Genomic DNA, 141,866 nt, shown 5'->3' on the forward strand with positions numbered 1-141,866 from the left:
GTGTTCAATAAATTCTAGTTTACATTGTAATATATACATATTGTATGGTATTCCCTTCCAGGCTTGGCTCCTAATGTCTGCTCCAATGTAAAGGCAGACCGTGAGGGATCCAAGAGTGTGGAAAGCTCATCCCACTGGGTGTTGTCCTGCTGGGTGTGAATGGACAGGCTGGTTACTGCCATCTGCCTCAACGTTGTAATATAGAAGTCTATGCTATGATATGAACGATGCCCCCTAGAGCTGTTACAACCTGTAAAACCAGTCCTAGAAAAGCCATATAAAGGTTGAGGGATGGGAGAATAACAGGAAATATGAAAGAAGTATGAGAACAGAGATTAGAAATAAAAGTGGTATTATGGACTGAATTGTGTCTCTCCCAAATTCGTATGTTGAAGTCTTAATACCCAATGTGACTGTATTTTGAGAAAAGGCCTGCAGGGAAGTAATTAAGGTTAAGGGTAGGGCCCTAATCTAATGACTGGTGAAGAGGGAGAAATATCAAAGCTCTTTCTCTGCCTATGCACAGGGAAGCATGCGAGGATACAGTGAGAAGGTAACCATATACAGACGAGATCGGGCGCGTTCAGGGTGGTATGGCTGTAGACGAGAAGGTAACCATATACAAGCCAAGAGGGGGGTCTCACCAGAAATGAACCTTGCAGATACCTTGATCTTGAACGTCTAGCCTCCAAAACTCTAAGAAAATGTCTATTGTTTAAGCCACCCAGTCTTCTGTATGGTAGCCTTAGCTGACTAAGACAGTGGGAAAAATAGGAAAGGTTCATCACAAAAAAGGGCAGAGATTAGAGGAAAAGGAGGGGAAGGAGGGAGAAGGGGTTCAGTTCTTCATACTGCCTCTGGGACTTCAGGAGGGAGTTTCACCGAGTCTGATAGTCTGGCGGTGTGGTTAGTCCCGTAAGTGAGGCACTACTGCCACCTGGTGGCAATATATTTAATCCAGTCATTCATTCACTGAGCAAACCTCTATTAAACACCTGCTCTGTGCAAGGAGGGGCGCTAAGCAAAGGGAATAACATTAGTAAACGTTGACTAACACCTACTTTGTGCCAAGCTTGTCCTATGTGCTTTACACAAAAAATGATTTAAGCTTCACCACAACCCGCCACAATAATACAGCAATATGATTATTGCTATTTTACAGAGGAGGAACCTGAGAGAGCAAGAAATTCGGTAAGTTGCCCAAGAGCCTACAGCTAATACGCAAGAAAGTGAGATCTTGAACCAGGAAGTCTGGCTCCGGAACTCTTTACAGACATGTTTCCTGCCCTTACAGTTTCTTCCTAATAAAAGGTAAATAACCAGTTTAGGGAAGTTGTGTAAAATACTAATAATTTGAAATGGCAGCACAATGCCTTATTTTTTATGGATTCTATGTTTGACTCGTGATCAAGAATCCTCTTTTGCTAAAAGAGACCATATTCGACTGACTCACTGTGCATACACTGGGTCAGGGCACTGGCCCAGACCGGAAGGGTTTTAAAAAATAGAAACCCCACATTCCACAGGAGCTATTTCTGCAAGAGGGAGAGGGATGGGTGGAGATATAAGTAGAAGAGGCAAAGCAGGAGAGAGGAGAGAGAAAGAAACTATAGGGCCATGCTATCCAATACAGGAGCCACTAGTCCTTGCTTAAATTTTCATTTTAACTAATTAAATTAAATTAAAATTTTAATTCCTTGGGTGCTTGGATGGCTCTTTGGTTGGGTGGCCAACTCTTGATTTCGGCTCAGGTCATGATCTCAGGATCATGAGATCAAACCCTGTGTCAGGTTCCATGCTCATTGTGGAGTCTACTTGAGATTCTTTCCCTCTCCCTCTGCCCCTCCCCTCCCAAATAAATATATAAATCTTCTTTAAAAATGTAATTCCTCAATTACACTAGCCACAATTCATCTCAGGTGCGCTCAATAGTCACTGTGGCTGATGCTACCATAAAAGACTACATACAGAACATTTCATTCATAGAATGTTCCATCTGGACTGTTGGAGCTCCTTTATCCTAGAGAATGGAGGCTTCCCCATGGCTGGTTCAGGCATAGTCACCCAGAGTCCACCCTGCAGCTGGCAGTCCGCAGGTCGGTGACAGAGCAGAAGAGCAAAAGGACAATAAGCCCAGAGCAAAACAGATGGCGCCTCTCTTTCCCTTGAGCTGTGCTGGGGCAGGCCGAGAGGGACGGTGTTGAGTCTCAGTAAGACTGGGCTCCTTTTCTTAGGTTAGGTGATGGGAAGCAAAGAGGGGTCTTGTTCCTCCCTTCCGCTGGGTCCTGGAGCCAGTTATACGGTGCTGTTGCACAGAACTTCCCAGGGTCTCTTCTGGGTGCCGTCTTGGCTGGTGGTTAGAGAAGTCGAGGACAGCTTCACCTCCCATTTCGATTTTACTTGGGGCCTTTGCTCTTAGCTGATGCTCCATTACATTGCCCAGGCGCTGCCTGGACGCTGACTTGTCTGGGCCTCTGAACTCCCAGGCCTATCCCTAGGAAGACCTGAGTGTGTTGTTTCATGAAAGCTCTTTTTTTGTATGATAATCATGCTTTTTGGCTCATACGTGAGCCTCTGATTGTCTAACATTATTTTTTCTACTATGACCAACTGGCAGAGATGGGTGATTCAGACAGGCAATAACCACCTAGGACTATTACGTTTCATTCAGCTGGCTGCTAAGGAGACTTTTGCTAAAACACCAGACACATGACCACACAGAATGGGGTGGCACTCTATTGTCCCACCTCACTCTGTATCATTGCCCAGTTCATTCTTTGGTGTCTGTCCCTTTCCTTCAATCCCACTCTTCTACCTGAGTCCCTTGATTACATTTTGTACCGACTAAGTCATTAGCCTCCATAAAGGTGTCCCTGCTCTAGTCTCAGATCCCTCCAAAACACTCTTCAGCTAAATGCATTCAACAGATATTTACTGAGCATCTATTACCCCCAACGAATTACGGTCCGGCGCACATCGGTATAGTGGAATAGCTATAGATACACAGTAGAATGTATCTACTGGTTCCTCTTCCTTTGGTTGCCAATGATAGAAAACTCCAACTGGCTTAAGCTGACATAGGGAATTCATTAGCCGATTAAGTCCAAAAGTGTATCTTGAATTTAGGTGGGGTGGGACCCAGAGGCTCAAACCATGTCACCTGCCAACTGTCACAGTCATTCCTTTCCCCCTCTCTTCAGGGTGGCTTCATCCTCGGGTATACTGACTGTGAAAAGAGAAAGCTGCCAGCAGCCCCAGACTTAAAATGGAATGTGTGTTTCTCTCCACGAGCTCCTGTCACGTCCCAGGATTCACTCTGATGAGACCAACCTGCCTCCCCGGTTGCCTCTGAACTGTGCCATTAAGGAAGGCTCTGATCTGGCTGGTCTCAGATCACACAGACCGCCCCTGAAATCGGGTAGGAGAGGTGCGTCACAGAACTGGTGACAGAGAAGGCAGACTCGAAGCTGAGTAGATGTAAAAAGCAGCAAATGTCTCAATAGAATGAATAAAACATAGGAAGAACACGGAGAAATAGGTGCCTAAATCTGGACACAGGTCACGGAAGCCTTCACGGCGGAGCTTAAACCTGAGCTGACTCTTGAAGAAAAGGGCAGGAATTGGCTGGTCAGGCAGGAGAAGGGGTGAGCATGGGAGGGAGGGGATCCCAGTGGTGAGAACGGCCTGTGTGGTCACAAAAGAGAATGACCTATGTATCCACATTTCTGTACCAGGCAAAGAGCCTGATTCAAGGCCAGGCTCTGCAGCTCTAGTGCCTGGTTTGAATCCCAGTGCTGAAACTTACTAGCTACGCAATCCGGGCTGGTTACTTAACCTCAGGTTACTTTGTTTTTTGTTTTTTGTTTTTTTTAATTTTCTTTATTTGAGAGAGATAAAAAGAGAGAGCGTGCAAGCACAAGCGAGGGGCGGGGGTGGCAAAGGGAGAGGGAGAAGGAGAAGCAGACTCCCCGCTGAGCAGGAAGCCTGATGTGGAGCTCGATCTCAGGACCCTGGGATCATGACCTGAGCTGAAGGCAGGTGCTTAATCAACTGAGTCACCTGGGCGCCCCACCTCGGGTTACTTTGTAATTCAGGTGAGCTGGAACTTAACCAGGGCAATACTTGTGCTTCAGTTTTCCCATCCGTAAAATGGGAATAGTAAGAGTACCTACCTCACAGGGTTGTTGTCAGGATTAACAGAAGTGTATAAAATAATAAACGTCATTTATGACAAGCCCACAGCTAACATCACACTCAATGGTGAAAAGCAGAAAGCTTTTCCTTTAAGATCAGGAGCAAGACAAGATTGCCCACTCTCACCACTTTTATTCAACATAGTATCAGAATTAATATTGTTAAAATCTCCATACTACCCAAGTCAAGCTACAGATTCAATGCAATCCCCATCAAACCTCCAGTGGCATTTTTCACAGAAATGCAGCAAACTATTCTAAAATTTGCATGGAACCACAAAAGACCCTAAATAGCCAAAATAATCTTTAGGAAGAGGAACAAAGCTGGAGGCATCGTGTTCCCTGATTGCAAGCTATATCATAAAACTATAGCAATCAGAGTAGCATGGCACTGGCATGAAAACAGACATGTGGATCAATGGAACAAAATAAAGACCCCAGACAAAAACCCAAGAATATATGGTCAATTAATTTATGACAAAGGAGCCAAGAACATACAATGGGGAAAGGACGGTCTCCTCAATAAATGGTATTGGGAAAACTGAACAGCCACATGCAAAAGAATGAAACTGGACCACCATCTTATACCATATATTATACCAAAAATTAACTCAAAATGGATTAAAGACTTAAATGTAAGACCTGAAGCCATAAACTCCTAGAAGAAAATATAGGCAGTAAGCTCCTTGACCTCAGTCTTGGTGATAACTTTTTTTTTTTTAATTTGACACCCAAAGCAAAGGCAACCAAAGCAAAAATAAAGAAGTGGGACTACATCAAACTATAAAGCTTCTGCACAGCAAAGGAAGCCGTCACCAAAATGAAAAGGCAACCTACAAGATAGGAGAAAATATTTTCAAATCATGTATCTGATAAGAGGTTAATATCTAAAATATATAAAGAATGCATACAACTCAGTAGCAAAAAACAATCTGATTTTAAAAAATGAGCGAAGGATCTGAATACACATTTTCCCAAAGAACACATAGAGTTGTCCAACAGACACATGAAAAGATGTTCGACATCACCCACCATCAGGGAAATGCAAATCAAAATCAAATGCAAATGCAACTCAAAACCACAATGAGATATCACCTCACACCTGCTAGAATGGCTATTATCAAAAAGACAAGAAACAACAAGTGTTGGTGACGAAGTAGAGAAAAGGGAACCCTTGTGCCCTGTTGGTGGGAATGCAAATACGATGCCGCCACTGTGGAACACAGAACGGAGGTTCTTCAAGAAATTAGAGCTACCGTATAGTCATTCTCTTTTCCTCCCTGGCTGCTTGAGTCTTGACCACCATCGTGAATGACACAGCAACCGACCCAGACCAGGCAGTTCATGACCGACCAACAACTTCAGAGGAAACAAATGCTCACTGATGTTCTTCACCCCGGAAGGGCAACAGTACCTAAGACAGAAATTCGAGAAAAGCTAGCCAAAATGGACAAGACCACACCAGATGTCATCTCTGTATTTGGATTCAGAACCCACTTGGGTGGTGGCAAGACAACTGGCAAAGAAAAATGGACCCAACCGTAGACTTGCAAGACACGGCCTGTGTGAGCAGAAAAAGACCTCGAGAAAACAGGGAAAGGAACACAAGAACAGAAGGAAGAAGGTCAGGGGGACTGCGAAACCAGTGCTGGTGCTGGCAGCAAGTGAGCTGGAGACTGGACGACAGAAGGAGTCAAGATTCTGCAGCGACTTCGTCTGTGGTGCTTGTGCAGATTTTCCATGAGAGGATTAATAAACTAAGAACTTAAAAAAAAGAAAACCTACCATATGATCCAGCAATTCCACTTCGGGGTATTTATCCAAAGAAAATGAAAACACTAACTCGAAAAGACAGAGGCACCCCCACGTGCATATTACAGCATAATTTACAATAGCCAGGATATGGAAACAACCGAAATGCCCATCTGTGGAAGACTAGATAAAGAAAATATGGTGTGTGTGTGTGTGTGTGTGTGTGTGTGTGTGTGTGTGTGTATGTGTGTGTGTATAATTCAACCATAAAAAAATAAAAATAAAATCTTGCCATTTGCAACAACAAGGATGGACCTTGAGGGCATTAGAATAAGTGAAATAAATCAGGCATAGAACAATAACTACATTCCACATGATCTCACATATATATGGAATTAAAAAAAAAAGAACCCAAGCTTATAGTTACAGAGAACAGACTGGTGGTTGACAGAGGTGGGGGGAGTCCTGGGGGGGGGGGTGGACAAAATACATGAAGAGGGTCAAAAAGTACAAACTTCTAGTTATAAAACAAATAAGCCATGGGGATATAATGCGCAACATGGTGACTATAGTTAATAACACTGTATTGCGTATTTTAAATTTTCCTAAAAGAGTACATCTTAAAAGTTCTCACCATAAGAAAAAAATCTGTAACTATGTATGGTGACAGATGTTAACTAGACTCGTTGTGTTGAACATTTTGCAATGTCCACAAATAACAAATCTTTATGTGGCACACCTGAAATTAATCTGATGTCGCATGTCAATTATACCTCAAATTTTTGTTTAAAAGTTTAAAAATGTGTTAATATGTCTAAAGCACTTAGAATAAGGCCTGACACATAGAAAATGCTAACTAAATGATTAAATAAAGCAAAATGTGTTTATTGATTAATGCTGTGCTATACCGAATTCAAAATAATGGCCTACAATTTAGTGCAACTACAGATCTGGTTAATAAAAAATCACAACAAAAGAACGACAAAACTTTACCTTTCTCATGATCATTTATACAGACAACATTATATATCAGATATATTCCCATTCCTTCTCATACAGAAATTGCCGTCTATCCAGTCATACTGTTGGCAAGATGTTATCCCACAGTTCCACATTTTATAGGAAATGTAGTTTCTCTTTCCGGCTTTTGTTTCCTAAGGTCTAATATTGAAGATTTATTTTAGCATAACGTTGCTCAATTTAGCCCACCCAGCCTCATGAGAAAACCTGTCCCAAACAACCAGGAAGAGAGAAATTGAACAAGACGTACATACGACCCACTCTACCTTGTGGTCATTTCGTAAATGTCAGGCTCTGAAATTGGGTCAATGGTCTTGTTATTCCTAGTCTCTGTGTGACATTTTCTTAATTAATTAATTACTGTGTACATGTTAGGGACTTTGGCCAGATAGCCTCATTGTATTTCCTTCTTTGGAAATCCTCCAACCTTAAGAAACAATGACTTTTGAAATGGTCAAAGCAAAAGGAAATATATCTTATTTGCAATGTTTTGTGCAGCGGGGTGAAGAAAGGAAGTTAGAAAAAGGCTTGTGGTGAGATCAGGGGACAAGACTGTGCTCAAAAAGGATATGCTCTGGGGTCACACTCCCTGGGTTTGAACCCCAGCTCTGTTTGTTCCAAGCTAGTGACTTGAGCAAATTACTTATTTATCGGAACCTCGGTTTCTTCCTTTGCAAAATGGAGATGATAATAATGCCTACCTCGTGGTAGTAGCCAACCCCCAACAAGGCTCCCAATGCCCCCCACCTCCTGGTGTTCGTGTCTTAGTGTATTCCCTCCTATTGTATCAGGATTGGTCTGTGTGACCAATGAATTATGGCAGAAGTGATGATCTGTCCCTTTCAAGGCTCAGCTAAAGCCGGAAAGATAACTTTCCAGGGGCTCCCATTTCTTCCCCTTCTAGGGGACAGAAAGCCTTAATGAATCCCGGGGTGGAATGGACAGCCCCAGAGCACATAGACATCTCAGGTAAAATGCGATGGATTCATTCTTTGGAAATACATCTAGAGGTTCAAGAAGTGTGAGCTTTTTTTCTGAATCTGCCTTTGGTCTCTACCTATGCTCTTGACCATCAACGTCTTTGGAATTACTGTCCCTTTCAGTTATCATGCAAACTTCCAAAGGGGGAAGGATGCATGCAGGCAGGCAGTCATTTGGGTACAGGCAGAAAATACTAAATCTCAAATTTTATTTATGTAAGAGGTCTGCTTCACAGAGATGACTTGTGAGATGTAACCATTAATGACTATACTTCGTTCTTCTACTGTCCCTTTAACTTTTCTCAGTGGACTGGCATTTCCTTTGCCTCCGGCCAAAGCCCTCTGCAAGCTCTTGACTTTTCTGGGCACGCAGGTAATTTAAAGTTCTATGGTCACAATTCACAGATTACAGCCTCAACACCTAAGGTACAATGTAAGTGCAAGTGAGCAAAGGAAAATGGCAGAACTAATGCTTCTATTCCGAGATAATGTGGCCACATTGATTTAACAAACAAAACTTAACGATGATCCAATCAAATCTGACAGGAAGGTAGCCCCCTGCCATGCAAAGCAAAATTATGAAGATAGTTATTTAAAATTCAGGATTTATATTCACTATCATTGACAATGACCCCGCCTCTCAATGTATTTTGTGCCATGAGATATTCATTAATTACATTAGCACACAGTAGAGAATCTATAAACAAGCAAAAAAAAAAAACCCCACATTTATTGAGGGTGTGCCCCCCAATTTTTATTGATATTGTTTGGCAATAAAAAAAAGAGACTCTTTCTGTTTCCATGCAAGCCTCGCTGCTTCCAGAAAGATGCCCACAGACTTCTCCACTGAACTCCTACAGTATTTGTGGACGGGTCCACCTCAATACACTTTAATTATTCAGTCTTCCACTCTGATCTCTAGTGGTTTCATTTGATGGTTTTCATTCGCCCAAGAAGGTTATGAACCTCCCAAGGACAAGCCAACATCCAGGCTGCTTGCTACCCACGAAAGGGGTCTGAGGATACCACAGAGGTGTATTAATGCCTACCATGAGTAACACTTCCTTTTGGCCTGGAGTTGGGGAATTACAGAGTTATCCTAGCCCAAGAAAGACAAGGGGTGGGCAGGGGGAGGAGAAGGAAAAAAATTTTTTAAAGCTCAAAAGAATCTGAAAGATTTGCTCTGTTCGACTCCTCAAAAAGCAGAAATAAAAGCCAAAGCTATCACAAAATAACACTTAATTTCTAATTTTATATTATCCTAGTTCAATGATTCTTCTTAGACATAAAAAGGAAGGATTTGAGGATTGAGAAATTGTGAAATTCTGGGAACCCAATCTCTTCGACGAAGCAATAACCTCGGGTTTCATGGGGCAACTTTCCTTCCTGCCCTCCCTCCTTCCTTTTTACCATCCTTCCCTCCCTTCTTAGATTCCCCTTCCCACTACTGGGGCCCCACCAGTCCTTTGTCCTGAGCAGGGTGCTATGAGAGAGTTAAAGGAACAGTAGGGTATGCCCAAGAAAAGCCTGCCACTCTAACCCCTTTGGGAACAGAGAGAGAGATGGAAGGAAACAAATGCAAACCAACCGGACAGGCAAGGAGTATATGCAGTTGATTCTCCTTACTTGCAGCAATGACGTTCTAGAAAGTCACTGTGAACACTGAGTGAGTTAGTGAAACCTGAGCCACGGCTCCCAGGGGAAACACAGTAGGGTTCTGTGAAATTTCGGTTGCATATTCCAATCAATATGTGACCCTGTTTTATGTCTGTTTCTGTCCAAAACCCCTTGTTTAAAATACAGTTGGTTCACTACCATCACACTCACGGCCCACTGCACTCTGCGTCACACCTGAACAAAGCTTATCTGACACGGGAATGTTCTCCATGGGGCACATCGCATGCAGCCTTCCTGCGCTTAGGAACACGAGACAGCATTTGAGCATTTGCTTGGAGGTCATTTTAAACAGTGAAATGACCAACAGGAAGCACAAGAATGTGAAAAACGTGACATTAAACAGACCACAAAAAGGATACTCGTCTACAGTGTAAGAGGCAGAAACAAGAAGGCTCAGCTTTGCCTTGTTCGACCCCAGCTGAGAATGTGAGCCTCAGGCAGCTCAGACTCTTCGCTGCTCTGTGTGTGTTTGTAGTGACCACGAAAGGGCTGCAAGTATTGATGTGGGGGTAACAAATACATTTCAGTGAGTGGACAAACTCACAAATATGAAATCTGCAAATAACGAGGGTTGACTGTGTGTGTGTGTATGTAAAGTTCCTGTTCGGAAAAACTAAGGACCAACAGGGGAAAGACAATACATCAGGAAAATATTTCTGGAGGAGGGGGGCAGCAAACGGAGGTGAGAGGAGTGAGCAGGGGGTGCCTTCCAGCACTGTGACCCCGGGGAGCGCGGTGAGATGCATCTGTGGGAAAGGATGTAGAGTCTGGCTGGAGAAGAGGCTGCATTGCAGGCCAGGCGGCAGCGCTTGGAAGGGAGGGGAAGCCAGGGTGTAAGGTAAGGGGAAGTGCATGGCTCGGCTTGAGAGACACTGAGACACGCATCTGTGGGAGAAGGTGAAGAGCAAGTCAACTATTTGAGGCTCTTACACGGGCTTGCTCAACTACAAATACCAAGTACAAGAGGCCTATTATAAGAAATGACAACATACTAGCTAGTTTCTCAAACACAGACTTGTAGATGAGAAGAAAGTTCAGAAGGAAGGCCTTTGAGGTTGGTTGGTCTTTGCTGCAAACCTATTTTATAAGCAAATAGTAATCGCCTGGTCTTGGCAAACAAGAGAAATTGGGCTCCAAGCCAGCCTACCCGAGACAGAAATATGGCTTTTGAAAACAGTAATGACACTTGCCAACCCCACTCATGCTTTAAGCCATCAGAACAAAAGGTGTAAGTACCCGCTCTGATGAAACACCGCTGGCTACTTAGCAGGAAAAACTTAAGTCAAGCCGGAATCTCTGAGTCAGAGAAAAAAGCCCAGTACAGCTGAACCTTACAATCAGGTGCGACTAGAAGAGAAACAGTAGTGACTGAGAGGGGAAAAAAGGTGATCTAGATCAGCATTTGTGAAGATTTTTTTTTCCTTGTAACTTGAAAACAGCTTCCCTTCCTGCTTGATCCCCTACTCCAGCTCGTAGGGTCTGTGTCCGTAATTACAGAGCCAGGGTTGCTGCAAGGAATGGTTTTTGGCTTGGTGCCATGGTCCGGGAGGAATGGGACCTGGCCTGGGTTATGCTGTCCAAACTTCAAAGCAGCACATCCAAACCTGGCTGCAATATGTTCACCGAAAGACGTGTTCTGGAAGGTTCACAGCAGCACCATTCATAATCACTCAGAACCGAGAACTCCCCTAGTGTCCGTCCACACTAGAATGGACACATAGCTCGTGGTCTACCCACACATGGAACACTACACAGCCATGACAATGCACACCCTAGAACGATCCACAACAATAGAAAGGAACCCCACAAACATAACGAGCTAAAGAATCCAGGCATGAGAGCCCCTACTGTACATTTCTGTTTAAATAAAGGAAATACCCCTCGCGAAACAGGCAGAAGTACTATGTTGTTGGAATCAGGCAGTGACTGCCCCCAGCGGGCAGGGTGTACAGAGACTAGAGGGGAGTTTGCGGGCCGTCTGGTGGCCGGTGGCGATGCTCTGTATCTTCTCTGGGTACTGAGTCACTGGTGTGTGTTCCGTTTATAAGGCTCAGTGAGCCACACACTTGTGATGCATGCACTTTTATGAGAGGATACTATGCGTCCATAAAGGGGTCTGTAGAGTGTTTCCCATTAGCAAGAGGATGGTGAAGGGTATTTTCCGTTGCAAGCAAACACATTGCCTGGTGACATGAGAGGACAAGGAAGAGGTCACAAGGCAGCTTTCTCTTTGCCCCAAAGTCAACGAAGAGCAAAGCACTGAGTAAAAGGATCCCTGGGGCCTCACGGGAAATCTCATTTATTCATTTATACCTTTCTTTATCCATCCAATGAACATGCTCAGAGAGGGACAGTATGCCATCTGGAAATTCAGGACACTCCTTCTCGTCGGGGAGAAAGACAAACAAACCGGCGTTTATGCAGCAGGGTAGGTGCTGTGTGGGAGCTGACAGAGCTGAACAGGAGTACCGATTCAAGATCCAGGGCCACAGCTCCAAGAGGAGTCCTGACATGTCTGATGAACGCTTGAACTGAATTTGCTCCAATCCCCAAAGTATCCCTTGAGCCCCTAAGGCAGTGGTTTCGCTTAATACGCACACTGATCACTGGGAGTATCTTACTAAGAGGCAGATTCTGATCCAGCAGGCCCAACACCAGGCCTGAGATCTGCGTTTCTGGTGAGGCTTTTAGGAGACGCTAACGCTGCGAGTCCTGGAACCATACTTGGTGTGGGAAAGAGGGAAGGTCACGTGACCAGCAGACCTGGTAATCCACCCTGTTCCGGCTAGTCCCTCCTGTGGGCACAGGCAGAGAGACAAACAGCAAATCCGTATGGGAGGCTCAGCCAGAATAGGGGTTAGAGAGAGGGGAGACCGGGGGGCGGGGGGTAGTGAGGGCAGGTGGAGAGGGTCCCTTATGCTATTTGACTAACTTGGAAGAACGTGCTCCTTTCATTTCTGGCCTCCTCAGCTGCCCAAACCTTTTCTCGGCATGAACAGACTAGACATAGGCATATTAAGTACACAATTCTTACATGAACAAAAACAGATTTAACAGAAAAATGGAGAAACGGGTTAGGGCTGCTTCAACCATTTTGTGAGCTAAATATGAAAAAAAAAGGAGCTAAAATAATTTCTTCCAGTCTCTCACCCGTTGGAAGGAGAACATGAAGGGCATCACATACACTTCGGTTCTGTTTGTACAAGAGATTCAACTAGACTCCTGCCCAGACTGGAGGGTGGGGTGGCAGAGTCCTGGGAGGGAAAGGAGAACTCTCTCCAGGAAAGATGGGGACTAGATGGGGATCAAGGCTTAAGGAAAAGCAGGAGAGCGCTGAGATCTTGCACAAGATGCTTTCAGCTTGACTGAAACCCAGCATGTGAAGGTAACCCCTGCAGGTCTAAACACGATGGAAATGGGAAATTATGTGTTAAGGCACCTATTGCAACTTCCTGAATTTTCTAAACATAAATATATTTCAAAAACAGATGATCATTGCTAATGTTGCAAACTCTTCTTAGAAGTCTATTTTGGCACATCTGCTTATTTCCCATGTCTTGGTTACTTCTCATTTCCCAGGTCTTCCTAAAAACTCTTGCTAACAAAACAAGAAAAAATGCATATTAAAATTATCAAAATAGACAAAATAAAAACCAATAGAAATAATACTGGCAAACACGTAATAGATGATTATGATGCCAAACACAATGTTAAACACGTCACATACATTACCTCATCTCATCCTTTCAACAACCCTATGAGACACAGGTATCTCAATTTTCCCCCGAAAGGATTGAGGCTTTGGGGGGGGGTTAGTAACTTTTCCAGGTGAGCAGTCAAGCTGGAATACTTCCTGTTCAAATGGCTCTGTAAATATATGTACTACTTCTTTTTATAAAACTTTATATAAATCATTTTTTCATACTTAATAAAGTCTCCTTTAGTATATAAGCACTGATATTATCCTTATTTTATAGAAGCAATGGAAAGCTCCATTTTTTAAACTTTCCCAATCCACCACTGAATATGAAGAACACTTCTACTGTTTGTGAATTGCTAATTTTGTACACTCCATATTTGGATGTCAGTGGAATCTTAGAAAATAACTGCTACTGTATATCTGTCTCCTGATTAATCTATTAATCAATTTGAGGCATTCATTTGCAGTTGCCTGTGACTATCTTCTTTTTTTATTTTTTTTAGATTTTATTTATTTATTTGACAGAGAGAGAGACAGCCAGGGAGAGAGGGAACACAAGCAAGGCGAGTGGGAGAGGGAGAAGCAGGCTCATAGCGGAGGAGCCTGATGTGGGGCTCGATCCCATAACGCCGGGATCACACCCTGAGCCGAAGGCAGACGCTTAACCGCTGTGCCACCCAGGCGTCCCCCCCCCCCCCCCCCCCGACTATCTTCTTGAACACATTAGCATAAACTCTGTGGGCTCCTGCTAATGAACAATGGAAGACGATAATATAGACATTCTTTTGTTAAGATAAACAAATCATCCTTTCTCCATAAGCAAGATCATTTGATTGTGTGTTCTTTGACTAAATAAATTCTATTGCAGCATGTTTGTTACCTTAGATTTGGTAACACCTAGAATATTTTTAGGCCTCAAAAATGTATGCAAATGTCAACCATGTCATGGATTCTTAGGCCCTATAAATTCAGATTTTTGCATGTATAAGATATTGGATTTCATGGTTTGGCATGTTTTTATTTTGTTTTCCTTTGCCTTGCTGGGGCCAACACCTTTTTCTGTTACCGGAGCCAAATTTAATTGTTAGATCATTTTGATACAGAATAAGCTATGCAGCAGTGGCCAATGCTCAAGTCATCAACTATATCCCACAGTTCTTAAATCTTCAATTTTCTTTTCTCTAGAAACCCTTTCACCTCTATATCTAAATATGCTAAATTTCTCTTTCCCTAAAAAAATAAAGAACACTTCCTCAATGCCATAGGCCTCTCTCTTCCTCTTTTGTCTTCCTTTCTCAAATTGGCCAAATGTCTTGACAGAGCAGCCTATGTTCTATTTCCCTCTTCTCTTTTGTTGCTCAACCTACTGCTCTCTGGCATCCACCTTCCACTAAAGTGCAAAACTCAATGAAACCACCATCCTCCCCACATCCACCCCATTGCTGAATCCAAAGGAGGCTTTTTACTCCTTACTTTAATGGTCTTTGCTGTATTTAACATTGTTGGTTGACTCTTCCTAATTTATTTCATGAGTTCTTCTTACTCTACTCCCCCCCCTTTTTAAAAATGTCAGCTTTTTTGAGATATAATTGACAAAATTGTAAGATCTTTATAGTGTACATCGTGGTGACTTGATATATGCATACGTTGTGAAAGGAGTACCTCCATCCTTTAGCCTTTTTTGTTAAAACCTTACGTTCTCCCAGCTTTCAACCTGTTTTCACTGCTCTTCTCTTTATACACGCTGCTTGGGCTGAGCTTATCCACTGTCATAGCTTTACCTACCACATGACTTGACCTTCTCCAATCTACCATAAACTTCCCCAGAGCTATGGACTTAAACACCCAAGTGACTCACAGACATCTCCACTTTGAGTCCCATACGCTTTCAAACTCCAAATGTCCAAAATTAAACTTACATCATCTCCACCTAAAACTGTCCTCTTCATATGGTCTCTGTCTCTGGTTAATGATTGCTCACACATGGAAGGCAAAAATCTGAGAAGCATCTTAGGCTTCTTCTTAATCTGTGAAACCAGTTATCTCTTAAGTATTCCTTCCATTTCTCACTTTCTCTCTATCTTTACTTATTCCTTATGTGAGGCCCCCACATCTTCTTCCTGGACTATTTTAATAGTTTCCTAAGTCACCTGCCTCTGGTTTTGATAACTCCTCTCCATTCTCTGAATAACTACCAGTGTTCTCTGGATGACATGAATCTGACCATGTCCCTCAGGTGTTTAAAATTCTTCAAAGGGCCCCACATTCATGAATTCAGGATTAAAGATCCAGCTGTTTAAAGTCCTCTGAGACCTGTTCTCTTCCAGCTTCTCCAGTTTCAACTCCGAGGACCCATCCCAAAAGAAATCATCCTTCAACACTTCCTCACCTTCTGGAAGGAAGGGCCCCAAAGCTGAGCTGTATGTCCCAGCTCTGAATTCCAGTCTTGTCTCCAGCACATACTCCTATCACAGAATTCTCTCATTACAGTATATTGAAATGACCTTCCTAAGTTTCTAAAATGGAAGGATTGGCTTATTCAGTTTTTGCTCTCCGGGGCCTGGAAATGTACATATAATATGCTCTAAAGAAAAATTTGTTGAACTGACACAATTTAGCCTATGTTGGGATGCCAACATGGCAAGCCAGCAACGAAACGACTCTTAAAACGTAAAGCTTACAGCTAATTTGACATCAAATATTTCTTTCGTTTTAACTTTTAAAATGTTTGGAGAAGTATTTTCATCATGGTTGTTACATTACGATTTAGAAAAAAAAGAAAAAGGAAAAAAAAATTCCTTTGCACCTCCCCGTCGGGGAATCGAACCCCGGTCTCCCGCGTGACAGGCGGGGATACTCACCACTATACTAACGAGGAATTGCACGTAAGTGATTCTTCCGCCAGGGCTCTTACTGCTTATCACCCTCCTCCTCCCCGCCCCCGTCCTTACTATTGGCTGCCACCAATAGGTCTGACATTCTTTCACTGCCATTGCAACTTCCACCGAAGTTGAACGAAACTAAAATGGAAGCATTCAGTCGTTCTCCGCATTGCACTTCTGATCATTTCCGTCGGCTCACCCGTCCCCCAGCTGCCCCCACTCTCCTCCTCTTCCTCCTCCTCCCCTTTCAGGAATGCTCCCAGTCCTCTCAGCACCCCTCCACACACACACACACACACTCCCAGGGAGCAAAGCGCACGCCTTGTCGCGCTGCACCACGGAACTTGTAGTTTCATCCACGGTATACCCCACTCTTCTCTGACTTTAAGAAACTTCCTTTCCCGGCGGGCGCCACGAGACCCTCTTGCTCTTCTTTACCTCCCTCCCTCTCTCTTCTACCTCTCAGTCGAGTAGTCTGGCAGCTGGCTTTTCGGGTGCGGATCGGCGTGCGGAGAGACTCCCTAGAGCCATGCCGGAGGTAGTGGATACGTGCTCCTTGGCCTCTCCGGCTTCGGTCTGCCGAACCAAGCACCTGCACCTGCGCTGCTGCGTCGACTTTACCCGCCGGGTGCTGACCGGCACCGCCGCGCTCACCGTGCAGTCTCAGGAGGACAATCTGCGAAGCCTGGTACGGTGGGACGCGCGCCGAGTGCCCGCCTCTCCCCGGCCGCCCGCTTCTCGTCCCTCACCCCGCTGCTGCCCCTCCCCAGCCTCACGTTCGGCTTTGCCCCGCGCATCTCTCCGTGACCCTCCGCAGCCCGCAACTCGTTATTACGCACCTCCCTTTAAGCCCTCACTCATTTCTCAGCCTCCCCTTCCTCAGCCCCCACTCACCCTATATCCACTCCTCCCAATCCCACTTCTGTCTCTGCATCCCTCCGTGACCCGCTACATATACTTCAGTGTCTCCTCCTGCACCCCACTCCCCAGACGACCCTCCCCAGTCCCTAGGCACATCCTAGCGCCGCATCCAAGTCCTGCTCTCGTCCGGTTTTAGGCTTCATTTTAGCCCAAATCCTCCCTCCCCCGCTGTCCTAGTTCCCAGCGCTAAGCCCCCTGTGGCCTCCCCATTTCCTCGGCCTGCAGCCCAGAACTCCCTCCTCAGGCCCCAAATTTCTTCCAGTCCCCAGCGCACCTTCCTCAGGCCACAGCCTCAGACCATGCCGATGTTGATCCGACCCTTTCCTCCCAGGCACCTTATTTGAACCCGCACTTCTGCAGGATAGGACCCATCGACCCATCGGAATCTTCCCTCAGTCTCCCTACCACTCATTCTCAAACCCCTTAGGATTTCAGCACCAGACCCCTCCCTCCATTCCCCTGCTTTGATACTTCGTCTCTGCTAACTCTAGATGCAGCTCTTTTTCTCCAGGGTCATGGTCCTTCTACCTTTGATTCTTATCACCCTTCTCTTCAAATAATTTTATGAGGGGTAGGCCATTCAGGCTTTCTAAGCATATCTCAATAATACAATGTATACAGTTAGTTCCAAGGAGCGAGGAATTATTGTGCTTCTTAGAAAGTAATATACTTCTACAACATCGCTAAGCCACTTCAGTAAACTTGTTTAGATTTATGGAATGTTATTAAATTATTTTACCTGTACAACATAACCTGTTTTCAGTGTTCTTACTCAAAGTGATAGTATTTGGATTGTACCTTTTACCTGAAGAATTTCATAGGTGAGCATTTTGGAAGTAAGAGGGACAAGGAAAGACCAGCCGCAGTGTATTGTGCATAGAGTATTATGGCATCTACTTAAGCACCACATTAAGCAACCTGATCACTGAATGTTGTAGGCTTGATGGTGGGAAATCAGTGGGGTCGATTAATTGGCCATAATAATAAGTGTAGATAAGAATTGGTTTTTCTCATGACTCCTGCTTGTGTCATGGGCGTGTGTTTTGAGTTCATTAATATGAACGAATAGAGCAGGTAACCTACTCTTTGTCCTTTAACATCTTGCTAGACTAATTCTGATTTGAAAAGTAGGTCGATTCCCCTCTGTATTGATATTTAGTCACCAAAAGTACTCCGGAAGAAGATCAGGTATTACAAGCAAGAAGATAACTACTTCCCTGTAGGTTGTACTTTGGTCTGCTTGAAGTACCATGCTATCTTTTACTGCAGGCAGCTTTGCCCAGGCAGGATTGGCTGAAGTCCTGTCTCAATGCGATCTCCCTCTTTATTAAAGGAAAGTAGATTTTGATAGTTTATCACTACTTAGTATGGCCTTGCACTCTCCCCTGTTTTGTAAAAGTAAAGGTTGAACTCTGATCCTTGAGGAAGCAAGGGACAGGATGCTTACATTTTGAAAAGAATGTACTTTCAATGTCTCAATCTCAAAGCTCCCTGTTGTTTTTGCATTCCCCAAATCTTGAGATAAGACTTTTAAATCATCATGTCTTGTTGGCATGTCTGTTTAGTAAGTTAGAGCCTAGAATGATAATAATGTTAGATTTTATACAAGGAAGGCTACTTGTGGTACAGTGACATCTGTTTATAATTGTTTGCTTCTTCATAGTGACAACTTGAGGCCAAGAAGTTTGGTTTTATTTCTTCAAACTCAGCTTCTTTCCTCCACTAGAATACAGTCTCTTGAAGGTAGGGCTATGTTCCATGGCTCTTTGTATCAGGTTCTTAGTATGGCACCTGCCATGTGGGGGACACTCAAAAGTTTGATACACTAATGGGTGAATTCAGAGTGCAGCTCCTAAGGCTTATGTGGGCCACACTAACAGTGCTAACTGTATCTTGAAGGTGAGAGAACATCATAGCTCACCACCACCAATAGAGAGGATGCAGTTGCAGTGCTTGCTGAGGACGTAAGTGTCCTTGCTCTCTCCACTCTCAGAGTCCTTGATGCTGGGGAATGTTGAAGGAGCTCTACTAGGACTAAGTCCCAGCTTTTCTAAGAATCCTTTTGAAGTTCTGGGTTATTTGCGCTCAAGTTCAGTATTCATTTGTGATAACTTCCTAGCATTTGTTTCTTTTATGGACATTTTCGACTTTTTTAGGTGTTCTGTCAGCTGGTGGCTCAAAGAGGTTTTAATGTCTTGGCCAAGATCATATGCTAGTAAGTGGCAGAAGTCAGAAAGTGAACACAGATCTTGACTGCAAACCCTCGGGTCTTCACTAAGTAAATGGTTGAACTGGGAACCAAATCAAGATGTTGTTTTGGTTTTGGTTTTAACAATAACCCCATTTTTTTTTTTTTATTCAATACAGCACCCTGCAAATAACAAGTAGAAAATGGAGATAGAGACATAATACTGAGGCCTAAAGCTTTTTAATTTAAGCCATGCTTTGTCACAGAAAGAAATTGAGTCTGCTTAAAACAACATATACAGTATAATAAGATTGAAAATAATTTAAGAATTTGGAGCAAGAGAGAATAAGGATAGGGAAAACCAAACACATGGTGTAAGGCCCTAGGAAAAAAGAAGTGGGTTGCGAGGTTTATGTGGAGCTTCCCAGCAGCCTGTGCAAAAAGGGAATTAGTTATATATCCCATTGCAATTGCCAGCTGCTTAGAAGTAGAACAGTTTTTTGGGGTGTTATTCAAAGAGGATACTGTGAAATATAGTAAATTATATCCCTAGTAACTTCCTAATGTTGGTAGGTCTGTTTCTTTTAACTACATATGGTATCTCGGCCTTATATATAGTTGGTGTTCAGTAAAACTTTGTTGAAAAGTACTAGTTCCAACTTTTCAACTACCCAGTTTCCTTTTTTTTTTCTATTACTATTTTTGATCAATTCATAAGCCAGTTCTACTAATGTACAGTAGCAATCATTGAGGTACCCCTAAAAGAAAGTAACCCAAAAGGAATACTTACCTATTCAGAGGGAAACAGGTGGCACCCCTAACCAATTTAGCTGCTTTAAAAAAAACAAAACAAAACCAACCAGAATGGAGATTTCTTTCCACCTAAATATTGTTGACTCTAGAGAGGTAGGAATCAAATTAATGATTGCCCTTGTGACTTTTCCTGAGCTTATCGTGCAATTAACTAACTTGAAAGAGAGGCAACTGGCCTTGGAACTCCGCATGCTATTGCCGGCTGGATTTCAACAGAAAGATGCCAGAGGCTGGGAGATCACATCGCAGGCAGTTCTACAGCAGGGTCTGACCCAGAGTGGTGGGAGAAGGAAAGAGAAGAAAGTATGAGGACAGCGTGAAAGAAAAATGTGTTAATTGGCTATGGGGGCTTGGGAAGGGATCATTTGAATATCTCAAACCTTAGGTACCTTGTAGATTCTGTTAATGGAAGCGAGAAATCAAGGGAGAGAACTCATTAGGGGACATAGGGTGGCTTCATTTTTAGAATTTTTAGAAGCCCACTGAATATGAGGCAGTATTTCCTGTGGAAATGTCAAGCAGGCAACTAAGAGAGATCCAGCGGCAGTGGTGGGGAAGGGATACTGACCGACCATAGAAACAGACCATAGTCATTGACACAGAGGAGTTGGCTGATGATGTGGGATGAGCAAGAACAAGACAGTGTCCAATATGGTAAGAAAATCAAGGGATCCAGGGCGCCTGTAGGGGGCTCCCTGCTCAGCGGACAGTCTGCTTCTCCCGCTGCCCCTCCCCCGGCTCATGCTCTTTCTCAAATAAATGAGTAAATAAATAAAATCTTTTAAAAAATAATCAAGAGACTGAGGCTAGAACATTGGGACAAATCCATTTTTAGGAGCTAGAAAGGAGGGGGAGGAAACAGCATTAGACAAGTAAGAAGACCATTTATGTGTAAAGTTAAGCCAAGAAAAGAACTTCAAACAGATGATGTGGCCCATCAGGGCTATGAGCGGACAGAGGTCCAGATTACTGAGCAGAAAAGACCTCTTGATCAGAAGGTGAGCCCTGCCCTTTCAGTAGCAGAGGAGCTGCAAGCCGGACTGAAGAGAGAGAAGGAGAGATTGATGCGAAGTGGAAATAGCAGCCATAGGTTGCCCATGGGGCTTAAGAAAGTGGGAGATGAATAGTATCAGGGCAGAAGGATCAAGAGAAGTTTTAAACATAAGATGGGAGACTTGTTTAGGTTGTTTGGAAACAGTCCTGTGACATAGGAAGGTTGAAGATTCTAGAACAAGAGATAGTTGAGAGATAGTGAAAGGTATGGTTCTCTAGGGCTTAAAGGATTAGGGGGGTGGAAACCACTCAGACGCTTGCTGCCCCTCCTTTCCTGCCCAAAGCAGTTGTCTATAACGGGCCATGGCAAGCAGATACGCTCTCTCAGTCCTCTCTAGGTCATTCGGTTGGACTTGCCACACCAGGTTGGGCTTTTTCTATACACATAATGGCAATGTATAGCCTGCTTATTTGCCTAATGAGTGCCAAGGTTTGTTTTAAATTTTGGATATATGAAAGTACATAGGAGCTGGACTATATGAATTCCAGGATGAAATATATGGTAAGCTATATCAAGAATTCATGAGGAAAGAAACTTAAGTTATAGATGAATTTTTTCATAACAGAGAAGTTAAGTTTTAGGAGACAGGAGCAAAGGCAATTTAACTTAGATTTGACTTATGCTTAAAACTTCAGATTTGTGTGACTACCCCAGGATTACCTAACTCTCTCTCTCTCTCTCTCTCTCTCTCTCCCTCTATATATATATATATGTGCATATATGCAAACTTTAGCACCAAAAATCTTTCAGGAAGCATAGAATCCCAAGAGACAGGACCTATACTAACTTTTGACTCCTTTCTTTAATTCTTATAATTTCACTCTATTTTACTCTCTATGAGCAACTAGTTCTATTCTGTAATCATTACAGTCAACCTATACCTAATATTAGTTTTCTCTGGTGTATGTTAAACAATTTTCTTATCATTTAAAAATACTAACTTAATTCTAGATCTTGGATACAAAGGACCTCACTATAGAAAAAGTGGTCATCAATGGACAAGAAGTCAAATATACTCTTGGAGAAAGACAAAGTTACAAAGGATCACCAATGGAAATCTCTCTTCCTATTGCTCTGAGCAAGTATGAATGTTATCCTTCTCTTTTCTATAGCAAAATAATAGAAATGTTTTAAATTTAAACAATTTTCCTTTCCTATTTCTAGTCTGTGTGTATGTAGTATTGGTGCTCTTACTGGTCTGCTGTGCAGATTAAAGCTCATAGTGAAAATTATATGTTCTTAAGACTCTAAAGAAATTCATCGTATAAAATACTCAAGAATAGGACTTTTGATAACTGTTACTTCTTTACTGATCATGGGAGTGATCTAGAGTGATGATGGGAGCATGCCGTCTTGAGGCATTTCAGGATCACCTGGGAAGCTTTTACAAGCTGCATAGTTTTCACCTTTTCTCCAGAGGCCAGCCATTTTTATTAATGGGATAATGACAATGACATAGAACGGTTTCTGTGTACCAGTCTAGAGATAATGCCTTCAATACATTCCTTTATCTAATCCTTACGGTAACCCTTTGTGGTATGATTTCCATTTTTACAGATGAGGAACAGGAGCTTCAGAGAAATAAAGTAACTCTTTCAAGAAAGAGGCAACCACAATTGTCATATTGGGAGTATATCTCACTCCTTGATAAATTGGGAAGGGGAAAAAGGGTGGAAAACCATTGGCCTAAAACAAGGGTGATCTACCCCACCTTTCAATGGCCAATGTTTTCATGCCTTCTCTTCCTGTTTAAGAAAAAGAAGGGTGGGGTCCCTGGGTGGCTCAGTCCATTAGGTATCTGCCTTCAGCTCAGGTCATGATTCCTGGGTCCTGGAATTGAGCCCTGCATGGGCTCCCTGCTCAGTGGGGAGCCTCTTTCTCCCTCTCCCTCTCCTTCTACCTCTCCGTCTGCCCTTCCCCCCTGCTCATGCTCACTCCCTCTCGTGCTTTCTATTTCTGTCTCTAATAAAATAAAATCTTAAAAAAAAAAAGAAGAAGAAGAAGAAGAAGGGAAATACCCGCACGTAACTTGTGAGGTGGCTATCATCGGCCCCATTCTACAGATGAAGAACTATGGCACAGAGTGGTCAAGTAACCTGCCCTAGTTCACAGCACCACCAGTAGGTGGCAGTGTCAGGACTCACACACAGGCACGCGGTCGGTCTCCAGAGCTCTTGCTATTTTCTCGTTTTCCGTGCTGCTCAAACTATCCGGGGCGAAGGACCAGTTCTCGTTATTTCCGGTCTGTCACAGACTGATTCTTTTATAAAATGCCATAAAAATGAATTACCAGGAAGAAGAGATTAAAAGCAAGCACACGCTTTTGATCCCTAGAGTCAACAGACATAAAACTGACGCTCAAAGTTTCTAAATGCTCACTCTCCATTTCTTGACTTGTCCAGAAACCGTTCGTAGACCAGCGCTGCTCTGTGTCACGCTCTGGCACCCAGCGCTGGGTGCTAGTCTAAGTTCCAAAATTATTTCTTCCACTTTCCTGCTATCATAAAAGATCGCACGATACCACAGGTCAAAGTGTGTGACACCCAGTGGTGTATTCAACGACTAGTAGTCCCTGTTCCGTCCTCATAAGCACTTAGCGTGGTAGAGTGGAAAGGATCCAGAGGCGGATGTTCAGGTAAGGACCGAGGACGCAGCATTCCTGGAGCTTACTCTCCATCCGTAACGAGACCTTATGAAATATTATTTATATTATTTAGTCTGTGGATTATGAATTCAAACTTTAGTTAGATTAAACTCTACTAATGTATTTGTTTGTTGCATACAGAAATCAAGAAGTCGTTATAGAAATTTCTTTTGAGACATCTCCAAAATCTTCGGCTCTTCAGTGGCTCACTCCCGAACAAACTTCTGGCAAGGAACACCCATATCTCTTTAGCCAGTGCCAGGTAAAAAAAGATCCGGAATAATTTTTATACAAAAAATTCCCAGCACATTGAGGTTACTGAAGCAGAGTGGACAGTGGTCTTATGGTTACTCAGGTCTTACCTAAGATAGCATGTTAATTTATGTTATAAAAATTATATGTATTTTCATTGATATCTCATTAACACATTGATATATTACTTTTAAAAAGAAACTCCCTTCGTTTGAAATCATGTCTGCTTAAAGTGGACTATCTAGGTCATATTTATATTTATATTTGTATCCCCAGCACCACTCATAGAACTTGGCATTCTTGAGTGGGCGCTCAAGAAATGGTTGTGAAATAGAAAGGAAGAAATCAATAAGACAAAAGTAATAGGTACTGGTTATGAAAAATGTTAACAATAAAGAAGTGGAGAGTGAAACATCAGATTTTTCAGTCTTCTCCAGACACCGTTGCCTAGAAGTAACCACCACTGAGTTAGGGTGCAGCCTTTTCAGATTTTCCTTATGCTTTTACAAATGTGTATGTTATGTAAACATATTAAATGTGCCTTTAAAATGATATGATTTAAACTACTTCTGTTTTCTGTTTAAAAACTAAGAATAAAGAATCCTATCATTAGAGACAATCTGTCACAAGGGTAATACGTATCAGACTATCTTCTGAAAGGGAAGAAACCTAATTCTGTTAGTAATTAAATAATTTACAATTAAAGGAACTCATTTCCTAAGCACTTCCTATAGTTTGTATTAGGTACTTTGCACATTTAATCCTCTCGATATTCCTAAGTGATAGATACTACCTTAGACTCAAATTTAAATACAAGTCTAGATGGCCTTGAGAAAGACCGTTCTTTCTCCTTCCAAGTTTGCTGCAAGATTGGAATGTCCAGCTTCTAGCGACACTCCCCCACGCTGTTTTCCTCAGAACACGGGCGGACTCCCATTAGATGTTAATAACTAACCTGAGCAAGATGGTTTCCTGTTAAAACAAGTGCAAGAATTCAAACAGGTTTCTTTACTGTAGGCCTTTTCAGAGTCTCCAGGAGGCTAATGTTCCAAATGACTCTTTAAGACAGAGATGTCGTACGCATGGTTCTCAATCTTATTTCACCAAAGAGCCCTTTTCTCTCAGGGTCCCTAACAGCATCTCACTGAGCACTGCTGTTACTCAGAGCAGAGAGTAGGAAACAATGCTTAACATTGCTGAAATGCGAGGATTGACCATACATTAAAATGGGAAATCAGACTTTTCTATCCACAAGCCTATGTTGCTCCTTCAAAAGATCTGAAAAGATGTGAGACATATTTTTTTAAAAGAATGTGTCTCAGGGCAGTGGTGCAATTTTAATGATTTCTCAATGACTTGATTCATAAGAAAGGGGCATAGCTTCTTCTTTTTCCCTCCCCCCTCCCAGGCCATCCACTGCAGAGCAATCCTTCCTTGCCAGGACACTCCTTCTGTGAAATTAACCTACAGCGCAGAGGTAAGTATGACAAATTATTAACTGAATTAAATGACTCCTATAAGTAAATGTGGTATAAATGATAAGCAGAGTTAATAGTTGGATTTTTATTGTTGGTAATATCTTACTTAATTAAATTCTACATGAAATATGTAACAAAGAAGATGTGGACGTCATTTTGCATCTCTCTTTTAAAAATTTTGTTTTTAAGTATTCTCTATATCCAGCACAGGGCTTGAACTTACAGCCCTGAGATCAAGAGTCGCACGCTCCAGCAACTGAGCCAGCCAAGCGCCCCTGCATCACTCTTTTAAAGGCAGTTTTGAACATAAGTGTAATAAAAGGAAAAGGGTACTATTCTGATTTTAAAAGGAATTCAGAATAGTGGACCTCAAAACAAGAATTTGGAGACAATGTCTTTTAACTTTTAAAAATTAACATTTGCAGGACTCAAGATTCTAGAAATACGCTCTGTAGCCACATAAACCTCTATCTAGGTCCCCTAACAGGCAGAGATTGCAGGTTTACCTGAATACATTGCCACCTGATTCTTGTCGTAAGTTCGGCTAATCCTTTCGCTAAAAGGACTATAATAAGTAAGTACTAACTAAAGAAGTAAATACTAAATAATACTAAATACACACAGACATACATACTAGGCCCCAGGCCAGACCTACTCAGACTAAGCAAATAGAATCGAGGACCAACCTGTCTTTACGGGGGCTTCTTGATTCTGAGATCATCCCACAACCGAACCTCACCGAGTATGTCTAGTGCTATAGGAAACTATGCACTCGGAGACAAAGAATCCCAGCTTTGGGGCTCTTCTGTACCGCTTACTAACTGCATGAGCTCAAAACCTGGAGTGGTCTCATGTGTATGACACATCCCTGCCTAAATAAGGGAGGAAGCAGAGCGAAATTATTTCCCGAGTGCTTTGTAGTTCTGGATTGATGGTTGTAGCACTGGCTCTGGAGCTCCTGATTCTTCGGCCTCAGAAACAGCTGTAAATACTGGGCCAGGCAAGAAGAATATGAAAGTTTAGAACTTCCCGGGATATATGTTTGCTAGCTAGATCATGATTAGTGAAGGGCTAGTCCTTGAGTCTGGCATTCATTAGAAACAAAGCTTTCAGAATCATGGGTGCACATTTAAGTGACCATAAGGGGGCTCCCTGCTCAGCGGGGAGTGTGTCTTTGCCTCTGTCTTTGCCCTTCCTCCCAGCTTGTGCGCTCGCTCTCGCTCTCTCTCTCTCTCTCTCTCTCGCTTTCTCTCTCAAATAAATAAATGGAATCTTAAAAAAAAATTTTTTTTTAAATGACCATAAGTTTTGTCCCATCAGCTTCTTTTCCATACAAATTCCCTGAGAAAATTATTTCACCATTCTGGGCAATAATTTCTAGTTTTTCACAATCGTGACCCTTAAAAAGCTCTTTGATTTGTAACTCCAGGTTTATGGTTTAAATATAAAACTGCTCAAAACTGTGTTCTCTGTCCTAAAGTGAGCGTACAGCCTTGGGAGTCTGTTTTGAGGGTGTGAAGGAGGACGGGGGTGGCAAGCACTGCCAGGAACGGTGCTGGATTCTTCTGTACTTACTCTTTGCTGCATTCCCATGAGATATTATCCTTGTTTGATGGGGAAACTGAGGCTCAGGGAGGTTATTTCCCCAAGTCCATGCAGTTAGTAAGTAGCAGAGCTGGAATTTTAATCTAGTTTCTACCAAATGCTCTTAACATGGATGGATGAATGGATAGATATTTCACATTCATTTTTAAAGAAGCCAGTTTTTATTTATTGCTAATTTTATTTATAAACCTGATATGTCCAAACTTACTGGGCTCATTGTCTATTGCGTAGTTAAGAAGGGGAAAGTACGTTATTTTACACGTGCAGTTTAAGATACGTAGAATCTTTTCTTTAGAGCTGGAAATGACTTCTTTTCTTGATTAGGTATCTGTTCCTAAAGAATTGGTGGCCCTTATGAGTGCTATTCGTGATGGAGAAGCACCTGACCCAGAAGACCTGAGCAGGAAAATATATAAATTCAGCCAAAAAGTAAGATCTGAGGGCCTAAGTTTTTTGTTTTAATTGGTGGTAAACTCTAAATAGCTCTTAACATCCAGAGAACAAAATGGCTTTTGAAATATTTCAGAATTTCGAAAGCAGCTTCTGTCTTTTGTGTTCTTCATTTCTTTTGTGCTTGTAAAATGTTGGGCTCTATTTACAGAGTTGGACTAAAGAAAGGGGTTGCTGGATAAGCAAAGTAGGGAGCGGAGCCTGATCCCATTCTCTCTCATCCCAGTTAGCAGCAGGTTTTCTGTTGTTTTAAGTTACACTTTTGCCCGCCCTCCTACCACAGTGCAGGCCTGTGGTTATTTAGTGTTTACAAATGGAAGAGCTGTAGTGACCCCTCCCAAAAAAAAAAAAACAACAAAAAGAAGAAACCTCTGTTACAGTCCTTATGGTTAAAATTCCTATGTAGCTGGTAATTTGACTTGTTCTTTGACCTTTAATGAATCACGTGTTTATGCACACTTTTTAATAACTGACCTTCTTAACAGAACGTGTAATTGAACCGCAGTACACAGTTTTGCTCCCACCCCAGCATCTGGGATTCCAAGCTCCCGAACCTTCAGCATCCTCTTATTGCTGGATTATTTTATATGTCTCTCAAATATACCAGGAGTGTTTTTTAAAAAAGGAAGTAAAAAATTGTCTTAGGAAATTGTCAAGGAATTGTCAAGGAAAAAACCCAAAAAACTTAAGAAAAAAGCACAGTTCCTTATTATAGGTTGATTTTTGAGAAATGCTTGAAATGGACCTGGTACTATTATGTGCAGTCATATGTTTCACATTTCAGACACTGTCTTTCCTAGTAAAATAAAAGAGAAATAGATGTGTTGAAATGTTTTACATCACAATTTTGAACTATTTGACCCCCTAAAAATGAGACTGGTGAGACTTGAAAAGGAATTTACTTACTTTTCAGTATGAATTGTCGTACTCTGTAACATCTCTAAGCACTAATTCGAGCACACGTGTGATGGGTTTTTTTTTGCTCCCTTTAGGTTCCCATCCCCTGCTACTTGATTGCTTTAGTTGTTGGAGCTTTAGAGAGCAGGTGAGCTTTTGAACAAATTCTGAGGGTTACGAAAAAATTAAACTTCAAGTATCTTGAGCCCCTGGCAGGATTAACTAGTAGCTCATTTATGCACATCTCAAGATATCAAGCTGACAGCTCTGGAAAACCTCAAATCTAATGATAAAATGTAAATAACAATGAATTTTAAATGAAAAAGTCTTTACCAATCACCCTTCAGATTTTCCAGGTATTACAGAATGAGCATGCCCTGGCCTTTAGTTAGAGATCTGGGTTCTAAGATAAGCTTGGACTAGTCACCTCGCATAACTTCCATTTCCTCATCCTTGAAATTGTAATATCTCCCTTTCTCTAGCGAAACAAGTGAGGTAAAATATGTTAACGCACTCGGAGGCCTATAAATATGACAGAAATAAAAGATATTTTTCTGATATTTGACCAATAGCTAGGGTGCCCTTCCTTCTTAATTTTTTGTTAAGCCTTATTTCTAAACAGCTGAAAATTAAGACTATCTGTAGTCCTCACATTCTTTAAATTGCCAGAAATGTGGACAAGATCGAGAAGTCAGGCAAACCCAGATTCCAGTTCCAACCCCAAGCAGTTACTGTCCACATCCTTGGGCAGCTCCCCTCTGAGTTTCCCCTTCTTCACCTAAAGGCTAGGAAGAATAACACGCACTTCCAAGGATTTTTGTGAGTATTAACAACCTAATACACGTAAAGCTCCTGGCCTACGGGGAACGCTCACGAAATGCGAATTCTATTGACTGTCACAGCGCTGACCATGACAAGGGTTTATTTTGTGCCCGACCCCAGTGTGTTATGGCACGGAATCCCCACAACTCTGTGGAGCGGGTGTGATTGCTTTTCCCATGTTATCAATAAAGAAACTGATGGTTCGTGAGTTTTAATAACGGCCTCACGGTCACACAGCTAGGAAGTGTCAGGGCCAGGACCAGGATCCAGGCTGTCTGACTTTGTGGCCTGTGCAGCAAAGACGTGCTCCGTCAGATGTGACAGCCGCTAACCACACGGGGCCTGTGATGTGCTGGAAGTGTGAAATACACACTGGATTTCTAAACACTTGGTATGAAAAACAAGAACGTCAAGTATTTCATCGATAATTTTTTATGTTGATTACATCTTGAAATGATACCACTTTGGATATACTGGGTTAAACAAACTATCTTGTTAAAATTGATTTCATCTGCTTCCATTTTGCTTTTTTTTTTTTTTTTTTTTTTTTTTTAAAGATTTTATTTATTTATGTGACAGAGAGACAGCCAGCGAGAGAGGGAACATAGCAGGGGAGTGGGAGAGGAAGAAGCAGGCTCCCAGCGGAGAAGCCCGATGTGGGACTCGATCCCGGAACACCGGGATCACGCCCTGAGCCGAAGGCAGACGCTTAACGACTGCGCTACCCAGGCGCCCTCCATTTTGCTTTTTTAATGTGACCACTAGGCAATTTAAAATTACATATGCAGCTCATATTTGTGGCTCTCATTAAATTTGTTGGATAACAGCAGGTTACCGTTGCTACCCAGTGCGGTCTAGAGACCAATAGCTTTGGCATCACCTGGGAGTTGGTTAGAAATGCAAATTCTTGGGCCCTATCCCAGAGCTACTAAATCAAAATTTGCATATGAACAAGCTCCCCAGATCATCTGTTTGCACATTAAAGTTTGAGAAGCAACTGCTCTAGAATCGGCCGCCTCTCTGGGGCAGGACGCCTCCGTGAAAGCTTGTTGTTTGGGGTTCGGTGCCACAAAAAGTCTTTAGGATGAAATTTAAATAAAAAATATTTTTGTGTTCTAGCCCTATGTAAATGATATAGAGTTCTATTTGTTTCTTCTTTTTTAAAAATTGTGGCTAAAAACCCCCCCAAAATTGACTATCTTAACCATTTTTACAGGTACAGCTCAGTAGTCAGTAGGGTTCAGTATATCCACATTGTTGTGAAACGGATTTCCAGAACTGTTTCACTTTGCAAAACTGAAACTCTGTACCCTTTAAACAACAACTCCCATTTCCACCTCCCTCCAGCCCCTGGTAGCCACCATTCTACTCTCTGTTTCTATGAATTTGAACACTTTAGAGACCTCATAAGTGGAATCATAGAGTATTTGTCCTCTGTAACTGCCTTGTGTTACTCAGCATAATGTCCTCAAGGTTCAGCCATGTTGTGGCATGTGACAGGATTTCCTTCATTTTCTATGTTTCTTCTTCTATGACTGTTCAACCTTTAAGTGCATAACAGATAACCTCTTACTGAGCCTGACTGGGTTTCTCTAGGTGTGAGATTGTGAGAGGAAACTAGATCCCCAAAGTTCTTACCGGAGCCAGTAAGCTAATCTGTGGGGGCACCTTATGTCTCTGTTTTCCTTTGGCCCAGACGGTGCCTCCTAATAGGGCTGCATATGTACTGGTGTGCCTACAGCGGCAGGATTGCATCTCAGAGAAGCCATTAAACCTCCCCTCCTCCCCAAAGGCACATGGTAATCATACCACTGCTGTCACCATTCGTATAGAGTACTTTAGCTCTTCCCTAGAACTAAGTAAATCATATGTCTTGAACTTCATTTTTATTAAGCCTTTTAATTTTGCAGGCAAATTGGCCCAAGAACGTTGGTTTGGTCTGAGAAAGAGCAGGTGGAAAAGTCTGCTTACGAATTTTCTGAGGTTGGTCCTGTAGTTACCCTTTTTAATAATCCTGGTAGACAATAGATTTAAGACTTTAAGTATGAAATGCGATGGTGTTGAGTGATGTGGTAAGAGACTCAAATATCTCTTATTCTATGTGGATTTGCAGTTGCTACATTTTTTTGCATCAATATCATTTAAAATGAGCATCCTTAACTCATAATCGTCATAGAAAGCAATATGTACTTCGAAGAAATGCATCATTGTAATGACTAAGACACGTAAATATATATGCATTCATTTTCCAGACTGAATCTATGCTTAAAATTGCAGAAGATCTGGGAGGACCCTACGTGTGGGGGCAGTATGACCTATTAGTCCTGCCGCCGTCCTTCCCTTACGGCGGCATGGAGAATCCCTGCCTCACGTTCGTGACCCCCACTCTGCTGGTAAGTGTGAGCATGTCTGCCTGCACGGCTGAGTCCTCCTCACACGTACAGCTGGAGGTGAAGAGCCTTAGGCTCCAATCATCTATGTTTTTTAAACAATATTTTCTCTTATTTATATAACTCTTCCTCACATTATTGCTTATTATGGTCAATCTCATCATCTCATTTTTTCAAAAGAAAATAAGTTGGCCATTAGGAAGACGAGAATATTATATTCAAGGTGTGTGGGGGTGTTGGGGGAGGGGAGGCGGTGTCACAGCAACATATGGACGAATTCAACGTATGGACAAAGAAACTAGACCATTTACACTCGGCGTGTAGGGATGGGTCTAACAAAACAAAAACTCACTTTAGCATGTATAGGGAAGCATTAGACCTCCAGTATGTAACTATAATTTATATGCCTTTGTATGCTACTTTAAATCCCTACAGACTTTTCTTAAATATGCTGTGGGTAATTAGGAGATAATAAGGTACATAAGGGAAATAAGAATAGGTATTTAAAAAATGGAAGGAGGGGGGCGCCTGGGTGGCACAGCGGTTAAGCGTCTGCCTTCGGCTCAGGGCGTGATCCCGTGTTATGGGATCGAGCCCCACATCAGGCTCCTCCGCTATGAGCCTGCTTCTTCCTCTCCCACTCCCCCTGCTTGTGTTCCCTCTCTCGCTGTCTGTCTCTATCTCTGTCGAATAAATAAATAAAATCTTTAAAAAAAAAAAAATGGAAGGAGAAATGTTTCCTGGGAGTTAGAGACAGGTATACTGGCCTTCCTGGTCCTGGAAAAGTTCCCCAGATGAGGGAGAGAAAGACTCGTGCTATTTTTTTTAGTCCTGCATTTTTTGTTTTACTTTCTCAATACATACTTTGCTTTTGAACCCCTTTGAGTGCGATAGAAATACAGTGCACTGTTAGTGCCAGAGGACATCCTGGGGTAGGCAGTCTTTTAAATATAGTCTGTGATTTGAATTCTAATGTAATTTTCTTCTGTTTTTAGGCAGGAGACAAGTCACTCTCCAATGTAAGTTATAGTTATTATCGTGGTCTTACCCTCAAAGAACTATTAAGTCAGCTGATTTTTAAAATATCCATTGTATCGTTATGTTGAAGATACGGTTATAAAAGATGACTTCGGGGTTGTTGTTACATTAACAGATTTAATAGATTTTATAACATTTTATGGTCTGATCTCTTCGTATGTTTATGAAATACATTTTAATGGAGTGTTGTGTCCATTTAATATTTTCTAACTAATTTTTTGTTTCTAATTTTTTTAAACCGTACTTTTGTCTTGGGCTGAATGATGATTTGTTTGCTCAACTAACTCCCTGAATGCCTCAGCTGATGTTAAAAAAAAAAAAAAATTGAACGTAGAACTGAAAGAACTAGAATGCTTACGTAAGGAGTTATTTTAGAGTAAGGCAATCAGTTCTACTAATCCCTTCCACTACTGACTACACATCATTTCCACTTTAGGTTATTGCACACGAAATATCTCATAGTTGGACAGGAAATCTAGTGACCAACAAAACTTGGGACCACTTTTGGTAAGATCTTTTTATTATTGTTGTTTCTTTATTGGTTCTTCTTATTAATTTCTTTCCCTGCCTCTGGCCACTCTGAATTATTTTGTGGAAATATCTTGTTTTTCGGTGTCATCATCTCTTTGGTAGACAGTTTAAAAAAAAAAAAAATTCCACAACGCTAGTCACAGTGTTCGGTGGAGTAGGGGCATTCAGCTCGTGCTTGCTATTTAGTTCCCGGTAGGGTCACATTTTAATACACGGGCACGTAAAACCAGAACCGTGGCTGAATTCTCCCCGCTGCCCTCCGCTGGGCTGCGCTTCCCTTTGCTCTGAATGGAGTGCCCAGTAGCCACATAGGCAGTCCGCTTAGACTGTAACGTTCATGCTTTACCATTCTTTACTCCGTAGAAAAGCCAGAAAGGATAACTTGTTGATTAAAACGCTTGTTCCTTTCAGCTGTGTCGCTGTTTTTGAATTTTATTGACAAAAAAACTTTTTTCAGGTTAAACGAAGGACATACTGTGTACTTGGAACGCCACATCTGTGGACGACTGTTTGGTGAAAAGTTCAGACATTTTCACGCGCTGGGAGGATGGGGAGAACTACAGAATTCGGTAAGTGAGTCATGCTCTGAAAAGCTTTTCTCTAAGGTTGAATAGGCATTCAAAAGTTTAGTTTGTAAACTAGCTTTCCTGAGCAGCAACAAGAGAGCCATTTTTACCGGTGTGGAAAATCAAGCAGATACTGGTATAATAGTCTTTTTTTTTAAGCTTTTATTTATTTATTTATTTATTTGAGAGAGAGATTGCATGTGGGGTGGCGGAGGGGAGGGGCAGAGGGAGAGAGAGACTCCCAAGCAGATTCCGCACTGAGCACAGAAGCCCATCTTGGGGTTCCATCTGAGGACCCTGAGATCATGACGTGAGCCGAAGCAAAGAATTGGATGCTTGATCCACAGAGCCACCCAGGTGCCCCGGTATAATACTGTATTGCTACATACTGGTCATTATCCTGTATAATGTCATGTTCACGACCAGGAGGACCTCACTGGGTCTTTGCAATTAATATAGTCGGTTACTTAGCTTGAATTTTTCAGTGCTCCCTCCTGAAGGCTGAATTTGATGACCAGGCATTGAAACATTTTTCTAGTTTTTTTTATAAGAATAAAGCCTACTACTGAGCAGGAAATATCACAGAACACGACACAAGTAGCCATTCCATTAACAGACTTACAGAAATTTGTGCTAACATACCCTACAATTTCTAGTCTCTCAGTTTAAGTTCTAGACTCCCCTGAAGTTATGCCTTTTGTGTCTTGCAGATAAAGACTTTCGGAGATACGCATCCTTATACCAAGCTTGTGGTCGATCTGACGAATGTGGACCCTGATGTGGCGTATTCTTCGGTGCCCTACGAGAAGGGCTTTGCTTTACTTTTTTACCTTGAACAACTTCTTGGGGGCCCAGGCAAGTAGTTGGCATTTATTTTTTATTTTTTATTTTTTTGAGGGCAATGTGAAGAATAAGGAAGAATTTTTAACTGTTGTTTTTGCCCCATTTTATTATTTCGGTTCATTCTGTATGTAGCTGCTGAAGAAAATCTGCATCATTCTCTAATGTGACCTCTACTTCAAACCTTGAGTGACTGCTGAATTCAAAATTGTGTTGCAGGACTTTAAAGAAAACTCATCAGTATTTTAAAAATTAGGAAAATAGTATGTACTCATTGAGAAAAATTCTGTAGTACAGAAGTTTCTGAGAGTAACAAGTTAAGAGTCCCTCAGCCCCTTCCCGCTCCCCAGGTAACCACTGTTAGCAGTGGTTGTGCATGGTTCCAGATCTTTTTCTAAGTATAAATGAACAAACAAATAAATATATTTTAATTACAGAAAATGGATCATGGGGGCGCCTGGGTGGCTCAGTCGGTTAAGCATCTGCCTTTGGCTCAGGTCATGATCCCAGGGTCCTGGGATCAAGTCCTGCACTGGGCTCCCTGCTAAGTGGGGAGCTTGCTTCTGCCTCTCCCCGACTCATGCTCTCTCTCTCTTTCTCTCTCAAATAAATAAATAAAATGTTAAAAAAAATAAAGAAAATGCATTATATATATAGATATTTATATATATAATATATAAAATTTTTTCTACTTTTTTTTTTTTAATTCAGCAATGTTCTACAGACATCCTTCCATGTCAGAACGTACAAATCTACCTTATGCTCTTTAATGCCACAGTAGTCGTGCATTATATAGATGTGCTGAATGTATGTAACCTTCCCCTACTGATGGGTGTTGGGGCGTTCTCCTTTGTCCGTGGACTTTGAAGGCCCTCCCTCACCCACACGCATCCTGCCTGTCCCATCTTGTTCTCCTCCTCTTGGGTCACACTAAGGCCATTGCTTTTAGAATTTGTGTTGTGGGTTCCTTCTCTATTTCTTCATTGCATTATCCTCTTACTTGTAATTAGGATTTCTCTTCTCCCTTCCACCAAATTACATATATTCTTTAAGGCCCAGCTTAAGTCCTACCTCCTGATTTGAACATTCTTTTACCACTAAACCCCATATTGGTTTCCCTATTCTCTGAAAGTTCTCTGTTCTCCATGGTCAAGAGTACCATACCAATCACCCAAAAAATGTTAGTTACCTTTCCATTAGTCAACTTTTTTTTTTTTTTTTTTTTTTTACTCTTAGAGGTTTTCCTAGGATTCCTAAAGGCTTATGTTGAGAAGTTTTCCTACAAGAGCATAACCACTGATGACTGGAAGGATCTCCTGTATTCCCACTTTAAAGATAAGGTTGGCTTTTAAAAGCTTTCTTATTTTTTATGGCCAATATACCTGTATTTAATGTCTATTTATTAGGCTGATTTGAATTACTTACTAGTATCAGTTTAGAATTTAAGACTCAACCTTTCATGGTACTTTTTCCTATGGAAAATGTGATCTCCACAACATGAACTAACATGAATATTTCAGAGAGATCTGCAGTAGGTTTCAGAAATTTATTTTTCGTATGTATTTAATTTTCCTACTTTATTTAACAGAATGCTACTAATATAAATTTATTTTAGGAAAGAGACTTAGAAATTACCTTAACATGTCAATGTAGACAAAATTATAGATTTGAGGACCTAAAAGTCCGGTTTAGACTTTTTTTTCCCCCAGTGGAAAAAGTTATTCTGTGGCAACCTTGGTGTTCTTTGTGTTGCAGGTTGATCTTCTTAATCAAGTTGACTGGAATGCCTGGCTCTACTCTCCTGGAATGCCGCCTGTCAAACCCAAGTCAGTACTTCCTGTTAATGCTTCCCTTCTCAGTCTCCCAAATCCTCTAGCTTCTCAAAATACCTGACAGCTTTAGATGTTCCTTAAAGCTGTTACTAGGTGGACAGTAGACCTCGTAGGGGTTTGACCCTTAACCCTGAGGTCAAAACAAACATTCCCATGATATTATAAATTCCATGATACTATAAATATAGATTCATTATGGAAGGCCTCCCTTCAGCTGAAGGATGGTGATACAGAGAAGATATTTTCCTTCCTGTCAAAACCTCTGCAATAAGAAATACAACTTTTATAAGGACTGTGTTCCTCGTTACAGCGGTGTTCTAAGTTGTCATCCCCATTTCCAGAGGACGCACACTAGGCTTAGCGAGGTAAAGGCCTTTTTGCCAAAGTTTGCACAGTAAGTAGTTAGAGTTGAGATTCAAACCCTGGCAGTCTTTACCCCTCCGATCTACTGCCTTTTAAACTAAATACCCTCCTCAAACCAGAGACCTAAACTCTGGTCCTCATGTGTCATGGGAGGATGCTAACTATCGCACGTTCCAGCCAGGATCGTGCTGTTCCCCCCACCGGCAGAACTCTACCCTGGTCATTCCAATCTCAGCTCAAGAACTGCTTCCTCACGGAAATAGTCCTTGACCTGTCTGACCAAGTCCGGTCCCCATTTAGGGTTTCCTGGTGCTGTGTAAGGCCTCTTCATTGCCATTACCACAGTAGTAATTTCAATTTGTTTGATTATTCACGTCCTTCTCCTCAGGACACTGACGCACCAGGAGAGCAGCGCTCAGATCTAGTTTTGTTCACTACTTTCCTTAGAACCTTGCCGTAAGTGAGAGCTGCTTCCCTTCCCTGGCTGATCCTTACCTAGTTCTTTTCATGACAATGAGAAGGAAGTTTCAGGACACCCAGGAAGAGATCAGCAGAGGTTTTGTATTGTCCTATTGTTCCTTACGAAATCAGTGCTAAGGAATGTTCTAGTTGAGGGTGATTTACTGCCTGAGCAATTTACTGCCTCTGATGCCATTTGGTCTTGGGAACAAACAACAGGCTTTCTGTGCAGTCCCAGCCCGGCTACTTCACAAAGATTAACTGCAGCTACTTCAAAGGACTGCGCCACCGTGAGACCTTTATAATCTCCCGTAGGGCACAGACTCTCTTTCAGAGGTTCGGAGGTAACTTCTAATCAAAACTCATTTCATTTAGGCCCTCGGCGCAGGTACCCCACTGTTCTCTAATAGAAACGTTTCACAGCAAGCAAGTATCATTTATGGACAAAGAGGGATGTTTTGCAAGAATTTTTGCACCTTATACAGTCTCTTCCATTCTTGTTGCAAAACATAGGATTTATTTTCTAAGTTGAGAACACAGAGATTTTAGTGCAATTTGCTTTGCTTCATGGTCAGCGTTTGTTATTTCCACTTTCTTCCGAAAAGAGAGGAACAAAATCATCATGTGATTTCAGAGTCTCCTAAGGGTCTCCCGTGACACCGTTTCCCTGGTGTCTAGGACAGTGCCTGCCGCAGAGGCGCTCGCAGATTTGCTGGATGATTACAGAGTTGGAAGGTTAGATAGTTGGAACAGCTGCAGAACGTAAAGTCCACGGAAGGAAGGACTTTGTGTTGTCATGAGCACCTAGAACTGTGCCTGCCATGCAGCCAACCCTAAACACGCCCTCCCGAGCCCCAGCGCCTTCATCCTTCATCGTATGCTGCTGAGCATTTGACCGGCTTCGCTGAGATGGTGAGGCGTTCTCTCTGGAGGGTAATCAGGTGTTTCATTACTTTGGTATCCAAGTTCTCAGATGACACCAGTATATTTAAGTCAGGTAGAAGACTTCTTATTTCCAACACTCTGGAGTTCCTGATCTTTCTTTCTTTCTCTTGACTCTTTTTCTTCTTTCTTTTTTTCTTTCTTTTCTTTCTTTTCTTTTCTTTCTCTTTCTTTCTCTCTTTCTTTCTCTTCCTTCCTTCCTTCCTTCCTTCCTTCCTTCCTTCCTTCCTTCCTTCCCTTCCCTTCCCTTCCCTTCCCTTCCCTTCCCTTCCTTTCCCTTCCCTTCCCCTCCTCTCTCCTTTCCATTTATTTCTATTTATTTGAGAGAGAGAGAGAGAGAATGAGCAAGAGAGAGAGCATATGAGCAGGGGGGAGGGGCAGAGAGAGAGAGAGAAGCAGACTCTCCGCTGATCAGGGAGCCCAATGCAGGGCTCCATCCAAGGACTCCGGGATCACAACCTGAGCTGAAGGCAGACACTTAACCGACTGAGCCGCCCAGCACACCCCCCCCCCAGCTTTATTTAAAAAGAACTTTGAGGGGCACCTGGGTGGCCCAGCCAGTTAAGCATCTGCCTTCAGCTCAGGTCATGATCTCAGGGTCCTATGATTGAGCCCTGCTTTGGGCTCCCTCCTCTGTGGGGAGTCTGCTTCTGCCCCTCCCCCTCTCACACTTTCTCTCTTTCTCTCAAATGAATAAAGTCTTTATTTTTTTTCTTTTTAAACCACCTAAATAAAGTCTTTAAAAAAAAGAACTTTGAAAATTATGTTCTGTAACTTCAACATTGCATTTATGGAAAAGCATGTACATTTTTATGAAATTTAATCTCTAGTATTTTTTCATCTTTGCAGTTATGATATGACTCTGACAAATGCTTGCATTGCCTTAAGTCAACGGTGGATGACTGTGAGTACTAACGTGTGGTTTTTGACTCCTTTTTGAATTGTACCAATGTCGCTGCTCATGAAGGTGGTGGCAGGGACGGGAGCGGGTGGGTACTTTACTCACAAACTCACGTACTTGGAAAGGTCGTTCGTAGGTCAAGTTTGTCTGCAGGGGTAGCATACCAGCCCTCACTGTAAAGTGAAGTTTGGCTGGAGTTGCAAATCGACGTCGGTGGTATTAGCTCTCATTTTCTTGCTTCTTTTCAAGTCTTAAAAAAGGTATGAAGAAATAATTTGCATTCTCTCTTGCTCCTTTTCCTCCTAAATCATCGGTAAGCTACTGCTTCAAGTACAGCCCTAGAAGGGCTTGATCATGTCTGTGCAGGGAGGGAGAGCTGGCAACACATAGATTTGCCACAGATCATGCTTCAGCTCTTCTGCCTGTGTCTCGAATCTACGTTTTGTGTAGTTCACAGACCTGTCATGGAGAAAAGCGTAAGAGAGATCCAAGGGACACGGATCTTTTAACAGCAGTGTGATACGTTAGGACCTCTGTACCTGGTGAAACTGCTCCTGCTCCTGATTTCTGCTGAGATCTTCCTTTAGGCTCAGCAGCCCAGGTGGGGGATTATAAATAGTTCAGTATCAAGAGGCGCGGTCAGTGCCAGAGACAGGCTGAGGGCTCGCTGTCATCTGTGGGGTCATCTAGAGTGATCACAACGAGTCCTCTCATTGCCTTGTTTTATTGCTTGTTGTTTTTCTTAAATATTAAGTAAAAGCAAATGAAAAAAATGTACATCACCTGTTTGAAGGTGTACAAATCAACTGTAAAACAAATGCCTGTGTACCTACCGCTAACCTAAGAAATAAAAGCTCACCGGTACTGTGGGAACGCCCCTCCCCGCCGCACCCCCTCTCCGCCCACCTTGCCTTCCCATCAGGGTACCCATTACCTTGGACTTTGGCTTGTCATTCCATTGCTTTTCATGTTTTTACCACTTATGGTATATCCTTAATAGATAGTTTAAATTTGCATGTTTTTGAGCAGAGAATGGGATCTGTAAATTTTGATACTAAGGTATGGTTTCACAGTGGGATAGAAAGGGAAGGAAGGTGTCAAATAATGTTTCTTTACAAGGATATGTATTTATACATTACATTTCCTGGAAGGATATACAAGGAACTATTAATTCTGGTTACTGAGGAATAGGACTTGGAGACAAGGAGTAAAAACAAAGGAATTTTTCATTCGGCCATATTTGATTTTTTTAAAACATTGCAGATATTTCTTTTCAACTTAAAAGAAACTGTAGTTTATGTGGGAGACAGTAGGGAGGTTCCTCAAAAAGTTAAAAATAGAAATACCCTATGATCCAGTAATCACACTACTGGGTATTTACCAAAAAAAAATACAAAAACACTAATTCAAAGGGACACATGCACCCCTATGTTTATAACATCATTCACAACACAAACTATGGAAGCAGCCCAAGTGTCCACTGATGGATGATGGGTAAGGATTACCTATAATGCTATATATCTACAATGGGATATTATCAGCCTTAAAAAAAGAATGAAATCTTGTCATTTGCAAGGACATGGATGGAGCTAGAGAGTATAATGCTAAGCGAAATAAGTCAAGAGAAAGACAAATACCATATGGTCTCACTCATGTGGAATACAAGAAACAAAACAAATGAGCAAAGGACGAGAGAGAGAGAGAGAGAGAGACAAATCAAGAAGCAGACTCTCAACTATAGAGAACAAACTGATGGTTACCGGGGGGCGGGGGGCCTGATCAGGGGATGGGTGAAACAGATGATGGGGATGAAGGAGCGCACTTGTCACGATGAGCACAGGGTGATGTATGGAAGTGTTGAATCAGTATCTTGTACACCGGAAACTAATATAACACTGTATGTTAACTATACTGGGATTAAAATTAAAAAACAATTAAAAAAAGAAACCCTAGTTTAAAAGAATTTAAAGCTAGTTTTAAAAATTTTAAAATCCTTACTTTGATAAGCTTTATTTAATATTTCTTAATCATATCCTCAAAGATTTTTGGCAATGAATCCTAGCTAGAAAAGCACAGACCAACTTTTCTTTTTCTTAGATGATTTCCAAAATTAAGTGGGAAAAACAGAATGTGTGGGGATGGAGGGAAATGTCAGTTTGTGGTCTTACCAGTTCATTAGTGTGATATTTAAGAGAATATGCAATTTGATCCTTTTCCCAGATTTTTAAATTGGCCTATTAATTAGTTGATATGCTTTTATAATATTTTCTTTACTTTGAAAATCCGTATATCTTGAATGGTACAAAGGATGTCAAAAGTTTCTTCCACTTTTTCTATTAAGATAAAGTCTAATTTTCCTGAAGTCATATCAATTTTAGGAGTCATGGCAGCTCTTAACTTATAGTAACATCATCTCAAAACTATTAAAGTAGCTAAGGCTTAAATATATTTTCACCATCTTATGCCTCCTTGTATTTCTGTCTTTTTCTTAATCTTTCCTTTTATGTCAGATAAACCAATAAATATTATTAAATCATACATGAATGGAAATAACCAGGTAACATTTATTTTAGGCCAAGGAAGAGGATTTAAGCTCATTTACTTCAGCAGACCTGAAGGATCTCTCTTCTCATCAGTTGAACGAATTTTTAGCGCAGATGCTCCAGAGAGTAAGTTCCGGCTCGAAACGCGGGAAAGTACAACGTGCGTAACGGAAGCACAGCTTTTAGGTCAAACCCAACCGGGAAAAACATGTTAATGTGAAAACTAACGGAAAAAAAATAACTTGTAAAATTCTTTCATTTAAAGGCATGTGTTGACTGCTTATTATGTTTAGTGTTGTTGTGAGTATGAAAATAGGCAAGAAAGAAATGTACCATGTCCTCAGAAAGCTTATACTCTAGTAGGAAAGGTCACACATACAAAATTTGGCCATAAGAGGAGGCATATGTTAGGTATCATTTGAGAAAAGCTTAATCAGCGAAGAAGAACTCCCTTCCAACTGGCATTGTCGGGAAAAGGTTTTGAGGGAGTGGGGCTTGCTTTGCACAGAGCAGTGTCTGCAGAGGTAGAAATTCAGGTCCCAGGGAGTAGCAAGCCTCAGTGGTGCAGAAGTTAATGAAGATAATTCTAGAACAGCGAGTGGGATCACATGTGATGAATCTTGAATGCTAAGCTAGGAATCTTAGGTTTTGTTTTAGTAGGCAGGAAAGGAGCTAACATTTTTAAAGGGAAAGTCATTTGATGAGAGGTTGGGTTATCATACAAGTCCGCCAGTGGGTCAACATGAGGAACATGGGTGGAGAAATTCATTGGGAGACTTGGAGGACATGCAGGGGGAGCTGGTACGAAAGGAGGGAACAGGCCAGATGAGCAGGGGTGAAGGGTGAAAGCATGGGGTTTGTGACTGACTGGATTTGGCAGTTAACTGGAAGGAGTCCAAACAGATTTTAAGGTTTCAAACCCATGTAATTAAAAGAATATGTGAAATGGAAAGGAGAAGCTGCATTTGAGAGGGAGGGAATGACGGGGTCTTTATTGTGATACTGAAATGCATTCTTGGGTCTGAGGACCTTGAGAGGGATAGAGAAGACTGGACGGACTTTCCTAAGGAATCAACACAAAAGGAGGTATAGGATTTAAGGCAACAGGGGCTTTGCAAGAATCCGTTTTTAGGGCATCAAGCCCCCGAGGTGTCATAAATGTCTGCAGCGCCTCATGGGATGTCTCCGGAATGGGTGTGGCAAAAATGAGGGAAAGTTGGGGGTCTGGGAGGTGACCTTAACCGGTGGACCTACCAGGGCGGACTGGAGTTTAGCGGAGACCAAACAATTTGGGAAGGGTCTGGCACTCAGAGCAGACATGCTTCCCCGAGCATGGGGTGACTTTCTCGTAAGACGAGTCGTGCTGGGGGAGGAGAGTCGCCACCCGCCGAGCGGCTCCTGCTTGTCCAGACTGAACTGCTCTCCCTCCTTTCCTCACCAGACTTGCTCCTGCTGGGTTAAGGTGGGCACGGGAGGTCTGTGAACCCCCTGAGATTGTATACAGACGTTTGTGTTTATATGGTAAATCTCTCTCTTTTTCCTGAGGAAAGAGTCCATATTACTCATCAGGTTCTCAAAGGGGTCTGTAATATAAAAGTTTAAAAACTGCTATTTTGTAGGGATAGAGATCATTTAAAAGGGATTTCAGAGGAAACGCGCAAAGATAAAGCTGATGGTGATCAGTGAGGAAACGATTAAGGGAAGTGTGGTTGAACATGGAGAATGGAATACAGTTAAGATCTATAAGGTATAAGGAAGAACTTGAAAGACTCTGGAAAGGGTTAGAGAGTTAGTGTTCACATATACCAAAAAGTCTGAGGAGAGTAATTCTCATTTAATTCTCCATGTACCTCACCGATTAAATTATCCCTTTGCTCCTCGTAGAACATCCTTATCCAGAATAAGTTTGCACAAAACTTATTGTAGTGTGCATTTGTTTCTTTTCTTTTTATCTAATTTATTTCTATATTATAAAATATTTAGGATTTTAATCTGGCTAAGAATTTCTCTCCAGCTCCTTTCTTCCAAGGAATCCTGTTGAAATGATACATCGTACTTCTTTATTTTGCTCTTAGGCACCTCTTCCATTGGGGCACATAAAGCGAATGCAAGAGGTGTACAACTTGAATGCCATTAACAATTCTGAAATACGATTCAGGTACATCATTTTAACTTGTCTCTGTGGAAGAAAGTAGAAACTAGTTTAAAAGGTGGAGAAAGGGAAAGCAGAGTCTGAGACATACATGAGTTTTAAGAAATCTTTGTGAAATTAACTGCACTTGTATAAATAATCATAGCGGTCTTTGAGGAATAGTTGCAATATCTGTAAGATGATAGTATTAATCTTTTTATTAGAATTTGTTCTAAGCTTCTCTTGCCTTACAAACAAGAAAAAACAAAAAAGGATTAGGAATCCCGTGGTAAATAGGCATTCTTCTGCAACTAGCCAAGTGGACTCTGATATGGGAATAGTTAGAAATCTCTAATTCTGTTGTGTGGTTAACCTTTCTTAATTCTGATTTGTAGCGTGAGTCTTAAACCGAAGTGTAATTCCTTCAGAAATTGTATAGATAAGGTACATGAGCACCGACGTAATCTAAACCTTTTAAAACGTGTGGTCTTTTTCAAGAACAAACTCCTCTTCACTTCTCCAGTTACTGAATTGTATATACAAGGACTTGAGATTCTCAGAATAAAGACATAACATAAAGTGGTGTACAGCGTAACTATAACGGGATTATTCATCATTACAAAAGTAATCTTCAGATATGCCTGTATATCCTGCCCCTTCCTCCTCCTTTCCTACCCCACACCCCCTAAAAATCCTCCTTCCAGATGGTTACGGCTCTGCATTCAATCGAAATGGGAGGAAGCAATTCCTTTGGCTCTAAAAATGGCGACTGAGCAAGGACGAATGAAGTTCACGCGGCCCCTATTCAAGTAAGAACCAGCTCTTATATCAGGAATTGGGGGGTGCCCCCATGGGGTGGCACAGTGGGCTAAACTTACTCTCTTGATTTCAGCTTATGTCATGATCTCAAAGTTGTTAGATGGAGCCCCACAGCGGGCCCGGCGCTCAGCACAGAAAGGATTCTGTCCTTCTCCCTCTGCCCCTCCCCCCACTTAAAATACAGAAAAGGAATAAGGAAGAGGAATCTCAGATGCTTTTCCTATTGCTAAAATACTTTGTAAAACACCATCTAAAAATAGTATTTTTAAATTTATTAAAGATTATAGGTATAATTTTGGAATAAGAGTGAATGCTTCTAAATATTTAAAATTTGAGGTAATTTCATTAGCTTTTTTAGAAACATCATCTATGGATTACCTATTATGGGCCAAATTCGTATAGACACCAGCGAAAAGAAAATAGGTAGAAAACAATCTTATGTACCCAGAAAGATCTTTAAAAGCAGGTAGGAGATAATTGGTGGGTGGGCACGGACACAAAAGAGTCTGAAGTTATTTAAATGTAATAGTAAATGAGGCAGTGAAGCCAAACCTTTCTGATTCAGATGCTGCAATGACTTGGGAGAATAAGTTGCTTGATGTATATATAATAAAGCAATGCTTGGTAGAGGGGAAACAAGTTGTATCTTGGCTGCAAGGTAGAATTTAAGACTATCTCAGTGAAGGTATTTTAACTATGGATTTGGCAGGAATTCTGAAAAATTTAGACCCATGATATAGTCATGATTAATCTTTTCATTTACTTCACAAGTATAGTAAAATTATACTTGCCAAATAAAATCTTATTTGCCAAAATCGGTCATTATCCGTCTTTCTTCCCCTGCCAGGGACCTTGCTGCCTTTGACAAATACCATCACCAAGCCGTGCGCACCTACCAAGAGCACAAAGCGAGTATGCACCCTGTGACTGCCATGCTGGTGGGGAAAGACTTAAAAGTGGATTAAGGACCTACCAACTGCTGATTTCAGACATTTCTCTTTTTTAAACTGAATTCACAAAGAAATATGAAAGTTCAGCTCATGTTGTAACTAAAAATGTTGTTTTCATTCTGGCTTTTTATTTTGTCAGTGATTTTCATAAATAAAGCTGAGCTACCTTCCCCCTCACCCCCACCAGTGCCATGTTCTTTGTAAAGTGCATTTTAGCAAAGTTTAATCTTTTAATTTATAAATGTAAAATTTTTCATTAGTTACATAGTTATTTTTTCCCAGCAGGATCACAAGAGTGGCAGCATAGTATTTACCTGGTGTTTTAAGTTCTTTAATTTGAATCTGCCTCATGCCAAAAACTGAACATGACAAGAGTTTTGGTTTTCAAATAGCATGAGCACTCAGTTGGACTTGCTCATCCGGGTACTCAGTGGGCCTAGTATTAATGCACTTTCTAAAATGTATAAACTCTCCAGGAGCACTCTGCTCCCCATCCCCAGATCCACCTGCTGCTCCACTGGACTTGTCCTGCCCTCCTGTCCGTCAGGGTCAGATGACTGCCCCGAACCCCATGACTTCCCATCAGTCCCTCTGATGCTCTCCTGTTTATCCACCCTGACTCAGCTCCTTAACGTCCTTCACCCACATAGAGCATACCGCACATGGAGGGCAATAATACAATGGTAATACCTATTACACATGCATATAATGTACTGGAAATAAGAGTACGACTTGATCCAAATGAGAGAGTAACAAAACATCCCATGAGTACAATGTAGTACCCAGGCGCCTCAGCACACAATCCGGGAACCACGGTTGTATTAGTTAGGATTCTTTGATTGTAAGTGACAAAACCCAGATGATTAAAAGTCAGGAAATTTAAGGGAGGATTATTTTAAGGATATAGAGTAGGGGGAGGTTGTCAGAACCTACGGGCAGACAGAAGAGGACTGACCCCTGGAATTGGCAAGAGAGCAATACTCTTTCTTGTCTCTCATTTCTGCTTCTCTCCTCCACACTTCAGCTTTGCTGTTGTAACTATATAGTTCTTATCACATGGGAAGTCTGTCTCAATTCCAAATTCCCAGAGACGAGACCCTGACCCAGCTTGAGTCCACCCCTGGCGAAATAACCTTTAGCAAGAGGAATGGTGTCTTAGAGTATAAATGTAGGTGGGGGTCATTAAATACACAAAAAGAGAGCTAACGCAGTGAGAGAAGTCCTACAATAGGAGCAAACATGCGAGAACTGGGGCAGGTACCAAAGAAACAGACTCCCGTCCATCTCCGTAATCCTGAGTTGCTTCCTTGCTTGTTCTCCCTAGCAGTTCTCTCCTTCTGGACACATCTACACCGCAGTCATTCTGTTTCTCAAGGCTTTGTCTTCCATAGCAGGAAGACCACAGGCAAGAGTTCAGCTCACATCCCTGGTACATAATCAGGTTCTAAGTGATTAGACTTCAGCAAATCCACGGACTCAAACGATGCTTTTGAAGGCTTCCCGTGCCCTATAAACTTTCCCCGCACTCTAGGCTAATGTCACATTTCAGTGATCACTGGTGAATGAGCCTGGAAGTGAACTGGGGCGAGGGCCACTGGAAGGGTGGCGGTGAAGAAGGCTATGAAGAAGGTAGAGGGCACTAGAGACACACATCAGCCCAGGTTTACCTGGGGCCAGCTCAGTGGAGTTCACATTTATACACAGATGATGAATGTCTTTGTGCCAGGCTGTGATAGACACAACATTTCTGGGAGAACAAAGATAAGTAATTTCTAGATATGGCTAAAAGAGAAACATGCTAAAGCAACCTGGGAAGCACCACTTAATCTAACCTAATGGTTTAGGGAATGCTTCCTGAGGAAGAGAAGGCCTGCGCTGAGGCTTACGAGATAAGAAATACCTAGCTAAGCAAAGGAAGTTGGAAGTGTGTTCCAGATGGATAAAGAATAACAGAAGTAAAGGTACAGACTTATGGGATTTGGGGATCATCAACATGGACAGAAAATAGCTGTCTTGGCTCCATAGTGCCTAAGGCATGAACTTGAAGTCTTCAAACTCACATCGCTGGGAGGTGGTATCATCTGGAGCCTTCTTGCCTCACATGTCTGAGGTCTGGCCTGAGATGATGTAACAGCTGGGCTCAGCTGAGACTGGCGACTGGGATGCCCAAGTAGGTTGGGTTTTCTCACAGCACGGTGGATACTTGGACTTCTTATTAGTCTTCTCTGTAAGTGCATCCACCACCAGAGAACAGCACCCTAACGGCAGAGAACGTATCCTACTCCCTAGTACCTAGCATAGTGCTTGGGATATAACGGGTGTTCGAGAAATATTTGTTGGCTAAGTGAATGGAAGAGGGTAGAAAGTTGTGCTTCACATCTAAGGGCCTCGGTTTCTCAGAGAGGTAAGAGGTAAGATCCTCTGAAAATTAGAAGAGGTGGATGTTGAGAAGCGAGGTGAATGTTTTGGAAACTCGCTGAGGGGGAGGGGCAAGTAGAAGGACAGTGTCATGATACGCACCATCACAGAACTTTCTGTAGCAGAGCCTTCCACCAGGGTGAGCACAGAGAGCAGCTTGTTGTGATGACCCAGGGGTTGAGTTTTACTCAGTGCAGGCATTATATAATGGGGTTATAAAAGGATTTCAAAGTGTGGAGGAAAGAGTGGCCCAGGTAAGCAACTAGGATACCAGCTTCCTAGGACAGAAAGTGAGGAAGCTGGTGGGAAATGGAGGGAAGGAGGAGCCAACCAGAGGTCAGGTCCAAGGGCAAAGATGACTGAAGGAAGAGGAGAACTGGAAGGCTAGAAAGTCATAGTCAGAAGGTAGAGTATTGGAATTGATTTCATAGGTGCATCAAATTCAGGCAGTGACAAATTCCAGAGCCCGGTCAGGATGTGGGTGACCGAAGTCCAAGTTTCAAGGCAGGGTAGCTCTTTCTTTGTACACTTCTCAGGAAGCTGTCAGGGAAAGAGAGATTCTGGGTGTTGGTGTTTTCTGTGAACAACTGTGTCCTATTTCCAACACAAGTCAGTGTTAGTGGAAACACACATCATGATCTTTCTGTTGCAATAATCAAATCTCTAGAAACTGGTTTATTACTAAAATGCTCCTTAGTTACAACATTTCTTTGATTCCTTTTTCATGCTTTTCAGAGTCCCTTAATCTACTGGTAATGAATTGGGTGCAGGGAGCAGTTAACCGTGTTGAAGATGCTTAACCAGATTAGGCATATCCATGTACCAAGATGAAAGAATATTTAGAAGGCAATATAGGTATACAGAGCATTCTAGTGCAAATAATAGTAATCACAAACACTTCCAGAATGTTCCCAATGCACCATGTGCTGCGCTAAGGGCTTTACATATGCAAACCACTTACTCTTTCCTAAAGTCCTTTGAAATAGGCGCTATCATTATCTCCAGCTTAGAGATGAAGAAACTGAGACCCCCAAGAAGTCAAATAACTTGCCCAGAGGTCACATAGCTAGTAAATGGCAGAGCCAGGATTGGATCCCAAGTAGATACTGCAAATACAGCAGTGAGACAGTTTGCCTCTTCCCTTTTGAAGAAGAAACAGAGGCTAATAACTTACTTGCTCAAAGCTAATAAATAGTGGAGCTGGAGTTCCAGCCATGGCTGTCTGAGCTCTTAACATCCAAGCCCTAAGCTCATTCATCCAGATGGTGACCTTTCCTGGTGGGAATGATCTCTGACTTTTGCAGTCTCCCTTTGTGGAGGACAGCTTTAGAAAACCTCAGCCGTGGCAGGGAGTAGTTGCTCAACACATGTTTGTGGAATAAACAAAAAAATGAAGATTACCACACTCCCTGGTGTCACAGTGGACCAGAAGGTGCATTTTACAGTTGAGTAATTCCAGATAAAAACAGGAACATGGTGTTTATAAGCTGCCTTCAGTGGAGGAGAACACAGAGGCCAGGGGAAGCAGAAATCGGGGACCCTGAGGAGAGGGCCCCAGGAAAGTACCAGCAGGCACTGGGACCCCCAGCATGGGAGACGCCAGGCCTTTGTGTGAGCGGGGTAGCACCGCGTGGCCTGCCTGCATCCCCCTCTCCTGCCCAGAGCTCAGCTGTGAAAAACCAAAGGAACACCCTGCAGCCCTCAATAAATATTTGTCCAATGTGTGGATGAGTAAAGGCAAGAGAGGGGGTGTGTTTTGGAAGTCCATCCCCACCCTCCCGGCCGACCACACCTTAGTAGTCACTCCCAGATAAAACTCTCCCGGCCTGGTAGCTGCCACGGACAGAGGAGCCGGTGTCGGGGTCCCCCTCGGGACGCGGAGCCATGCCCAGGTACACGGTGCACGTGCGCGGAGAATGGCTGGCCGTGCCCTGCCGGGACGCGCAGCTCACCGTCGGCTGGCTGGGCCGCGAAGCCGTCAGGAGGTACATCAAGAATAAGCCAGACAATGGTGGCTTCGCCTCAGTGGACGACGTGAGCTTCCTTGTGCGCCGGTGCAAGGGCCTGGGCCTGCTGGACCATGAGGACCCGCTGGAGGTGGCCCTGGAGGACAACGAGTTCGTGGAAGTAGGTGAGTGGCCGAGTCCACACATGCCCGGGAAGGAGGCTCGGCGGCCCCCGCCACCCCGGGGAAGGTGCGGCCGGCGGCGGGTGCACACAAGCCTGGAGAGGGGGGAGGCTTCCCACCCCCACCCCCGCTACAGCAAGGCCACAGACCCAGAAACCAGCTGCCTTTCCTAGAGGCGTGCCCCTAGTAAGCCACAAAGGTTAGATTCGAACCCAAGACCGCCTGTCTGAATCCCTTTGCCGGTACAGCATGATTTTGAAGATCCTCCTGCCCTTCGAAAGCAACTGAGCGGACTGGAGGCCAGCGGAATAGAGGCCTAAGGGTTCCGATTGAAGATAAAATAAAGCTGGGGATGAGGGGTGGGGGAGGGATTAGATCTTGAACTTCAGTTTAAACCGGAGCCTACAGCCGACACCTGCATCTCTGCCTTTGGCTTTCCTCCTTTGCAAAGATGCTAAGAGTACTTGAAACCTCGTGAGGTCGTTTTAAAGCAGCCATTTCTGTAGAAGTGAGAGGCAGTGGAAGAGCCCTTTCTTGGTGGACCAGCAATGCCAAATGCGGCTCTCCCTTGCGATCTGTAAAGGAGCCTCTCTGGTATTCTTGTTTCAGTTATAGAAGGTGATGCCATGTCTCCCGACTTCATCCCCTCACAACCAGAAGGAGTTTACCTGTATCCTTTCCTGCAGACTGTTTGGTCTGCTGTGGGGGCTACTCCTGCCAGGGACCGAGCTGGGGCTTTCTCACACTACCCAGGGTTTTCCTTTACCTGGCTTCAGATACAGCAAATACCGGGAGCCTGAAAAGGTAAGCTTCAAGCCAACACTTTTTTTTGTAAAGAAAATTAGGTCCCCCTCATTTCAGGAGGGGTAGGGCCAGCAGAATTTATGAGCAAACACTATCAGTCAGGACAGGGCTTTATCCTGCTATATGGAGTTCAGAAAAGGCATCATGCTCATTTCTAGCCTTCTCTACTCAGCCCTTGAGCAAGCTGTCTTTTTCACTAGCACATTAATGTTTCAGAGCAGGGATAAAATCTCTCAAGTGTCAAAATTCAATTCTGCTCAAGGCTTCCCTAGTCCCTTAGTCAAGCAGCCAAGCTGCTCAAGTTCACGAAGGTCCCCTTCTTTTGTGCAGTACATTGCCTTAGATGGCGACAGTCTGACCACAGAGGATCTGGTCAACTTGGGGAAAGGACGCTACAAAATAAAGGTACAGGGGAAGGTGGGGAAGGATGCCCTCTAACCTTTTTCACTGCATTTGGAAGTTTTCAGCATGCTCAGCTTTGACCAACATTTTCCTAGCTCACCCCAACTGCTGAAAAGAAGGTGCAAAAATCCAGGGAAGTCATAGATAGCATCGTGAAAGAAAAAACTGGTATCCTTTTCTCTTTGTGTCATACAATTCTTTTTATTGACTTTTTAAAAAATGGCCTGTATCTAATGGTACCATATCTGTTTCTGTTTTGTTTTGTTTTTGTTCTAGTTGTTTATGGTATAACTACAGGTTTTGGGAAATTTGCCAGAACTGTAATTCCTGTCAACAAGCTAGAGTAAGTCTGATTCCCTGCTACCCCCCCTCACCCCATCAAATGCATATTCACATGCCACCTGTCCCCATCTTTGAGATTTCTTTCAACAAGAGAAATAATTAACATTTGCCCCAATTTTCAGATGAGGAGGCTAAGGCTCCTGTTGGCATTGAAAACACAGGCTTGCTGGTTTCTTCCAGCACATCACACTGCCTTATTCTGTCTCTCCCAAGATTCACTTGTTCTCCTCTTCATTTCCCCAGCTGAGGGGACACGTTCACTGCAAAGTATCTGAGAGGGGTTTTCCCTTTCTCTTCCAGAGAGCTCCAGGTCAACTTAGTACGTTCACATTCTTCAGGTAAATCATTTCCAACATTAAATGACTTCTAGATCTTGTTTGATTTAATGAATAACGTACAGCACAGTGTGAAGCATCCTGTAACAGCTGTGAACAGCTAGTGCATTCTAAAAGCTAGTGCCAGTTCTGCTTCAGGGGGGAAGGGAAGTGAGAAAGCATCAGACAAGACCACCTTTCAGCTGAATCTCAGGAATGGGCCAGGTGGAAGGATGGAGTTGGGGTGGAGCATGTTTACCGCCATGCCAACAGAGTGGTGCATTCAGGGACTGAAGTGAAGCCTGGGACTCAGGGAATGAGTTGATCAGGATGAGGTGAGATGGGGAAGTCAGTCAAGAATCCGGCTGGACGCTCTTCTAAGGGTGTTGGGGAAGATGGGGCTCACTGAAGCATTCTAGGAAAGAGAACTGAAAAGGCAAAACTGGGGCTTCCCATTTTTGTAGAAGATGGAACTTTAAGAAGCAGGACAATCAGGAAGGAGAGCAGTCCAACTATCTGAGTCAAGAAGAGAAAGATGGTAGGAGACTGGACTGAACTGGAGAAAGATTTGCTAGATGGAGGTAGAAAACACTTTGATTTTCTAAGAGAAAAACATCAATTCTGTTTTGCAGGTGTTGGGAAACCACTAATCCCTGAGAGATGTCGGATGCTCTTGGCTTTAAGGATCAATGTCTTAGCCAAAGGATACAGTGGCATTTCCCTGGAGACCCTCAAACAAGTTATTGAAGTATTTAATGGTAATACTGTGGGTCTCTGGGCTGACCCTCCATTGAGGCTGGGCCTGTACCACAGGGAGACTTGGTTGATGGCATAGTGAGGAACCAGCAGAGACAAGACGGCATAAAATAATGGAGATGAATGGAAATGGCCTTGGCAAGGAGGAGGATAGCAGAGGGCTGAGGGTGGGTTTAGAGACATTTACTCCTGTATGCCTTCAACTCATTCTTCATCACCCTTCACTTAGTATTTGGCATCTTTAAGTCTGGAACAAACCCCTTAAGTCTGTCCCTGGGCTCAAAGCTGGAGAGAATTTTTAATTCAGTGATGCCCAGATGTGGTTAGAGAAGCTGCATCACATCATCTGGAAAACACAATGATTCCTGGATGTCCATCCCAAAGACCATTTCAGTAGTCCTGGTTAGTGCCTAGGAATCTGAAATCTTTATGCTCCCCAGATGGTGGGATAGCCAGACTTAAATAACTGGAATTTAACTTCTTGCAAAGATAGAACAGAAATGTAAAGAGATCAAAGACTTGCTTCTGGAGCAGGAAGCCATCTCATGCCAGGATACAATGCAGTTCAGTTTTTCGGAGCTTACTTCCAGGACAGAAAAATTCCAGCGTGGAGACAAGATCTGAAATGCTTGGGAGGCTACTATCCCTTCTCACAGATAAGGAGGAACATTAAAGATCAGTGCAGGCTTAGGAAACCTCTGGGTGCCTAGAGTTCTGAGAAGTCCCTAGGGTGAACTATGATCTGGAGGCTGGCCTGTGGATGGTACTGCTTTATCCTACCGATAAAGCATGATTTAGCAGTTGGAAAGCACACTGCTATTAGGAGTCTGAGTCTACTTTAGAGAAAAGAGGACTTTTTTTTTTTTTGTAACTGAGAATTTCTTTCAAAACAGTACATATCTCCTTATAAGTGGTGGTGAGGTAGCAGGCTGGGTGCCTAGGAATCTGGACAAAAAAAAGAAAAAGAGGGGCACCTGGGCGGCTTAGTTAAGCGTCTGCCTTCGGCTCAGGGTGTGATCCCAGCATTCTGGGATCGAGCCCCGCATCACACTCCTCCGCTGGGAGCCTGCTTCCTCCTCTCCCACTCCCCCTGCTTGTGTTCCCTCTCTCGCTGGCTGTCTCCCTCTGTCAAATAAATAAATAAAATCTTAAAAAAAAAAAGAAAAGAAAATGAATAAAAAAAAAAAAAAAAGAAAGAAAGAAAAAGAGACTATGTTGCCTATGCTTACCTCCTCAGAGAACCCCTGTGAATACTTTGGTGGGCCTTATCCTTCTAGAAAATTTTATATTACTTTTCTGATGTAAATATTCACATTTCCAAACATTGTCCAATAGTTTTGTTTTTTTCTCCAGTAGCTTTTAATGGCTACACATACTCCGCCATATGGCAGTTTCGTAACTCCATGTGTAGGTCATTACTAACTTGTTCTTAGGAACAAGACTGTAATGAACAGCAGCTAGTTCCTGATCTTTAAGATAGATTGCTACAATTTCTAAAAATTTCTAGGTCTGATTAGGACATGCATAGTAAATGCAAAGAGGCAGAGGACCAAGAAGGAGGAAAAAGGAATAGATAATCTTTATGGGGATGTGTGTTTCAAATCACCTTTACAGCCTGACCTGGATTATTTTTCTATGTACAGTGTTCCCCCAACCACCTTCACACAGCAAATCTGAGTATGTCCTGGTTAAAAATCTGTAATGCTTTCCATTGTCCTTAGGATAGAGTCTAAACTTAAAAAAAAAAAATTCCTATGCTGTATCTTTCATCCTCACGACTTATTCATTCCATAGGTGGAAGGCTGGACCCCTCCCACTCCCCTTCCCCCATTTTGCCCAGTGCCCCCAACTCTGTCAACCATCATCTTGTTCTCTCTGAGTCTGTTTCTGGGGGGTTTTTTGTTTTAGATTCCACATAGAAATGAAATCACCCGGTATTTATCTCTCTCTGACTTATTTTATTTAGCATAATACCCACTGAGTCCATCCATGTTGTCACACACGACAAGATCTCATTGCTTGTTATAGCTGAGTAATATTTCAGTGTGTGTGTGTGTGTGTGTGTGTGTGTGTGTGTGTACACACCACCTATTCCTTATCCATTCTTCTATCAATGGATGCTTGGGTTGCTTTCATATCTTGGCTCTTGTAAATAATGCTACGGTAAACATAGAGGTGGCATATATCTTTTCAAATTCGTGTTTTCATTTTCTTTGGACCCAGTAGTGGAATTACTGGATCATATGGTATTTCTATTTTTAATCCGAGACTCCATATTGTTTTCCACAGTGGCTGCACTAATTCGCCTTCCTGCCGACAGTGTACAAGGATTCCCTTTCTCCACTTCCTCACCAACACTCGCTTTTTCTTGAGTTTTTTATTTTAGCCATTCTGCCAGGTGTGAGGTGATAGCTCACTGTGGTTTTGATTTGCGTTTCCCTGGTGATGAGTGACGGTGAGCATCTTTTCACTTGTCCATTGACCATCGCTATGTCTTCTTTGAAAACATGTCTATTCAGGTCCTCTGCCCATTTTTTAACTGGATTTGGTTTTTCTGGTGTTGAGTTCTGTAAGTTCTTTATATATTTTGGATATTGACCCCTTATCAGACATATCATTTGCAAACATCTTCTCACATTCAGTAAGTTGTCTTTTCATTGTGTTGACGATTTCCTTCATTGTGGAAAACTATTGGTATAGTCCCAATAGCTTATTTTTACTTTTGCTTTCCTTGCCTGAGGATCTATATTTAGAAAAATGCTGCTAAAGCCAGTATCAGTAATTATTGCCTCTGTTTTCTTCTAGGAGTATTATGGGGTTTCAGGTCTCACATTTAGTTCCTTAGTCCATTTTGAGGTAATTTTTGTGTATGGTATGAGAAAGTGGTCTAGCCTTCCCAGCACCATTCATTGACAAGACTACCTTCCCCATTGTATATTCTTATCTCCTTTGCCACAGATTTGTTGACCATATAGGCATAGATTTCTAGGCTGTCTCTTCTGTTCCATTGATCTGTGTGTCTGTTTCTATGTCAGTATCATACTGTTTTTTTTTTTTTAAGATTTTAGTTATTTATTGGACAGAGAGAGAGACAGCCAGTGAGAGAGGGAACACAAGCAGGAGGAGTGGGAGAGAAAGAAGCAGGCTCATAGCAGAAGAGCCTGATATGGGGCTCGATCCCGTAACGCCGGGATCACGCCCTGAGCCGAAGGCAGATGCTTAACCGCTGTGCCACCCAGGCGCCCCCCAGTATCATACTGTTTTGATTACTACAGCTTTGTAGTGTATTTTGAATTCTGAGATTGTGATACCTCCAGCTTTGTTCTTTTTTCTCAAGGTTGCTATTTGGGGTTTTTTGTGGTTCCATACACACTTTAGGATTATTTGTTTTAGTTCTGTGAAAAATGCCATTGGTATTTTGATAGGGATTGCCTTGAACCTGTTGATTGCTTTGGGTAGTACGGACATTTTAACAATATTAATTCTTGTACTCCATGAGCACAAAATATAGCAATTTTTTGTGTTGGCTTCAATTTCTTTCATCAGTGTTTTATAGTTTTCAGAGTGCTGGTCTTTACAGTCTAACCTTAAAGTGGCTACAAGAAATAGGTTTTCCTACTGGGAAGGTGCCCCTTCCTGCCCAACCCCCTTATTCCCCTCTGCCATTTTTTAAATAGCAGCTCGGCCAGGTTCCTTAAGCATTAGCCGTGCTTGAGGAATTCTCTTTTCCCACGTATATGTCCCATAAGGTGACACTAGCTCCTACTGGGGGAGGTTGGTCTCACGGGCAAAATGAGGACAGCCAGAAGTGACTGGTGCCTCCTTCTCTCCCAGCCTCCTGCCTGCCCTACGTTCCAGAGAAAGGAACCGTTGGTGCCAGTGGAGACCTTGCTCCACTCTCTCATCTTGCTCTTGGGCTAATTGGAGAAGGGAAGATGTGGTCTCCAAAGAGTGGCTGGGCTGATGCTAAATACGTAAGACTTTAATAACAACTTCCATCTGCAGTAATTTCCCTAGGCTGGACGCCAGCTGCATGTGCATGCTTGAGAGCACTGAATCCTCACCCAGTGAGGGTGCCACCGTTACCCCTGTTTTATAGATGAAAACTGAAGCTTACAAGTCACACTGGGTAAGGCTCTTCGCTCCCATACTTTACTGTCAGGCTTCTGAACTTGGTGGTCATCTTGGTGAAAAGGTACAGTGGCCCATGTTAATCCCAGCAATTTATTCTGCAACTGAAACTCTTCCAGTATCTATCCAGGAGTCACATACTGGTGGGAATTTATTTCATTGCTGGTCTCACAGTGCGGAGCCACGAATCACAGCACTTCTTGCTGGTTCCATTCCCCCCCACCCCCCGCCCCGAGCTCCTACCCCATTGGCGAATCAGAAGGGCTTGTTTCTGATAAAGCTTTACTGTTTTCCTCATCCATCTCCAGATTCCATCAGAGCAGCCCAAAGAATTATGTGAAGTGTTATCTCAGGTCAATTGCTGTGAGGTCCCTCAGTGAAGAGGCAGAGGACCAAGGGGGAGGAAGAAGTTAAGAGAACAGATAATCCTTAGGGGGTAGAGGTTCCAGATCACCTTTGTTCCCTATAGCCTGATCTTTATTTCTCTGTGTACATGGTTTGCCCAGCGCCCTTCGCACAGCAAATTCCAGCATGTCCTGGCTAAAACCTGTAATGCTTCCCATTGTCCCTAGAATCAAGTCTAAACTTAGAGTGGTTTTAAGAGTCTTGTTGGTCGCATCCCTGCTCCTCGGTTCTGCAGGAGCTGGAGGTTCCTCACAGCTGGAATGTGCTGTGTCTGGGAAAGAGGGACGGGCACATGCTTGTTCTTCTCCTCCCCACTCACTCCTGTCCCTCCCCCTGAGAAGTCCTCTGGGAAACTTCCCTCTCTGCTCCTCTGGTTCTTTTCCCTACCCTCCAAATGCCTTTTGCCACTCTGTTGTGCTCTCCTAGCATCTTACGTGCTCATTTTCCAGCAAACCCCACACACTTCCAACTTTCCAGAGCACTTAACATACTCTTACTCTGGAATTGCCGCTGAACCAGTCTGTCTCAATTTTCCGAGGCCAGACCCAGGACAACACCTGGAACAGTCTGGTGTGGAACAAATACTCCAACAAAGTTGTGAAATGGACGCAGTGAATGGTGTTGACTCTGTCTTCCTTCCTCCCCAGAGGGACCTTAGCATAGTGACTGTTTCCCTTCTTTTATTTCAGGGGAAGATAATTCCACCAGTGTTTAGATAAGTAGGATAAGGGTGGAGGACTTTTAAGGTCAAGCTCTGGAGGCAGAGACTTGTGGACAGTCAGGAACTCAGCCTCGGTACAGTAGAGGTGTCATATGTGCTCAGGAAGCAGCAGGAGAAAAACAGTCACTGAAGGTGGAAGCTGAATACAGAGGACCTCGAAACCAAAATTCAGGGTTATTTCTGTAGAAACTAAAGCCCCTGATTTAAGTATAAAAATTACGTGAAATAGAAGTGTGCTTTCAGACTAAAGAACAGAACTAGAGCATAGACCGGAGTAGATGGACAGAATCCATTCACGTAGGTCTAATCTTTTATAAGACAGATCTTTAGGCTTAAGGATATTTTATAGATTCCTTATGAAATTAAAAATTGGTATTTGATACCCATTTTTATATTTTTAATCATTCTGCAGGTCCTGGAAGCTCATGGATTGAAGCCAGTTGTTTTGAAACCGAAAGAGGTAAAGAGATTCGAGGAAAATTTACTCATTTTAACAAGTCTTTATTTATAGACTATTTTCAGTCTTATTATCAGTCTCACTGGTTCCTTAAAATAAATGTGGCTTTCATGTTTGTAAAAAGTTTGTCAGTGAAGAAAGGATTCCTCCACAAGCATTCAAAAGATTCTTCATTCCACAGAGGCTTAGGGGTTCTCTTACCTAAGAACTTAAACTCCAAATCAGGATCTCTAAGGATCTCTAACAGATGCTGTTAAGTCAAGATCCCTCAGCATGCTCTCAACCAAGAGTCTTAGACCAGACATGTCTGCAGATGTCTTGTCCACAATCATGACCAGTTAAAGGAAAGCAGCATAATTAGGAGCCACAGATTTTATATGCAGTCTACACTGGAGGTTCATTGCTGCCTTGAGAATGGGTATACTTAACAGGTCTCCAGTTGCCAGGTTTATACTAACCATTTCGCATAGGATGGCACTTAATCCTCCAGTGCTTACTAAGCATTAGTGCCCTGCACTTTAGAAAACATACATAAATGTCACTCAGCTGACTGGTTAACTGTTCTCTTATGGAAGCAAAAGATGTGAAATCAGCTTATACGTGGGTTACAATAAATACAGCAAACGGCTTATCTCCTCCTTTCCAAAGGGCCTGGCGCTCATCAACGGGACACAGATGATCACCTCCCTGGGCTGTGAAGCCGTGGAGAGAGCCAGTGCTATTGCGCGCCAGGCGGACATCGTGGCGGCCTTGACCCTTGAGGTGCTGAAAGGCACCACCAAAGCCTTCGATACTGGTCAGCATGGCTCTTCCGCTGCGTTGCTATTCAGTCAGCCAGAGCTGGTTGGGTGAGCTGGTCCAGGTCTTTAGACAGGAGAGTGGGGAGGAGGGGTGGATGGTAGGGGAAAAAGAAAATACCCCCGTGCCTGTGGCATACGCAATATTGCTCCGGCTTCCTCTAAGTCATGCCACACTTGATCCTTGAAATGACCACATTTTACAGACAGATGCTGACTCTAGAGTTCATCCAGAATTCTGGATCACCCAGGGCTGACTCCCATCCAGCTGCGTGCTGTCTTAGGAATCTGTTCACAGGGTTTAGAATTAGAGTAGGATTAAAGTTGGTCCCCATTAGAAAATTGGGAGGGAAAAACTGTGGAGGGTGTAGGTTACCTGGAAAGTAGTGAATTTGAAAGACTCCCTACCATTATATGTAGTAGGACAGAAAAACTGTCTGAAAATGATTGAAAACTGTCAAAAAATTGGCCACTAAGGGGGTGCCTGGGTAGCACAGCGGTTAAGCGTCTGCCTTCGGCTCAGGGCGTGATCCCGGTGTTATGGGATCGAGCCCCACATCAGGCTCCTCCGCTATGAGCCTGCTTCTTCCTCTCCCACTCCCCCTGCTTGTGTTCCCTCTCTCGCTGGCTGTCTCTATCTCTGTCGAATAAATAAATAAAATCTTTTAAAAAAAAATTGGCCACTAGGGAGCTCCCTTCCATTATCAGCCCAAATCTTTTTAGGGTAGGCCCAGGGTCTTGAGTTGAATTCCCAGTGGGCTCAACACTTCGTTTGTACTCGGATATTTAAAGTAGAAAAAAATATGGTCGATGAGGAAAATCTTGCTTTTGGAGTTAAGTTTCTAACTGTGAGTGCTGGTAAGAACCTCTGGGACTTCTGAGGGCTGTGTCAGCACCGTTAATGGTCCTGAATCATTGATGGTAGTTCATTCTCATATAGGAATTACTCAGACTTCTTCTCCTTCATCAATTCTAGACATTCATGCAGTCCGCCCGCACCGTGGGCAAATTGAAGTGGCTTTTCGGTTTCGGTCGCTCTTGGACTCAGATCACCACCCATCTGAAATAGCAGGTCTGGGCGTGTTTATGTGAGTGAGCCTATCTGGTGTTGCGTTTTGTGTTAAAAATTGATCACGTGTCCCTCGCCATCCCCTTCCACAGAGAGTCACAGGTTCTGTGATCGCGTTCAGGATGCATACACCTTGCGCTGCTGTCCACAGGTAAACGGACAACAGATATCTTTCCTTTTTTCCAATTAAGGGGGGAAACAGAAAAAGAGGAAAGTGTTCAAAAGTCATGTAATGGTCAATTATAATCCAAATTTCTTTACTTCCTCTTTTAAAAATTATGCATCTCATACTTCCATTTGTCCAGTTATTGTAGAGTTTCTGTTCTCTATGATAAGCTGTTTGTTTCCTTTTGAATTGCTTTGCTCAATTCTCTTCTACAGAGACAACATGCTGTGTTGGTTTAGTGATGTAACTTTTAAAAATTCTTAGTAACAACGTCATCCTAACCAGTTAATGGAATAGTACTGGTTCTCCCTTCTAGATCCATAAGAACCAGCCTGACAGAGAGGGTCACAGGAAAGGCCAATCATAAGTCAAGTGCACATCATGATTGTACCTTACCTGCATTTAATAAGCAGATATAAACCATCACAAATAGATCCGTGAGGCTCAACTTTAGATAAAAAAACACGGAAGACCTGAGTTGGCAGGAGGCGTGAGGCAGTGCAGATGTTTCAGCTCGCTGGTGTATTAATTAATGGTGTCATCGCTGGCAATTAGTTGGATGAGAGATTAATATGCTTCTCAAGAGTGAAACAATATTTCATTTTGTGCCAGATTCTAGTCTAGAGTGTAATAAAGAGTCCTCCCTAGAGTAAATACTTCCATTTCCCTTGACTCAGCAAGTTCCATTCCAGCGAGTTGATTGAAGTATCCATGGGAAAGAATTGCTAAATTACCCTGTAACACAAATAAATCCCAGTTTAAAACTTGCTTCCTTGCCATTCTAATAACATCCTTGCTGTTCTAATACGAACATCAGACTCTGTGTGACAGACGCCGTTGTCTGTGTTTCCAACGCATTCACTCACTTGATCTTGTATTTTAGGTCCACGGTGTGGCGAATGACACGATAGCGTTTGTGAAGAACATCATTACCACAGAACTCAACAGCGCAACAGATAACCCTGTATCTTTTGACTGCTTACTAAACTGCATTGTTGAATTCCAGCCGGGAATTTCAGATCCGCTGAAGCGATCATCTTGTGTGACATCTCCGTTTCTCACTCCATTTCACAGACTAAGCACCTAAGCAGAGGTTAAGTGATTTTCTCTAGATCAGAGCTGGTAAGTGACAGAGGCAGGGCTGTGCACCTAATTTCCCTTCAGTGTCTAACATGTCGTGCTTTCCAAATGGACCCATAAAAGGCTGAAGGACATCTTTCCAGCACTGGCTGAGAGGGTTCTTGAAAATGTTTGCCCTAAAACCCAGTGCTGAGATTGCTGATAGAGGATGGTCACAGATGTGATTGTGGGGACCCCGGGTAGGTGGGCATTTATGCATTATTCCTGGTTCTAGTGACATTTTAAACAGAAGGCAACTTGTAAACACTTACCAAAATATTGCTCAAAGAGCTACAGCTTTCCTCGTCTCAAGTTTTTGTTTTCAACATGGACTTTACTCCAATCAGGGTTTCCAGATTTTACAAAGAATCGTAAGAATACTTCCATTTCTCAAAGATGGAGCCCTTCTTTCCTTCCTGGTGTGGGTTTCATAGAGCTATCTTATTTCTGCCTTGGAATGTTTTTTGATGGTATGGTTCCCTCCAGATGGCGACGTGATCAGTCAGGAGTCACACTGGCAAAGTCTTCACAGAGATACTCAGCACTGCCTTTGAAGACCACCCAAGCCCTTAGGAATATATTTTTCCTATCCCACATCTACCTCAGTTCTTAACACTGGAGAAAGTGCTGAGTTCACAACCCTGGAGGCCATTCCTAGCTGAGGTTAGCAGACAGGTTTCACAGCAGCTGTGTAAGATTTCTCACAGGACCTTTCCAGTGTGGTTTCTCTGACAAGCTTACTTCAGGATGTGTGTTTCATGTCCTCAGTGTCAGGTTGTTTTACAGTTAGGTCAGACCCACACTAAATAATTCTCAACTCACTCACCTCAACACCGCTCCACCCCCCATCCCCAAAATGGAGTAGAGCTTTCATGAAGTCAGTGTAAGTCTTGTCTCGTCTATCAGTTCTTGTAGAGGAGAGATATCCATTCTCCACTTACATAATTTAGACTTCTTTTTATTTAAGAGAGGAGAGAGACAGACAGAGTGTGTGTGAGAGAGAAAGAGCATGAGCGGTGAGGGGGCAGAGGGAGAGGAAGAAGCAGACTCCCCACCGAGCAGGGAGCCCCAACCGGGGGCTCAGTCCTGACCCTGAGATCATGACCTGAGCTAAAGGCAGGCGCTAAACTGACTAGGCCACACAGGCGCCCCCATCATTTAGACTTGAAAGGGTCTCTTATAGAGTAAAAACAAAGAATTACCATTAAATTAGTAGATATGGGAGAGGGATAATTCCTTACTAAATTCTTCTCCCACCACGTGCCCCAGCAAAAATTTCAGCCCGAAGTTATTCCCTTTCTCAATTAAAGATTCTTAATTATTGATGAATTTCCAATAAGGTAATATTTGGAAGTTCTCCCGCAATACTGGTTTTAATTGAAAGAATATTCTTCCCAATTTTTCTGTTGTAGAAATAGAGCATCTACTACACAGTTGCTAGAGGTTATGGGAGCTGAGCTCTAAATGCTATAATCTGATAGCCAACAAACAAATATGAACAACTGGAGAACAGCTGAACAAGCTTAAGTTCTAATAGGTGCAGAGATTACTTGCTATAAGGACTCAGAGAATGGAGAGAAGACTAGGGCCTGTGACTGGGCGTGGGTTCGTGGAGAAGAGCCAGCGCTGGGCCTAATAGGCTCATGGTTGTAAGTACAGAAAAGGGTAACTCCCAACTTGATGAAGTTATGTAATACATGCATCTCCAGCTCCTTGGAAGTCGGAACCTTTCTCGCACAGAGTGAATTCCTAGTTGATAGATAATAAATACTCTCTAGTCCAGTAGGTGTAGATCAGCTCTTTGGAATCTACAAGAAGGGTCTGTTACTGCCCTTGTCTGGGGGCCTGTTGGTTTAAGTGAAGTTTATGATAGAATGGAACGATCCTTGAAGGCATTAATACGCACTGAGCCTAAGTTGCTCCTACTTAGATGGGTTTGCAACAGCCTATTGGCCACCATTTGCTATGGATGCTGCTGCAGGATCACTGAGTAGAGAGTTTGAAAATCTTCCCAGAATTGATTGTTCCAGACAATTTGGTGGTTGCTCATCAGCAAAGGCTTCCATTCAGCAAACTCTTCTACCAAGCTCAACCTCACACTGCCCCCTGAAGAAACAGAACTGGTGTCCTGGTCACTGTTCTTAGTTTCAGATGTAAACTTTTTGAGGGAAAGTACTAACCACTAGATTACGATAGCTATGGTGCTTGAGAATCTCTAATTTCAGAAAAAAACCCAAACGCATTTCATGTTCCATGCTTCCTTGGCCCCCAGTTAGGTGTACATGATCCATCTTTAAGGTTTTGGGTATTTGTCTTGTTTTGTTTTCGTGTTCCTTTATGTCAACAACTGCTTACTTATAGAAAGACTCTCCTTCCCTCCACCTGTATTTGTACAAGGGCTATGAGTGTTAAAAATTAGCCTTAACCTGTTTTGCAAGATGGTTTTTGCCAGCAGGGGAGAGACTATTTCTGGAGGAAACTTCCATGGTGAATACCCAGCCAAAGTAAGCTTTTTAGAATTGCTCCTGACCCTGAAAGCATATTCCAATTTAAGCCAACTGAATTGAGACACTCTTCCTAGGCCCTAGACTATTTGGCCATTGGAGTCCATGAACTTGCTGCGATTAGTGAAAGAAGAATTGAAAGGCTCTGTAACCCCTCCCTCAGCGAGCTGCCTCCCTTCCTGGTGGCTGAAGGTGGTCTGAACTCTGGGTTCATGATTGCACATTGCACCGCAGCAGCGCTCGGTAAGAAAACAGCCCAAGAATACTGCCCGTTCCCCAGAACACAAGCCTGTGCATTTCTTCTGAAAGTGTCCAATTTTGTCCTTGAATGAGATCTTTTTCCCCACCTCATTTGCATTCTACCTGTCTTGATAGAAATGCGGAAGGGGACTCTAACATTTTTTAGAAAAAAAAAAACTAAATAAAACTTAAAGCGACAGAGACATAATAATACGCTAATGAGTTTGTAAATGATGAGGTTTCCACAATTTCTCTGTAGGAAGCAATTTGATAGCACATAGGAGCTTCATCATTGTAGCTTTTTCCCTAATCTCAACTTGAGGACTATCAGAAGGAAGAAGACAAAGACATCTACAATAATGGTGAAACTTGAACTGACCTGAATGATTAAGCTTTGGGTACATTCCATTAGCTACCCCAACCACTAAGAACATAGAGATGATTACAATATGCAAACATGCTTCTACGAAGATGCTGTCCATGAAAACCGAGCTTCAGTGTAGCTGATTTCTGACTCAAAACTGTGAGTAACACATCAGAACAGGGTCTGGTACAAAGGACATGCTAAGGACTTCATTTCTATGTGCTCGCTTAATGGTCACAACAATACCACGAGGCGTGTACTGTTATTACCTCCATTGTACAGATGAATACCCGAAGGTCTGAGAAGCTAGGTGGCTCACCCAACACCGGACAACTAGTAAGTAGAATTGAATTCAAACCCAGGCATGTTTGTCCTCAAATCTGTACTCTTGCTTCAATTAATGTGGATCTCATTTAAAATCAGTCCTTAACCCTAAAATATGGTTGGCAAATTTTACAAATAGAAATGCAGGATGTTAAATTTGAGTTATTTAGGACATACTTGTACTAAAAAAATATACGTTTTTTTCTGAAATTTCAAGTTAACTGAGCATTCTGTATTTTTTCAGGCAAACCTACCCAACAGGCAGGAGGGCATGTGCTTAATTAGGAGCATAGACTCAGTCCAGATTCCGACTCTGCCATTTATCAGGAGTGTGATATGGAGCCAGTTTCTTAATCCTCTTACCCTCAGTTTACTCCTCTGTAAAATGGGGGTGATAAATTTATCTAATGGGGATAATTGGAGGATTAAATGAATTAATGCATATAAAGCCTTAGAACTGTGCCTCGCCATGTTGTAAGCACTAAATAAATATTAGTTGCTATTAAAACTACTAACCCCTTCCTCACTGAAGCCTCATACAAAAACTCAACACAACCCAAAGGAATCTCTGAATTCATTGTGTCCTCTATCCAGTATCTTCTAACTCCTTGCTTACCTCCTTATTAAAATACTGCTTTGAGGGGTAACGACTTCTCACGCTAACATAGGGAGGTCGTGGTAACTGATCTAGAAAACGTTAGGGACTTTGGAAAGCTTCATTTGATGCTTTTGGCTTTCCCTAAACTGCCTATTGAAGTTGTTCAGCTTGCTTTCGTTATAATAAAACGGGTAATTTTCTTTTTCGGGGACATGTAACTTTCTTTCGGAACGAGCCTCACCACAGACTATGTATCCATATAAGCAGGTTTAGGGTCCCAGGACCTGGGACTTGCAGTGTTTGTAACCTGGAAAGTTCTGTGTGGACCAGGACAAGCCGACCACCTGGTCTACAATGCTAGATTATCTCAGGATCCCTTATAGCGTAGAGAACAATTGAAGCCTCACCCAGCCACTCTCGGGAGCAAAACTCTAGGGGAGAAATCTCTCCCGTGGCTTCTGGAGCCAGGGAGGAGTTCTGGAATCTAGGTCTTCCATACTTAATGTGTTGTCCTCGAGCCAAGAATCCAGCCATCCCCAGAGAATTTGTTAGAACAGTATAATCTCAGGCCCCACTCGAAACTCGATATTTGCATATTGACAAGATGGAGTGACTCATATGCACAATAAAGTTTGATCGAGGCCATCTCTAGAATTTCCTCCACCTCCCTATGTCCAGCAGTCTTGGAGCCCTTCCTTACACCCAGGCACTTCTGTCATCACTGGACCATCTAAGCTATGAAATCTCCTTGCTCAAGATCTGTGGGCCCGGTCTCCATCCCCAAATACCACCCTGAATTCTAATACCTCCTCTGGTGACACAATTCCATTGTTCTCGAGCACTTGGAAAAGTCCATCATGTCTTTTTTCCCTAGTCTCCCTGGCATGCTAAACGCTTCCAGTGTTTTCGACTGGCCTTTGTAATAGGGTTCCTATCTGGTCTTACCTCAAAACTCACTATTCCCTCCTTTTCAATTTGATACAAACCCAACCTGCTTCCTTTTCCCAAAATAATTTTGGACCATCTGGCACTTCGATAACAGCCAAGAGCTCCTGGAGAGAATACTCCACGCTATTGAGCACATCGGGAAGCCAACATGGCAATTTCTCCCGTTAGCAGCATGCTTACCTTGCACCGGCCTCTTGCAGTTTCTGAGAACAAGGCTCTGTGCCACCCCTCGTCTGTGGACTCTCTCTCCACCAGCGCTGCCACGGAGGACCACGTCTCCATGGGAGGATGGGCAGCAAGGAAGGCCCTTCGGGTCATCGAGCATGTGGAACAAGGTAAACCCAGCCAGGCTGGGATGGCGAGCCTCCCTGATAAACGACTACCGCTGTGACCCCTGCCAGCAGCAGTGGCGTCACCTGGAACTTGTTAGAAGGGCAGGTTCTTAGGTCTGGCCCCAGCCCAGCTAAATCAGAAACTAGGGAAGAAAGCAGAACGACCTGGGTTTAACAAGCCTTCCAGGTGATTCTGAAGCTTGCTGAAAATTAAGAACCATACCTGCTGTCTAAGCAGGTTCACTGGTTGGCTTAATTTTTTAAACAATTGAAAACATTCAAAAGCGGAGAAATTAGTACCATGAACCCTCCTGTACTCTGACTCACCACACATTTGCCTCATTTTTGCCTTGACTTTTCTCAAGTTATTTTCACACAAATCCCATCACATTATTTTCTTCCTGCATACTTTATCCCTTAAATGTGAATGCTTTTTTATCCACCACGATGCCGTTAGCATATCCAACAAAAATCAGCAGTAAGGCTTGCTAGCGCCGTTGAGCGCGTACTATTTCCCAACCATCTCAATGCCCGCATAGTGGGTTTGTTCAAATCTGGACTCAAGGCCCGCAGTTTACATTTGGCAAAGTCGTTTTCTTTTTTTTTAAGATTTTATTTATTTATTCGACAGAGATAGAGACAGCCAGCGAGAGAGGGAACACAAGCAGGGGGAGTGGGAGAGGAAGAAGCAGGCTCATAGTGGAGGAGCCTGATGTGGGGCTCGATCCCATAACGCCGGGATCACGCCCTGAGCCGAAGGCAGACGCTTAAGGACTGCGCTACCCAGGCGCCCCGCATTTGGCAAAGTTTTAAGTTTCTTTTCATCTAGAACAGTTCCCTCTCCCTTTTTTTTCTTCTTGCCATTGACTAATTAAAAAAAAAAAAACAAACAGGTCAACCCTCTGTTAGAGACTGACATTCTGGATTTACCTGTTAGCCTCCTTGTGGTGTTAGTTTTAACATGTTATCTGCATGTTAGCTCTGTCGCCTGCATTTCTGTGGAACACTTAACAAGCTTCAGATCCACATCTTTCAGTAGTTTCTAGGGTGGAGCTGTGTTAGGCCAGCCTCTCCCTGCCTTCTTAATTACTGCTTGCTTTGTTTTTTTAAAGACAAATTGCCCTCCTTTAGGCGTTGTTAACTAAGCTACTAAGTTTTTGCCACTGTATCAGAAGCCGTTGATGACAAAAGAATATCACTACAGTAATTCCCCCTTATGGAGGGCCGGGGAGGGGGTGGGAATGTTCCAAGAGCCCCAGTGGATGCCTGACACCGACGGTAGTACCAAGCCCTATGTAGACAATGTTTTTTCCTGTACATACATACCTATGATACAGTTTAATTTATAAATCAGGCACAGTAAGACGGTAAGAGATTAACAAAAATAATCAAATAGAGCAATTATAACAATATATTGAAATATAAGTTATATGAATGTGCACTCTCTCGAAATACATTAGCATACTTTACTCACCCTTCTTGTGACCATGTGGGACGACAGAGTGCCTGCCGGGCGAGTGAAGTGAGGGGAACGATGCCGCCATTGTGACGTAGCGTTAGGCTCCTCCCGACTTTCTGAGGAGGCTCACCTGCTTCCAGGCCGTGGTTGACTGTGGGCAACCAAAACAGCAGAAGGCAAACAGCAGATAAAGATTAAGGTATTTTAAAATAAACGTGGGAGAATTAAGTGCTCTTATTCTTGAGATATAATTCACATACCATACAATCTCCCATTTAAATTGTATACTTCAGTTGTCATTAGTATATTCGCAGAGTTGTGCAATCACTACCACAAATCAATTTTAGAACCTTTTCATCCCCAAAAGAAACCTTGTACCCTTTGCCTACCACTCTCCCATTCTCCCTACCCCACCCTGCCCCAGGCTTAGGCACCCATTGGTGTACTTTCTCTCTCTATGGATTTGCCTATTCTGGACATTTCATATAAACGTCATACAATATATGGTCTTTTGTAACTGGCTTCTTCCAGGCAGCATACTGTGCTCACCGTTCGTCCATGCAGTAGCATGTGTCCATGTGTCCGCATTTCATTCCTGTTTTATGGCCACATAACGTTCCATCGTATGGCTGTGCCGCACTTTGTTTATCCATTCAATGGGCGAGGGATGTTTGGGCTTTGTCCACCTTTTGGCTAATATGAACACTGCTGCTATGGACATTTGTGTACAAGTTTTTGTGCAGACATACGTTTTCATCTCTCTAGAGTGGAATTGCTGGGTCATATGGTAACTTACATCCATCTTTTTGATGAACTGCCAGACCGTGTTCCAAAGTGGCTGCACCACGTTCTTACCAGCAGTGTTTGAGAGTTCTGATTTTTCCACATCCTCACCAACACTTATTATTAGTATCTGCCTACCATGGTGTATTCCTAATGTCCTAATGTTTGCTTGGCCAAAAGCTTAAGGAGTCACCCTTGTCGGTTCTCAGATCTTCTATCCAGTTCATCAGCAAATCAGCCTTACCATCAAAAGACACCACATCAAGGCTCCATCATCTCCTTTTGACTGGTCTCCTTGTTTTCACTAGTCCTTCTCCAGTCACCACATACGATAACCAGGTTGAGGTTCTTAAAATGTAATTTTGACCACACCATGTTCCTGCTGAAAATTTGGCAGTTACTTCCTAGTGCTCAAAACAATATCCAGCCCCCTTCTGGTAGCCTGCAAGAATCATGTGTGATCTGGCTTCTGGCTCTCACTGACACCTCTCTCCTTTCTATTCTCTACCCTGGAACCACAGTGTTATTCTTGTTCCTGCCCAGGACACATCGCTACCTCAGCTCCTGTGTCCTTGCTGGCCCTGCTGTCTGCAAAACTGTTCTTCTAGGACTTCACGCGGTTCACTTCTTCACTCCATCTTTGTAGCTCTGCAGATCTCATCTCAGATGTCTTCCCTGTCCACCCCAGCTCAATTTCTGGAAGTTTCCAATTCCTTAAGCATAAAGTGAGAGGACTGCGCTAAAAGATGTGAAGTTTCTCCCAGGTCCAAAATGAATTCTATTTCTTCATCTCCTCCCACGGTGACCTGTCTGTACTCACCAGAGTTTGGAGTGTGCATCATAAATTTTCAGATAAGAAGTCAAATGTTTTTAATACTCTATTTCAGTTGATCCCTTAAATGGTTTGATCAACTTGAAGCTTCTAAATTATCTTCTTGGCAAATAGTGGAATCTAAATGTAGGGAAATTTAGAATTCAGTATTCAAAGTTGATAATACGGTATGGTACATCTAAAAAGAGTTCTTAACTGGGAAAAAAAAGTATAAAGACTGTTTTATCAAGAAACCTAAAGTTGGCAAGATACCAATTTCTACAATTTCAGTTTTAGTGGGCTTGGGAGCCTTTGAGTTTGAAGGCTTGAAGTGAACATTATAGAATTATCCAGAGCAACAAAAGACTGATTTGCTCATTCACTGGCTCCTTCAGTCCTTTGATGAAAGTCTATGTACCAGGTATTACAGGCCAAAGGGAAACAGCAAGACTAAAAACAAATGGACATTTACACCAGGGTAGAAATGGGACACAGATGTCATCCATCTTGATCAGATGAAGTAAGAAGGAGAGAACTAAGACATTTACCTGGATAGCACTTCCCTTCTCAACATTAAGGATACAGCCAAGGGGGTAGAAAAGCAAACTTTAAATGGTAACCAAATACCAAGGCAGCTTCATTCTACCAATAGACAGAGAACCAACCATCTCTTGGTCGGTGAGAGCTGGCCATCAACTTCCACGTGAGTGATATCCCCCCAGCATGAAGTCAGCTTTAAACAGCTGTACCCTCCACCTTTCTTCTAGTGCTGGCCATCGAGCTTCTTGCTGCCTGCCAGGGTATAGAGTTTCTACGCCCCCTGAGAACAACCACTCCTCTGGAGAAGGTCTATGACCTGGTGCGCTCTGTTGTAAGGTAAGGTCCAGCAGGCCCCTGGATGTGACGTCATTTCAGAACTGTGAACCCTGGCAGCAGTTAATGTTTGGCTGATGGTTTGATGTGCTTTCTCTGTAGGCCCTGGATAAAAGATCGCTTCATGGCTCCCGACATTGAGGCTGCACACAGGCTGCTCGTAGAGCAGAAGGCAAGTTGACCACTTGGCTTATTTCTTAGTTTTGGAAAAGCAAAAGTTTTATTTTGGAAAAACTATGGAAAAGCAAAGTGGGAGTGGGGACTGAAGAAATATTGTCTTATTCTTTTGTTTCCTGTCTATTCCTTGGAAATGAACAAAAAGGAACTCAACTTCCAAGGTAACTAAAAAGCTATTTGATAAACTCTTCAGTGTCCTATGTTACGTCTAAACATTGACTATCTAGTGATTAGAAACTGAAATGACTGTGAATGGAATTTGGGGCAGGTATTCATGAGGAGAAAATGAGATGGAAGGTTCATTGATCCCCTTCACCAAGAATATTCTCTTTTGTTCAAAAGTGCTTTCTCTTTCTGTGATGCTATCACCACCACCTCCAACTGGTCCAATGACTAAACAGACCTGAAGACAAAACAAAATCCCAGGGTTTTACTTCAAAGGTCTGTGGGTCTGTCTAGTGCTGTCGTGTGTCCTGGCCCATCACCCTGGGTGAGATACGGGTTCTCTTACTTATTTCCTCTGGCTTCAGTGAGTATAAATTTATCCAACAGGGACAGATGCCTCATAGGCTGACTTATTTTTTAAATATATTTTTTAAAGTTCTTTGAGCCTTTTGTTGTAATTTGGGGGTATCATGTTCTCTAGAATTTCTTGATTTCCCCTGGAACCATTGCTCTGCTCTTGGGGAATGACTTTGCCCTTTGATAGTCACACCTCTCATTTCTAAGTTGTGCCCTACACCCTGTGAGGGGAGACCCCCTCGAGTGCTGCCAACTTTGGTGCTCGTAGAGAGGCGTGGGAGAGGTAGCCTTTTTTATTAATTAAAATATACCTGACAGATAACATTATATTTGTTTCAGGAGTACAACAGAATGATTTGTTATCTGTGTATCGTGCAAAACGATCACCACAGTAAGCCTGGTTACCATCTGTCACTGTGCATAGTTACACTTTCTTTCTTCTTGTGTTGAGAACTTTTAAGATCTGCACTCTTAGTAACTTCCAAATATCCAATACAGTCTTATTAACTCTGGCCACCCTGTTGCATATTCTATCCCCAGGACTTATTTATTTTAAAACTGGAGGTTTGTACCTTTTGAGCCCCTTTACCCATATCCCTCACCCTCTCCCCCCACCTCTGGCGGCCATGGGTCTGTTCTCTGAGCTCTGTTGCTGCTGCTACCATCTAAATTCCACGTATCATACAGATCGTACAGTATCTGTCTTTCTCTGACTCATTTCACTCAGCATACTGCCCTCACAGTCCATTCAGGTTGTCAGAAATGCCAAGAGTTCCTTCTTTTTTATGGCTGAATAACACACACACACACACACACACACACACACACACACCCGCATTGTCTTTATCCATTCATCTGTTACTGAAACCCAAATTCGGCTGCCCATCCCTTGAAAGGCCAATATTCAAGAGATGAGTTTTGATGGGAAAGGAATATGAGCTCTATTCGGGAGTCCAGCCACCTGGGGAGAAGGCAGACTCTTGTCCCAAAGCCCACTCCCAGGTTTCTGCTTGGCCCAGGGATATTTAAAGGGCTTTAATCAGTGAAGGGAGCACAGTGGTCTGTGACATTTCTCGCCTGCATGCGGACTCGATGATGTCAGCTACAGAGTTATCTTGGTGCTTGGCGGTTGTGCAAGAAGTTCTAGTTTTTTGGTGTCTAGGGGTGGGGGTCAGTTGAGCAAGGAGGTCTGGTCCCTTGGTACCCAGAGGTGGCACAAGAGTGTTCTGTTCTTTCGGCAGAGGAGGGCAAGAGCTACAGACGCGCAAAGGGAGGGTCAGGAAAGTCATTTACATGTGTGACCTTAAAATAGAAAAACATTTTGATCAAGTTTGCTGGGCTAGTCAGAAAGCCAAGACGGCTTCCAGCAGCCTTGCTGGCCTCTGTGGCCTGGGAAAGTTCTAGTCCTTCATTGCCCCAAGGCCAGAGGTCTGCAAATCTCAAAGAAAGTCAGTTAATACTGTTCCAGATCAAGGACCTTACGTCAGCAAGCAAGAAGTGTGTTACCTTGACTCAAGTTAACTCCTAAGCCCGGCCGGAGCACCGCTGTGCGGCCATTGGTGGACACGTAGGTGGCGGCCCTGTCCTGGCTGTTTGTAAATAACGCTGCAGTGACCCTGGAGGTGCAGGGATCTTTCCGAGGAAGTTAGCCGTTGCAAGGATACATGTTCTAAGGTAATACAAAAGAATAGGAGATGCTCCTTGGTGGTTAGCCCCAAGCTGATTACAAAGCAGCTGTAAATCAAAAACAGGACCTTAGCTTGAGAAAACGTGAGGCTTGAAAGAGATTAGGCTGCTGGATGGAGCTACAGAGTAAACAAGGATCCAAAGTGCTGCGTCTCAAACTGTCCTGTGAATCTCTTGGGCGTCTGGGTCCAGGGGATGCCGGTGCTGCTGGCCCACAGCTCGCACTGGGAGCAGCAAGAGCGTAAGGAATAGAGCACCTGCCTGGCTCAGCTGGTTAAGCCGCTGCCTTCGGCTAGGGTCATGATCCCTGGAGCCCTGGAATCGAGTCCCGCATCAGGCTCCCTGCTCAGTGGGGAGGCTGCTTCTCCCTCTGCCCCTCCCCCCAGCTCATGTGCTCCCTCTCTCTCTCTCTCTCCTGCAAAAATAAGTAAATAAAATTTTAAAAAATTTTAAAAAGAGTGTAAGGAGTAGAGCACATGTGCCGTGGAGATGCAGCAAACGAGGAAATCCACTGCCCCGTTCGAAGCTTGTTTTAGAAAACACACATTCATACCCTTGAGCAACTTTCCTTAATTCTGTCCACATTGAATTGTCCAGGTTTTGCTGATGTGTTGGCTCGTTTTGCTTCCGAAGAGTAAGCAGCTGAAAACCTCCCGGGTAACTTTAGAAAGGTTTTGGACTTTGTATTTTAAAAGCTGTGAATGCAATCAAAGACTAATTGACACAGATCGTGTGTCAAATGGCTTATAATGAAAGCAAGCCAACAGCTGCGACGCGCCTGGTCGGCTCTAGACGTTTTGATCAGATGAAGCTGATGGTTAGCATGTGAGAACAATGTCAACATTCTGACTCTGTTTTATCCTTCTCAGGTTTGGGAGGTAGCTGCACCATATATCGAAAAATACAGAATGGAACATATTCCAGAATCCAGACCTGTTTCTCCAACAGCATTTTCACTGGAATTTCTACATAAGAAATCCATCAAAATCCCAGAGTCCGGGGATCTTTAATCTTTGTCATAGAGGAGCAGATCGGAGGGTGCTTGGTTGAACAGCAAGCAGTCTTACGCTGAAGAAGAGACCTGAGCACTTTCCTAAGTAGATCAATTGTTCAGTTCTTCTAACACCTCCTTTCTTAGGCTGGGACAGCATTATAGTCGCTCGCTCTAGCACTGTGTTCTTGTTGACCTGGTTTGAGACACAGAAGCTGGTTTCAGATTATAGGAGTTTTCTTTCTTCCTTAACAATATCAGCAGGCCACTTAACATTATTTGAACTCAAATTTTGAAGCAGATTGATGATATTCTTTTCCATTAGACTTTAAAACATTAGACTTTTATGAACCTCTTTTTCTTCTTCTTTTTTTTTTTTATGATTTGACAAGCTCTCCACTAGATAACTTAGGCTGATTGAATTATACCACAATATGATGGATGTTCCTTATGACGCCTTGATCAACAACTTATTTTAAAGTCATAATTTGTCCTGAAGCTTCTTTCTTCTATTAATTGCATCATAATATAGTCAATAGGTCAACAAGAGGTTTTGTGTAAAGGCTTGCTATTGGAGTGGCCCTTATGGATATTTATCAAGTATCACTATTCATCTAAAAAAAAAATCTCAGATGCTTAAGCTGGAGTTGGAGGTTAGTATTATTACCTTCTTACTATGTGTTAGTACTTTATTCACAGTCCTATAACAACCCTGCTTTAAGAAGCCTCCTGTCCCACAAAGAAGGAATCTTATATTCAAAGGTAACCAACCCCTTCTCTATAATGGTAATCATTAAAAGGAGGAACAATTGACAGAGGTCGACGGGGCCCTGGGATGTGTTACCCAGTCTGTTTTATCTCCTCAAAAAAAGACAAAGGACTGGGAAGCTGGGAAGGCTTAAGTATAATCATCTGGATGAAAGATAGGTCAGATGACCTCTTAGCTTCCCAAGGTGAAGCTCTGTGACTTTGCACCTACGTGTGTGAAGGCGTGCAAGGCACTCCAGGTGCAGGAGCCTGGGACCAGGGCTCTCACAACTACAGTAGGCCAAGGAAAGAACAAACACACTTGCCAGCCTGCCTACCCGATTCCAGCCTAAAATGGGCCCCACGGTATATTTCACAGTAGGGTGTCACTCTTTAGATGGCACCCTGTCCCCAGGAAAAGGTGGACACTGAAGTGAAAGTGCTGCCTACAGCAGTTTGGCAGCTGGGAATCTGCTGAGGAGCCCGTTTGCTGAAAGGCGGCTCTGGGTGCTGTCCTTTGTAAAATGTCAACAGGCACGAATGAGTTTTCTTCGTGCTTAGTCACGAACCCCAGTCAAACCAGTAAACCCAGCGGTCTAATGGCTGCTCTTCACTCCAGTCTGGGGAGTGCTGGATCCCCACAGGCCGCTGTGGTCTTCCAGGGCACTTTGCAATTGAGTCTTTGAGACAGCTCTGTGAACAATGGATTATCACCTGCTTCAAGGGAACGTCAAGGTAAACGTGGAATAAACTACGTCTCAGTTGTCTTATGTTGTCACAATATTCTTATAATTCTTTGATTTTTATAACGAAGTTTAGCGCCTCTTTAGGGAAAGGCTTTCTAGCTGCAGTTAATCAAGTTTCGGAAAGGTTTAGTCAATGAGTGTTAGCGCACCGCCATGTGTCTTTAGGGAGTGTGGTTGATTCGGTGGCCTTTCTCTTTCCCACGGAGTAGCAGCAAGGATTAGAGGCATCACAGTTTCCTCCCAGCAGGCTCACCAGGGCTTCTTCCCCTGCTGTCTCAGGGCAGCCAGAGGGCAAGCCCCAAAGCATTAGGGCTACAATGCCACCCTTGCTAATGTCCTGTTGGCCAAAGCAAGTCACCCTCTCCAGCCCAAGTCAGTCTGGGAGAGTAATACTCGATGGCATGTGACTTGCGGTCCATTACTGTAACGATCTACCACGTACATAAAATCAAACATACAACCTGAAAAAATCAAGACACCTTTCATTACTACTTTAAATTTGAGTCTCATCTTTGTATCTGGTCACTGGATTATTATCGTTTTATTAAATCTTCTCATTATCTCATGAATGGCATGATCATTTTTGCATTTTGGGGGTTATTTGGTTAAGGGTATTTATTAAATGTAAACATCAAAAATATACCAAAAAATCAAAGCCAGGAAATGTGTTTCAGCTCACAGCATAGGCCTGGTTAGTCACAAGGGGTCACATTCCGTTTGCTTAGTGATTACTTCAAGAAATGGTCAAGGTTGGCGTTTGGACCAATGAGACAGAGAAGAATTTTACGGGAGGCTTTGAGAAAATGTTTTCTCTGCTGAGAGCCACGGTAGCCAAGTGTTCTCCTCCATGCATTTGAGGTGAATGAGGAGGAGGCATAGAGCTCCTAGGGCTCTGGACAGCCAGCTAACCCACTGGGGAATCTGGCCTTGGGGTGCGGCCAACACTGGATAACAAAGCAGAAGGAAGGAAGAAATCTTCAGCATTACTGAGCTGCTGGAAAAACCAGTCCTGAAGCCCATCCTTCTGGTGAATTTCCAAGGGTAATCTAATATACTTCGTTATTTTTACGAGCCGATTTTAGTCAGATTTTGAAATCTATGGCTGTTGGCATCTTCCCTACCTCCGCTGTTTCTGAAGTGCTGTACTAGGGCTATGTGGTACCTCAACAGCACACGTAGTCCTGCATTCAAAGACTTGCCATCGAGTCGGGAACGTGAAATGGCCATTACTGTGCCAAGCATGTGTCCCAGATGAAAGTACCATATAACCACAGCACCTTTGGATCATCAGGGAGGCTTCCTGGAAGAGGTGACTAAGCTGGGTTTCGAGTGATGGCAGTCAGAGAGAGAAGAGAGGAAAAAGGAGAAATGTAAGCTAAACGTCAGTGTCAGAAGACATCTATGCCAGGAAACCAATTCTCTGTCCATTTCTATCATTAAATAAATGGTGACCAAGATGGCCCTGGTCTTTGCCCTCACAGCTTATAGCCTGGGTAGGCAGCGGGGCCAGAGGATCAAACAAAGAATAGCAGTGTGCAAACAGGAAGATTGGGAAGGTTGGGAAGTAAGTAGAGGCCAGATCACTGAGAGCACGAGAACTCATGCTAACGGTACAGTAGGGGAAAGAAAACTCTGCCAGCACAGGGCACCTCACTCGGGATGGGGGGGAGCCAGGACGGGTTGCTGTGGCTCATTGGTGGTTTCTACACTCCGGGTGCCGGGTTCCTGGCGCCTGTAGTAGCTGCAGTAGAAACACTAATAACTTTCCAGCAGATAAAAATCTCTCTAAGGGGCTGGTATTGACTTTATCCCACTGCTTACTGTAGTAAAGACCAAGATGCTCCTGCTTGGGGGGATATCTGGCAAAACCAATTTACATTTTAAAAGTACTGTGTTTCACCAGAGTTCCTTTTAGGAGAACCCACTCTTAATACACCCTGGCTTTGACTCTACTCTTGAATGTCAGTCTTACCTCCCTAATTAGATTGTAAATTCCCCGAAGGCAGGACCTCTTCTAGCACCAGAATTTCAGAGATGGAGGGAATCTAATCTCTACAAATACAGAGTTCAAGAAGAAATCAAAGGCCAGATGTCAAGCCCCAGATGTGTGTTTCTCCCAGCAGGCCATGTTGCCTCGTCTTTCTCCCATGGCATCTGGCGTGTGCACCCTCAATTCAGTGGGGGTGATATTGCACACAGTGAGGCAAAATTGGTTCTTGGGATGCAGAACTTGCATATTATGATGGTTTGTGGTCTTCCAAAGCTCAACCCTATCTGAGAAAATCTTATTCCTTAAGGAGAAATTTAAGTTTTCTTCTGGTTGGAGGGGGGTGGCCTGATAACTTCAAAAGGTTGAGAAAAGTAACATTGATCTAGCCCAATGGGGAGCACAGAGTAGGGGTTTTCACATCTCACTCATTGCCCACTGTGAGAACTTTCCACCTGGACTTCTAGCACCCGATACCTCCTACTCTCTCCATCAAAGGACTGGTTCAAGGCATCTTGCCAGAGTCCACCCATACAACACATGTTTGAGTGCCTACTGTGTACACTAAAACCAGATTGTTTCTACAATACTCTTGTCCTCGTCCTGACTTGTTCGGAAATTTTCAGTGGCTTTTCCTGACTTGAGGAATGAGGTTCCTACGAGAGAGGCTGATGTGCAAAGCCTTGTGAAATCTGACCCAGCCCTGGCTCCCCAAGGAGCTGGGAGGGTTCACCACCGATTTTCTGAACACTTCATAATGTTCCATCTTGGAGCCTTTGTCTCTCATCAAAATCCTTCCAACCCCCAAAGCTAAGAAGGGCAGCCCACCTCTCCACTCAACCATGGAACCGTTTCTTTGGTTATACTTTTCCAATTCACTCCCCCATGAGCATTATCCTTTGGCATTATATTAAGGAATTCGTATGCACTTTTCAAGCCCCAAGACTAGTATTTTCCTTAACACTACCTTCCTGGGTTGGCCTACTTAGTGTGTTTTAATTAATTTTCACTGTGACGATCAGTATGTTTGTGCAGCTGTTCATTAATTAATTTACTGATCACCACACTAGCTCCCCGGGGCATGAGGAGGGCCCTGCCCTCTATAAACTTACATTCTAAAGGGAAAGACAGTTAAACCACAGCGTCATGAAGGCTAGCATGGACGATGGGCACATGGTAGTGTTGGGGAGGGACCAGCTCTGATTTCCTACATAGAGAAGAGTGGGACAGCAGTCCAGGCAGAGGGAACAGGGCTGCAAAGCCTGGAACAGCAAAAGCAAACTCTGTTTTGAGGCACGGTGTGAAAGCTGGCGTGGCTAGGGTCTAGACTGCAGCACGTCTCAGACTTTAACAAGTGTACTAACAATCTGGCAGCTGGTGAAGACACATTCTGCTTCAGCACTTCTGGGGTGGGGCCGACGTTCTCGTTTCTACCAAGTTCCCAAGTTGCAAGGGCTTACAGGGCACTGGCCTGGGAGGACTCAGGCAGTTCTGGGTGGGTATCCTCTTCTGCTTTCATTTGACGAAGACATTAATGCTATTTGTTTAAAGTGAACGTCTCCTAGAGGGAGAATAGGATGCACTTCACCTTATTCCATATGTATAAAGACAGACTTCTGTGTTTGGACCGACCTCGTATTTAGTTTTGGCCTTTTTATTCATCGCCTGCATCCCAAACGCCTACTGCTGAATAGGTGCTCGGTCATAGGGGAGGCATCACCCACAGCAACCATGCACCTCCCACAGCCCCTCAAGACTCCTTGACCAAGCGTACGAGGGACAAAGCTCCGATGACCCCGTGTTACTAGACAGTGACAGTGATGTGCACTGTTACCCATAACCTCCCAACGAGGAGTATTTTGATTTGATTTAAATGGAATACAGTAAAGCCTCATTGATTCAGCCATTTTTAACATGAAATGGGTGATAATTTGGTTAATCTCTACTTCTCAAACGATTTATTCATAAATAGGACAAAGTTTAATAATGCCATTGTGATTATAAGGATGGTTAAACATTTAAAAAGATTTCAAGTAAACTCATGTGGCTTTAGAAACACCTATTTATATCATCATCCATGATTTCTTTATGTGTAATTATGTAATTTGTTCATTTCCTAAAAAGCTGTTAATAGGTAATACCACCGATCTACTTTTGGGGCTGGAAACAACAATAATAGTGACAACACATATTTACTGAAAGCTACAAAAATTTTGATATACATTTGTAATGTGAATAATCAAACTCTTAAAAATGATTTTTAAAAATTACATTATCGGATTTGGTCCAAATGCATCCATTCTAGGAAGGCCCCTATCCCACATATAAAATGACGAGTCTTGAACTCTGCTATGAAGTGCTACTCTGTTAGAGTCAAGAAGAAATTAGAAATAAAAGGACACCCCCCATCAGGGACACTCATGCATTCAAAGAGCTTCTAGAAAGGCAAACTGTGTGGGGAAAGGACAAACGAGCTGCTTATAATAGAAGGCTATATTTGCTTATTTGGGGGCATATCACTTGGGTTTCTCACCATCCCCTAATTTTCACTAAGTAAAGTTTAAAAACCGACACTTAAAAAAAGCAGAAACAAAATCAGAATTTCAAGCCATGTCTACCTAACTGCCAATCTGCTTTTCCCCATGAAGGCATTCTGATGATATTCTACCATTTTCATCTTCAAAATATTTGTAACAAATCTCTGTGAAATGATTTAATGTTCTGAGATTATGATCCAATTGATTTACCTGTTTATATGTCCAGGTGCACATGTTAAATTGAAAGAAATTAATGACTTGGTTTTGTTCAAGTGGATTAACAAAGCACTGAGGTCTATTTAAGTGACATCCCTCTGGTAAATTACCATGGTATTTTAACTGTGACTGCACTGCATTGACTTATACAGACGAATGGTCTTCTCTTTCCTTTCAGATCTTTCATTTTTTATAGATGACTTTTCCTTTAGCTACAACATATTCAATTAATTCATGATGGCCTCCAAACTGGTAAATCAAATGCTCCCATCTAGAAAGAAATCAAACATACTTTAATGCATACAAGTCAAAGCGATTACTTTGTCAATAAAAGCTAATTTAGAAATATAGTCTCTAAAAAGTTCTTTAAAAAAAATAAATAAAAATTTCTTTATACCTTGTCATTGATATTCAGGCTTTTAAAAAAATAGTAGATTACTATGATAACTAGCCTATGACTTAAATATTGTTTAATGGCATTACTGAAGTATTTGACCTTAAAATATTTGATCTGATTAAGTGATATAGAAACGGTGACATCAGCATTATTTTCAATAGAGAGAGTGAAGAGTAGAATTACAGAGTCGCTTTCTTCAGCAGAACTTGAGGACCAAGGAATGCAACATCTTGCTAGGGTCAAGGATTTACGACTTTCAGATTTAGAAAAATAAGACTCAAATTGTTACATCAGGGGCCCAGTTGGCAGTAGACTGTGGGTGAACCCAGGAGCAGGAAAACGGAAGCAAGACTTTTGGGATCTGGTAGGAGGGAGAAGTCAGAGAGGTAATGAATCAGACGCAGGGTGACGAGCCAGAGTTGGGACATGCGTGGCCCAGCACAAGCTGTAGGTCAGAACTCCAGTAGAAAAACAAGAACACAAGCCAGGGGGCACAAGTCCAAGGTCCGGGTAAACAGAACAAAAACCTGGAGAACTATGACAGATGGAAGACAGATGAAGAGACTGGACAAGCTGGTCTACCCTGTATAGTTTAGGACCTGTAGGGAGACTTGCTGGTCATCAAGGGGTGATGATTAAGGAGATTGGGAAGCTCCTGAGTCTACACAGAGCCAGATGCTAATATTGAGCAGAAAAGCCATTTAAACCCAGTCTACATACTACAAGGGGCACAAGATAAAATAGCTCTGTTGGGAGAACACTCGCCTGGACGAATTGATGATAATGAGATCTCCCTGTTTGCCAACTTCCAGAGATCCATGTGTGTGAGATTTTCCCAGGGCATAAGCTGCGTTGATGGTGGCAGCTGCCAAGGCTTCGGGCATGGACATTCTCATGTTCACACAGGCCAGGTGCATGACCATGGGCTAAGGCAGGAAAGAACCATATTAGAGGAAAGGAACGAAATAGTAACTGCTACCTAGGACATTGGTCAACACGGCACAACCAATAATGGAAAGTAAATGTCTGGGAGGAACTGGCTAAACTGGTATGAGAACACTTTATTTTACATGTAAGGATTCTTATACTTTGGGAAAGATTCCTTTATTACAGAGATTACCTCCCCCCGCCCCAGGTATTGAGTATTTATTTACAACTTCTCAAGACCACTGACTATGTAAGATGAAAGCCCACCTCCACACTTACTTACTAAAGCTTCTTTGAGCCTGTGCTATCCTCCGAGACGGGAGGAAGGTATTGTCAAACCACAACGCCCAAGGCTGAATCAAAAAATTATGCAGGGGCGCCTGGGTGGCTCAGTTGTTAAGTGTCTGCCTTTGGCTCAGGTCATGATTCCAGGGTTCTGGGTTTGAGCCCCGCATCGGGCTCCCTGCTCAGCGGGAAGCCTGCTTCTCTCTCTCCCACTCCCCCTGCTTGTGTTCCCTCTCTCGTTGCCTCTCTGTCAAATAAATAAATAAATAAAATCTTTTAAAAAAAATTATGCAGATAGAACTTTCTGTCCTCTCTCTATGCCTAGAGGCATTCATGTGGCACAGAAATATCCAAAGACCCTGCTGTCTACACTTTTTTCCCTGTTTCATGGGAAGACTATTCCTTAGATCTTTGGTACATTTTAACAATTAGTGAACTATTTTTAAATTATTTGTACACGTGGTGGAAGACTGATTCTCGGCTCGGAAAGGCACATTAAAAATAATTACCATTGAAAAGCAATATGCGTTTGGGTTGAAATCGCTGCCCAGAGCAACAATTACGCCTTCGTCCACCATCTTCCTGGCACGGGGCTGCCTCAGTCTAAGAGGAGGTGGAGAAAGAAAGGACGATGTCAGTCTCTGGAAGTAGAGCTTCTGCAGACTAGACGGTTGGAATGGAAGCCGACCTAAGATATCCAACCCCTCTGTGTTCTGGAAGAAAACACAGACACTCAAGGTTAAGTGACGAGTGGTGAAGTCAGGTGGAACCCCAGGACGCCCAATTTTTATCTCTGCTTTTGAAATGACTAATTTCTTTAATTTGGGAGTGGTTTTTTTTTGTCAATCTTTATATATTTTCAGAGATTCTTGCTAAGGAAGAAAAATATAACTTAAATTTTTTTTCAAATGTAACACACTTTTTTTCACTCCTAAATATAAACAATGAGGTTAAAATAATGTTATTTTTATTCACTTCCATTTTGCAATTTTTTTTACTCATATCTCTCCCCCTCCTTGGGGGTGGGGAGGGGCCTCAAACATTTTTGGTAGGCCCTTTAAAATCTTGAAGCCCCAAGAATCTAACATGTAAAATGTCTGTGCTTCTTCCTGGGTTGTGTGTCTCCTTGATCTCCTTGGTGAAATATTATTCTTTAGGACATGATTCAAAAGTCATGTCAGGGATCAACAGAGCCAAACACTAGCTAAAGGGGTGAAGGCAGACTGTATTCAGTAATAACTACTGCAAAAGGGAAAAGGCTCCAGTGTGGCCTGGACTCAATTTTCATTTGTGCAGTGGTAACTGGGCGTTTTAAAGAAAGAAAGAGGAAGTTGGGAGGAAAAAGGGCGGGTCCTTGAGAAGACAATCCTGGGTGGTAGGAGATTTATATCTCAAAGGAGCAGAGAAAGGATTTATAATTGCAAGCTTTGTAAAGTAACTGCTCTAAGAGGAAGTCCAGGGGCCTATCTGCCAATGAGCTGATTTTGCTGGAACAGACAGTAAATTCCATTGGCAGGCCGAGCTTTCTCAGGCAGGCATTTTAAGAGGGCCTGGGTCATCCTAGGCAGACAGCCTTGAGCTGTCAGAAACTATGCTAGTGTTTATTCAAGGCTCACTGTGTTGGGGGGAGGGGGATAGATGAAAGCAGTTGTCTGGAACTGCTGTCTGGAAGTCTACAGGCTTATAGTTCAAGATTGAGGCCCTTGAAACATTCACAGTCTATGACTGACAATTTGCAGGACTACCTAAGATAACGTTCCTCAACCAGGATAATGTATGAGACGAGGTGGGTGAAGCAGCGATAAGAATGAGGAAAGGTAGAACTTAAAATCTCCCCACAGGTCATTCTTTTTTTTTTTTTTTTTAAGATTTTCTTTATTTATTTGAGAAAGAGCACAAGAGGGGAAGAGAGGGAGAAGCAGGCTCCCCGCTGAGCAAGGAGCCCCTCTTGGGGCTCAATCCCAGGACCCTGAGATCATGACCTGAGTTGAAGGGACACTTAACCAACTAAGCCACCCAGGTGCCCCCCATCCACAGTTCATTCTGATGGCCTCATCGCCCCTTCCAGAAATATTTAAGGTGAAAAAAAAAAAAAGAATGAGGCTGTACAAATATCAAGGGAGTTCCAGAAAAACTGAGGTGAACGTATCCTGAAGAAATTTAGACTATACACAAAGATGCATACAATAATGATTAAAGGAAGTGGCATAAGGCCACTGTTACTCTGGAAATGAGAGTCAAGAGAATTCAGGCCCGGGAGGGAATCCTGCAGGTTGCTCCTATTGGAGAGATCGGAAAAATACCAGAACAGAGAAGCTAGAGAGAAAAGTGCGGCCTTCTCTGTGATGTTTCCTGTCGTCCAAACTGTATGGTCAAGCCATCCTGTGGGGAACAGAGATGGCAACTGCCTCTGGTGTAGGGGCAAAGTTCAGACCTTTATTGCTGAGCTGCCCCTCACAGTGCAAGTCCCAGACTTTTGCTCCATCTTTAAGAGATTCAAGGGGAGGTAAAGGAACCCTTTTTTGGTCAAACATTATTCCTTGGGTGGTGGGAAATTAACCAGATTAAGTATTGATTGATGACTTTGACTGATGATGACTGAGACTTGCTGGAAATGCCAAGATACCAAGAATGGTTATTGATTGCTATTTCCTGGTTGCAATCTACATTATGTCTACTCTTTACGAGAACAGTAGTAATAAGAGAAATGTATGATATTACCCATATGTGTATAATATCATAATATATTTGAGAAAAGTACTGCAATATTCCTCTCTTCTCTCTTATAAAATTTACTCGAAGGGCGCCTAGGTGGCTGTCAGTTAGGCGTCCACTCTTGATTTGGGCTCAGGTCATGATCTCATAGTGGTGAGATCGAGCGCCCTGTCAGGCTCCGCACTGGGCGTGAAGAATCTTTAGATTCTCTCTCTCCTTCTCCCTCTCCCTCTGCCCCTAGCTCACATGCAGGTGGGAGCACCCTCACTCCCTCTCTCTCTAAAAAAATAAAAAAATAAATATAATAGTTACTCGAAGGCTGGCTTTTCAATTCCTAAGGCAGCATGTCTCAACCTTGGCACAGCTCATAATTGTAGCTGGGTAATTCTTTTTTTTTTTTTTTTTTTTAAGATTTTATTTATTTATTTAACAGAGATAGAGACAGCTAGCGAGAGAGGGAACAGAGCAGGGGGAGTGGGAGAGGAAGAAGCAGGCTCATAGTGGAGGAGCCTGATGTGGGGCTCGATCCCATAACACCAGGATCACGCCCTGAGCCGAAGGCAGACGCTTAACCACTGTGCCACCCAGGCGCCCCTATAGCTGGGTAATTCTTAGGCAGGATAATAGTTTGTGGTGGGAGCTGGTTCTGTGGGCTGTGGGATGTTTAGCAGCTCTAGCCTTTACCTACTAGATGCCAGTAGCACCCCCTAGTGGTGACAACCAAAACTGCCTCCAGACACTGTTCGATGTCTGAAACCGCAGTCATAAAGATGGGCTATGGACTGGGTGTATTCAATCCACAGAGGGCAAACAGCAAATTTCCTGGGGAGATTTCACAAAATATACTTAGACGTCTCCTCTTTCCTCCCAGCCCTGGGGATTTATGAGGACTGCGGTATACACATGCATCCTCCTAGAAAACAGCTCCCTCGGATTCTGAACACTATTCGATATCTCTAACATCTGATGCATGTTTTTTAAAGTAGAAAGCCTATTTCATTATTCCGTAGTTTTAAAAGTAATGATTATTGATTTTTTAATTGGAAAATTCCAAAAATGAGGGGAAAAAAGGAAAGAGAAAGCTCCACTCTTCCCAATAATTCCTCCACTTATCGGTCATTTGGGTCTAAGCACTTTCCTCAGAATACCCCATTTCCGTACCTCACTTCAGAACTGGCATCTTCCAGGAGCTCAGTTTTCCTGATCTTCATTTTTAAGGAATGTGGAAGAGCCATGAAATAAGATTTAGGCGCCCTGGCAGCTCACCTCAGCATGTAGGCCGTGGTGGGCAGAAGGATGGCCGCACACCTGGCCGTTGCCATGGCAGCGATGCCCTCATCGCTCGCTTCTTCCAGGTGACTGATCGCCTGGGCTCCCAGCTCAGCCCCGAGCTAAGCAGAATGGGCAGAGAGAGAAAGATTTCACCAACAGCAACAACAATCAATAAGGGGCCAGAACATTGTTTTCCCTGCAAAAATAAACAGCACTCTGTTACTAAAATGTCTTGGCAGCTGCCTCTGACAAGCACAAGCCCCCAGATGGGTAAAGGTTTGTGACGGACATTCATTTGAGAATTAGCTAGTGTGCTACTTCAAACACTACCCTTAAGTCCAAGTGCTTACTGATAGCTTTCAGGCAGAGTGATATTGGCCATAGAGTCTGATTCTTATCGCATCATTAAAAACACAATAAGGTATGTTGCAGTGCCACTGCCCTCGGTGAAACAGATCAGTTAAGAAAACAAACTTGAAAAAATGTGACATTATACCTATAATTTGAGAATATCTACTTGAGCTTGATTTCTCTCCAGATGAAAAGTCTGCCTTGACTGTTAGAAGAAAACCAGGAGGAGGTAATGCTATGATGATAATGAGAACATGGCATTAAAGTGGGTTTCTTCTCAGCTTGACACATTTACACATACAAACACACACACACACACACACACACACACACACACACACGCACACAGTGCCCCAGGCTGAAAGGTGATATGTTAAGCATTCCAAGGAAAGGGAAAGTAGACTCATTTTTGACATTACACTGCGACCCAGGGAGGCAGCAATACCCACAGCAGAGCAGGAGGGAGCTGGCCCCTCGTCAGCAGCAAGCTCGGGTCTGAGAGCATTCTGGTTTGGTGCTCTGGGGAGTCGGATGTCCCAGAGACAGACTCCGCTCCCCAAGAGGAGCTTCCTTCTAACCTTGAAATCACCTTCACTTTCCCAAACTCGATTTGCTCATCCCGGGTATTGACGTCTGTTTAATTCACCAGTTCACTCTCTACAACCAAACATATCTTGTTGAACACCTAGTTCACATTCATTCAACAAACATTCCACAAATATTTACTCACTAAAGGCCACCTGTCTGCCAGGCATTGTGCGAACCTCCAGGGAGAGGGCTGTGAAGGCACGGGGACAGTCCCCAGCCCGTTTACTGTCCAGGAGGGATCACGGAGGCAATGTGAACATGGTGGGACAGGCACAGGGAGGGACTGTAACTCATTCTCGGAGAGGTTTGGGAAGGCTGCCAGAGAAGTGGTAGCTGAGGGGAAACACGGAGGGGAGTTAGAGCTAGCCAGGGGTGTTCAGGTGGGAGAAAGCATGTCCAGAGGCGTGGGGTATTCGGTGTCCTCACCCTATGGTGGCTGGCTCATGGTAAAGAGGGCAGGGGAAGTGAAAGGGGAAGGAGAGAAAGAGGAAGATGGGAGGCAAGCGGGAGCTGGATCCAGGTAAGCCTCCGGCTGCGCAGTTTTGCTTTTGTCCTGCCAGCATGGGTGAGCCTTTCGGTGCTTTCCAGCAACAGAGAGAAGAGAAGATGCACTGAGGGCAGGGATTAAAGGAATGGATTAAAGCGCGGGCAAGCCTGGGCACGAGGAGAAGAGCTGTGGCAAGAGTCCAGATGAGAACAGCTGATGGTGGTCTGAACTAGGCGGTGCGGGGAACAGAAGTGGACCTAGACATATTCAGGAGGCAAACCTGGAGGCCTTGCTGGTTGGCCGAAACGTGACAGGGGAAAGGGAGAGGAGACACAGTGACGTCCACGTGTTTTGCTTAGGCAACACATAGATATGGGGTTATTCACTGGGCAGGACACAGGAGCAGATTTGGAAGTGATCTTGAGATCACATTGGACGTGCTGGGGTGGAGACATGTATGGAGTGTCCACATCTGTGTTTATGCCCCAGGGCAGTTGTTTATTCCGCTCCAGGGCTTAGAGAGACATCTAGACTCACGACTGCGGGGACTGTGTCTGTCTTATTCACTGCTGAATTCTCAGAGCCTGGCATATCACAGACACTCAGATATTCGTTGAAAGCGTGAATAAATGAATCTGAGCAAGACATACAGATCAGGATCAGCTGCTCTAGCAACGTTCACCTGCGTGCTGCCGCAGGAAGGCCCCGGCAGCTACATGTGAAATGACTCGACTCTGCCAGCGTGGCCTGTGCGCCAACCAGAGTATGGTATGGGTTTGCTACACAAGGCCACAAAAGTACTGCTTTTTCTACTAATACCTCCAGCCAGTGATCGTAAAAGCAAATGGCCAGCAAAAAAGTAAATTTCTAACAGAGGTCAGGGATTCCAAGGCTCAACCAGACCAATCCACACATTGTTCAAACCAATTTCCCCCATTCTCTGCCTTTTCAGAAGGCTACTCCCACCTCTGAACAAACTAATCTAGTTTTCTGTAGCACGAATGCTGACGAAGGAAAAGCAAAAGGTCAACCACACCTCGGCAGCCTTCATCGGGTGCAGCTCATCCCCATGGAAGTTAATCTGCAAGCTCATCGCTTTGCCGCTTTGCAGAATCCTTCTGGTGGAGTCGAGATCAAAGACGCCCTTCTCACAGAACACATCTATATTGTCCACGTGGATTACCCCACTTTGGCCCAGCTCCTTCAGCTTCGGGAGGTGGCTATTGATGATTTCATCAGCAGCCTCTGGAGCAGTCTTTCCTCTGGCAGAAGAAAATGAGATTACATGGGGAATTTTTTTTTTTTTTTAAAGAAAGGGTTTTCTGGCACTCAAAGAATCTAACTATGGGCAAATGACCTCAAGCCTCAAAAAGGTAGAGAAATAATCAAAGCGATAACTCAAGAGTCTTAACATGAGGACACAGCAGAGATGTTAACGAGACTTCTGTCTGCACTGACCCTGAACACAGAGACTCAAAGGGCTCATCCATTTCTGGCTCAGCCATGTTGCCCTTGAGAATGCCAGCAGGGCAACCAGGGTGAAAAATTGAATCTACTTGCAAAGGACACTTGGAGGGCATCCTGAATGCTTCCCTAACAACCCAACTGTATGCCCCTTAGCTGGGCCCTGGTGATCACTCTGCCTTTTTCTTCTTCCACACTGTTTCTGGAAGCATCTGCCTAAGGCATCTTGTCTCACCATTTGGAACCATGAGGAAATACGATTGTGGGAGGCCCTGAAATTCTCTCTAAGATTCTGGGGTAGTTATATGTCAGAAAGGGCTGGGCTTTTGAAGTCAGATAGACACAGAGCTCTACTACTTGCTGGCTATGTAACTTTGGACATGTCACGTAGCCATCATTTGGCATACTCTGAGCTGCAGACTGTGTCGTTGGGGATCACGACACAGACCTCGGAGACTCATTGGCAGATGGAGAAAATTTCTGTAAAACTTCAGTCCTGTATTTGGCACATGGAAGTCTCTCGCTCAGCAAAAACCATTTTCGTGGGAAGACAGAGGTGAACCATGAGGAAACAGGCACTCACATATATTGTTCCTAATTCTCAAGACAATCATCTGAATTGTGTGTTATTTAGCTGTTTTACAGATGTACAAAGAAGTTAAGTGATGCCCTTAAAATCACGCGGTGGGAAAGTAGCAAAGCTGGACTCAAACCCAGGTCTGGTGTGGCTCCAAAGCCTAAGACTCTCTATCACCTTACACTGCCTATCACCCACCTTATGTTCCATGTGAAAGAAAAAAGCAATGTTTTCTATAGACCAATGTCCCAAAAGTCTTAGTGCAGTTTTAAGCTTTAATAAATTCAGAAGTAAAAATGCTAAAAATGTACAAAAGCATCATTGGAAATATTAGGTATTTATGTTTCTTTTCTACTTAATTGTGTGAATTTTTAAAAATAAATTTAATATTAATTTTTTATTTTCTCTGATTGAAAATGATAAATAAAAAATTAACATTAAACTTATTTTTCAAATTGCACAACACTAAATAAATGTAAAAAGTATATGTTATGAAACTTTCAAATAATTTCTGTAAGCCTGCAGCACTTACGTATCTAAGTTATCAAAACTCAAAACTGCACTAAGACTTCTCCCTGTTAATTTTCAAGTCCTGGATTTTTTTTTTTAAGATTTTATTTATTTGAGAGAGAGAGATAACAAGAGCAGGGGGAGGGAGAAACAGATTCCCCGCTGAGCAGGGAGAAGGATTAGGGGCTCGATCCCAGGATGCTGGATCATGACCTGAGCTGAAGGCAGCAGCCGCATAGCCTACTGAGCCACCTACGCGCCCCGAAGTCCTGGATTTCTTTTGGACCTTTTAGTTCTGAAACTGTGGGCATTTGGCTCTAGAAGTTCCAGGACAGATAAGATGCAGATGCAGAAAGGGACAGAATTCTCTATAAGAAAGCCATATAGGAGAAACTTTTTAGATAAAAGGAAAGCTAAAAAAAATTTAAACAAGAAAACAAACGTGTTTGCTGCTAAACAAACAGATGAATGAAAATAAAAGCTATTCTCAGTCATCTTATTGATTTGATCTATCTCCGACAGTGTGTTACTTTTAATCTCTAAAGTGAGGTTATGTGGTCATGGGCAACTATGTAAAGTAATATCTGTCATTTTAAAGGATCTAGTAGGGAGCATTGTTTTCAGTTAACCGAAAGAATTTTGAACATCTTCTCTTCCCCCTTCATCATTAAGGGACTAGCAAACTGATGGGTCCGGTGGGGATCACCTTCCTAAAACCACCCTTGCGAGGGACACCTGGGTGGCGCAGTCGGATAAGCACCTGCCTTCCGCTCAGGTCATGATACCAGGATTCTGGGATCAAGCCCCACATCCAGCTCCCTGCTCAGCGGGGAGCCTGCTTCTCCCTCTCCCTCTGCCCCTCCCCCCTCATGCTCTCTCTCTCTCTCTCTCTCTCAAATAAATAAATAAAATCTTTAAAAAAAAAAACCCCACCCTTGCGAGATGACTATTAGAATCAGAACACCTTTCTAACAGCTTCTACTGAACTCTCTGCAAGAACTAAAGCACGGAAGCAGCTCCACCCCCTCCACCCTCCCCACCCCGCAGGAGAACGCAAGCCTCCCGCTTAGGTACCACCTGACCCCTTCCTTCTTTGTTTTCAATGCTCCATCAATGCCCCAAGTCAAACCCACAAACTGAGGTTACTTTGGCACGGAGTGAGCCCCGCAGTAGGTGGCCGAGATGCCTATGGGCAGCTGCTGCCTAGCGCGCTCAATCACGCGCAGCATCTTGAGCTCGGTCTCCAGGTTGAGGCCATATCCGCTCTTGCACTCCACCAGCGTGGTCCCCGCCCTCATCATGCACTGCAGCCGCTCCTGCAAGGAGCAGAACAGCTCCTCCTCTGAGGCTTGGCGCGTGTGCTCCACAGTGAAGTTGATCCCTCCTCCGGCCTGGTGAATATCCATGTACGTGGCTCCTGCCAACTGAACACAGGGCTCACCCTTAGGCTGGGCACTGGGGGAGGTTGCCGGCAGGCCCACAGAACCTCCATCCAGAGTGATATTCAAAATGACTAAAAATTGACGTGTCAGGGACACCAGTAGCTCAGAAAGGAGGCTGGGGTCCATGGCCATGAAGTCCCTACTCTGCCAGGAAGGACTGGGATGGCAGAAATGGGAGAGGTGGTGGGGAGCACTTAAGAGTCTCAGCAGCAGCAGCAATTTACCAACCAGCCCAGAAGCATCTCCGTATTTTAACAACCCAGTTGGCCCCAGTGCGTACCAGCTAAGTCTTTGTACCTCCCACTCAATTTGGCCATGAACCTAAAACCGCTCTAAAAAATAAAATCTATTAGAAAGAAACAATGTGAAAATGGCTCCAACCATGGATTTGAGGGTTGACCCTGGCTAACTAATAACTTGTGACATAAACTACACTTTATGTTTCTTAATAAGTCTCATTTTTTTGGGAAAAAAATACAAGACTTAATTTATTTTTATGATTAGCAATATATTTTTCCAAGTTTGAACCAATGAATGGTGAATTTCAAACTGTATCCTGGAACCCCTTCAAAGGCTCCCAGGGGTGGAGGGGTGAGATAGGGGAAGGGAAAGAGAGGAGAAACTAGTGAGCAAGGCAGCTCAGCTCTGTTTTTGTTTTTGGGGGTTTTGGGGGTAAGATTTTATTTATTTGAGAGAGAGAGAGAGTGCACGTGAGCATGAGTAGGGGGAGGAGCAGAGGGAGAGGGACAGGGACAAGCAGACTCCCCGCCAAGTGCTGAAGCCAACCTGGGGCTGGACCCCAGGACCCTGACATCATGACCTGAACCGAAGTCAGATGTTTAACCAACTGAGCCACCCAGGCGCCCCAAGGCAGCTCAGGTTTTTTTTAAAAGGGAGAATTCTAAATATACATGCCTACCTACCTACCTACATACATATACATAAGGATTCTACAGCCAAAATTTTTGAAAAGTGTTGCACCTAAAATGATTGCTGGGCATGTGCATAGTATAAAGATTTGGACAGTTATAAGTTAGTGTTTTTGCAATTTATTTTCCATAGTCCAGGGCAGTAAAAATATCCATGAAAAAGAAATGTAGATAAAATGATGCAAACCTTGAGAGCCTACCAATTCTTTAGAAAAAAACTTGTCTGTATTTGTGCCATATTTTGATTTGTCAACATTTACTGCAGTTACCTTCATTGCGAACTCGTGAACTCTTTCACCAGCCCATACTGGATGTGTGTGTGCATCCACCAAACCTGTAATCAATAAATCAAATCATCGTTAAAACTGGGAAATAGAAGGCCCTTAGATAGCAGGCAGACTATCCCGTACCACTCTTGGAAAAGCAAGATGACAGTCAGCCATCTTGGAGGAGGGTGGAGGAGGAAGAATTTGTCTGTAGGTTCCCCCCACAGATAGGAAACAAGAAGAGTCTGCATGGCTGGTCTAGAAGGCTTTAGTGGAAGAGGGTGATTTGGCAATGATGAAAATATCCATTAAAGAAATACAGCTCCTTTTGCCCACTAAGTCCATGCTCACCAAGCAAGCTTTTGAAACAGGATGTCATATCTATTAGTTGAGCAAAACCAAGGACTATATCACCAAGCAATAATCTGGGTGTGAAAACAGAACGTAATCTCTCCCAACTTTGAGAAGGAAGAATATGAAATCAGAAATATGAATCTTTCTTCAAAAAAGAAATGTAGTTTAATTGAAGAGAAACTATAAAGCAATCGCGTGAACCGTTTGCTTATCTGTGTATAACTCAAGTAAAGTGTGTCTTTCCAGAATATTTAAATACCTTGTGGATTAAATGTCTCAGTGGTTCTGATTGGGCTAAAATCAGGAATCTCTATTTAGATTGCTTTCTAGTACTTTCGTAAGGTTTCACTCTGACTTTATTTCCTGACTCCCAAGAGCCAGAACATAGAAGCTCTATCAGATACACATAGGACACATTTTAAACATATAAATCTTAGTCTCTGTGTTTTGTAGAGGACTCAAAATTTGTGAAACTCTTTTCAGAGGATTTCATGAAGCCATAAAACATAATGTGGGAGATGATAGTTAACAAACTGATTTTGTTGTCAAATACTAAGATTAATAAACTTCAGTGAGATCTCTAGGGATTCTCCCTTTCCCTCACTTTTCAGCCTAGAGATGTGTTCTTTGTTTCACACTCCACGTAAATTTAGAATCTATTCTGGTATTGCCCTATCTGCCTCCCATAGGAAATAGATTAGTAAAGTTCTTCCAACAGCTTTTGAACCTAAACATAACACAACCGGTTTCTCTTCAGCATGTGAGGGCGAAGAAGCGGTATAATGAGTGGGTTTGATTTCCAGCTTACTCTTTACCCATCCAGCAAACTTGGGTAAGATATTTCATCCCTAAACTGGAGTTTTCTAATCTGTAACATGTAGATAATGATACTTACTTTACAGGGCAGTTAGAAGGGTTCAAGATGAAAACATGTTTGTAAAGCAGCTAGACATTCAATAGTAGAAATTCAATGCACAGTAGCTATTATTATATTTTAATATTATTTCGAGACCCTATTTAAAAGAAGCTGCCACTCTTCCTCTTTATACTGGTTGCAGGGCTTTACTGAAAAAAGAGGCTAATACCCGGCAAGATGCATTTCCCAGAACAGTCGATTCTTTCTCTGAACGTTTCTTCGGAAAATAATTTTCGGATCGCATCAGCAGGACCGATGGCTTCTATAAATCCATCCCTGAAGAAAAATCAAGAAATAATTACTAAAGTTCGGAGAAATACTGTGGAAAAGTTGACTAATGATTTAAAATATGTTGTCCATGTCTTTTGGTATCAGTCAACATTTACTGTATTTCCTTCCTGCAACTGTGTCTTTGAAAAAAAAAAAAAAAAAAAAGACTCCAGCCACACGGAAGCCAGAAAGTCAAATCATAGGTACAGAGATGGCTAGTTGTTCCCCAACATCAATGTTCCCTTTTCCCCACAGTGCTAGATTCCTAAATTTTAGCTGAACACATGAACATCTAGAACTAAGTCTACATTTCTGGGTTTCCCATCAACCAGGTGCAGCCATGTGACTAAATTCCAACCAACAGGATTGTTTTCTCTTCCTATTTTCCCGTCTGGAAGGTAGACTACATAAGGCGAGGGGGAGCCGCCATCTTGGATGATGGAGTGAGAAAGGATTGTGCACAGCCGAGCAAGATAATAGGGCCTCAGAACTCTACAGAGTACGGCCTCAATTAGCCCTGGATTCCTACCTCTGTGCAGTACTGCGAACTGGTTTTTGGCAAATTTTTAACAGTAACACTGGGAATGTTTTTATCCCTTTGTTAATTAAAAACACACAAGTCCCTAAAAGCTGGGCCCTTGCACAATCCTGAGCAGCCTCAGATAAGGGCTGAGACCATCTTGCCCAACCGCGGTGCGGTGGAGCTCTCCAAATCGCCATCAGCACACCACTCCCACCGCAGGTTCGCCCTTCCAAGCTTTGGCTGTTCTTTTATTCACGTCTAGCAGAAAGCACAGAGGGTTCCGTGAAAAAACTGAAAATGTCCTTTTTCTGAATTTCCTATCACCCCAAACCATCACCATCTGAACGTTTTCCGTGCTTCTCAAATTTAGTATACAAAGGGGGTTGGGCTGGAGGGTGTTTTGTAAAAAATTAAAGTCCCAGAATTCCACCACAGAGATGCTGATTTTAAATATCTGGGAATAGGGGGTAAAGGAGACGTGGGGGGGGGTGTCAGCTTGAGAGCGTTTTTTCACCGAATGACAACCACCCCCCCAAGCTGTCACACAAGGTAGGTAGCAACAGGTGCCTAAAAGGCCCGAGGCGGCTGCCTGAATGCGGGGAAGCTTTTACCCCGTTCCCTCCACAGCGCCCAGGTTAGGGAAAGGGGGCCAGGCCGGCGTCGGCTGCGCGGTGCCCCGAGCGCGCGGCCACTTACGTGCCCACCACGACGCTGGCGCCCTCCAGCACCGCCAGGCTGCGCAGCGCGTCGCGCGCCAGGAAGCGCTCGCGGCGGGCGCACACCATCACCACTTGCTGCGCGTTCTCCAGCAGGAGGCGGTGACCGCCAGCCATGTCGCCGCGCGCCGCGGGTCTGCAGGAGGCTGCCGGTCCGGAGCGCGGGGCAGACCGGCGGGCGGAGGGAGGTGCGGGGCGGCGGGCGGTGCCGCGGCGCAGGGAGGGCGGAGCCGGGAGGGCGGAGCCGGGGCCTCCGCTCGCCGCCGCCCTGCCCATCCGCCGGGGAGCGCGCGCTTCCCCCCGGCCGGCGCAGCGGCAGCGTGGGTGCTTACCACCCGAGGGAGGGTTAGTAATAAACGTTATCGTGCAGTCTCCTCTTTTTTGGTCGCCCAGTCAATGTTCTGGGCAAATGTGGTGGAGACTATCGTCCCTAATTTCTAGATTCGGAAACTGAAGCTGGGTTACCGGGAGAGGGAAAGGTGGGCTCCGTTAACACAGGGCCAGGCGGAAGGGGGTCCCCGAGGGGCCAGGGAGCCCAAATGGGGCTGAGTGGGGGCAAACCTCTCCCCAGGGGCCGGGCCGGGCACCGGGCACAGAGGCCCGAGCGGGGCGGCGCGGGGGAACCTCTACCCAGAGGGCCGGGCCGCGACGGGGGAGGAGGGGGTGCGCTGGGGGAGTTGCTCCCGGGTCCGCGCGGCCGTGGAGCAGGGTGGCGGGTGACACGCACAGTTGTCGGTTGGCCAGCTCCGCTCTGGGATCCCCTACCAGAAGGCCCCCGAGATGAAGGGGGATCCTGGCGGGGGAGGATAGAGCCGAGACTAGGGAATCCATTGGCGCCTCTGCCCAGCGTCCCTAACGCCTTTCTGAAGGATAGGTTTGGACCAGCTCCTGGATCCAGCTGTTGCAGGTGAAAGTGGTTTCAGCTCCATGTCCGGCCCCATCCTCACCGCAACTGTAAGGCTGGGGGCGGGGGTGGGGGGAGTCTACTCTCAAATTGTGACCAAGTTTGGTGACAGAATCAAGTTTAAGAAAAATGGCCCATAATTCTCACCCGCATCTCTTCTCACCTGTCAACTGCTGTGAAAACACTGGCAGGCACTGGGTTTTAAGTCTTAATTATTTTATTTTGTTTATACACTTTCATTGAAAGCCCTGTGTTAGGCTGTGGAACATAGAGACAGCAAAGGTGCTTTCCCTGCCTAGCAAAGACTACAATCTAGGGGCGCCTGGGTGGCACAGCGGTTAAGCGTCTGCCTTTGGCTCAGGGCATGATCCCTGCGTTGTGGGATCAAGCCCCACATCAGGCTCCTCCGCTATGAGCCTGCTTCTTCCTCTCCCACTCCCCCTGCTTGTGTTCCCTCTCTCGCTGGCTGTCTCTATCTCTGTCAAACAAATAAATAAAATCTTAAAAAAAAAAACCTACAATCTAAAGGATGACACTTTATAAACAGGATTAACAGACCATAAAAGCAGCCTGAGGCCTGTAAAATATAAAAGTAAGTCAATTTAGGGTTATTTTAAAAGCCACTTAAAAACAAGAGAAAGCAAAAAATCCTTTAGATGAACGCAATAAATAAGAATATACTTTAGTTTCGTATTTTGGTCTTACAAGAGAGAAATCAATTGGTCGGAAAGAGAGAGGAAAGGAAAAAAAATGGAAAAGAATTCAGTAGAGAATGTGAGTAAAAGAGACCCGACGGGGGAAAAAATCCATATATTACTCACGGCTCAGACACAAAATCACAAACAGATGTGTGTGTGTCTATACAGTTTTAAAGAGAAAGGTATATAGAGAGAAATAATACAAGAGAAATGGAAATAGTGAAAAGCAAGCAAAGTCAGTAATTCATAGAGAAATATTAAAATTTTCTATTCTAATATTTCTGCTAAAGGCTTGAATCTGTTCCATTTTGCAATTACAGGATATTTGCAGATTTATGAAGTTGCAGGTGTAAAGGAGAGGGTGACACAGTAGAAATATAGGAGGCTTTGGGCTTCCATCAACTGGGCTTAACCCCACTCTTGTTACTCATGAGCTATCTCACCTTGGGAAATGTCCTTAATTTCCCCAAACCTCAGTTTTCTCACCCATCCTCTCATGGGGTAATTGTTTCTTTCTGTTTTATGGACTCGTTTGAGGTTTAGAGAAGATGAAATGGAGAACACTGTGCCCAGTGCCTAGCTTTAAATAATAGGCGTAATTCTTCTCCTTATTATACTATTACTACCGCCGCTGCTGCTGCTAGTTTATTTTAATCCTGTTTTTTCTCTTCCTGGTCAATTAAATTCAAGATAAGATTTCAGCCATGAGGTCCCTCCTGAGATCACAGAATGACCTTGAACTGAAAGCTTACAAGTTTTGGGGAAGTCAAAAAGAAATGGTCATTCTATTCATGGGGAAACAAATCAACAGGTTTGTGAGTGAACGAAGTGCGTCGATTACAGTCCAGACATACAACATGGCCTGAAAGGCCCCTGCAAACAAGAGGTTTGCAGAAGCAAGAAGGACAAGAGTGGGCTTCTCTCCCCCTTGGTCATTTTTAAATATGTAATTATAGACCATTTCCTCAGTGATAACCAACCTCCCTATAGCACTTCTTAGTTCACACCGTACTTTTTACATCATTTTACATTGGCTGATTCCTCCTGTTCTCCTCCTTCCTTTTGACCCCCAGGTTTTTTGTTTTGTTTTGTTTTCTTCAGTTTGCAAAAGGGGCAGTCAGAAATGTCAATAGGAAAGTCCACACAAAATACACCAGCAGGGCCTTAAAGGTCAAGCTGAAGGCAATTTCCTCATCACTGTGCTCTGCTTCTGACCTAATCAAAAGAGGCAGGTCAAGGACCTAGTGGTTCTTGGCTCTCAGGTAAACAAAAAATTGCTAGCTCTGGTCTCCCCACACCATCCAAGGACACAGCTTACAGCCCTTTCTCCTAGTTATTTGTCCAAATGGGTGGGAAGGAGGTGGGCAAAAATGGAAAGGCTTTAGGTCTAAATCTGTCTAAATCTTTGTTTGCATTCGGGAGATAAACAAAGCTTTTTATCTCCTACTGAGAGACTGGAAATCCATTTTCACTGTGTTGTAGAGAGAATTGTTGAGAAAACCAAACATAAACTGCTTCGAATATCTGGTAGATACTGTTATTGTTCATTGTATTTGGAGTTGGTCTTGGACTTTGGGGTTGGGCATTATAAAACCCCATTCCTCTTTTTTCACTTCCATGAAGCTTGGAATGTTAAGAATGTGCACGAAGGTGGGTCAGGTTCCCCACGTTTGCACCAATATTGCTGGCAGATTCCTCTCAAATGAACCAGTTTCAGGAATTTGAGTTCAGGGGGCACCTGGGTGGCTCAGTCAGTTAAGCGCCTGCCTTCGGCTCGGGTCATGATCCCAGGCTCCTGGGATCATCCACATCCTTGCTCAGCGGGGAGCCTGCTTCTCCCTCTGCCTGCCGCTCCCCCTGCTTGTGCTCTCTCTCTGTCTGTCAAATGAATACATAAAATATTTAAAAAAAAAAAAGAATTTGAGTTCAGGGTTTCTTACAAAAGTTGGTTGTCAGTTATCCCTCCTTTTCAAATGCTGGTGGTTGTTCACAAGACAGGACTAGAAAGTGGACGGATCTGGCTATCTACCTTGAAGAAATTATAGACAAGTATTTCCCTATCAGCCTACCGTGAGTAGGCACATTGCATGCGTTACCTGTGTTTGAAAATTGCAACAAGCCTGTTAAGGAAGGTATTAGTACCCACACCCCATAGAAGAACCTAAGGTGTACTGAGTTTCATCGGATGGGCCTAAGAGGAAGAGCTGATAAGAGCCAGAGGCAGGATTCAAACCTCCGTGTCATCAAGGCCAGGGTCTTTCCATAGGGTCTTCTATGCTACCCTGTGATGATACACATCAAAAACCTAACTCAGCGGCCACATATAATTGCATCATGTTAGAGGAATGCTAGCATGAATTAAATCAACCGGTATGGTGTTCACTTGGAAGAACAGTTTATTTTATACCCACGTCCCCTTAGATGTCTGACCCATCCCAGCTGAACCTTTGATCTTCCCAATTGCCCCTTACCCCACAGCCACTCTGTCTCCGTTGATGGCAACTCCATCCTTGCTTTCTTGGGCTCTTTATCTCATACCCCACACCCAAACCATCAGCCAGTCCTGTAGGCTCCACTTTCCAAATGTATCTAGAATCTGACCACCTCTCACCACTTCCATTATCTCTTGCCTCCAATGACGATAGCCTCCCAAGGTGGCCTTATTCCACCTCACCCCCTCGTACAGTCTCATCCCAGCTCGGCAGGCAGAGTGGTTCATTCCAGATTTCTCATTTCACTGAGGAAATGACCCACAGGGCCCTCGCGATCTCTCCGATCTCATCTATCACTCTGCACTTTATTCACTACACTAAGTTCCACGAATCTCCTTGCTGTTCCTCAAACACACCAGGCATCCTTCTTTTTTTAGGATGCTTTCCCCATGGGCTTTCACTGCTCTGGTGCTCACTGAGACCTGCTGCTGTCCCAAGTGGGGGACACATGTTAACCCACCTAACCATCTCATGAGGTAGCGCTACTCTTATCCGCCCTTTTGAAGGATGGGACATTGAAGTGTGGAGATGAAGGAGCATAATGAGAGTCCGTGCCCTTCACCACCCACCTCTGCCATCTCTACAGAGTCACACACCACCGTTTTAAAGCCCTCATTTTTCTGAGCTTTTCATCTTTTTCATCGGTCAGAAGTTGGATTTGAACATATATTTTATTTTTTAACATATGTTTTAGATGTGAATTTGCAGGCATTTGCAGTGCAATCCAATGATATTTTCCCTTTATTTCAGTAGAGAGATTGTTTAGTCATGCTATTTTTATTTTGCACAACAAAGACATTCACTGGCTTTGACTTTCTCTTCCTGGTTGGCACATCATATCAGTTTAGTTCAGAGACCTATCTAATCTCTTCTAGAAAAAGCTGGCTCTCTTCTTCTCTCTTACGTTCTTCACCAACCCTTCATTAATCAATAGGGAGATTAATATGTACGAAAGTACAGAAGCATAACAACTTCTAGAGACTGCTGTTTCTTTCACATGTTCTATGAATTACTGGAGAGATGGAACCCGAGCACTTGGCTTACAGGAACGAGAACTTGGTTTCTCTAGGATGGAAAAAGTGCCAGAACCCATGGATAAAGATTTTTGTTCCAGGTAGACTTAGGATAAAGTAAATGAAAATGGGGATGGATAGGGAAGTGAATTTAGATAGGAGAATTGAAAGATTGACAGTATGTCAAGAAAGAACTGAGCAGAATCTTAGGGATTTGGATGAGTGCAGAGCGTGCAAACACACGAAAACCTACAAATTTTTACTATTGGCCATACAAATTCCAAATACATCAACCCAACAGATTGTCATCAGTTTTTCACTGACCCGTCTTCTCCACTGTCAGAATGAGCCCCAATGCCTGTGGAAAAAAATCTTCAGTAATCTGAAAAAGTATAATATCAATGATGTAGGTTTTTGTTAATCTTTTCTGTAAGCTTTTACATGATTTCTTTTTTCATTTTTGCTTTTATAATCACTGGAAGTAAAATCACATTCTCTTGGTAAAGATTAGAACAAAATTGCTCCCACTTACTGAGTTTGCTTTGTGTGCTAGGCGCCCTGCTTGGTTGTTTATATACATTAGGTCATGGCAACCTCACGAAAGCTTTAAGAGGTGAAATTATATTCCCATTTTATGGAATAGGAACCTGAGACTCAGACCTGCTAAATAATTAAAATGTAGGCCCCACGAAGAAAGTATGTTTTTCTGTCTTTTGTTATTGCTGTCGTCATTTTTAAATTGTCCTGTTTCTGGCACCCAGAACAGTGCCTGGCACATAGTAGGTACTCAATACAGATTTTTTGAGTGTTAAATGATCTTGCTCACACATCTGTAAATACCAAACCAATCGGCTTTTCCATTCCAAAGTCTGGATCTTTAATCATCTGCTACAAATGCCTCTGGAAGTCTCTTCAACGTGGCTCTTTGAGAGAACGGAGGCATAAATTTAAACGGGCAACCTGAAACAGGATGTTTGTCCCATTGTTTCTGTTGTGGGCAGACCTCTTTATATGAACTCCTGAATATCCTTTTTCCTCCCCCAATGAAAAATATCACTGTTACTTTTTTCATTGTAAAAATTACACAAGCTCATTGAGAAATAATATTTAAAAAGTGCAAAAATTCAAGACAAGGATTAGGGTGAAGCAAGGGAAACGTTTACCTTTGGTGCAAAACCTAAAGGGGAGCGCAAACGCAAACACTTTAATTCACTATTTTTAAAAATAAATAATTTTTTAAAAGATTTTTATTTATTTATTTGACAGAGAGACAGCCAGTGAGAGAGGAAACACAAGCAGGGGGAGTGGCAGAGGAAGGAGCAGGCTCCCAGCAGAGCAGGGAGCCCAATGCAGGGCTCAATCCCAGGACTCTGGGATCATGCCCTGAGCCAAAGGCAGACACTTAACGACTGAGCCACCCAGGCGCCCCAGAGCCACAAGGCGCCCCTAAAAATAAAAATTAATGCAAAAAATTCCATGATAAACAAAATATCAAAAGCGTACATAAAGACGAGATCTATGGGCCAGGACAGAGGTGTGGCAAAGGAGGCGCTCGCTCTCAGGGTCATGGAGACGCACGGTCAGATCCTGTCTGTATTTGAAGTCTTCATATTTTGTTCACCATGGATTTTTTTCCTGCATTGACTTGGCATTTTTAAAAAATTGCATTAACGTGTTATTTATTTTGATAACTGAGTTTTGGGGGCCACTTCCTTAAATTTTGCAACTAACCCTAATCCCAAACCTGATAGAAATGCAAGGAGAGGTTGCTCGAAATTGAAGACCACCACTATTAATGTTTGGTGAACAACTTTTCAAACGCCTGACACTGGCGAGTGTTTTTGTTTTTGTTTTTATCCACGTTACTCTCACCCTTTGGAAGTATTTTGTTTTTTACTTTTAATATATAGTTAACGGAGGGAATAGTGACTAGAGCCTTGTTTTGATGGGCCACGGGGCAATCTCTGTTATGGGTATACCAGAGTTATTTAATCAACTCCCTGTTTATTAAGTAACACGTCAACCAACATTACTGTACATACTTTTTTTGCTCACTTAACCCGATTATTTTCTTGGGATAGGTTCCCAGATTTGGAATTGCTGGGCCAAAGAGTTTGTGCTTTTAAAAGCAATGAAGGCTATTTGGAATCACTGGCTGTTGAATTTAGCCCCTTTATGCAAGGTTTACAGAAATTTTTTTTTAAGTCCTTATTTCAATTCCAGTTAGTTAACATGCAGTGTTCTATTAGTTTCAGGTGTACAAGTTAGTGATTCAACACTTCCATACATCACCCAATGCTCTGGTTTACAGTATTTATTTTTAATGTATTTCCTTTTCTTTGGACAGGGCCAGGAGACAAAATGTCATCACAATATTTGCCGCTATCACTGGCTCCTGAAGGTAAAGAAGAAATGTGTCAATGAGTTCTTGCTTTGTGCCTGGTACAGTCAGTCTCCACGGTAGATTGGGAACGTAGCCAAAGGAGAATGCCACAGGACAAGCATTAGACATGGCCTTTCTATGTGAAGAGTTTATAAATGGCCTGCTGAGAAGGTTCTCTTCCACTTTTTAATTCTGAAAAGAAAAATCTTCACATCAGAGAGGCATTAAATTGTTGTAGTTAACTAGATTGCTAGGGAATTTCATAACATAAAACAATTAACTCAATTATTTGTCATAATAAAGGACATGAATAACTGCATTTTATCAAAACCTGTCCTCTCCTTTCCTTTTCCAGCTTTCCTCTCCTCCTCCTGCTTCTTTACAAGTATACAAGGAATTCATATTTATCAGTATAGAAGAATAACTTCTTTGTCACTTACAAATTTGACAAAAATTTGAACATTGGATAACACCAAGAGTGTGTTACAGGTAACAGGCACTCTATAGGTACTTACCATGGGCTTGGGCAAAGTCATGCCATGGATTCTCCCTCAGAAACTCTGGAAGGAACCAAGCCAACATCTTCATATTCGACTTCCGGCCTCCAGGACTGTGAGAGAACCCATGCCTGCTGCTTTAAGCCCCTCTGTTTGTGGTGCTTTGTTACGGCAGCCCTAGTTCTATACGTCTAGGAAGTAATTCAGGTGAGGAGAAGGGCTGGCTAAGGGCCAGTGCTTAGAATGAGTTTATAATTCAGGAAACTTGTTAGAGTGTGTTGAACGTGGTCCCTCCAAAATGGTAGCTCTCCATGTCCTAACCCCTGCAATGTGACCTTATATGGCAAAAGGGTCTTTCAAATGTAATTGAGGTAAGGATCTCAAGATGAGATCATCTTGGACTTAAGGTAGGTCCTAAATTTTAAATGACAAGTGTCTTTGTGAGAAAAAGAAGTCCCTGTGAACACAGAGACGAAGGAGTCACACAACCGTGAATGCCCGAAGCCACCAGAAGCTGGAAGAGATAAGGAAGGATTCTACCACAGAGCCTTTGGAGGGAGCATAGTCCGGCTGACACCTTGATGTTGAACTCCTGAACTCCAGGACTGTGAGAGAATAAAGTTCTGTTGTCTTAAGCCGCCAAGTTTGTGGTAACTTATTATAGCAGCCATGGGAAACTAATATACTTGGTGTTTAGAGTTTTAGTGTGTTCTATTTCTTTATAACCAAAAGGAACTTGGCTTTGGAGTTGGAGGGGAAAAAAATATCTTGTCAATCCAGAAAACTGAAACTTGGTCAGAGAGGATTTAAACGTGGGCATTCAAGACTTTAAGCTAGCTAGGGTGGGATTGACAGTAAGTTTGTGAGGTTTTTCTTGAGAGGAGAGAGGGTTGGTTGAGGGAGAGATGTCCAGCCTATCAATGACTCATCCTTTGGAGGACATCAGGGATCCCTTCCTGGGATGTCAGGTCTAGCTCTGGCCTGAGAGTGGCGGTATAGGGTACAGGTCATAAACCCTGGCAATGCCCTTTGGGTACTTGACTTCTGTTGCCTCCTCCTGGGCCTCAGCCTGTTGGCTATGCCTTTCTATACATCTGCTGTCTCCAAGCCCAGCTGCCTAGACCCACCCTTGCTTGTCTTTATTCATATATTATAAGGCCTAAGATTTCATGTATCGCCTTGACATCTTTGAGCTTCACAGAGCCCCAAAGACGTAACTGTAAGTCTCCCTGTAAGAGAGAGAAAGTCTCCCTGTAAGTCTCCCTGTAAGTGTGCCAGATTTGACCTTCACCCAGCGAGAAAGGTTCCCCACCCAGCTATTTCCCCATCAGCTGGACCAGTTACACTCTACTGGTCTTCAACCTAATGAGTTTCACAAGTCAATTATGTCCTCTTGTGGGAAGCAGGGGCACCTCACCCTCTTGTTAGTACAAAGTCTGCCTCCTGCCATCCTGTTTCACTCTGCTCCTGAGTGCAGTCATGATGTGGCACTGCCTGGCAGGTAGTGTCCTCCTCCCCTGGGCTGTGAGATAAGTGACTAATAAATCGTTATCTATCTCATCAGTCCAGTGTGGAGGGTCATATGTTCAGTCATCTCATACTATTTGGGGCAGAGGATCCTTCCTTTACCCACAAAGTGAATAGGAGGTGATCAGAACACCACACACTCCATGTTGAGCCCAAAGCTTCCACTCCACAATTTACTTTCTTCCTAACCCATTACCTACAGAAAAACGTGCCTGAGGTTTCTAGCCCGAGCATTCCCACTTTCCCAACTGAATCCCTGGGCAAACATTCAATTCTCAGGCAGCCTTTAAACTCCAGACCAGTAACTCCCAGCCCTCCCAATTCCCAGCTGTACCTTTCAGCCACTTAGAGATGAGGGGCACTTTCAAAATACTCTGGTATTTTGGGAGGTGAAAGTAAGTGCAGGGGTTAGGGTAGGAGGGGGGATGTGTTTTCAGTTATCCTTTCCCTTTCTCTAATTGAATGTGTCACTTCCAAGCTCCAGGATTCCTGCTTTTGGCTATTGGTCTCTGAAGCCAAAATTTCTACCCAAGCATTAAAAAGCCAGAAAGAAAGAAAAAGAGAAAGACCTTTTAACATTTCAGATTTTATGAATAAAAACAGAAAGTCCGTTCAGAAATTCAGTTGACTTCTCTCTCCCTCCCTTTCTCTCCCTTTCCATTGCCCGCCCCTTTATGGCCAGGCTTCCTTTTTTATTAAGTGTATGAGTCCAGGGCTTGTACTCACAGATATGTGCTGCCATCAACTCAGTCCATTGTAGAACATTTTTATCATCTCAGAAAGAAACCCTGCACCCCTTAGCCATAACCCCTAGGTCCACTCCAGCCCCAAGCAACCACTAATCTATCTTTTGGCTCTGTGGATGTGCCTATTCTAGACAATTCATGGAATATAATGGAATCTTATAATGTAGAGACTTAATGTGGCTTCTTTCACTTAATATAATATTTCCAAGTTTCATCAGTCTTAGAGTATGTATCCTTGGTATGGCTGATTAATATTCCATTGTATGGAGATACCACATTTTGTTTATGCATTCATCAGGTGATGGATATTTGGGTTGTTTCTATCTGTTGACTGTTATGTATAATACTGCTATAAATATTCATGTACAAATTTTCATGAGAACATATGTTTTCATTTCTAGGAGTGGAATGGCTGGGTCACATGGCAACTATATGTTCAACTTTTTGAGGCTGTTTTCCAAAGTGGCTGCACTATTTTCCATTCCCATTAGCAGAATGTTAAGATTCCAATTCCTCTACACCCTTGCCAATACTTGTCATTACCTTTGATTTTTTTTTTTTTAAGACTCTCTAGTCTGGATGGAGGATGTCCCTAATAGTGGCTGCGTCTATTGGGGCCGAAATGGCGGTGTAAGGGCAATAGTGCATATATTTGTAGTGATGGGAAGAAGCAGTATCTTAATGCCTCAAAATATGATCCCACTATCCTGTAATAGGCCCCTTATCTATTCACACAGCAAATATAGACTCATTCCCCCTGAAGTAGGAAGCACTGTGCTCAGTGCCATGAGAAACAGACAGATGAGCTGTGTCTTCTGCCCTTGGGATCCAGGCCCTGCATCCCTGTCTCAGTTGGAGAGGAGGGCTGCCTGTGTCCTCCTCCTTAGAGACCCACCTATCCACCTGCTCCATCCTGGCTGGTAGAGCCTTGCCCTTCTGGTCAGCAGAGCAAGGATGACAGATTTTTTTTTTTTAACAGATAAAGGAAAAGATGACTCAGTCAAAAAGGACAAGCCATATAAGATCTTTTTCAAAGATCTCTTTCTTTTCAAAGAAAATGAAATGGCAGCAAAGAAAAAGGTAAAGTTTTATTAAAAGCCCAATACAAATTAATGTTAGAAATTTATCCTCTTATCCATCACTTTTATGAACTGTGCTGGATTAAGACAAGGGGTCAGGTGTGGGTATATGCATTGCACACTATGCTGGGGTGTAAACACAACAGGAACAACATCCAGCCCATGGTAAGGTCCTAATGTTCACTGCCCACTGGGGGAAGACAGACACACTATGACCATCACATATGACAAGTATGGTGTATCCCACTTCATTGATTCTAATGCCCATATTTTTTTCACATTTTCTCATTCCTGAAATTGGGATCCAGCTTATAGAGATGGGATGCCATGCATAATTGGCAGTGCATAAAATAATACTGCATCTACAATAAATGACATCTTAGAGTTGATAAAATACAGTAATAGAGCAAAAGACATGTAGAGAAAGAAGTGACCATCTTCGCTGGAGGGAAGGATGATGGTGGTGGTGTGTGTGTGTGTGTGCATGTTTGTCTCTGGGCACACACACGCACAAAGACTTCACTGAGGAGACAGCAAGAGCTGAATTGTTAAGAATAAGTTAAAATTTGCCAGCCAGATACAGATAAGAGAATGTATGTATGTGTATCAGGGAAGAGGGGCAGAGAAGGAAGAAGGAACAAAAGTGGAGGATGGGGTCATTTTAGAATGATTTGGTATGAAGCTAAACCAGAGATGAGGATAACAAAGCTGTGCTTTTGCAGTTAATCTCACTACTTACATCTTTATACTGTTTATTACATGATTTGGATTTCAAGAGGTTTGCTTTCCTTATTCCTAGAGGTAAAGATTGATTATAGGATTTTTTTAAAAAAATCCTGTTTAGAATGAAGAGATTATCTAGAAATGCTCAATCACAAATTCATCTGTAAGGTGAAGATTTTATGCTTGTGTTCTATAATTTTATTGAAAGTGTCCAAAATTAAATTGAGCCAAGATTCATGAATTGGAAAGACTGATTCATTTATGTCTACTGGGGAGATCCATTTCCTCCCAAGTTTTCAATTCCACAGAACCAGTCCTTTCAAATCAGTGGAATTTCCAAGTTCCCTGCCGTTGGGCAAGACAAAGATTAAAAAATAAAAATGAAAATGAAGATAAAGCCAGAAAACTTTCCAGGCTCATATTTATGATGTACATGTTTAGTAAAGGTTAAATGTCTTTGCTCAGCTTCATAAGAGAAGGAATTGCAAACTACACCCAATCCTTCAGAGATATGAACTCAGTTGCTTGTTTAATGTATCAGTAATAAGAAATGTACCAGTAATGAGAAAAAGACTTATTGTAAATGATATTTTTATATCTGATCACTATTTTTAAAGACAATGTTATTTTGGTATATTAGAAATTCTTTTAAATTTTTGCACTTGGGCAGGAAAAATTTATAAACCGCAGCATGAAAGTCTACCAGAAGTCTACTTTTTCATCTCGAATGAAAAGTCGTTCACACCTGGGCCAAGTAGCATTCTACTCTGACACAGCTGGTGGCTCATTCGAAAAATTTGGGCTAGATCCCACTCTTATTCTAAGATTAACAGAAGGTAAGTCTATATTATTGTTTAAGAATATTATTTTGAATTTTTACTGTTAATGTCAGGTTTGGGGGCTTTTCTGGGGGTAAAAAAAAAAGTATGTTGTCTCATTCTATGGATGGGGGCATTCTTTGTAAATGGAAGCTGTGAGTCGGGACAAAATCTATTTTAAAAAAGAAAACATACTTTTCCGGGCCATACAGCTCATATATCCAGAATCAGGAAGCTAATAGAATTAAATAAGTTTTCCTTTTGTTGCAAAAACACAACCTGTTATAATGGCACTTGAGGGCAACATGTTAAAAATATTACAGGATATTAATTATTGCTCCATTAAAAAGAACAATATGGTAATCAAAATGTCATGGACTTTTCTTATCAGATCAAGAAGTGCTTACAAATGAGACAGAAAGCAGTTTGAAGTGAGGTTGAAGTGATTAATGCTAGGATGATGGGGTCATAAAATCTTCCCCCAAGATGAGTCTTGTCTAAATTTTTGAATTAAAATTAGAAAGTAAGGAAGAAAGGAAGGGAGGAAGAAAGATACATCGAGTGCCCAGGATTTGCTGTGGTAACTTAAAAATTTGGTAACTTTGTCAAACTATGATAAAAAAAAATCTTCAGAGAAAACAACAAAAAAGAAACACCTGGGAAAGAACTTTGGAATCAATTATTAGTGTAGAAGAGGGAAGCCATGTTAACTTTTTTAGATCTTGGAGGCGCACATTTGTTGTTGTACGAAGTGCAAATGTCAGGCAACACGGCGGTATCAGTGACTATAGCACTGATGGGTAGAGCCAGGTTCAGTCCTGTGTCTCATAGTTCACCTCTGTACAATGGTGAACCGTAAGTCATCAAGAGCACTTAAAATTATACGTGACATGTTTTAGAGTTCTGCACGAAGTGGCTACCTTCAGAAACCCTTGCCACACTACTACTTCTGAGAGAACTAGCAAATACGACTTTGCAGATAACCCTATTTAACATCATGCTGGTCAACAGAGGGGTTACTGTCTCTTAACAGTAAATGACATACAGTAGACTCTTAAAAAGGAAATGGTAAAATCATTTGGTATTTATCCAGGGCACTCTGGGCTCTGTCAGCAATGGAAATCGGGTCGTCAGTTTCTGCTGATTCACAGATAAGCAATTTGGACATTTTCATTGAAAATAAAGAAATCCCCCTCAGACTTACCAATCATAAGTTGATTTGGTTGAAACCCCCATTTCCCAATCTCACATTTCCTGCCTGAATTCTGATTAAAGACAAGCCTATGTGATGTAAAATGAGCAAGTGACCCCTACTTTGGGAGCCCAGTTATTTTTGTGTATGCAACAGTAGCCAACTGCTAGATCACCTCAAAGAAATGACACAGGCAACTGTCACAGACAGATGGGTTAGGCTGCATAACAGAAGTGCCGCTTCTCCCTCCAGGCAGCTGGCAGCTTGACTGTGGTTTTACTCTCAGATAGTAACATCTCTGGATCACATCCCCAGTGAGTGGTCAGGTACTCCGGTGTTCGGGAATACTAGTGCTTGGAAGACGGTTTTATCATACATGGTCTCTTTGTTAAAAAACCTTCTGGATAGCTAGAAGGGCCAAAATGGGAAACCCACCATAACCAGTTTATTTAGACTTGAGGAATAGAATCACATCAACTCAGCCGGAGAGTATCATGTTAAAGTAGCCTGAAATAGTAAGCATGACTATAATATTTAGTAAATGGACAGATTAGGATTTGTTTTAATAGACTTTGTTCTATACCACATTCTGTTGATTTTTCATGAAGCGAACATTATTGAAATGCAGCCTATGTGTAATTTTTCCAGAACGAAGACACCTTGAAAGGAAGCTTTGGTCTTTTTTATTCCTAGATGGCAAAGCTAGTCGTCATCTTTTTCTTACCTAACGTAAATTTGGTTTGTGATCCCCAAACACATTTTTCCAAAGGACTACGGTTTTATATCCAGACTGGCCAAAACACTAAGATTTAAAACAGCTTGGTCTCCTTCAGCACAGGCTTAGGAGTCATACGCCCCTTCTGCCACATGTTAGCCCGTTATCTTGGGCAAGCATCCGGACATCTCTGAGCTCACATACAGGATGGGTACAGAAATATGTACGTCATTGGGGTTATTGTTAGGATCAAATAAAATGATTTATTTAAAGTGTCTAATAAAGTTCTTGGAATATGATGGACACAAAATAAATGGTAGTTACTATTATGAAATTAGTTTAGTGATTAGGAAAAAAGTTTATTTGAAGGGGTAGTGGCTTTTTAAGTCAGATACATACCATATACAGTAATTTAATTACATAGCTTTTATTTTATAGAAGCTCGAGAGAGGGATAATGAACTAAATCTATTTCAATTTTCTTTGAAGGTGCGGACACAAAAAGGACTATTCATGAATTTATTAATGACCAGAGAGACAGGTTTCTGCTGGAGGTAGTAAAAATAATTTTTCTCCCATTAGTCAAACAGAAGACTTCTGGCAGAGCATTGCCAAAATTTCACCTTGGTAGTTTATTTTTTCATTACATGCTCCAGATCTATTGCCCCTCCGACCCTTTCCTAAACAACCTCAGTTGGGCTTCTGTCCTCATCATTCCACCAAAACTGCTTTTGCCAAGGTTCTCAGTGACCTTCCCGTCGCCAAGTTCAAACTGTCACCTCACAGGCTTCCTTTTCCTTCCCTTCAGCAGCAGTTAGATCATTCCGGTCACTTCCTCTTCTTGAAATGTCTTCTTCGGCTGGTTTCCAGGACCCACTGTCTCTTGGTTCTTCCTCGTCACTCACTGCTCGCTTCTTCAGCTTTCTTTTCTTGCTCCTTGTTTTGGAGAACCTGGATCTCTAAATATTGGAACACGCTAGGGCTCACTCCTCGCCCTGTGCTCTGTCTACCCTCCTCCGGGCCCATGGCTTTAAATTCCACTTCCCCATTAACAACGTCCAAACTCATTTTTCTACCCCGATCTTCTTCCCTGACCTCCAGACTCACAAAGGCAACTGTAGTTCTTAACATCTCCACTTAGATGCCCAGTAGGCACCTCAGACTTCCCATTTCCAAAATTTGCCCCTCCTATACTCTTCCCTACCCCCGCAAATCTGCAACTCACAGACTGCCCCCATCGCAGTCAGTAGCCATTTCATTTTTACACTTGCTTAGGCCAACTCAACTCTCCTACCTACAACCCACATCCAAATATACTTTCAAATGTATTTTTTTCCCAATAAATCCATACTCACACTACTTTTCACGACCTCCCCTGCTGCCACTGTAATGCACGTCACCAATATCACTTGTATGAATTATTGTTATGACTTCTGAACACTGGTCTGCCTCCACTTTTGCTCCCTACACTCAGTCTGCTCTCCACACGTGCCCCTCCTCTACTGAAGACCTCTGGTGACTTTGTCTGGTCCCTGGCTCCCCGGGTGTTATTTCTTTAGAATGAGCTCAATAACATATTTTAAATTCTTTTATAATTTAAGTGACTTTATTTATAATTCCTTTTTCATGCATGGCATTAAAAACCATAGTGAATTCTTATATTCTGTACTGAAAAAAATAAAAGCTAAATATCAAAGTTGTATCTGGGGATCTACACAGGGTTCTTGGAGGCTGGTTAAACACCCCTACCCTTGGGCAGCTTGGAGGAATGTGTCAGAGGCACAGCAGGGTGAAAACCTCATTCTCCCAAGCTACTTCCTGATGAAGGAGGCTTCGTGACTGCAGACCGCCCCATTTCCCAATGCCCAGAAATCCTGGAGGGATATTGTGGATAATACCAGGTAGACCTCCTCTTTGGAGGGATATGTAGTGTTTTCTTTTTTATTTTAATTTTTTAGGATAGAGCCTGAGGGGATGTGTAGCTACTTTTGATTTGTGGGACAAAGCCATGTTGGAACCATATTGAGCCTCTTCATAAAAAGAGTGAAAGAGAGGAATTAGTCTCCCTTCTAAAGATCCCAAAATAAAGTCCTTCATAAAATAAACAGTATTGTCTCAAGACTTGGCGTGCTATATTTCTAATACAAGTGATCACTTACTATGCAAGTTATTTTCCCCTTTATTAGGAGACTGTTGAAATGTACTAGCAATGTACTGGAAATGTGGCATAATGTTGCACTTCTCTTTTCGATATTCCTAGTATGCCCTGTCAACCAAAAGAAATACAATTAAAAAGTTTGAAAAACACATGGTGGCGAAGGAACGGCAACTCACAAGAGCCGAAAGAAAGCTCCAAGAAGACGCAATGGCCTTTGAAGAGTTCCTTCGAGAAAATGACCACAGATCTGTAGATGCTCTTAAAATGTTCGTTTTTTTTTTCACTCTGGCCGAATTGCCTTTTTCCCCTCCCCCTTTCTTTTTAGTTTCTCAGGATACAGCACAACACAAAACAAACTAACAAATCCCCATCACTTTTCAGTGCAGCACAGGAAACTATAAACAAACTCCAAATGACAGCAGAGTTAAAGAAAGCCAGTATGGAGGTGCAGGCAGTGAAAAGGTGAGCCCGGGGCCACCACCTTTTCCTTCTCAAACGTCCCGGCCCCTTGAAACCTACCTGTGCCTACCAAGACCTACGTGGGAATATTCCTTATCAGTTGATGATTTCCTAAGTATGACCTCATTTTTAAATAAGTAATCTGTCGATCAAGGACCGTCTGTCTCTGCCTGGGTATCAGAGTACAGGGACCTCTGGCTGAAAAGTTTCTGTAACTTATCAGTGTAGAAGCCTAGAAATTGGCTGAAAAGAAGCAAGCCAATGTTAAGGATAAACCATGAATGATTTTCTTTTTTTTTTTTTTTTTAAAGATTTTATTTATTTATTTATTTGACAGAGATAGAGACAGCCAGCGAGAAAGGGAACACAAGCAGGGGGAGTGGGAGAGGAAGAAGCAGGCTCCCAGGAGAGGAGCCTGATGTGGGGCTCGATCCCATAACGCCGGGATCACGCCCTGAGCCGAAGGCAGACGCTTAACCGCTGTGCCACCCAGGTGCCCCCATGAATGATTTTCTAAGTGCCTTCTTTCATTCATTTGAAGGCATATTTCTTTCCACATTTTAACATCTCTGAAAGTGGGATTGATTTTTACAACCATCTCTCACCTAAAATGGGCAGTATTTTTTTTTATATTTATACTTATACTTAGTTGAAACTAGAATTGATATTAAAAGCCGGGATCTATAATGACAAAAATTACAGGGAGAGTTGGGATAAAATTATTATACCACCCACCACTTTTTTTTTTTTCAAGCCCAGATGTTTTCTTCTGTGGTCAAGTGTATCTCACTTGGTCTAATTTTAAATATCTAAAGAAGCTTCTTTCTATCATCATTCTTGGACAGTAATTTCATGACCCAGGAGACACTAGTCTTGGTGTCAAGTCATACCTACACTTGTTTTTTTTTTTTTTCTTTTTGAGGATTTGATACTTACTTTTCCTCTAAAACCAAGTCCTAGAGTTTTCCGAGAAGAGGACAACAGCTCGTCTAAAAATATAGCAAATGAACTGGATGGTAGTTTCTCTGAAACCCATTGTTACTAACGGAATGTGTGTTTTCAAACACATTCTGGCTACAGAGCCTTTTCTATTTCAGGAGCCTAAAGTTGAAGGCATTCCAAGGTGGAGAACTCCCTTCCTTCCTTCACTCCATCATGTAATTAGGAGATTCTGTTCTATTTGTAGAACCAGAGTAGCAGCCTCTAGGCTTGCAGAGAGTACTGTATTTACGCACAATGGCCACCCAGCAAACCATGCTTTGTGTCTATGTGTCATCCTAGAAAGGTGTGAAAGGTCATGAAAAACAAGCTGGGAACAGCACAAAGGATGCAGACACCTGCTACTTATTTCCTTTTTCTCTCTCTGGGCTTGAGATGGCCCAGGAAGGTTCTCCACTGCAGGTAGGGCTGGAAATCTGTTTACAAAGGGGAAGGGAGCTTGTTCTGACGCTTTTGCTTGAAAGTTGTGATGCTAGCTATTTTAACCCTGTTCTTGTAACACAAGTATCAGCTTCTGCTCCCTTCTAATTTCTCCCTGTGTCTAAAATTTAATACAACATTTCCCTCAGAAATAAAGGAGTAAAATTGTCATCAGTCTATTCCATGTGTGTATATCCTTGACACGTTTTATTCAAATAGCACTCCTATGGGTTTTTTCTTCTCCTTTTATCTTATTGATGCCCATAGTTTTATGACCCTACTTACAATTTTTGTTATATAAACTATTATTCAAATTCATAATCAAGGAAACGAATTTTGTGAACTTTTTTTTAAAAAATGAACATGCTTTCACATGGATATTTCTAATGATATCTTCATTTCTTTTGAGTAGTGAGATAGCAAAAACAGAATTCCTCCTTCGAGAGTACATGAAATATGGATTTTTTCTGCTGAAATTGTCTCCAAAACACTGGCAAATCCAACAAGCGCTGAAAAGGGCACAGATGACAAAGAGTAGAGACAGTATGAATGTTAGTCTCCCAATACTAACAAGTGAGTCACATGTTCTTAATTTCAACTAAGTAAATATCTTTAATTCTCAAATATTGTTTCAATATTTATGTTTGTTATTTATTAAACAGTCAGAATTTCTATTTTAAGCAGAACTGAACAAGGATTCCCACTATCTCTGATATTATTTTTTTAAAGATTTTATTTATTTATTTATTTATTTATTTATTTATTTATTTATTTAGAGAGTGAGGGAGCGAGTGTGCACAAGCCAGGGGAGAAACAGGGGGAGGAGCATAGGGAAAGAATCCCAAGTAGGCTCCTTGCTGAGCATGGAGCCCAACGTGGGGCTCCATCTCAGGACCCTGAGATCATGACATGAGCCAAAATCAAGAGTCAGTTGCCTAAGACACTGAGCCACCCAGGCGCCCCGGTATTACTAATCTTTTAAAGTACTATATACTATCAGAGAGTCTCAGAAATTAACACTGCATGGTATTGGTATTAGGAAGTCAGCTCAATGGACCAAAAATAGATCTATTATATATAAGAATTGAATAAGTGATCAAAATGGGATTATAAATCCAAGAGGAAAACTACCACTTCCAGCAATATTGGGGTAACATGGACCAGACTTACCCTCCTGCCTAAAACAATCTGAAAAATATAAGCAGCAATAGTTTCAGGCATCAGGCATCAAGGAGAGAAGCAGAGTGATCCGTGAGAGAGGAGAGCCAAACGAGACGAGCCAAATGATGGCCTCAGCATAGAGCCTGGGGAGCATTTCCAGGATGCAGCAGAGGGAGGAGGAGCCAGCAAGCCCCATGAATTGCGAAGACAGAGCTAAGGGTGGAGGGAGACTGGAGTTCCCAGAGCAGAGTACTGAAGAGGAGAGAGCTACACAGACAGTTCTCTGCAGAGTCTTCAGCTGAGAGCTGATCCTGAGACTCTGGGGTAAAAGGATTTACCCCATAGAAACCAGTAAGCTACAAATCAGGGAGAACTCTTCCAGAGAGCTGGTGGTTAAACATTTACCAGCACAGCAGTGATGGCTGTCCTGCTCAGTGTCTCTCACCGTGCTGTGATTAAATTAGATCATGTACACAGAGTACTGAGCACAGTGATGGCACTTGGTTAAACTCAATACACTGTTCGACAAGAGAGAAAACATATAGAAAGGAAACCAGAAAGTAACTGCATTTAGCAGCTGAAAATTCAGTGCTCCTAGACTTGTCCTTTAACTAGAGGATGCTCAGAAAGCAATGAGTCCCTCAGTCCAGAAGAATGAATGGCTGACACTGGGATTATAGAAGTTATCAGGCTGTCGACTGATGCAGGAAATAGGGATATCCTCATGCCATGTAGGTCAGTTCCCCTCCATTCTGCCTGTTCCAGAGACCAGCCCTTGTCGTCTGCATCATACATTTGCTTGTTAAAATGTCCCCATCCTCCATTTCTGTCCTTGTAAGTTTTCACAGTAACTCTTCCTTCACCATGAGATATACCTCTCATTCTCAGAAGTGTTTTCCCCCCTCTTTCTCTCCCTTTTTGTTTTTCATTTCTAAAATTAAATACAACCAAAACAGAGGGCAATACTGAGGATGCCAGGAAGATATCATTTTCAGATGACTATTACATGGAAAGAGATCACCAAGGTAACACCAGAGCTTTGGGACTTCATTCACAAAAGTAAAACCAGAGAAGGTGCCTGTCTCAGATTGGAAATCCAGGACCTATGAGCTAACCCGGCAAACAAACGGTGGTGTCCTCATCACCCATAATCCTCGGGAGCTAGGAGTTCCATTTCTTTCTCTCTGACCTGATTACAAGACTTGGAGAGGTGGATGAATGGACAGGGCGGGGCATAGAAGTCAGGGGCAGAGAACCTGGCACAGGTCATCCCCTCCACAAGACGTAACAATTGAAGTGTCCATCATTTTTATTTTTTGCCTTGATTTTTAAAAATCTGTGATTATATATGAAATATATATGGTTAGGTAAAAAAAGCACCATGATTTATATTTCACAATTTATGCCCCTGATTTGGGACTATCAATAGTTATATCATGTTTTTGACAATATGTACCGTGCTCTGCGTCCCCCTCCCCCACCAACCAGCGCCTTTGATTTTATTCTTAGGCTTGGAACCCAATTTCAGTAGAATAAATGAGCTCACTCCATTTTCTATGATTATCATTCTAATAACAATAAAAAGAACGGGCATATCTATGCAGAAAAAAATGAATATCTTGCACCAAATAACAAGGACTCATTTCTAATTCCATGTTATGTCTTTTCACCTCCACCATCACCAACGACATGGACTTCACCTGGACATTTTGAACAGGAAAACCTCACAGGTCCACTCTCACCCTAGAGAATAAGAAATCATCCTTATCAAGGTACGGAACCTACTTGACTAACTCTCTTGGAAACTGTGAATGCTTTTCAGAAAATATCCCTTTTAGACTTTCTTCAACATAGATACCACAAATGCATACTGTCCTGATACCACAAATGCATACTGTCCTGACAGATCCTGGAGGTAGTGGTTGCCACTTCCGGGTGCTCCTGAGGTGGCTGGGCTCCCACAGGCCTCCGCGCATTCTTTGATGAGTGCCTGTCACTGCTACTTGCAGAAACTGCCTGCCCTCTGCATCTTGGGTCTGGCTCTCTCAGAGCCACTGCCCAATCGTTTATTAAGCTACTCTGCTGACCCCCGTGTTTGCAGTTTTACCATGTCATTCAAAATTGCTGCAATAGGACCATAAAGCTTTTTTGTTTTGTCCCTTACTTGATTGTTGATTGATTAATACTCATTATTTCATAAATTGCTAGTTCTCAACCCTGGCTATTTAAGAAAATATATTGATGTCCAGGATGGGTACACTGGCCCCCAGGAGAGGATCTGGGCCAGCACCACAATATCCATGACAATCACACATGACAAAAGTCAACACAGACACTGAACTCTAAATTCCAGGGACCCTGAGGTCACTCTGCTTCTGTGGCATTTAAGTGTCAATGTTTTATTTTGCTTTTAATTAATTTTTTAAAATTTTGAGATAGTTGTAGATTCACATATATTTGCAAGAAATAATACGGAGAGATCCATGTACCCTTTAGCCAGTTTACCCCAGTGGTAACATCTTGCAAACTGTAGTACAATATCACAACCAAGAAACCGGCATTGGTACAGTCGAGATACAATCAAATACAGAACACCATCATGAGGATTCTTCATGTTGCCCCTTTGCAAGTTCATCCACTTTCCTCTCTCCTCCTCCCCCTAATTCCTGGAAACCACTAATCTGTTCTCTATCACTTTGATTTTTGTCATTTCGAGAATGTTACATAAATGGAATCATACAGTACGTAACCTTTTGCGATTGGATGTTTTACGGAACATAATTCTCTGAAGGTTCATTTAAGCTGTTGGGTCTATCAATAGTTGGCTCCTTTTTCTTGTTGAGTAGTATTACAGTTAACCATTTAACCACATGTGTTTGAACTGTGCAGTTTCCCTTATATGTGGAATTCTTTTTGATAAACATAGCATAGTACTGTAAATATATTTTCTCTTCCTTAGGATTTTCTTGGCATTTTCTTTTATCTAGCATACTTTACTGTATGAATATAGTATATAATATATATATAACATATAAAATATGTTAATTGACTAAGTTATTGGTTAGGATTCAGGCCAACAGTAGGCTATTAGTGGATAAGTTATGGGGGAGTCAAAAGTTACATGAAGATTTTTGACAGCATGGGGGGTTGGCACCCCTAACCCCCACGTTCTTACAGTCAACTATATATGGTATGGACACACTACAAATTAACTATTCACTATTGAACAACATCCAGACTGTTTCCAATTTGGGACTATAAAGAATAAAACTGCTATAAATACATTTGTGCAACTTTTTGTGAGCACCTCATTTCCATTTCTCTGGAATAAATGCCTAGAGTGCAGTTGCTGAGTTGGATGGTAAGTACATGCTTAGTTTTTAAAGAAATTGCCAATTTGTTTCCCAGAGTGGCTACACCATTTTACATTCCCTCCAGCAATGAACAAGGGATCCAGTTTCTCTACATTCTCATCAGCATTTAGTTTTCATTATTTTTTTTAATTTCAGCTATTTTGATAGATGTATATATCTTTTTGTGTGTGTGTTTTTAAAGTTTATTCTGGTTACTTTATTTTTTATTTTTTTGAGTATAGTGGACATATGATGTTACATTAGTTTTGGGTGTACAACATCGTGATACAATGCTGTGCTCATCACAAGTGTAGCTACCATATGTCACCATGCAACACTATCATATCATTGAGTATCTTCCTTTTATTCTTGTGACTTATGCATTCCATAGCTGGAAGCCTGTTATCTCCGGCTCCTCTTCACATTGTGCCCATCCTCCACCCCCTCCTCAAAATAGCTGGGCCACAGGGTGAAAGTGAGAGGCTCAAGGGGTGAATAGTTATTTTATCATGAGCAGGTAAGCAGTGGTGCCATCCTAAGGAGTCTGTGCTTTGTCCCAAGGGTCCTGGGGAGCCACTGAGGGTTTTAAGTAAGAGTGTAACAGAGACTCAATCAGATTTACATTTTAGAAAACTGGATGTGGGACCATTTTAGAGAATGAAATGGAGGGAGACAAATCTAGAGTTAAGAGGGGCCAGTTAGGAGTCTGTTGTCACAGTCAGGGGAGAGACTGTGTTATGGGGGAGTCAGTTCATTATCTGCCTCAACCACAGAGTGACAGTGGGAACAAAGGAGGAAAGGCTGTGAGACACCTCAGGGAAGTGGCACTGATAGGCTCTGAAAGGCTTGCATAAAGACTGGGGCAAGTGTAAGGAAAAGAGAGTGGTCAAAAATAACTCACACATTTCGTCAAAGATAACTCCCAAATTTATGTGGCAACTGAGTGTATGGTGTTGGCATCCAATAATACTGGGAACACTGTAAGGGGAGCAGACCTGAAGAGGAAGATAAGGAGTGTGATTTTGGATTGTTTTAGTTTTAGCTCCTTGTAGGACAACCAAGTAGACATTGATGTCCAGTTGGAAGTTGGACACTGAAGTCTAGAGCTCAAGAGAAAGAGACAGATATGTGGGATCCATTAGTATACTAGCAGTGATAGAATCCATAAAAGAGGATGAAATAACCCCAAAACAGTGGGTACAATGAGAGGGGAAGAAGAAGGCTGAGGAACCACAGACACTTACGTCAAAAAGGAAACCAAAAAGGTTAACAGGAATTTCAGAGAGGTAGAAGACTGATTAGAAAATGATACCGCTGGATCAAGAGAAGAGCTGGGTGAACAGTAGTTATCAAATGCTTTCTCAGGGAATGTTTCCTAAATATTCATTTACATCTATGGCTCTTTCTCCATGTTCCCACACCTTATTTCCCATGGCTTAAAGGGCAGCTCATACAGGTATTTTGTTCCCTCAAACTTAAACAAAGCAAATATTAATTTTTTTTCTTAGCTCATCCTTAAACCGTTCTCCATCTTGTTAGGACTACTTTGTCATCTTTGTCTCTTCTCTTTTGGCTCCACTAGCTCTTTCCACTCTTTGTTCCCATGGTTTCATTCTTTCATGTATCTCTAGATTCTCCTCTCTTCCCCAACCCATTTACTCACTCTTCCCTTCATCACTACCCTCTACTTGAACGTGTTAATTACCTAGATCACACCAGCAGCACCTTACTCTCCCTAGTCTCTGCCTTTTAAATTTTCCAATCATTTTCGATTTATCTTTCTTAAAGGATTTTTCCAGAGCTGCTATGCAAACCACATAATTATTACTTAAGAGTGTACCTCATCCCCCATTCCCCCAACCAACACTTCCTCAGCCTGATCAGAAGATATTTTAAACAGTAAAATTTGCTGTTCAGAAGACAAATACTGTATTACTCTGGGAACAAGCTTTGTTTTGAGCACCAGAGCACATGTTTAGTTTGTCAAGAAGACTGCATTAAAAGGAACAAAACAGATGCAGCAATGTAGGTTGTCATGTGTTTCTTTAAAAAGATCTCGTATAAATGCACCTCAAATAATTGGTACCATATGGTCTGGCCTTTCTTTGTGGCCTCACTCGTTTGCATATGTCACCCCTGTCCAGAACCAGATTTTCTTTTGCCTATGTGTGGAATCCATTGATTCCTGAAAACAGCAGTTCCCTAAAAGGCTAAAAAGGCTATTGAAAAGGACTATGTTGTACTTCCAAAGACAATTTTGAAATGAAGCAAATCTTTTGACTGAAAATGGCTCAGAAATCAGACATTTTCTTTCTTTTACAGCCACACGGAGAGTATCAGTTCAGAAGACAGCTTAGAATTCTTTTTAGATGATGATACAGACTATGATCTGGTAACCAGATTATCTTTTTTGATTTATATGTTGTGTTTGGTGAAAAGTGTAAGTGCTCATTTTTTTCTTTTAAAATTAAAATTTCCTATTCCAAATATTCCACAACTTTCCAGAAGAAACTATGATTTTGACGCTGTTTCCCAGTTGCATCTATAGTTCATCTTTGTCATCATCTTATGAAAAATGTTTATAAGAAGGTAATAATTTAGGATATATATATATATTCTCTACAGCCATCCTATAGAGAATAAAATAGCCATTTTCTGATTGCTTATCATTTTACTGGAGTTTGAGATATGCTGTGTAGCTGTGCTGTAAGATAAATCAACCTTCAACAAAACAGCCCTTTATTTTACAAGACGGACTTTGAGCTAACCCCATCCTAACTACGATCACAGAAATTCACGAGGAACAAAAAACACTTCAAAACACCATCCATTATTACATATAACACATCTTATACAAGTGATCTTTTTTTTAAAATTGTGGTAAAAACGTAACATAGAATTTATTGTCCTAACCATTTTTAAATTTAAATGTACAGTATAGTATTAACTATATGCACATTGTTGTGCAACAGATCTCTAGAACTTTTTCATCTTGCGAAACAGAAACCTGTACCCACTGAATTCCCCTATTCTCCCTCCCTGTAGCCCTAGCAACCATGGTTCTACTTTCTAAGAGTTTGATTACTTTAGATACCTCATAAAAGTGGAATCATGCAGTTATTTCTCTCTGTAACTTGGCTTATTTCACAGAACCTAATGTCCTCCAGGTTCACCCATGTGGCAGCATGTGCCAGGGTCTCCTTTTTTAAGGCTGAATAATATCCCATTGCATGGATATACCACATTTCCTTTATCCATTCATCCATCAATGAAGTAAATATGATGAACATGGTGTGCAAATACCCAAGTCATCTTTTTAAAAATTAAAATTACTTAAAGTAATATGTTTATTTATTAAGTTTTTGGAAAATATAAAATAAAATGGGGGGAGAAAATAACCTTCACTTAGCCTCCTTTTTCTTTCTTCTATTCCCTTTCCTACCCTTCCCTAGACCCATCTTTCCCTTTTTCCTGCCTTGGTCTCCTCTTCAGCTCCATCCCTTCTTCTTTCTGTTTTCCTTACCTTCCTTTTTCCTTTCTATAATAACTTTCATCTCCCCCAGCACCCTGAAAGTCCTCTTCCTGAAGGCCAGTTCTCATGGAAATAATCAGAATGGCCAGCTCTCCCTCATAATCAGAATGGCATTCCTTTCCCCATTGTATTTTTCTAGATAAGTCATATGTGCATAAGTAGCATATTTTTAAGTGAATTATATTTATTATTGATTGGTTAGGAGCCAGAGCTTTATTTCAAAGAACCAGAAGAGTTACTTCGAGTCCTCACAGAGCTGGAAGAGCAGAACCTAACTTTGGTACAATATTCCCAAGACGTAGATGAAAATCTTGAAGATGTAAATAAGAGAGAAAAACTTATACAGGATAAAATGTAAGTTATTAAGAACAAGCAGATTTTTCTATTAAGCAGTCTCTAATCAGAGACAGAATCCAACTTATTCCTGTGTGAACCTTCCTCAGGGTCTCTCTGGATTTAGAGTCGGATTTCTATTAATAGTAATTTACATTGTAGGGTGTAAAATGTACAAGTTCTATTTACACAGAGTAGACTGACTTTAGTTTTAGCCTCTACTTCCTTTCACTTGTCAAAATATTTTCCTAGCTAGCAATAATAAAAGTCAGTTTGAAAGATTATAAAGAATTAAAAGGTACTGCCTTAATTTTTTTTTCAATTGAAGTATAGTTGACACTGTGTTACAGTAGTTTCAGTATACAGCATAGTGATCCCACAACTCATTAAGTTTTGTTTGGTGCAGTTTTCACTCTACCATCTGGCCAATCAAATCAGGCTTTGGATGATAATGCTAATCAATGCATTTTCCTTGGCCATCACTCTCAGCAAAGTTATGCGACTTAAATATTATAGCATTTTATAACATACATCTGTAGATTTGGGGGGCTCTCATAAAAGGGATTTCTGTCAGGGGAAGGAGACTGTATTTGATGACTCATGAAATTCCTTCTGTAAAATTTTATGTAATTGGAAGTAATTTTGGAAGCTATAGGCAAATAGCTTCAAATTGCAGAGAATAGATCTGTTTATCTACCCATTATAAAAGTGTGTAAAGTCTTTTTAGGAGGAGTTTTCTGGGCCAAAAGATGGCAATCTTTTCGAACAGTAGGTCAAACTACACTTTGGAACAAATTAACTTACTCAAATAAGACCCTACAAAGCATGATCTCACAGCCACTCATTACCACTAATGTATCCTTTTCATCCCTGTCTCTGCTCTCCCAGTCCTTACAGCATATGGTGCCCCACCCCAACAATATGAGTTTTGGGGACGAGGTGAGTATGGTTGGGCAGGACAAGGGGATCTATGTCAGAACATAATCTATCTCTAGATCGCACCACAACTTGGCTTCCTGACACATCACCTCTGCTGTTATTTGGGGGTTTCAGGGGAACCACAGGAAGAAAATGCTTCCTGGTGGAAGTTAAAAGCAGCATCTATGCATTTACTCTTCTCATTTTACCTGAAAAGTTGCATGTACTTTGACAATGTCTTAAACTATAAACTTGTATTTGGCTTGCTAGACATAGGATGTTGACACATGATATGGAAAGTGTTGAAACTCCTGACTGATGATTTATTTCTAAACCACAAATTACAAACAAGGGTCTCTTTTTTCTTTTGCAATAGAAACAGCAACATAGAGTTTCTTCTGGAGCACAAGGAAATGCTTAAGGCTAACTGTGTGAGAGAAGAGGAAAAAGCAGCAGAACTGGAATTAAGGTCCAGGCTATTTAGTTTTGGAGAATTTAAATCAGACACGCAGGTAATCCTTCTTTGCCTATGGTAATTTTATTTTGGCTCATGTTAATAATAATATGAATTCCCTGTCCACTAAGTATTGGAATGGGGAATTAAAGCACACCACAAATCCTGGGTTGATTATAGAGGCAGAAAACCAGCTTGGAATTCTCGTGTCAGTATGCAATAGTCAATATACATAGTAGAAGGCATTCAAATTGGCATTGGGGTTCTCTTAAAATGTTGCTCTAATTATTACAAGGTCTGATACTGAGATTTTTTCCCCCTACAGATATACTTCTTTTAGTCAGAGTATATATACATGAAGTAGGTCATTGTCTATGATCATTTTGGTAGCAATCTGAAGACCAAATAATTAACAGGGGAAGCACTGAATCAAAACCAAATGGAGTATCTGCCCAGCACTGAGCCTCTAATAGCTTTTGGCCTCTCTTGCATCTATAGATCTATTATTGGAGCCCCTGTGCTGTTTACCTGCGCATCTCTCCCAGCTGGGTGCAAACCCCTCCAGGGCAGGGATCGTATGACCCTTCCTAGTTAGATATGTTAAGTGTCCCTATAAAGTAGGTGCTCAATAAATGTTTGTTGAATGAATGATTAGTTTCTAGACCCACAACAAACTCCAGCTAGCATTGATTTCCTTGTGAAAAATCTCAAATGAAATAAAAATTCAAATCTCATATGTGGGGCTAATAACACATTTATGGTTATGAACGTGATTTTCAAACAGAGGTAGATTTGGGGGAACTCATTCAGAAGAGTGTCCTCTCTAACCATAGGATGTGTAAGGTTACAAAAGCAAATTTATTTATGACTCCTTTACACACACACATCTCCTAGGGTGGTATAGTAAGTATCCTGAGTTAGGAGGGAATGGGGTCATGCACTGCTAGAGCAGGAAGTGTGATGACAACCACCTCAGTTCTTTAATGTTGGCTTTTTTTAAACCTTTGTGTGTGTGTGTGTGTGTGGTAAAATATATGTAACAAAATTTACCATTTAACTATTCTAAGTACAAGTAAGGGACATAAAGTATATTTGCAGTATTGTGTAACCATCACCACCATCTATTTACAGAATTTTTCATCATCCCAAATAGAAACTCTGTACCCATTACACAATTCTCCATTCTTCATGGCCTCTGATAACTTTTATCCTACCTTCTGTCTCTACGAATTCGCCTATTTTTAGGTACCTTTATATTCCACATTCTGTTTATCCATTTGTCTGTTGATGAACATCTGGGGTGCTTCCACCCTTCAATTGTTTTAAATAATTCTGAAGCTGACTGACATAAAAAATGTCAGATGAATATCAGCGATATTTCACCCTCCTCCAACCAAACACCTTTCATCCAAGTTTAGGACGGCTATAAAAAACAGTAACATTTTCAATACTCTTACATTTTGAGGCAACCAGATCCCTAAACAGAATAGGTAGAATTGATCTGAAAATTACTTTTTAAAAGATAATTTTGGTCACAAGTATAATTTTGGCATTCAAGTATTGCACACTCTGGGAAAATGGGCCTAATAATTCATAGTGTCTCCTAGAGATGTGAAATGCTAGTGTGGAAAAGGGGGGACAGAGCATGAAAATTGACAGGGGAAAAGTATTCTTAGAATCACTCCCATTCTTTCAGATCCCAAAATGAACAAAACATAATCCTTTATGAGTAAGCAGTTTTATCTAATTTTGGTATTTTCAAATCATCATAGTTACTTTGGATTTGTAACTATCAAATCAGTATTTTATTATTTCTAAACTTCCACACTCCTAACTACTTAATCCCTAAAAACATTTTTTATTGATTCAATATTTTACTTTTATTTTTTTAAGATTTTATTTATCTGAGAGAGAGAGAGAGAGAAAGCATGAGATGGCGAAGGGTCAGAGGGAGAAGTGGACTCCTTGCTGAGCCAGGATCCAGATATGGGACTCTGATCCTGGGACTCTGGGATCATGACCTCAGCCGAAAGCAGACACTTAATTGAGCCACACAGGCACCCTCAATATTTTACTTTTAAAATAAAACTTAAAATTCAAGTACAATGTAATATTGAAAAGCACACAAATTATAAGGTAATTATAAATTATCTCTTAAGAAATTTCCTCAAAGTGAATATACCCATGTAACCGCCCCCACCCCAGATTAGGGGATAAACCATTATAATCCCCTCAGAAGCCTCCCTCACGCCCCCTTTCCAGTCTCTACCATCTCTCAAAGGTGACCACAATCCTGACTTCTCTTACCATCAGTTAGCTTTCATGTTTTGAACTTTATATAAATGGAATCATGTAATATGTCTGGCTTATCTGCCTTCTTTTCCTCAAAACTATGTTTGTGAGATTTATCCACATTATTCTGTGTGGCAGTTATGTTTTCGTTGAACATGAAATGGAATGTAAGCTACAGTGCAATCTGCAGGATGCCTTCGTCTCTTGTTTTATTCTTTCAAACAGGGGGCTGATCTAATTCAATTGGGAGTTATCTGCAGTCAGCACACAGCAGAATGTGACATGGATTAGAATTACAGAATCCTTGAAATACAAAAACTTTAAATAACATTGAGACATTTCCTGCTCCCATATCTAATTTTGATATAATTACTCCTAAACATCCCTCTGGTCAGAACACTTCCCATTCACTGCTGGAAGGCATCCAGTCCTTACTTATCCGAGTTTTGGTCTTCGACAATTCTGGCCCACTCTACCATCCCTTGCAGCCTCCCAGGCAGCCCCTCCTCCGAGGGACTCTGGGCTGGGTCTGCCATCTGGTGGCAGCTCCAGAGATCAGACACTTCACTTCTCTGTCATCAGTAGGCCTGTACCATGAGCTCCCTTTTTCCTTTGCTCTTCTGCTCTGTTGGGCCAGGCCCTCAATCTCTTTCTCAAACATGAGTATTTATTATTCCTTAACCTCATTCCCTCATCCTATTTCTTATGCTGTTCTTACCTTATTATCTTAAGAAAACATCTCTCCTTGTCTTTTCCTTTCCTGTTTCACAAGGAGACCTTCAAAAAAAAAAAAAAAAAGGCATTCTGGAAAAGAGACATCCTGAAAGGCCAATGCCCATCCACCTCTAAAATTCTTAAGAGTTCAAGAGCTCTCCTTCAGAAATTTTCATCAACTACTAACTGTTCTCATATTAAAGTTGCTTTTTTCTCGGAACCAGGGTACAAAATATTTTTAAAAATAGGACTCCCACTGCAGCAAAATTTTTTCTACATACCCAATATATACTTCTCCTTGATGGGTGGGTTACTTTTATTTTCCCTTTCGTAGTCCTCTGTATTTCTAAAGTTTTCTAAAAGGAATACACTGATATAAATAGGAAATATAAATGTTATGTAGAAAGGGAGAGCAAAAAAGAACTTTATGGCAAATAGGCCTTTCGCTTTTTTCTTTTACTTCTTCCTTTAATATTACTTTGTACTTTTCCCAGTTTTCTAAAAGGAGCATTTGTTTTTTAAGTTTTGGATTTTAATTCCAATAAACAAAGTTGTATCAGTTTCAGGTGTAAAAAGGAGCATGTTGTTAACATAAACAGGAAATACAGTTAAGTCAGAGAAAAAAAGGGGTGCTTAGTGGTAAACAGGATCATCGGAAAGGCGGTTAAACCAGGAGGTGGGAGAGACAAGCTGTTGGAAGTAAACTACTAGTAACAGATCTTGACTTGTAATTAAATGTTGGTGGCTCTGTAAGGAGTCTGTGATTCCAGGAGGGGTTTCCCGTTGCTCCTGGAGCCACATCTGTCTTGCGTGTTATTTGTCTTTGGCTTCATGATGGTTCTCATCTTCCTGAGCAGAAGCAGGAATTGGGGCAGGATGCTACCTGGAGAACGATTTACTTTGCCCAGCAGTTTATTGAGATCCTCTTAACTGCGAATGCCGGGTTCATGGTGGAGAAAGAGGCTGAGAGTTATTTGGTCCCGAAACACGTTACCTACCAGCTCGAGCATATCTACCAACAGTTAAGACGGCGCAGTGGCCAGGTACAGGGATCAGCAAGGTTTGGCCTAAGCCTCTGCTTAGACCAGAATACTGCAACGGCTTCCAATAGCAAGAGTGAAAATTAAACTCCCTAAAAGACTTTGTAGGTCAGCCTGGCAATCTGTTTGCTTGTAACTTTTTTTTTTCTCTGAGAAAATACATTCAGTCATTTATTCAGCAAACATTTATTAAGTGCATAGTTATGTGCAAGATGCTGCTTTAGATGTAAGTGTAAACTTAAGAAATAACTCCTGCCCTCCAGGTGCTTACAATCTAGAAGGGGAAATAAGACATGTATGCAAATAGCTTTTATACAGGATGACTGTAGTTTCAGCAATGAAGAGTAGTAAGTGCAAAAAAGAACACCCTCACTTAAAAAAATGGAGCTCACATGATGTGTTGCAAGGAAATGCATTGGAATGGCAAAAAAAAAAAAAAAAAGGATTTGAAATGTATGCATACATTGCCTCTACTTGAATGCTCGGGGAATCAGATACACAAAAACACTCAAGCAAAAAGATATTGTCATATTAAAATTGCTTTTTATACCTAGACTGCAATATTTTTAAAAGAAAACAGTCCAAGGTGTTACTATAGTAATAATCTGCCTATAAATTATGATATATCACTACTGTATTTTCTTACCGTTCTGTTATATTAAAGTTTTTCTTTTATTTTAAAGATTATTTATTAGAGAGAGAGAGAGAGAGGGAGCATGAGCAGGGGAAGGGGCAAAGGGAGAAGGAGAGGGACGAGACTCTGCTGAGCAGGGAGCTCGACCGGCAGCATGCAGGCTCAATCCCAGGAGTCTGAGATCATTACCTGAGCTGAAGTCAGGCACTTAAGCGACTGAGTCACGCAGGCACCCCTAAAGTTTTTCTTTTAAAAAGAAATATATAGTAGCATATAAGAGCCTTTTCATTATAATATAGTAAAATGGAATTTTACATTTATTGAATGAACAAGAAAATAGTGATGGGATGTTATGTTTTCTGCTCCCCTTTTCTCTTCAATCTCAGGAAAAACTGATAGACTCTCTTAGTAAAAAAATTAATCAAGTATACAAAGTCTGCATTGGAGATGCTGATGTTGGCAGCCTCAACCCAGTTCAAAAGCTGGTAAAAGTAGAGTCTCGCCTGGTAGAACTGAGTGATCTCATTGAATCCATTCCCAAAGAAAACGTGGAGGCAATTGAGAGGATAAAACAGAAAGAACGGCGGCAAAAGTACAGTCAATGTCTTAACTATAGAAGTGTAGTGAATGACTTAATGAGATGAGAAACTGTTTTTGCTGGGATTCCACAAACACTGAGCAAGCCCCTATTACATAGCAAGGATCGTGATAAAGATGCAGTAGACCCAAACCCAGACCTGCCCTTCTCTGAGCTATGATTTAATGTGGAAGACACAGTCATCAAATATTCTTATGAAATAATGTGTCATTACCAAGTAATAAGCATTGTGAAGGGAAGAGTTCACTGGGGCAACTGATCTAGTTTGAGATGGGTAAAGGGTCACTTTAGCCTGAAAAAAATGGATTTTCAGAATGAATATTGTGGAAGGGGAATTGCACTTGTAGTGGAGGGCCCAAGGCATGGAATTAGGAGCCCTTCACTGCAAGACTATATATGAAGAAACTGTTTGAAAGTCAGAGCCTTGCAATGAGGGTTTTTCCTAGTGCGTAACTGGCAACACTTACACACACAGCATCTACACATTAACTCATTCATTTCTCAAGACAACTTCATGAGGATTATCATCCCTGAACAGCACTCCCTCCCCACTCCGACATACCCACATCCTTGCCTACCTGCCTTTCCAGGAGAATGCACTGATTTACAAACTTCCCTACCGAGTTAAACAAGGATAACTACCTTTGAGGCAATGATTATAAATACACGATTCCCAGTATAATGTGACATGTAGAGAATGATTATAGGTGGAATATTCTTCATGTCATAACAACAATAACAAAAACGTTAAGAGGCAGACTAGCACTATGGCTGACCTGCTTGACTTCAATACAGGTTCCGCCATTTGTAACCTCTGTGACCTTAGGTAGGGCACATAACCTCTCATAAGTCTCAGTTTATCTGTAAAATGGCAGTAATAATGGTATTTATCTCATAGGGTTTGTGCTTGGCACATAGTAAGTGTAATATTAGACATTAATGTCAGATATTTTGTTATTGCTTACTAGTATATGGGGGATATTGTTTCCCCCATATCAAAACAAAATCCAGAATACATTAAGGTGATCCTGATGGGATTTCATTAAATATAAAGCAAAAGTTTTTTTAAATTATAAAAAAATTACTCCCTCCGTAAGATGACCTATGACCTATTACATTAACAGCACTTGCATCTTTTCTACGGTCAGAAATATAGTTTTACTGAATTGTAATTACAACTTATTTTCAGTAGTGATGTATAAACCTAGTTCCAACTGCTTATCTCCTTCTTATCAAAAAGAGAATTTTGTTTTTTCCTGGGTACATAACACCTAATTTTGCATAAAAATGTTCAGTAAGTGTTACGCTTATAACTGTGTAAGTCCATAAAATAGCTATCACTTATTGAGGGTTAATTCTGCACCACGCATTGGCCTAGACAGTTTACATAGGTCATTTCATTTAATTTTATCCTCACAAGAACCCTAAAGAGAACACGACAAATAGCATTTCTTGGTCTTAATTTCAGGATACCATTCAGAAAGGTTAACTGGAAAAATACACTTTTGTGGTAACTCATTGAACTATACACACTGTGGTTTGTGCACTTTTCTGCATGTTATACTTTAGTAAAAAGGCTAACGGCGGAGGGGGGGCCTGGGTGTTAATTCAAGAGGCCTTGTATACCTTAACTGCAAAGTGCTAAAATGTAAGTGGAGTGACAAGAAGGCTTTGCTGAGGTGCTTGTTTTAGACCAAGATCTGGGTAGATTTTAATTCTTCCAAAATAGTGATAAGCAGTTTTCTCCCATTTTAACACAAATGGGATCTATTGTTGAGATTTCACCTGAATATTCAAAAGCCATAGGATGGGTGAACGTGAATTACTGTTTTAATTTAACTTTTAGGGAGATCATATAATATTTAGGTAGTTTATTACCCAAAAATAATGTAGGTCTTTTTTTACTTTCTGTGATATATAGTTACAAGAATGTTTTCCCTTTTTGACAGGTTACGTGAAGAGAAAATGAAAGAAAAACAAAAACATCAGGAGGAAAGGCTAAAAGCTGCTCTGGAAAGAGCAGTAGCACAACCAAAGAGAAAGGTTTGTGTTTTGTTACCAATAGGTCCAGCTACATCAATATGTGAGTGCTTCTGTGGTGTAAAAACAAAATACCTAATTCATATAATTTATCCAGCTTTGGTCTCTGATTCCTTGTTAGTTTGAGGATAATTCAAATTTCTGGGTCTATAGTTCTCCATCAGACCCATTTTTAGTAAAAGAAACCTTTCCCCTCTCCTCTTTTTTCTTTAGCTCCAGGTTCATGAAACCAGATAATTTTTTCTTTAATTTTGAATAGGTAATAACAAACGTACGGCTCAAAGTTCAAAAGATGCAAGAGTATTTAGTGAAGAGTAAGTAATACTTAGCTTCCCTCCCTGGATGCAACCTCTTAAAGTTTCATCTGCATCCTTCTGGAAATATTCTATGTATTTATGTATATCTTCTTTTTCTTACAAATAATAGCCATGAGCCTTGCTACTTTCAGTCAACAATGGAGACAGCAAATCCAGAGAACTGCATCTAACTGGAAAGGTCTTCAAATCCTCACCTTGTAAAAAAATAATGAGATTAATAGTTGATGTTAAAATGCTTTGCCCAGAGTAGCTTCAGATTTAGCAGCAGGTTCAGGACCAGAAGTCAATGTTCTATATGTTGCAAGAGTACCTATCCAATAAGAAGTATGGGATTGGGCAGTCAGTGAGTACATGTGGTCCATGACTTCCCACTGGGTATGGAGGGCCTTGTGTTTCTCCATATGCCACTCTCCTTCCTCTGGGTTAGGGTCTGAAATATACTTGGGGAAGCAAATTTCATGGTTACCTGCAAAGCTACTACGGACATTGATTCTTACCATAGTAATAGCTAACCTACAGTGAATGCTTATTGTGTGCCTCACAACCAGCATTTTGAGGTAAGTACTTGAAAAGGTTTCTGAAATATAGTAACTGTTAATATGTACGTCAAAAAGTACTGATTATCTTAATTTCATTTACATAAGCATTTCACCTTAAAAAGGGTCTGACTTCTCTAGTTCAGCTCTTCCTATGAAGACCTGACTTGTCTTCTTTCTCCCAAAGGTGAATTAACCATTCATCACCCTTCCATGTATACATACTACTATTCACTAAGCTCACCAAACTGAAATGATTATATTTAATAGAGCCATCTTTCCTTCTAGACCATGAGTGAGTTTTTATGACTTTTGTGTCCCCAGTGCCTGGAACACAGTGGATACTCAATAAATGCTTTAGCATTTGAATTAGCAGACTAAAAATGACAGTGAAAACTAAAATGGGAAGAAAAATGAAAAAAATAATGCCCATTTGATCAGCTGACAATGTACGAAGACCTCTGACAGAAGTTCTTATTCAGTCAAGGCACTTCATCACTGGCAACTTTCTCAGTATTAAAAACAAAGGTTACCAAAAGATCACGGACAGAGAAAAAAAAATCTGACATTAAGAAAGGAATTCAGGGATTCCAGTCCCTAAGAACATTTTTGTTGATAAAATGATGGGGAGGACTGCCATTGTTAGTTCCCATGGGCCAGGAATGTCAAATTCTGCAATGCAGGGGACAGTCTCACATAGTGATAGTGCCCCTTTTGAGACACACGCAGTGGAGATATTCCATCAAATCTCATTTTCAACAGAATAACTTTCTCATCCATTTCATTTACACAAATTCAGATACAGAAGCAAAACCAAATACATAAAGGAGGGGAAAAAAGATGAAAAGAGAAAAATAATGAGTAGTATAACATACTTGAGTATATGCCCCAGAGAATGAATAGGTACAAATAAGGGCTTTTCCTAAGCCTCTCCCGGTGGGAACACATCTAACAGCCAACAAGATTACTAGTGTTTTACACTAGTACATTACAAGATGTACATGGTTTTCTCAAGTTTTTATCTAACAGAATTTTTCAATGCCAGTCAACTGGTGTTCAGCAGAAGAAAGTGATCTCTTCTAACCAATGGAGGAGAAACTTGCTATGGCACTGAGAAATGAAAAGTTGGCTTCAAACATGCTGCTTTTCTAGGCCGACCATATCTGAAACGTAGGCTTTCTGATGACTACCTAAATCTCCCCACTTTCCCATAAAACCTAACTATTCTGTCTCCTGCATGCTATGGTGCTCTATTTGTTACTTAATTCTGCCTGGCATGTTGGACACCCATTAGGTTATAAATCCCTTTGTAACCGTGATTATTTATTATTTTGAGTCATGTTATTCCTTGGAAAAATCAAGTTAATGTTATTATTTTACTTATGATTCAACAGAAAATAGTTATGCTAAAAATACTAAGTATTTTTCTTTTGTTTCAGCTGGGAAGACGACTTGTCTATCGCTCAAAACCTCCATCTGGTAACAGACATGAACTACTTTTAGTCAAGGATACAAGAACAAAATCACTAGAGGATGAATATTTTTTAACTTGAATAGGAGCAGTAAGACATTTACTACCAGAATGTTTCAGGCACATTTTGTAGATTCTAGTTTCCATTAATGGCAATATTCTGTCCCATATGCTGACCTAGCCAATTTGAGGAAGACAACACTTATTCTAGTGGTTATAGGATTGGGAATGGGAGTTATTTTCTTTTGTTGAAGTCTTTTATTATCATATACTAAGTAAAATTCCATACAGCTAAACATTTTCATCTTTGAGTTGTCCCAGTTGGGGATACACATCCAAAGTTTACTTTATTGGTTTAACTATGTGGTGAATGACCATTGAAGTGCAATAATGGCATTCTCTGACAACATGGGACTTTAAATGTTCTAATTTGTTTTCAACCAGTCCACAGTTCACAGTATACATTTTATCACTGTGGAGTATACATTTTAACAATGTGTAAGTCTAAATGGTTTTGAGGAGTTTAAAACATAAATGAAAACTACTAGTATATCCTCAGAATTTAACTGTGAGACTGGTTTTTAATTCACATTAAGGAGTTCTGTTCAGAACACTAAATTCTCTTAAGTGAACAAACCATACGCTTTTAGCCTAAATATCAGTTCACAACTTCTATTGTGCTCTATATCCACGATCATTTTAATTTTCAGGTGATGTTTCAATTTTAGCTATAACATGTACATTACTCAGCTTACAATGACATAGAATTAACATGTAATTTGTTGACTACTAAGTAAAACAGTATACATTAATTCTAAGAAAATATTTAACTTTATACATGTCAAAAGTTCAAAAATAACTTTAAAAGAAACAGTTGTTTTTAAAAGGTCTCAGTTAATATATAATTATAAGAAAAGGGCTGAAATTCACCTTCACAAATGTTTATGAAGCATATAATTTTCCCCCGTAGAAAAAAAGAGTATTGAGCTTACAAAAGAAAACCAAACTGAATGAAGCTGAGTGGCTCTTAAAGTATTAATTCTGAATAATCTTCCAACATTTGAGCTCTACATTTAAATACCTGAATATGAATAGTTCATGAGTCAAGTTGAAAAAAAAATGTTTATTGTCTAGAAATATATATAAAAAAAATTCCCCACAAAAGATGCTATTCTCTCATTTCCCCATCTTCTTCTTCTTCTTCAACACCCCTGATATAAAGGACATTATTACACCTGTAAATAGAAAAACAATCCATTTTGTTGTTCCAACCGGAAACCACATTAAAATCTGATTTACTATTGCTAGAAAATTTTTGATTACAAAAATACTGAATGCTAAATTTACAATGTATCATTTCTTTCTTTTTCTAAGAAACGTTTTTACCATTTATTTGTTAAAAAGCACATAGGGCTTATTTACCCAGTGGATGTTATAAAATAGTATCTTTATGATCTTCCAAAAGGAATGATTGAAATTTGAAAGTGTGACTCTAGTTCAAGAAAATGAACATAACAAAAAATCCCTAATAGCAGCCAGAGCCAACTAAAATTCCAAACCAAGCTTTTGCAACTTTACTAAAACCACTGAAAAAGGTTACAGCTAGGAGCTAGAGAGTTTACTATCATCACTAGAAAAGTCTTAAGGATGAATAACCAAAAAATTTCCATCTTCTTGGACAAGTTTAAAGGTTTCAAAATTCTTTAAGTCTAATCGTAGAATATGCTACATTAATAGTGATTTAAAGAAAGTAATTCTGAAACTGAGGCACTAGTCTATTTGAACAGTATTTCTAATGCTCTCCAGTCACTCCTTATATATAGTACTGCTGTTTTATTACCTTATTAAAACTTCACCCAAATGTCCAGACAATGCTCCATCTATGTATTCTTCTGTGTTTGCAAGCTTTAAATCAAAAGAAAATATATTAGTATAATAACACAGGAGGAAAATAGTGTAACACTACCTAAAATATTAGGTAATATTGGTGAGAGAACTTATTAACTGAGACCTTTCTATACCAACAATTATCTATAATTAATAGATTAGCTTTCTTTTACTACTGTAGTACTTTTGGGTTTCATATAAACATTCTGTAAAGTTAACATTGATGGATATAGGATATATAATAAAGCTTGTTTCAACATAATTTTTTAAATCTCTCAGTTATGTAACATTTCTTTCTATTAGACATTAAAACAATATGTTGAGGAAGACAGTCTCCAATTTATGAGTAAGTTGTGACTTTAAAGTTATCCAAAAATTCAGTTAGAAAAAAGTTACAAAATTCAGAGTACAAAATCTATGGCTAAATTATCAAATACTTTTATATTAGTTAACACCCAAACCAAAGAACTGAATAGTTTTTTCTAATTATGTGCTAACAAACAGAGCAAAAAAGTTAAGAGAAAATTAAACAATTCAGAGTGACCTTTATAGTTATTTCAGGAAATTCTATCTAATTTTACATCAAAATGTTTAGGTTTCCTCCCACATATATGTAATAAACCTTGTTACTTTTAAAAATCACAATCACTTAAAAGGCTCTCTATGACTACCATTCCAACCTCTTTTTTTTTAAAAAGATTTTATTTATTTATTTGACAGAGATAGAGACAGCCAGCGAGAGAGGGAACACAAGCAGGGGGAGTGGGAGAGGAAGAAGCAGGCTCATAGTGGAGGAGCCTGACATGGGGCTCCATCCCGCAACGCCGGGATCACGCCCTGAGCTGAAGGCAGACGCTTAACCGCTGTGCCACCCAGGCGCCCCCATTCCAACCTTTTTATCATTCTTCCCCTACATCATTCTGCTTTGGCCTTTTTTTTTTTTTTTTAACTTTACTTATTTAAGAGAGACAGAGATAGGGACGGACAGCACAAGTGGGCAGGTGAGGGAGAAGCAGGCTCTCTCCACGCACAGGGCTCAATCCCAGGGCCCTGGGATCAGGACCTGAGCTGAAGGCACACACTTAAACAACTGTGCCACCCAGGCACCTCTGCTTTGGCCTTTGTGCCATGCCTTGAACACACCAAGCCAGTTCCCGCCACAAGGCTTATGTACTTGCTGTTGCCTCAAACTGAGATGCTCTTCCTTCTTTGATACTTTCTTCAGTTGCTCACTCAATCCTTTCTCTGCTTAAATTTACTTCCTCAGAGAACCTTTCCCTGGCTATCATGTCTAACACTGTACTCTTGTCACTACCCCGTTTCTGCTTTCTTTTTCTCCACAGTGTCTATCATTACCTGACATCACATTATATTACCATCTCCTACTACTACAACACAAACTCCTTGAAAGTAGTGACTTAGTTTTGTTCATTGGTGTATATACACAGAGCCAGGCATATAATGGATCTTAATACATACTTGTTGAATAAATAAATTAAAAAACATCATTAATGTGGCTATTCAGATACATTTCACAAATCTGGCAGGCTCACCAGGAACTACATTACTTCTAAAACCAAATATTCAGTGGGTATTCTTTATTTCTTTCTTTTATTGATATATTAATTCCCATAGCATAAAATTCACTTTTATAGTGTACAAGTCAATGGTTCTTTTTTTTTTTTTTAAGATTTTATTTATTTATTTCACAGAGAGACAGCCAGCGAGAGAGGGAACACAAGCAGGGGGAGTGGGAAAGGAAGAAGCAGGCTCCCAGCGAGGAGCCTGATGCGGGGCTCGATCCCAGAATGCCAGGACCACGCCCTGAGCCGAAGGCAGACGCTTAACGACTGAGCCACCCAGGCACCACACAAGTCAATGGTTCTTAATATATATTCATAAAGTTGTGTAATCACCACCACTATCTAAGTCTGGAACATTTTCAGCAGAATGGTATACTCTTAAGATTTTTCTATGGCCTTGGTAAATGATTCCTACTTGAGGAATTTTCCAGGCCAAAACCATGCTCTATAAGAACTTTGGGGATCTAAGCATCATCTGTTCAAGTGGTAACCTCTTAAATTAAGGAAAGTCTCAGCTTTTTGCCTACAAGTGCCCCTGTTAGTACTCTTCCTACAAGTACTATCAGTATGGAATACTTGGGAGTCTGCCATTTATCAGTCACATAAATACCTATGCTTCAGGAAAATTTAACTTCAAACTCGTCAAAAACCTGGCTGGCAACTACTACAATTAAGCAACAAAGAAATAAAACATCCCAGTTTTTAAATGAGCAAAAGACATGAACAGTCATTTCTCCAAAAAAGATGCATAAACAGCCAAAAAGCACATAAAGATCGCAATATCACTAATCATTGCGGAAATGCAAATAAAAACCATGAGATATTTTACACTCATGAGGATGGCTATCATCAAAGAAAACCGAAAATAACAAGTATTGGTGAGGATGTGAAGAAACTGGAACCTTTATGCTTTGCTGCTGGAATGTAAAATGATACAGCTGCTATAGAACACAGTATGGCAGCTCCTCAAAAAATTAAAGAATTAATGTATGATCCAGCAATTCCACTTCTGGATATATATCCAAAAGAAGTAAAAGCAGAATCCTCTAACAGATATTTGTACACCCATGTTCATTATATAATTTACAACAGCTGGAAGGTAGAAAACAATTCAAATGCCCACCAACAGGAGAATGGATTAAAATGTGGTATATACATACAATGGAATATTATTTCAGTCATTAAAAGGAATGAAATTCTAACACATGCTACAACATGGATGAACCTTAAAAACATTATGCTAAATGAAATGAGCCAGACACAAAAGGACAAATACTGTAGGATTCCACTTATATGAGCTAGAACAGAGACAGAAAGAATAACATTTACCAGGGGACGGGAAAGGGGAGTTTTATTTTTTAACGGGTATAGTTTCCGTTGGGGACAAGGGAAGAGTTTCAGAAATGCGTAATGGTGATAGATGCACATTAACGTGAATGCCACTTAATACCACTGAGTTCTACACTCGAAAATGGTAAAAGTGGTAAATTTTATGTTAGATATATTTTTACCACAATTACAAAAACAAAACAAGGGGTGCCTGGGTGGCTCAGTCAATTAAACATCTGACTCTTGATTTCAGCTCAGGTCATGATCTCAGGGTCATGAGATGGAGCTGTGCATTGGGCTCCAAGCTCAGAGGGAGTCTGCTTGAGATTCTCTCTCCCATCCACAAACCCCCCAACCTTCCCCTGCATTCTCTCTCTAAAATAACTAAATCTTTAAAGACAAAACAAAACACCCAGGCCTAAACATTTACAGAAGCTAGCTTAACAGACATTCAGTCACAGTTCATCAATTCCTTTGGTTTGGCCTGTCTTGTCTCTCAAGAAATGCTTCCATTTTTATTTTATTTTATTCTTTTTATTTTATTTATTTAGCATTCATTAAAAAACTTAAGAAATTCACTTGAAAAATTTATTTCAGGAAAAAAAGAAAAATTTCTTTCAGAGCTAAATATTGGGAGAGTTTTGCTTTTCTGCAAAAAAAAAAAAAAAAAACAAAAACCTCATTTGTTTCCCCTATGCCAGCGTGACTCAAATATCGGAGTTCTTTTTATTTTAACCACTAGAAGTCAATTCTGTGGCTGAATTTTGGTTTTATAGGTCTTGTACACAGTTTATCACAGTTATAACATCCTCCCAGACCTTGACTTTATTTCTGAATTTTGTTTTAGGTTTGTCAGTTTCGTTGATTGCATTCTTATAAATCACAGTAAACCTTTGAGGAGTTAAGGTAAAGCAAAGTAAATTCAATTTAATGATTCTTATCCCTTTAGCTTACCTGCATGTTCATATAGCCATCTACAGATACCAGGTAGCCTTTGTACTCCATTCCCCACTTAAGTTTCACCATTACTGGCTTTCCTGTTAATCCATTCAGGAAAGGTTTGGGATTGAGAGGCAAACTCTACACAAAGAACAAAAACAGAACTCAATCAATTATTTTTCCTTAGCTCAGTTTCTATTACCTACTCCCCTCTACCAAATCACCAATATTTTATGGTATCCAAATAAAGCATGCTCTTGACTCACTCTTACTTTACTACATAATTCTCACTTCTATTTGTTGAAAAGCATAAGAGAAATTTAAATACCAGTTAGGCAATTTCATTCAGTATTCACTTAAACAATGAATACCTACTATACATTACTCATTGTTCCAGGCTATAAAGAAACAAAGGTAAAAGCAGTGGAAAAAAAATGCAGATTACACTCCTTGTCCTCATGTTCACAGTAGGAGGAAGAGAGGCAAAACACATAAAAATAGACATTACACTTTGACATAGTAAGAGGAGATATACTATGTATAAGGGTACCAGATCAATCCAGAGTCAAAAGGAAAGGTTGCCCAAAATAAGTAATGCCTCCATTTTAAAGGAGGAGAGGTATTTCCAGAGGGAAAGGGGGCTGTTCTAGGTAGAAGAGACTATCTATGTAAAAGGAGGGAAGAGTAAAGCAACAAGGAGATCTCAGGGACACACAAACAATTCATGGATGTCAGAGTCCCAAATATGGGGCTACAGAGGGAACGAGGGGGCAGATGGCTTTTGACAGTCTTTCACTTGAATTCCAGGAGCTAGGTCTGGTGGATCTTATTTGACTTAGCAAACCTGCCAATACATATGGGGAATCACTTAATGTTTGCTTATTCAGTAGTTTCCTCCAGTGAATTCAGACTTTTCCTTCCCTCACCTGCTCATCCATCAGCCCAAAGAAAGAAAAGAACCAAGAAACTTGACTACTAAAGCTCTCTAAGATAAGCATATTCAGAGTGATGTCAAAGAACTTGGGGGCTACTGCAATAACCTCCTAATGGGTCTCCAGTTTTTACTCTTGTCTTCCTCCAACTTATGCACACCAGCAAGTATTTTTATCATGGGATATCTCTGCTTAAAATGCCTCGATGGCTTTCAACTGCGCTTTAAGTAAAATCCAGACCCCCTAACATGACCTAAGAGATCTTCCCGACCCTACCTCATAACCACTGTTCTTGCAAGCTGTGTGGCTTTCTGTCAATTCCTCCAACTGGTCAAGCTTTCTTTCCGGCAGTGGGGCCTATACTCATGTTCCCTGTGCTTTGTACACTCTTCCTCTTGCTCTTTAAGGGGCTGGCTTTCATATTTCATATCATTTAGGTTTCTGGTTAAATCCTCCTACCAGGGATGCCATCCCTGACCATTCTTCTAATGTACCATCGCGCATCCTCACAGCATCCTGTTTGCTCTCTTCTTACCACTTCACGTTATTTGCAATTACATGTTGATGTTATTATTTGATATAATCTGCCTCTCATACCCGACTGAGTAAATCTCGAGTAGGGTCCGCGTCAGTACTTTTCACCTTCTATTCTGGCGCCTAGCACAGCATCTGGTAGGCAGCATGAGCTCAAAAAATATTTGGCCAACGAACCAATGAATGCTCCAAAGCCTGGGTTCTGTATTCCAGAGGGCTGCGGGGCTAAGAATCCCAACGTGATGAAATGAAAGAAAGCCGATTCTGGGCGTGGTAACTGAGACATAAAACCACTTCATCTTCACCCCGACCATGTGGTCCCAGCCAGCAAGGATACCTCAGGCTCACATTCAAACGAAGAGGGGAAGGGATCGGGACACTTCTGGGGAAGGAAGGGCATCGGAAGGAGAGCGCGCTCCCAAGATCCCCAGAGTAGGGAGAAAGGAGCTGGCGACCGGGTGCGCGGCTCCTCACGCGGATGAATGGGAAACGCGCGAATCAACCACCAGGCCCAGCGAGGCTGGTCACCGCTCTCCCTTGCTCTCCCTTCTTCCTCCTTACCATCGCGACTACAAGCAAATGCTGCAGGCAACTCGCCGCCGACCCAGGTGTAGTCTGTCCCTCGTGACTGGAGTACTCCGGGCCGGCGGGAAACGCGGAGCTTCCAGAGAAATGGCCGCCAAACAGCAGCGTGACCTTTCACCTTCGACTACAGCTCTCTCAGCTTCTGTGATTGGGCAGAGAAAGACGCGTCCTGATTGGAGGAGGTGGCTTGCCAGTGTCTCCTGGCAACCAGTGATAGCGCGAGCTAACGAGCCTTCCGCGCGGCGCACAGCCCTGTGGGAAACTTCAGTAGCACAGCTCGCGAGAGAGGGTCCCGGAGAGGTTGGAAAGGCGGGGAGGTGGGTCCGGGTTTCTCGTCTACTCACCTGCCTCCACGGTTCGGCTGTG

General features: G+C 42.0%; 7 protein-coding genes and 1 non-coding gene across 21 annotated transcripts; 5 read left to right on the plus strand and 3 right to left on the minus strand.

The window, feature by feature from the left end:
* Window positions 1-16,128: 16,128 nt before the first annotated feature.
* On the minus strand, window positions 16,129-16,200 carry TRNAD-GUC (transfer RNA aspartic acid (anticodon GUC)). The gene has a single exon. It is a non-coding gene; the product is annotated as a tRNA-Asp (tRNA).
* A 328-nt stretch (window positions 16,201-16,528) lies between these two features.
* On the plus strand, window positions 16,529-45,810 carry LTA4H (leukotriene A4 hydrolase). 2 transcript variants are annotated; one of them, XM_026499853.4, is made up of 19 exons: window positions 16,529-16,892; window positions 22,132-22,262; window positions 23,966-24,086; window positions 25,485-25,553; window positions 27,484-27,588; window positions 28,602-28,654; window positions 31,239-31,311; window positions 31,581-31,721; window positions 32,714-32,737; window positions 33,193-33,263; window positions 33,745-33,856; window positions 34,564-34,708; window positions 35,930-36,033; window positions 36,449-36,519; window positions 39,139-39,193; window positions 41,764-41,859; window positions 43,809-43,891; window positions 44,569-44,673; window positions 45,531-45,810. In XM_026499853.4, the coding sequence occupies exons 1-19, from the start codon at window positions 16,734-16,736 to the stop codon at window positions 45,646-45,648; spliced, it is 1,836 nt and encodes a 611-aa protein (XP_026355638.1). In that variant the 5' UTR covers window positions 16,529-16,733; the 3' UTR covers window positions 45,649-45,810. The 2 variants fall into 2 exon arrangements, with proteins under 2 accessions (XP_026355638.1, XP_057172275.1); XM_057316292.1 differs by lacking the exons at window positions 43,809-43,891; window positions 45,531-45,810 and having other exon boundaries at window positions 16,547-16,892.
* A 3,655-nt stretch (window positions 45,811-49,465) lies between these two features.
* On the plus strand, window positions 49,466-76,332 carry HAL (histidine ammonia-lyase). Its single transcript, XM_026499854.4, has 20 exons — window positions 49,466-50,182; window positions 50,789-50,849; window positions 50,956-50,983; window positions 51,314-51,388; window positions 51,481-51,553; window positions 51,662-51,728; window positions 52,028-52,065; window positions 52,674-52,799; window positions 56,632-56,771; window positions 58,467-58,514; window positions 59,160-59,307; window positions 60,285-60,380; window positions 60,470-60,528; window positions 61,427-61,507; window positions 64,101-64,166; window positions 64,244-64,409; window positions 66,841-66,975; window positions 70,793-70,901; window positions 71,001-71,070; window positions 74,153-76,332. The coding sequence occupies exons 1-20, from the start codon at window positions 49,936-49,938 to the stop codon at window positions 74,291-74,293; spliced, it is 1,974 nt and encodes a 657-aa protein (XP_026355639.1). The 5' UTR covers window positions 49,466-49,935; the 3' UTR covers window positions 74,294-76,332.
* A 3,379-nt stretch (window positions 76,333-79,711) lies between these two features.
* AMDHD1 (amidohydrolase domain containing 1) lies at window positions 79,712-95,697 on the minus strand. Of its 2 annotated transcripts, XM_026499856.4 has the most exons (9): window positions 95,477-95,697; window positions 94,157-94,263; window positions 92,721-92,785; window positions 91,227-91,504; window positions 88,566-88,791; window positions 86,098-86,222; window positions 82,626-82,719; window positions 81,670-81,830; window positions 79,712-80,778 (listed from the first exon to the last, which is right to left on the minus strand). In XM_026499856.4, the coding sequence occupies exons 1-9, from the start codon at window positions 95,611-95,613 to the stop codon at window positions 80,691-80,693; spliced, it is 1,281 nt and encodes a 426-aa protein (XP_026355641.1). In that variant the 5' UTR covers window positions 95,614-95,697; the 3' UTR covers window positions 79,712-80,690. The 2 variants fall into 2 exon arrangements, with proteins under 2 accessions (XP_026355641.1, XP_026355642.1); XM_026499857.3 differs by lacking the exons at window positions 79,712-80,778; window positions 81,670-81,830; window positions 82,626-82,719 and adding an exon at window positions 82,726-82,829 and having other exon boundaries at window positions 95,477-95,671.
* A 96-nt stretch (window positions 95,698-95,793) lies between these two features.
* On the plus strand, window positions 95,794-114,497 carry CCDC38 (coiled-coil domain containing 38). Of its 8 annotated transcripts, XM_057316299.1 has the most exons (7): window positions 96,194-96,450; window positions 102,951-103,004; window positions 106,736-106,836; window positions 108,229-108,394; window positions 110,772-110,836; window positions 112,543-112,706; window positions 112,822-114,497. In XM_057316299.1, the coding sequence occupies exons 2-7, from the start codon at window positions 102,965-102,967 to the stop codon at window positions 112,904-112,906; spliced, it is 621 nt and encodes a 206-aa protein (XP_057172282.1). In that variant the 5' UTR covers window positions 96,194-96,450; window positions 102,951-102,964; the 3' UTR covers window positions 112,907-114,497. The 8 variants fall into 8 exon arrangements, with proteins under 8 accessions (XP_057172279.1, XP_057172278.1, XP_057172277.1 ...); XM_057316297.1 differs by having other exon boundaries at window positions 112,543-114,497; XM_057316298.1 differs by having other exon boundaries at window positions 96,194-96,403; window positions 112,543-114,497.
* SNRPF (small nuclear ribonucleoprotein polypeptide F) lies at window positions 102,282-141,622 on the minus strand. 5 transcript variants are annotated; one of them, XM_044384516.3, is made up of 5 exons: window positions 141,477-141,612; window positions 139,465-139,590; window positions 135,552-135,616; window positions 127,080-127,138; window positions 102,282-103,178 (listed from the first exon to the last, which is right to left on the minus strand). In XM_044384516.3, the coding sequence occupies exons 1-4, from the start codon at window positions 141,477-141,479 to the stop codon at window positions 127,084-127,086; spliced, it is 249 nt and encodes an 82-aa protein (XP_044240451.1). In that variant the 5' UTR covers window positions 141,480-141,612; the 3' UTR covers window positions 102,282-103,178; window positions 127,080-127,083. The 5 variants fall into 5 exon arrangements, with proteins under 5 accessions (XP_044240451.1, XP_057172286.1, XP_057172284.1 ...); XM_057316303.1 differs by having other exon boundaries at window positions 102,282-111,241; XM_057316301.1 differs by having other exon boundaries at window positions 102,282-112,548.
* On the plus strand, window positions 119,342-125,087 carry LOC123001121 (coiled-coil domain-containing protein 38-like). The gene is made up of 4 exons (XM_057316145.1): window positions 119,342-119,349; window positions 121,155-121,224; window positions 122,567-122,718; window positions 123,992-125,087. The coding sequence occupies exons 1-4, from the start codon at window positions 119,342-119,344 to the stop codon at window positions 124,149-124,151; spliced, it is 390 nt and encodes a 129-aa protein (XP_057172128.1). The 3' UTR covers window positions 124,152-125,087.
* Window positions 127,617-134,046, plus strand: LOC130544446 (coiled-coil domain-containing protein 38-like). The gene is made up of 3 exons (XM_057316300.1): window positions 127,617-129,341; window positions 131,297-131,390; window positions 133,680-134,046. Exons 1-3 carry the CDS (start codon window positions 129,097-129,099, stop codon window positions 133,791-133,793), a joined length of 453 nt encoding a protein of 150 aa, XP_057172283.1. The 5' UTR covers window positions 127,617-129,096; the 3' UTR covers window positions 133,794-134,046.
* Window positions 141,623-141,866: the final 244 nt, after the last annotated feature.

The sequence above is a fragment of the Ursus arctos genome, unplaced genomic scaffold, assembly GCF_023065955.2.
Source record: "Ursus arctos isolate Adak ecotype North America unplaced genomic scaffold, UrsArc2.0 scaffold_21, whole genome shotgun sequence".
NCBI lineage: Eukaryota > Metazoa > Chordata > Mammalia > Carnivora > Ursidae > Ursus > Ursus arctos.

Excerpts from the sequence above, each read along its gene's own strand:
- LOC130544446 (XM_057316300.1), top strand. The coding sequence starts at position 129,097 with ATGTTATGTTTTCTGCTCCCCTTTTCTCTTCAATCTCAGGAAAAACTG. Across the intron at positions 129,342-131,296 it reads CAGAAAGAACGGCGGCAAAA|GTTACGTGAAGAGAAAATGA; the intron begins GTACAGTCAATG and ends CCTTTTTGACAG. Across the intron at positions 131,391-133,679 it reads TAGCACAACCAAAGAGAAAG|CTGGGAAGACGACTTGTCTA; the intron begins GTTTGTGTTTTG and ends CTTTTGTTTCAG.
- AMDHD1 (XM_026499856.4), bottom strand. The coding sequence starts at position 95,613 with ATGGCTGGCGGTCACCGCCTCCTGCTGGAGAACGCGCAGCAAGTGGTG. Across the intron at positions 88,792-91,226 it reads GGGGCTCACTCCGTGCCAAA|AGGAAAGACTGCTCCAGAGG; the intron begins GTAACCTCAGTT and ends TTCTTCTGCCAG. Across the intron at positions 81,831-82,625 it reads ACGCATATTGCTTTTCAATG|CCCATGGTCATGCACCTGGC; the intron begins GTAATTATTTTT and ends TTCCTGCCTTAG.
- LOC123001121 (XM_057316145.1), top strand. Across the intron at positions 121,225-122,566 it reads ATGATACAGACTATGATCTG|GAGCCAGAGCTTTATTTCAA; the intron begins GTAACCAGATTA and ends TTGATTGGTTAG. Across the intron at positions 122,719-123,991 it reads AAACTTATACAGGATAAAAT|AAACAGCAACATAGAGTTTC; the intron begins GTAAGTTATTAA and ends CTTTTGCAATAG.
- SNRPF (XM_026499858.4), bottom strand. Across the intron at positions 135,617-139,464 it reads ATGGCTATATGAACATGCAG|CTTGCAAACACAGAAGAATA; the intron begins GTAAGCTAAAGG and ends TTTGATTTAAAG. Across the intron at positions 134,947-135,551 it reads TTGGGTGAAGTTTTAATAAG|GTGTAATAATGTCCTTTATA; the intron begins GTAATAAAACAG and ends TTCTATTTACAG.
- HAL (XM_026499854.4), top strand. The coding sequence starts at position 49,936 with ATGCCCAGGTACACGGTGCACGTGCGCGGAGAATGGCTGGCCGTGCCC. Across the intron at positions 56,772-58,466 it reads GCTGGGCTGATGCTAAATAC|GTCCTGGAAGCTCATGGATT; the intron begins GTAAGACTTTAA and ends ATCATTCTGCAG. Across the intron at positions 64,410-66,840 it reads TTGCACCGCAGCAGCGCTCG|TTTCTGAGAACAAGGCTCTG; the intron begins GTAAGAAAACAG and ends GGCCTCTTGCAG.
- CCDC38 (XM_057316293.1), top strand. The coding sequence starts at position 102,899 with ATGCTCTGGTTTACAGTATTTATTTTTAATGTATTTCCTTTTCTTTGG. Across the intron at positions 106,837-108,228 it reads AAATGGCAGCAAAGAAAAAG|GAAAAATTTATAAACCGCAG; the intron begins GTAAAGTTTTAT and ends GCACTTGGGCAG. Across the intron at positions 110,837-112,542 it reads GAGACAGGTTTCTGCTGGAG|TATGCCCTGTCAACCAAAAG; the intron begins GTAGTAAAAATA and ends CGATATTCCTAG.
- LTA4H (XM_026499853.4), top strand. The coding sequence starts at position 16,734 with ATGCCGGAGGTAGTGGATACGTGCTCCTTGGCCTCTCCGGCTTCGGTC. Across the intron at positions 32,738-33,192 it reads GAGACAAGTCACTCTCCAAT|GTTATTGCACACGAAATATC; the intron begins GTAAGTTATAGT and ends TTTCCACTTTAG. Across the intron at positions 33,857-34,563 it reads GGGGAGAACTACAGAATTCG|ATAAAGACTTTCGGAGATAC; the intron begins GTAAGTGAGTCA and ends TGTGTCTTGCAG.